Source organism: Trachurus trachurus (assembly GCF_905171665.1).
Source record: "Trachurus trachurus genome assembly, chromosome: 11".
Classification (NCBI taxonomy): Eukaryota; Metazoa; Chordata; class Actinopteri; order Carangiformes; family Carangidae; genus Trachurus; species Trachurus trachurus.
The window spans coordinates 27,661,831-27,793,259 of NC_139904.1; the positions used below are offsets into that span (position 1 = coordinate 27,661,831).

General features: G+C 41.3%; 2 protein-coding genes across 2 annotated transcripts; both read right to left on the minus strand.

Annotated features, from left to right (window-relative positions):
• Window positions 1-10,097: 10,097 nt before the first annotated feature.
• Window positions 10,098-114,298, minus strand: thsd7aa (thrombospondin, type I, domain containing 7Aa; the record flags this gene model as incomplete). The annotated part of the gene is made up of 28 exons (XM_083981569.1): window positions 10,098-10,185; window positions 14,818-14,905; window positions 15,686-15,899; window positions 23,105-23,187; window positions 28,052-28,147; window positions 28,246-28,419; window positions 29,255-29,426; window positions 30,277-30,422; window positions 34,700-34,817; window positions 34,911-35,026; window positions 35,187-35,328; window positions 35,548-35,701; window positions 36,425-36,558; window positions 37,108-37,286; window positions 40,429-40,695; window positions 41,687-41,881; window positions 45,165-45,268; window positions 45,522-45,654; window positions 46,667-46,782; window positions 49,433-49,673; window positions 51,730-51,768; window positions 51,940-52,134; window positions 60,918-61,121; window positions 64,436-64,591; window positions 68,368-68,549; window positions 70,887-71,135; window positions 79,587-80,751; window positions 114,163-114,298. The coding sequence occupies 28 exons, from the start codon at window positions 114,296-114,298 to the stop codon at window positions 10,098-10,100; spliced, it is 5,286 nt and encodes a 1,761-aa protein (XP_083837695.1).
• Window positions 114,299-117,832: 3,534 nt separating this feature from the next.
• On the minus strand, window positions 117,833-124,498 carry LOC310993256 (protein NLRC3-like; the record flags this gene model as incomplete). The annotated part of the gene is made up of 7 exons (XM_083981570.1): window positions 124,375-124,498; window positions 122,445-124,245; window positions 122,132-122,305; window positions 121,847-122,020; window positions 121,490-121,663; window positions 121,304-121,350; window positions 117,833-118,362 (listed from the first exon to the last, which is right to left on the minus strand). Exons 1-7 carry the CDS (start codon window positions 124,490-124,492, stop codon window positions 117,833-117,835), a joined length of 3,018 nt encoding a protein of 1,005 aa, XP_083837696.1. The 5' UTR covers window positions 124,493-124,498.
• Window positions 124,499-131,429: the final 6,931 nt, after the last annotated feature.

Sequence of the window (131,429 nt, forward strand, 5' to 3'; positions counted from 1 at the left end):
AGACATAATGTTAATCATATAGACATAATCTCATATAGACATAATAATGTATGCTAAAGCAAAAAAAAAGAAGAACCACCTTTATTTCCATTACCTTGTCAAATGATCTGCCCAAAGCTGGACTTGTGTTAATCTGTGTCATGTAAAGCACTGTGTAGTGATATCTCCAGTTACATACTGTACCTACTGGAAGCAACTGTCAACCACAAATATTTTATGAATTCTTCTCTTGAAAATGAACCTTTTATGTTCCTGTGTTTTCCACATTTCACGTGACATGGACATTTTGCTGACTATCATGTTCACCCACAGCCACCCACCCACTAAGACAAATCCAAGTGGCCGCATGAAAAAGTTGGCCTTCTTTGCATTGTACAATATCTTCACAACACAAAAGTAGAGTTTATTTAAATCTGATGCAGAGACACTCATCTCATCTCATTCATGACGTGCAATATTCCTCCCTCACCGTATATGCAGCCTTTTCTAAAAAAGCAACCACTTTGCTTGATTGAGAGCTTATTTTTGATGTTATATATTTTTACTCCTGGAACTAAAAATGAGAAAGAAAGAAAGAAAGAAAGAAAGAAAGAAAGAAAGAAAGAAAGCTGTCTAGAAGATCTTTAGTATTTACCAAATACTCTTAATTAAATTTGTGTCCAGATCTGGATGTCTCTGAGGTCGCAGCAAAGTCACTGGTTTGAAGTGGCTTCTATAACATGACGTAATTGATTAGGGCAGACTGTAGGACTTCCTTTTCTTGGCAGGGAGAGTTTAATTGGAAGACAGGGGCATAATTACATGAAGTGCTGATTAAATGAGAGGGCCAAAACCCTGTAGCCTGTCTCTGTTTTACTCCCCAACATCCGATCATAATCAGCGACTGATGATAAAGGCAATTACATTACTTCTACAAGCAGAGGACAACAGGCCTATCTAAATTGCTACATTAGAACAGTCTGTATCCAACAGAAGAACAACATGCTATACCACTAGACTTAATAATCAATAATTTCCTGAGACCCACATCCTCTACACTCCTCCTATGTTTTGGGGAAGATTTTTATTAAACCTATGCACTTTGGTATTAAGTAGCATTTCTTAACAGCAGTTTTGGAGAATGAAGCTGGGACCTGCTGTCTGTGTTCAGGTGGATGTGAGCAGCCTTGACGTTGAGCTGTATTTTGCTGACATCTGGTGGTAGAATTTATTATAACACCCTGAGATGTTAAATAAGGGGATACTGAGGGGATAATTATATCATCATTGGAATTATATGAAGCCTTGATTACATTGTTGTTGTTGTTGTATCAGCCTGTCTATCATCCATATCTACAGTAACCACTTGTTCTGTGGTCCTAATCTAGTCCATTACTCACTACCAGCCCACACACATGTTAATAATTATGCACTAGTTGCTACTGTGATGAAGAGCGGCCTCGTCACTAATCAGTGAGTGCTTGACATCAGTGACAGCAGGTGAGCTCACCTACTGAAGATGTAGCCTATGTTTAGTGAATTTGATGATGTAACCAATCATCAAATTCACGTCCACAAGCCTTTTTCACAAACATGGCTGTTCTCAGTTCTCACTATCAAGGCTTAATCAGCATGCACATTCTCCTTTGGGTGGTGCTGGGAGCCTATCCCCATCACTGCTACACAAGGGCACAAGGCCCCTACATTTCAAAGGGTAGACTAGACTTGTAACTAAAGATATCAGAAATCATTTGATCATCAGATAAAAATAAATAAATAAAATTGGACGCCAATTTCTTTTGGACAAAATTATCGCAACAAATCAAGATAAGGTAGAAATGCATAACAAAAAATGGGAAAAACTTACGTTTGAATAAATGTATATTAAAGCAGAAGTAAGCGATCCGGTCGTTTTGGCTAATGCTGCGTTCCAGGCAGGCTTTTGAAACCGTAAATTACAGCTTCAAGTCACAACTTACGACTTTGTAGCGTTCCAGGCAACCCACTCGTGTTTCTCCAAACTGTTTTACCTGTGAAAGTCACTATAACGGCCACTCGTAACTTCCAACCCGTGAACTCGTACCAGATCGAACTGGTACGACTTTACAGGTCGGAAAAACACGAGTTACGAGTTGCCTTGAACGCACCATAACAGTCCTCGTCCCTACGTCACCACATTCACGCGCATCCCTTGGCTGCACACACAGCCCTGCATGCCGTTCTCTCTCCTCATTGGATAAAAACTGTAGGATTCGATAAATGTTTTCTCCTCGGCTCAGAGCAGAGCAGAGTGACTGACAGACCCGTGTTTCGGTCCAAACACTCTATGTAAGTGATTGCTGTCGGAAGATATAACTATTTAAGACTTATATTAACACAAATATATCACTTACTTCTGCTTTAAGTTGTTACTGTTAATTTAATTTTAGTAGTTTCACATCCCTTTTTTATATTTGTTTTTCTTTTCTTTCTTTTTTTTACTTTTCTGTCCTGTTTTCTCCTGTTTTATTATGTCGTCAGGTTTGTTCTGTCCTTTGTTTTCTGTTTGTCTGTTTTTGGTCTGTGTATTGTCAGTTTATAAATTGTGTATGTTATTGCCTGTTTCCATTAAATAAATTAGAAAAAATAAAATAAAAAAGGATCATCAGATAATCCAGTGTGCTCTTCCATGCAGGTGATACTTCCCCAGACGCCCCAGAAATCATCATATCCCACCAATACATATTGATCGACTTTGAATAATATGATTTTGCTTTCCGTTATTATTATATTTATTTACTTCTTTTGCATGAAGAAGTCATTGGCATCATATCAGTCGATCACCTTTATGACCTGCTACTTGTGCTTTAAATTCTTTTGTGACACTGCGGGCCAATTTGTGTCTTTAAAATGAAGACATACAAACCTGGTCACCACCCACATGATATTACACTATGATGAGTGACTGGATTAATAGTTTTTCCAGTTGTAGCCAGTTTAGCTCGGAGTTACATTTAGTAAGTGTGGGAAAAAAATGGGGGAAGGGGAACTGCAGGTACAGTAGGCCTACTGAGTATAAAGATGGCGAGGTTGGAGACAAAAATATTGTTTACGTAAGTAATATTGTCCAGTCTTTGATCTGTCACTGTGTGTGCTTTAAATTGAAGGTAAACACAGATCTAATATCTTAGTAAGAAACATTCATTTTTTTCCTGAGCTGTAGGCTGCAATCAAGAAAATGCTTGAAATCCATCACATATATGAAACTTACATATCTGATTTTTTTTTAAAGAAATACAATTTTAAAAAGATTTTTTTGATATTCTAGAGATATGTCACAGTGACTGAAATTCTCTGTCTAAGCCATTTAGCTTCCATTTTGAAAATGTCAAGATACTCAAGAACTCAAAGTAGTTGCAGGTAATTTGCTTTTAAAGGCAAATTGCTCTCACATTTACAGTGGCTATTTCAAGGCTTCATATGAGCAGAAGACTACAATCTTTTCACACTGAGCTTCAAGTACACAAGTTTTACAAAGGCCAATAGTCAAATTGTAGTCAATATTATAAATAGCAGTGACATATTATTGATTTTTGTTGTTGTCTATGACATGATCTGTGTTAAATCCAGAAAATCTCAGACTCCATATGTTGCTGCTGTTTACTACGCCTCCCTTCCTCTATCACCACACTGCCATCATCACCTCTGATGATGTGATGACTGTTCCATCAGTGTGCGTGTGATTGTGTGAGTGAATGGGTGAGTGGTCAATAAGACTGGAAGAGCACAGTCCACTTACCATCAAGTTTTTTTTTAAAGAGAGAATATATAGAATATATTACTGTTTGATTTACATCCTTATAACACACACAACCTAAATGAGAAAAGTCACATTGCCAGTTATTTTGACCATGACTGTATATATCTTGATACATTATTCATATTTTTATTTGCACAATTCTACAATGTAGAAAATAATAGATTTCTACAGGTAACTGTCAAAACTGTGAATTAAGGCACATAAGCAAAATATGAATAATCTTATCAACTGATGAGGTCATTATGTTAATTTTATCCACTTCGGTCTGGTGTCACATGTAAACACAGCACATTGTTAAAACAACTACAAAACAGTAACAATCAATGAGCTCGTGATTAGACTCGTCATCTGATAACATGTTTCCTCTTTTTGCAAATTATTTCTTCAAATGTTGATAATGCAATGAACCTTCATCCATCCAGATGGTCTCTAGTAAAATCAATATGAACGTGTTAAAACAAACCATGAAATTAAACTGAATGGGGAAAAAAACTCATTCCAAACCTTCAGAACACTTTGAACACTTTCATCTACAAATTGGCAGAAATCACCCCAAAAAAAAAAACCTTTGCAAGAAGACGTCAAAGTTAAATGTAGCTGAGAGCACGGCAGTAAACTGAGTGCTATGTTCTTAGTCTACAATCTTCTCTTAGCCACCAGATAATAGAATAGAAGAAGAAGAAGAATAGAATAGTACTTTATTAATCCTTTGCAGGAAATTATTGAGTCATAGCAGCTCCAATAGAATAGAATAAAAAATACAGACGCTAGCAATAATATTAAGGATAACAAAGGATATTAAAATCTGTATAAAATTACAAGGACACATAAAAAAACACAATTACAGTAATTAGGTTAGTGCAGGATGAACAATTCTGCAATTTAATGTAATGATAATTATTATGGTAATTGTATAAAGAGCCTGATGGCTGCTGGCAGGAATAAAGACTTCCTGCTCCTTTCAGTCTGCAGGCTGACTACACTCATTCATAGATACCTGTCTGTATAGACCCTTTCAGAGAGTATAAACAAAGACAGGTGTTACCAAGGATACTAATTAAGGCTCCATTCCATTTAGTGTAGCAGAGCGTTTTCTAATGAGCCACACCTGTCTTTGTTTATACTCTCTGAAAGGGTCTATACAATCACTATTTACCGATATGGAAACACTCACTGCCCCAGCAACACTCAGGCTACAAACAACAAGCAACAGTAGTCAGTGGTGCTCTCTCCATTCAGAGTGAATAACTGCTATAATGAATGCTGAAATGTTAGACAAGTTAATCCATCCGATCAAATTTCATTTTGCGTTTTGCGGCCATGCAGCTCTCTGTCCACACTCCATGATGGAAACAATTACCACGCACAAAACCCTCATTCTAAATTTGTTGTCTTACTAGATCACCGTATTATTACTTCAGTAAAACGACTGTGTGTGAGGGCTGAGGTTAGTCTGACACTACCCTGTCTGGACTGAGACATGGCAGCATAAAGCTCTTTTCTTGACCCACATGCAGACAGGGTTATGGCCTGGTATCACTTTTCCTGTAGAGAAAGGTTTGTTTTATTTTTTCCACTTTGCCAGGTTTTCCATTTGTTGATCCTCTGGAGCTTCCCATTTGACCCATGGCCTGGTTGTACAGCTCTCTGGTGGACTAAAAACACCAGAAATATTCTGGATCAATACCTCTGCATGTCCTTACGACGACCTTATGTCTGCTACAGCTGACGGAACATCCCAAAGCCCGGTTGTTTCAGGGATGTTGCGACACACTCGCTTGGTTGCAACAATCCAGCACTCGTCACTCAGATTCTCTCTGGTCATTAATCCCACACCAACACTTTCAGGAGGAGGTAGCAGGAACCGAGGCACTCAGAGTGATGTAACCTCCTATAGGGAGGTTACATATGGGTGCTCATTTTTATATCAGCCCTGATGAAGGCCTGTGGCCGCAACGCGTTGGCTTGTTTTTAATTTGTATGGCCAAGCTGCAATAAAGGCTTGTTAAATCACTACTCACTCCCGCTACCACCCAGTATTTCCTTACACTGAAGAGCACCAGAGGTAAGAGACAGAGAGACTAATTAAACAGCCGATACCATTGCAGCACTCAGCCATGTTTTTGATTGAACTTTCAGGAGAACTGTTTGTTCCCTTTCACCCCAGATATATTTCAAATCTTGCACCATGTCTCTAAAATAATCCGTTTTTATTTGCTTTGTGAGTGGATGTAATTTTGTAGCTCATGGTTGTGTGTACAGTTAGATTGGCCTCAGAATGAATCAACTGTGAATGAATCTCAAGAGGCTCTATGATGTATCTTAGTAAATGTCACTGATGAAGTGTCACATTATCTTTTAGTTCATCTTCTGACACACTGACACACAGGACTTTACAGTGCAGCCAGCTTGACTCAAACTTTGAGCTGACAGTGGAAATCTCTCAAGACTCAGTTAAATGTTAGACTTGTATGTTTAAGAGCCGGATCCGCTTCATTACTTTAGTTTAATAACACAACACATTGATCCCTAAGTTTTTTATTCCCTAAAGTTTTTTTTTATTACATTTTTACTTCCATCCTAAAACTTTTAAAAAGCTAAAATCTCTGTGTGTGACAGTGATAATAGAAAAGTTAATTTACAAAAAAGCCTTGGTCATGGTCCAGCGTTGGCACAGATGAGGTCAAATCATACTGTACATCACAATGCTGTGGAATGAAAAACCCTGAGCAAAAGAGCAAACCTGTATTCCAGTAACCTTCAAAAGAAAAAGAGTAGTTTGAAATATTTCCCGTGTTTATTATCAGCAATTAGACAAATACATATAAACAAACAGTAGGAAAAAGACAGGTTCATCAGTAAATCCCTCCTTTTTTTTTTCCTTTTTCATTTTATGTATGCATAACATTTTGTGCAGTAAAAATTGAAGCGTTATGGTACATGAACAATAAATAAATAAATAATAATAATAAAAAAAGAAATATTTAGCACTTTATTTACAACTTATATACCAAGAAATATAAATTAAACATTCTGTTAATGTACTTGCAACAAACTACTCAACTTCTACATTAGGCAGCATTGTATGGTTTAAAGTTTCAATCAATTGTTCGATGATCGAAATATTCCCATAACGATTCAATTCATATCAGCAGGAAAGCTCCGGAACAGGATTTGACCCGATCATGGAACCATAATGTCAAATCAAAGTTCTTTAAGACACAGCCAGCGTCCGGGTAAATACATGTCTGTCAACTGATTAAATATAAAAAGATGAATAAAACCTGTTTCTCTGTAGCTGTGAAGAGGGAGGAGCCTGCATGTATTAGCAGAGGGAGGAGCCTGCATGTATTACCAAGGGGAGGGGCCTGCATGTATAAGTAGAGGGAGGAGCCTGCATGTATAAGTAGAGGGAGGAGCCTGCATGTATTAGCAGAGGGAGTGGGATGCATGTAGTATTGGGGAGGAGCCTGCATGTATTAGCCGGGGGAGGGGCCTACATGTATTAGCAGAGGGAGGGGCCTGCATGTATAAGTAGAGGGAGGAGCCTGCATGTATAAGTAGAGGGAGGAGCCTGCATGTATTAGCAGAGGGAGGGGCCTGCATGTATAAGTAGAGGGAGTAGCCTGCATGTATAAGTAGAGGGAGGGGCCTGCATGTATAAGTAGAGGGAGGAGCCTGCATGTATTAGCAGAGGGAGTGGGATGCATGTAGTATTGGGGAGGGGCCTGCATATATTACAAGGGGGAGGGGCCTGCATGTATTAGCCGGGGGAGGGGCCTACATGTATTAGTGGAGGGAGGAGCCTGGTGTATTAGCGGGGGGAGGGGCCTGCATGTATTAGCAAGGAGCTGTTTGCTGGTGTGCTACAACACTGGGTTAGCAAAGACAGGGCATCTCAAACACCTGAAGAAAAAAAAAACATTGTCTTTCTAATGTGTACAGTTTAGAGTTATGCAAGTTATTTAAAATCATTATGGGTAAATGAATCATTTACTAACCTTATACTTGTATATGGGAACATGCTTTGGGTGAACAGGTAGTGAATAACCCTGTAACAATGTAGGCTGGTAAAGATAACTAACCAACCACCAACTCTGGACCAACCAAAAGTTCCTCTGCTTGTAACTTATCATCAATAAATGATTGATTAACCATTAATTAAGCCATTAGTTGCAACTTGTAAATCATTTATAAATGGCCTCATTAGAAAGCAATGGGAGAAGTAAACTCTGGATCTTCTTAAGGCTGAAACTGCAACATCCAACACACCAAAACCAGATGGGTTATTTTGGGAATCATCAGAAATGAAAGTGTTTATCATCCTTTAGTAAACATGTCTCGGCTCTAGCAGGCAGACGCCGCCTTCAATTCACCAACACGACAAAGTGGTGATCACAACATCCTGAAATCAACAGCAGAACAATCTACCACCTCCACTTTATCAAGATATCTGCACTCTGATTAGTCTCCTGTTCATCCGTCACACAGTTAGCTGTGCCACATGGAGATCAAGTGAAGAGGCAGATGGATGTGACCAGTCAGACATAATACTGGCAGGCTTTCCTCCCCATTTAGATCATAGTGTTTGTAACACCTTTACATTAAGATAAGGACACATTATACCATAAATTAAAAAAGTAGTTTGGAGAATACTGACATCTTTATATCAAGTCTTTAAGAAATGTTTGTTTTTCATAGAATTTCACTATTACGTATCTGAACTAAAATACTCTTAATTTATTTACTCATTATTATTATCGTACCATTGGTCAAATGGGGATCTGATCTCACTATATCAAATGTATTCTTGAAGTCTTCCAGTGAAACCAGTAGACAATGCCATAGTAGACCCTGTGGTGAGTTTAAGGTTGCATCGTGATAAGACACTGTCAGCTCATGGACAAAAACAGGGAAAAATGTTGAGTTATTCAGAGAAATCCATGAATGTGTTGTCTTGGCAGGTGTGTGAGAGGGATAGACATGTTTTATGGGGCTCACTCACTTTGTAATTGTCTCTTACACTGCAGTGAAATGGTTGGGAGGCAGGACTACACCACAGCACACGATGCTTCTCTCAGGAGCTGTCACCAGTGATTGGTTTAGGAGCATCATGTAGGCCTAGTTTAATTTGTTTATGATCCTCAGCCAATCAGTTGGGACACCCTAAATAAATGAGTTAACTCTGACCTCCACAGGCTCAAATCATCTTAATCCATGCAACTATGTAGGCTAGATCAAGATGCAATATTAACGTGTATTGACTGGTTTCCATATTTAAGTATGGTCTCCTCTCTTCTTCTTCCCATGTCACAGCGACAGAGTTTTACAGTATATGGGTTTGTATCTCCTGTAATCCCTCGTCAACAAAAGTGATGATCAATAACTTACAAAAGTAAAAACCCTGACTTTAAATCACAGTCAAAAAAATTGTCAGAGAATAAATTAACCCAGTTCAGTTTGGGATATGTAGTTTGCACATAGGCTTATTAGAAAGGTAAAGTTGAGACCACAAAATAAATTCTATTTACATCGAGTCCCATCCAAGAGTCACATATAAGAGGTAATAGAACAAAATCATTAACAAACAGCGAGTCCTGTTTGCAAAAAAGTCTACTTTTTTACATTTCTAGCACAAGACTATACACCATCTTGTTGAGAGGCAGTTTCCTATGGTGAAAAGTTAGACATAAGAAGATATCATGCTGCACTAATATAGTGCAAAGTTTGCCTGAACAACTGAGAAGGAGGAGGCAGGCAGAAGTGATGGTGGCTCTGGGATTCATTCCACTCATCTTCTCGTCTTCTCTGGGAGGATCTTTTTTTGAGAACCCAGGCCGTAATAACACTGAGGGTTGGACATGTTCTTGATGCAACAAAGAATTGATAAATATCCTACAAAGTTTATCCACCCAGCTGGAACAAAATGATCAAAAAGAACATAGGAACGTTTGTGCTTTTAGAGCAATATCTTTTCAGGTGACCTTCTACAACAACCATGCTTTGGATGTTCCTGGCAGTAGTAGATGGAGAAGCAAAGGCAGACTTCTGGAAGAAGATTAAAAAAAAAAAAAAATCATGAAGGCTCTTTTGGAATCATCAAAACGGAAATAAAAAACGAAGACAGGAACATCAAGGCTGCTAATGAACACATATTCAGTGTATTGATCTTTGAGGTTTCTCTTTCCATCATAATCATCTTCCCAGGGGGTGAACAATGCCCAGCGGCAGCCCTGACATTAAGGGGTTTCCATAGCAACCCTGTGTTCACTGCAAAAAGACGGACGTCTTTGGGTCAGTGTGATCGGAAGGAAGACTTTTACATATCGGCGTCTCCGTCGTAGGCTAGAGTCAGTGGCTTCAGTCTGTTGTTCATCTGTCGTCGCTGGGGCTTCTTTGGCTTTTTGCTGCAGAACAAACAAAAAGAAAAAGAATTATCACAATTGATTCAGTGTGAAAACAAAGAATGAGAATTTAGATAAAACTGGAAGACACACTAGTCTCCAGAGAGGACGACCTCCTGCTGCCACACCAGGGCAGTGAATGACATGATGGCGGCAAGCATTAAAAAAAAAGACCTAAGCTCTTTGGATATGGTTCTAAACTAACTGAACTAAATGGTTTTGGTAGTCAGTATATTATAATTTGTATATCAGTATTAATATCTTCCCAGATGTTTGGATGTAACTTTGAAAAGAGCATTTTACTGTCACTGCAGTATCTGGACAAACTCCACATGACCACCAGACAAAAACTCTGGGAGGGTAGGATGTAGCCAGTCCCAGCTGACACAGGACATGGATATGTACTGTAGTGACAACAGATACACCTATGTATGTGCAGTTTATAGTCACCATTCAAACTAGTGTACATGTTTTGAGGCGGTAGACCTGGAGAAATCCCAGAACCTTCTCAACTCTGCACCACCATGCTGCCCTCTGAGAGAGAGAGCCTGCAATATGTCATATGTGAGCTTATTTTAACATGTAGAAAGAATGGTTAAACAGACACCATTACATATATTGCATTATTTTTGATAATCTTTTTTTTTTTCTTATTACGGTATAAATAATTAGGGCCAAATTAGTTCCTCATTAGTTCCTTCTTAGTTCCTCAATAGTTCCTCAGCAACTACTCATTCGTTCCTCAATAGTTCCTTACTAGTTCCTTATTAGTTCCTCAGTAGTTCATTACTAGTTCCTCAACAGTTCCTTATTAGTTCCTCATTAGTTTCTCAGCAACTACTCCTTAGTTCCTTCTTAGTTCCTCATTAGTTCTTCAGTAGTTCCTCATTGGTTCCTCAATAGTTCATTAGTTCCTCAATAGTTCCTTATCATGAACCACCAACTTGTCATAACTCCTTCATGCATTGTCCGATTTGCTTGAAACTTCATGTGTGATGAAGGTCTGCCCCTAAACTCATCTGCCCACATCAGGTTATTGCCCCCTGGTGGATGAACCATCAACTTGTCATAACACCTTCATACATTGTCCGATTTGCTTCTGTCTGTCTCACCTGTATTATTTCAAAGACCTAATTTACAATTATGTGAAATAGGAAATCACCTCTCATGACAGGTACAGTCATGAGAGGTACATGGTACAGTAAATCATGGTACAGTAAATCAGTGATGGGCATCTGTTGGAGCAGAACAAATATGGGGGGAATACATTCACTGACTTTATGTCTATGTTATTATCATTCTCTTGTTTATATTGTAAATACTTGGAAATGCAATAAAAAGTGCAGAAACAGTCATAGTAGTACAAGTGTGATGGATGAGGTGTGATGGACAGAGATGACAAGCTGCATCCATGAGATGTGAGTCAACGACCACAAGATGGCAGCAGAGGAAAACAAATCCTGAAGCCTGGCCTGCAGGTGCAGCTCTGGATTCAAAGGCTCAGGCAAAGTCAGAAATAACAGTTTGGGGGGTTGGTATGAGGTGGGTGGGAAATACTGAACCATCTGTTCAAATTCAAATCACTTCAAACTACCACCACATGGTGGTCTGGCTCTCATGGTGACATGGTTATATTCCTGTTCATCTACAGTCATATACGATATTGACAATTTGAGTGTAATTCTGTATAATATGTAAAATTTGGCGTGTTTGGTGAGCACACGAAAAACAGGTGACAGCACACGCAAACCGCAGAATTTAAATGAGGGTTTTGAGTGTGGTAATCATTACCACCATGGAGAGTGTGGACAGAGAGCTGGATGGCCACAAACGTAGAATGAAAATTTGATCCGATGGATTACCAGAGGAATCAAAGACGGGGTGAAGGCAGAGGTTCACTGCAGTTCACTGGAATGACCCAGAGATGAGGAAATGCAGAGATATAAGAGCTTTTGCCCTGGCATGTATTAAATCAATAACGCAGCAGCATTTGTGCGCAAAGCTGTGCCAGTTAAGACTTGCCTTTCAAACGTGCTACATAAAGACGCAAAAAGTAACTGCCACCACAATCTGTTTCAGGTTTCGTAAATCACATTGCGTGCGCTAAATAAATCTATTTGCATCTACTCCCAATATTTTGCGCGTTCTGGCAGAAATGCCCATATTTGCATATTCATCAAGGCAAACGCATGCAAACCTTTAGTAAATCAGGCCCATGTCTGATCATTGTGCCCAGTTTAAAGGGTTTCCTGTGAGGACTTCTCAACATGTTGTGCTCACAAGGCGAAGATCATGTTTTTTTAGGTCAGTGTGACCATGAAAGCAAATCCCTTATTTATTTATAAGGGATATGATATTTCCCAACAAGTCTTGTGTACTTGACTAGTAGTGATCATCACAATATTGCTACAAAAAAACCCTTGTGGATGATGTATATCTTCTGAATGCCCTTACACAACTAACAGTGATATTGATAAACCTGCTCATAGCATTTGCATTATCTGCTTTAAACACTGATTATCTGCCTCTTTCTTAATTGTTTTCCAGATTTAGTAAATATACTTCTGTGACTGAGACTGAAAGATTGAATCTTTAATTTAATGAGTAATACACTCTTACAGAAAGTTAATAGATTTTGGGTACCAGGCCTCCTATATCTTTATTCCATATTATAATTGAACAACAACAGTATAAAAAAAGACTAAGAATACAGTGTGTAGACTTTGTATCACAGCTGAAGCCCTTCAGTCAGCTGGTGTGTTTGAGCTCACCTCCAAGAAGTGATCCACTGAAATGAGTGGGCAGGCACGCTGTGTGTTTGGGTTGGAGCGGAGCGGAGGGGGGGAGGTGGAGCGAGCGACAGGGTGACGACTCAACTATGTGATGAGAGTTTCAAAATGAGGTGGAGGAGGCGGCAGTGGCTGCTGCTGCTGCTGTGGCTGTTGTTGCGGTGAAGATGGTTGTTGGAGCTGTGCGTCATATTGCTGCTGATGATGAGGATGATGAAGATGGTGAGGATGTTGCTGCAGTTGGCTGTGCCGCTGTAACTGGTCTTGCTCTAGTTTCTGGCAGGCAGGACAGGTGTAATGCACTGGGCTCATTGGGTAAGCCCCGTCTGAAGGGCACTTGGACTTTGACTTGCAGCAATGGCAACAACCACAATAACTGAACGGGGAGTGTGAAGGTGGAGGTGGAGAAAGAAAAACAAGAAATGAAGGGACAAACAATGAATGAATGAATGAATAAATAAATATGAACAGAGATGTGATGAAGATCAGCAGGAATGACCTCACTGTGCCACCGTGTCAGACTTCTTGTCTCTTTGACACCAGATACAGTGATAATTCAAATTAGAATGGTAAAACTAAGACTGGCATTTCTACCATGATATCAACCAGTAACCAGTTCATCACTAGCACTGTGACTACAACTGGTGCTGGTGGCTAACCCTGATGACATCTTGGTGATGTCATAAGCCAGCTCAGCTTGGGTAAGCATACCAATTTAAAACCAAAAGCCTATGTATTTATGAGGAGGAACAACTCCATTGCTGGTGTACTGTCACTAGCAAACACATTCACATGTGTCTTTACTTTATGCAAGCATGTGTATTTAAAGGATAATTACAGTTTTTTACATTCTGGACCTTATTTCTAGCATAGAATATGATCATTTACTCACCCAGATAACTTTGGTGTCATTACAAGTCGTTCCGACAAAATTAGCTCCAGCCGAGAGCCGCGTATATCCGTATAATGCAAGTCTACAGGGCAGTGGAATGCAGCCTCTAAATAACACATTATCTGCTGCCAAACTCGTTCATTTAACCAATATTTTGTTATAATACACTAGTGCTATTCCCCTCTGAGTCCAGGGTTAGCTGTTATCAACATCCGGGGTCTGTAGGTTGACCTACTGACCTCTGACCTGGATGATATCGTCTCGTCTCTCGGCTTGTTGCTACTGTTAATACTATGGTTCGTTTCTGTGTGTTTCTGACTTGTCAGAACAAAATGAGCAGCTGGATGAAGTTCAGCTTCCACAGGCTTCCTCTCCGCAGCCTGGACTCACTAAAGCTCTGGCTAGTTGAGCTAAAAATGGATCCGAATGCAGAAGCCGAATAATTATTATCAGAATGAGCCATGCAGCTCTCGGAGATGACATCATCCAGGTCAGAGGTTAGTAGGTCAACCGGATGTTGATAACAGGTCACCCCGGACTCAGAGGGGAATAGCACTAGCATATCATAACAAAATATTGGTGAAATGAACGAGTTTGGCGGCGGATAATGTGATATTTAGATGCTGCATGGCGCTGTCCTGTAGACTCACATTATACGGATATACGCGGCTCTCGGCTGGATCTAATTTCGTCGGAACGACTTGTAATGACACCAAAGTTACCTGGGTGAGTAAATGATCGTATTTTATGCTAGAAATAAGGTCCAGGTTGTAAAAAATAAAAGGTAATTATCAGAATGGTCAGAAAGATAGAAATGTGTAAATGTGGGTTTTTCATTAATGGTGATTTTCATTACATCACTGAATGGAGGTGAATGATGAGTAAAGTAATGATGGGGTCAAAACATAAGATGAGAACAAAAATGAACCCAGATGAAAAGTATCGGTACGTTACCATGCTAAGTACGTCATGGAGATGATGAAGACGAGCAGAACGAAGGCTCCGGCTGCGACTCCATACACCCAGGTCTTCAGCTTCCCATCTGCACAGAGAGACACTGTTAGTGCACTGAACGGACCTTCACCTGTTTGGCTGTTTATCCAGAGTCAGTCTGTCACAGCATCGTTTTTAATAAATCATTCATGAAAGCAGTAAAACACAGAAATGAGATTTAATTTAAAGAATAACAACACCTCTAGAAAAGGGACTTATCAGTGTTCAGAAGGTTGACTGGTATGTTCAGTGATTTCAATGTGCATGTGAGATGTAGCATTTATTATGTGTATGTGGGCAATTGTGAATAACATTTAATGTCTGTTATTGTAATATACATTGTTATTGTTATATATTTAGAAGATCATCTAATGTGATATCTTCTCTGTCTCTGATTTCTCAACATTTATTTGTTGACTTGTATTTTTTCTGTTCTTTTCAGTCTTAATTCTCTTTTTTTACTCTTCCTTTGCTTGCCTTTCTTTTATCTGTTCTCCTCGCTCTCTTTCACAGATCCAATGCCGCTCCTTCAATTCCTCCAACTATAATCACTCCCTCCCCCCACCCCTCTTTCATTGCCTTTGTGCTCTCAGCAGTCATTCATTTTCTCCACAGTCTGCACTTTTCAGATTGAATAAATTGTAATTTAACATACGTATTGAATGTCTTTTTCAGTCTGAGTGAGATGGCATTTTCGTATATTATCAGAATCATCCATTTACCTTTATCCTCTTTTTTTTTAAATAATGGAGGTCTGGTGGTTTTATGCTGCAATCATCAAAAGATTCAATATGAGACTAACAGCAGCTGTTGTGTTGAGATGTGTTACCTGGACCAAACGGTTGCAGGAACCAGGTGCGCCCCACCCTGCTGGGGATGTTGGCTGCGGGCTGGGTGGGGTTAAAGGCTCGGATGGTCTTGACGTCGGCTTTGTTGTCGCCTGCGGTGGGGATCTCCAGCACTGGGATGACTGTGCACTGGTCCAGCAGGCCGTCAGATGTCATCACCTCGGTGTAGCCGTCTTCACACCCACACACACCGGCCTGACACAGGGAGGAGGCAGCTTTAATACACTCACAAGTCAACTTTTCTTCTTTTTTTTTTCAAAACTACCTTAAACTCTGACTCTGTAGTCAAGCTGAGTTTCTTCCAACTACGCCTTTTAACTAAAGTTAAGCCCTTCCTCAGCAGGAACGGTCTTGAAATGGCTATCCATGCTTTTATCAGTTCTAGGTTAGATGATTACTGTAATTCCTTGTACTTTGGCATCAAGCAATCCTCTCTCTCCCGCCTCCAACTAGTACAAAATGCTGCAGCACGCCCTTCTAACCAATACCCCCCGTTACAGTCACATCACTCCAGTTCTTCTTTCACTACATTGGCTCCCAGTTAAATTCAGGATCATTTTTAAACTGCTAATGTTTGTTTTTAAAGCGATCCACGGTCTTGCTCCAGTGTATCTGTCTGATTGCATAAAGCTTAGATGACACTGTAGAGCCCTCCGGTCCTCAGAACAGCCGCTGTTGGAGGTTCCTTTCTCGAATTTTAAACAGTGGGGGGATCGTGCCTTTTCGATAGCGGCCCCGAAATTGTGGAACTCCCTACCCCCTGAATTAGATTTTATTAATAACTTGGCACTTTTTAAATCACATCTTAAAACTCATCTATTTAGACAGGCTTTTAATATTCAGTACTTTTTGCCATTTGATAAGCATTTTATCGATTGTGTTTTCTTGCTTTTGTATCTGTTCTGTTATCCAATGACATTTGTCACTTGTAAAGGTTGTGTTTTATCCCCCATTCTGTTTTCTGCCTACACTAACAACATCACTTGTAGCAGGGATGGAATGAGTCTTTTTAAATACGCCGATGATATGGCCCTGGTGGCCCACATGGACAGTTTGGAGGCTCCCACCCAGTACCAACTGGCAGTCAACGACCTGGTCACAACATTCAGGGAGAAATCACTGGAACTGAACACTTCCAAGACGAAGGAGTTGTGCTGTGTGAGCAGAGACAGAGAGGCAACCACATCACAGCTTTTTAAACCTCTGTCGGTTCAGGGAGAACAGGTGGAACAGGTGGAGAGTTTTAAATATCTGGGGACACAGATGGACACCCGCCTGTCCTTTCAAACACACTCCGACACCATCTACAACAAAGCACTCCAGCGTCTCCATCTTCTTAGGAAGCTGAGGCATTTTAATGTCAGCAGAAAGATTTTAACAATGGTTTACCGGTCACTCATAGAATCCATTCTCACCTTCAATATCATATCTTGGTACAACTTCCTCACCAGCAAACAGAAAACAAAACTATCACGCATCACAGCTCAAGCCAGTAAAATAATTGGTTCACCACAAACCCCACTGCCCCATCTGTATGAGCGCTCTGTGATCAGGAAAGCCATCTTGATCACAGAGGAACCTTCACATCCTGTCCATTCCTCATTCACCCTCCTCCCTTCAGGCAGGAGGTACAAAGTTCCCCTGGCCAGAAAATCAATCCACAAAAAATCATTCTATCATGAATTCATTCATCTATCTATCTATCTATCTATCTATCTATCTATCTATCTATCTATCTATCTATCTATCTATCTATCTATCTATCTATCTATCTATCTATCTATCTATCTATCTAATGTAATTTCTTTCTGTAAAGCACTTTGATCATCTTTCTGATGTTGTAAGGTGCTATATAAATAAACTTTATTATTATTATTATTATTATTAAAGAGGGGAGGCCACTTTCCCCACGTGTCCATCAACCATACCTAACCACATCTGTAAAACACTCACATACAGTACCTGTTCATCCAGATTTATAAAACAATCAATAACATGTGTCAAATGTAGTCATGAGGCTGTGTGAAGTTTAAGCTAAAAAGTATTTTGTTGAGTGTAACACTTTACAATAAGGTACACAAAAGTGAGTAAAAGTGAGTAGTTACTAAGGAACTAATGAGGAACAAAAATTGGAGTACCTTGGTTACTCATTTTTGATTTCCTTTAGGGTACACAAAAAGGATAACTAATGATGAAGTAATAGTTCATCAGTAATTTAATTAGGAGTTACTGATGAACTGACCATTAACTAATAGTTAGTTCCTCAGTAACTACTCTAATTTAGTGTACCTTATTGTAAAGTGTTACTTGTTGGGTCACACTAAGACTGCATTCATGAGGCCAAAACCACATTTTGTCTATCATGGCCTAATAATCAGTTCACCTTGAGAGCAAAGTGCACATGTGTACAAAATATAAAGGGGTTCCCTGGAGGAGTTGTGGAGATATTACATTCACAAGGCCCAAATCCTGTTTAGTGAGGTCACTAGAACCTCCAACTTTAGCCACCAGCATGTACAGTTAGCAGCTTGCCCCTGAATCCAAGTGGACGTTGTCACCGAATTGTAGGCAGTGTTGGATACTGACTCACACGAACATAACTGTGATGTGTGAGGTCACCTTGTTCTGACCAACTACCTGAAAACAATGGGCCCTAGTTTCGTAGTGCGGCGCAAGGTAGCGCAGTGCAAGTTTCGACCAGCACAGCCCAGCGCATGGTCAGTTTGCTAGACTAAGCTGCGCCGAGATGGGAGTGGCGGCGCAGCAAGGGGAGGTGTCACAGATTCAGCTTGGCGTAGTGGAAGTTTTGTGCCAAAAAGTGGCGCCGAGGGTGCGCTGAAAGCCCAACGTGGTCTACCCTTGGCGCAAGGCGAAGTGCAGCCGGCGCAGTGGTAGATTGGCTGACTGGCGCACAGTGCGCACACGTCAACAAGACCTCACAGGCAGGTTTCCACAGTTCCAGGCACATTTAGATGCAATAAAAAATCACAACAAATAATGCAACTAATGGAATCAACAAGTGAATTTATATCTATATACATTGTCCTGTCACATCTGACGTCAGATCAAAGGCTGTCGGCACGCGTAATGGAAACTCCACCTGAATTAACACAGCAGGGACGAACTGGGTCTAAAAAGCAGCTGTGGATGTCCCAAGAGCAGGACTGTGAGGGTGGATGATTGCATGTCACTGCCATGCCATGCTGTGCCGTTGTGATGATCCGCTTTATTTATTTATTTACTTATTAATTTATTAGCGACCGCGTCGTCAAGCAGCCGTATCATCTCTCTCAGCCAGCCACAACAGCCTCGGCATCAGATAGTGAGCATATATTCGCATCTCCCATCTTAAATTCAAAAGAAAAAGAGAGAATAGGGAAACTCAGCCTGACTGAATTAACACAGCTGACACTGTGATGCAAACTAATGAAAAACTAAAAAAACTGAATAACTATTATCTCTCTCAGCCACCCACAAACAGCCTCGGCATCAGTAAAAAGACTACTCAGCGTCTCATCTCAGAAAATTAGAAAAAATGCGTGTTTGATTGTGTGTGTGTGTGTGTGTGTGTGTGTGCCACTCCCTCTTCTCCATCTCTCTCTTTCTCTCTCATCTCACTCCTTTTTACGTAGATGTGGATTTGCTTTGGACTCCCTCCACTGTGACATGAAGTCAGAGTAAGCACTCACAGTGTTGTCACCTTCACTCTGCCCTTCTCTGTAGGACGGTAGTTCTCAAACTGCAGGACGTGTGTGCACATGCCTGCTGAGCTGGAGCATGTTATTATTTAGGGTGAAATAAATGATTTAATAGCTATCATGGATGTATAATTATTGACATTATTAATGTCTTTTGCATGAAGAAGAGATCCACTCCACCAGCAGCAGAACTACAAACATCCCTGCAACGCTTCAAAAGTCCCAATTCTGTTGTTACGCTTTAGGAGAGGCACACATATTTATGAACCTCTCATACAAAGGGACAACTGGAAATAGAGGATTTTTCTCCTTTCTTTTTCAATCACTTTGGTGCACTGGTCCTTGCAGCACAGATTTTGTATCATAGCCTATACAGTATGTGTGTTTTTTTTTTTTGGTCTATTGATGTCTTTATTTGACTTGTTTCTCTGATGATGGAGATAACAATGCACATGGGAGCAGAGCTATTCTAAGGTGACACTTGCTATGCTATTGGCTAGGAGATGAAGATAGAAACCTTTTTAATAATCCATCCTCATGGGAAATGTCAAGTGCCTGGCTAACAAGCATGAGGAACTGGAGGCACTTGTGAACCAGTAAACAGTGACTGTAGCCTCATGTCTCATGGAATTCTTTTTCATCTTCATCATTATTGTTTACATTCAACCACGAGTCATGTGTGATCTCATTGACAGAACTGCTGTGAGAGTTCAGACCCGGCACCCTGAGAATTCACTGCATTGTTGGAGGGGACATTCACTCCTCATGTGGTTTCACTCAGCATGTTCTCTGTCCCACAAGAGAAAACAAGACACTTGATTAGTTGTATGAAAACATCAGCAAGGTTTACACTGCCTCAGCTCCACGCCACGGGGTAGATTAGATCAAAAATCTGTATTTTCTTCAGCCATCCTACAAACCCTGTGACCACCCCCTCACTCAGGAACTGGACCCCTGAGGCCAGGTAGCCTTTTAAAGACTATTCTGATTGCAGATTGGAATGATAACAACAGGGACACTGACCTTGACAGAATGACTGAATGCACCACAGACGACATTAACTAACAGTATGGACACTGTGCTACCAACCAGGCCTGTGCGCTGCTTCCTAAACCAATCAACTAGAACGGAGGTGTTCAGGCAGAGACAGGGAGAAAAACAGGTACAACATGAGCTGAAGAGGAGATTAAAGGGATAGTTCAACATTTTGGCAAATTTGCCTACTGCCATAATCCCTATTAGCATTAAGTTCATTACCTTTAATTGTCGGTGCATGTTGTTTTGAGATCAGCGGGGCAGAGACGTGAGCTGCTCAGTGAACACAATGGAGGTGAACGGTACAGGTCTCCTGTCCCTCATCAAACTCATCAAATACACAATCCAACAACTCCACAACGCTCTGGTGGACAAGTTGTGACACTGCACATTCACCACAATATTAAATAATAACGTATAATTATGTAACATTACGAAAACGAAAAAAAAAACTCGAAAAAAACGAAAAAAAAAACTCTAAAACAACTCTGTCTGGTAATGTTACATTATTATCTCATAGCGTGGTGAATGAGCAGGTCACAACTTGTCCACCAGAGCGTTTTGGAGTTGTTGGATTGTGTATTTGATGAGTTTGATGAGGGACAGGGGACCTGTGCCATTCACCTCCATTGTGTTCACTGAACAGCTCACCCCGCTGATCTCAAAACAGCATGCACCGATGATTAACGGTAATTAATCTACTGCTATGACTATAAGGATTATGGCAATGGTGAATTGGCCAAAAGGTTGAACTATTCCTTTAAAGCAGGTGCGGGAGAACTACAAGGGAAGGAGGACCATCACTGGCTATAAAAAGAACAGCCAGGCAACATCAGGTGGAGTGGACGAGGCCACTTCACCTTCAAGCTTCAAGTCCCTCCAGCCTGAGGGTCAAGTGTCCTGTCCTTTACAGTGGAGGAGGAAATCTGCGATCTGTAGTTTAATGTGGTATTATGGGCTGTCCCAAGGAGACTCACAAACAGGTTGAACTAAGAAACTGAGGAAACATATCCTCCTTTTAAAACTATCCCTCCCTGTGTTACCTGCTTCTTTCTGAACTGCCACTGACATTCTTATCAAGTGTTTCACATTACAGGCTACAATGGCTCACTCACATACACACTCATACAGTGTGTGATGACTGATAATACATCGCAGGCAGTCTTGCCCAAGGACACTTTGACATTCAGACTGGAGGAGCCAGGAAACTAACCACCGACCTAAATAATGGACAACTGCTCCTCCTCCTGAGCCACGGACCCCCCCACCCTACCCCCACCCCTGATCTACAAGAAAAGCCTGATTGAGAGGCCCGGTCAAATCTGGAGCACTTAAGCCCAACGCTCCCCAGGCAGTCCTGTGTCACAGAGACATGTGACCAAAAGACATTTTCTGTAAACATGGATATGTTCATTTCTGTATTTGGCAGCTCAGGATGTGTGTTTTCCATGTTTGACTCGGATCCTGACTGATTATAAAACAGAGAAGTGAGATGTGATCACAAGCGGTTAATCCAGATGCAGGTGGAGACACACTGTGTGATTAGGGCTGATCACTTTTGATTGGATCATTGAAGGTGCATGTTACTGTAACACAGGTCTGTTCTTCTTCTCTCCTCTCTCTGTATCAACCTTCCATGATGATCCATCGGTTTGTAAACTGCATTTCTGCAGCCTCAATCATGGATTTTTGGACCCAGAAGAAACTATATCAGCAAAAATAAATAGAGCAGTGCAGTGGTAATGTCCATAATATCTCTGACTGTTTATTTTTGTAAAGAAATCATCACAACAAGGAAAAAGTGTTTGTTTCTGTGGCGAGGAGAGCAGACGCTGTGCGATCGCTTAGTAATGTCTTTCCAGGATGTTTCAGAGTTCGGCCATCTGAGGTGAGTGATTACATGCAAAAACACAAAGTTTATACTGTTTATACTGTACACTATATGAGTTCAGTGGTGTGTCATAAGGATTCCAGTCATGTACCAGAGATATTTGATTGTTTTTTGAGTGTTTGTTGTGGTGAAAGAATTGCCCCCATAGGTTAGCGTTGTCTCTATCCCTAGTGCCTGCATCAATTTCAATAGTCAGGAAAACGATTTAGGGGTCAAAAATGACCGGAATTCTCCTTTACAGTAACAGCTGCAACATATCCTACAATAACACATTAATGGAGGATTTTCCTGAATTTGTAATTAAAAGACTGTTTCTATGTTGATTTAATTACACTAAAAACAGTAATTCATCATGAGTAAGATCCATTATACAGTGGTAGATCTGGAAAAACATACCTAGTACAACTGAATCACAGTGTTGTTTACCAACAGCTATGATGATCGTTAAAATCTGAATAAAATGTTATGTGCTGCTACATGTCAAAGAGGGAACATCAACATCCTTCTTGTTCTAATTAAACTGGTTAATACTTTAACCTGTGGAGAGGATGACTGTGCCAAAGCTAACCCATCCTGTCTCATTCTGATTTCATATTTTTAAATTTCATTTTGTTTGTAAGATAGATAGATAGATAGATAGATAGATAGATAGATAGATAGATAGATAGATAGATAGATGGATAGATAGATAGATAGATAGATAGATAGATAGATAGATAGATAGACAGACAGACAGAGAGACCGATAGATAGACAGATAGATCTATAATGACTGACCTCTGTGCAGAGGGAGCGTGACTTGGTGCAGGGTGGGTCACAGGATCGGTCAGACATGGGCTTGGCAGTCATCAGGCATCCACCTGCAGAGCAAAGGCCAAAAGGTCAAATTCAGACATCAGAGCTTGACTGTTTGTGTCAGTGAAACCTGTGAGGAACAGTGTGACAACTCTGTTGGTAGCTGCTGGACAAAAATGAACAGTCACTTCGTTAATGCGGGAACAACTGTTACCCAGATGCCACACCTCCTGAGTTTGTTGAGCATCGCTGCAGCTGAAGCTCTGAAAACAACACTAAGTTAGAGATTGTTACAATATTTGTTACCCTGCCAGAATCATGTCATCATCAGCAGACTTCATCCCCACACTGATCCAAGCAGTTGTTTTTTAATCCTCGCTGTGGCAGAGCATGAATACAGAGTGTACAGTCATCCAGAGGAGATTTAACACTCTAAACACATTCTTTCTTTTCACCATGATGAAATGGCATCACAAGTGCAAGGGATTTACTACATAATAAAGTGTTCTAGTAATTGGTTGGTTTGATGAATGTAAAACTCTGAGTCACTTCCTTAATCTCTCCACTGGATAATATCCTGGGCCTGTTTTTATTTACGGTGGATGAGACAGTTGGACTGTTGCTGTTGCAACACACACCTTTTGTCTGATGTTTTATTGTTTTGAACTGATTTGGTGTGGGAGACATGAGGGAAAGGTGAAAATACCGTGCAGCTCATGTCTCTGCCCCGCCGATCTAAAAGCAATATGCACCGACAATTAAAGGTAATGAAACTACTTCTAAAACTATAGGGATTATGGCAACAGGCGAATTTGCCAAAATGTTGAACTATCCCTTTGAGACTGACATTTTAATCTGGTTGTACCTTGTATAAAGGCAATAAAAATTCAGATTTTGCTTCTGATTCTTACATTGTGTTGTGTTGCAGCACATGTGTTGTCAAACTGCTCAATACAATTTCATAGATGACATAGTGTTGAGCTCTCAGGGCCACCGTACATCCATCCCCCTCCTGACGCTGTAAGGCAAACCACTGTATATTCTGACTGAGAACAAAATAAGATGGATCACATAGACAGACAGTGCGACTGACACTAATCCTACCAAAGGACATCCAGTTAAAAAATGTGTCTGCAAAATCATGGTAATCTATCAGCCTGCCTTGAATATTTATGAGGCGGCATGCTGAACAAGAGTTCAGTATGAATATTCATGAGGGAAACACCGCTGCTTGTGAGGAAACATTTACAAGAAGAAAAAAGAGGCAGCGGGCCAATCAGAGCAGCTCCAGACAGGCACACCATCTGGAGTCCTGGAGACAAAGATGATTCCATATCCACTCAGACCTGGGACCATGTTATATAGTGGCCCGGCCCAGGGATATGCCGAGGCCCCAGGCTTGATCAAAGCAGAGAAAAGCAGACACCCTGATGAGAGGAATTCATTCTTCCAGACCGACCGTCCTCTGCTCCAGCTGATAGACGCTCTGTGGAAACTCGGGAAGAGTGCTGCTGCATTAGAGTCTACCCCCGACGTGTGATGGGGAAAAAATGAGCTCATTTGATTACACCTTTCTAGAGCTTGCTGTCAAGAAAACGTTTTAACGCTATCTGGTTTTCTGACAGGCTGGATGAGACATTTTAAGCAACCTGATCCACATTAGCGCCCTGGCACACACAGAACAGGAGATGTTAGAGCTGTGCACTGAGTCTTGTGAGCTCATTTAGGTCACATTATGTCTGTAATGTCTGACACTAGAGCAGCAGTGAAAGCAACTGAGCTATCTCTGTAACACTGGAAATATCCACATTCACTGATGATTCACACTAGTTCCCATCTAAAACAGACCTTCAGAGTATGTTCTGGATAAATTCTGACAATTCTCCTCTCACACAGACAAAATGTATAGTATTAGGTTCAAAAAATGCAATGGAAGATGCACCAAAACTGAATTTAAAAATAGGAGATAAAGATATGGATCAGATTACAGAGGTTAAATTATTAGGGATTACAATAGATGACTTGGAATAGTCAAATAAACCAGATGGTGGTAAAAATGGGTAGAGGAATGGCTGCTATTAGACACTGCAGAAACTTCATACCCAGGCATTTAAAGCAGAAGTAAGCGGAATGTTTGTGTTACAGTAATATAAGTCTTAAATAGTTATATCTTCCGACAGCAATCACTTACATACAGTGTTTGGTCTGAAACACGGGTCGGTCAGTCACTCTGCTCTGCTGTAAGCCGAGGAGAAAACTTTCCTTGTATCCTACAACCTTTATCCAATGAGGAGAGAGAACGGCATAAAGGGGCGGTCCTCTCTGTGTGTGCAGCCAAGGGATGCGCGTGAATGTGGTGACGTAGGGACGAGGGCGGGAACTGCTAACTCTATCGGCTGACAGGAAGTTAGCCAAAACGACCGGATCGCTTACTTCTGCTTTAACTTAACAACTAATACAAGCTCTTGTGGTCACAAATGGACTGTTGTCCACTGATTTGGTCCAACACGTCAGAAGGTAACATACTGTACAAAGGCTGCAGGTAGCTCAGAATAAAGCTGCTCAAATTGTTCTTCATTGCCCTTATAGAACAAGGGTCAATGAAATGAGCAATCCGTTGGTCTGGTTAAGTGTCAAAAGTAGATTGCATTGTTCTCTGGGCTGGCTTGTTTTATAAAAAATAGTAACAAAAATCTCAGCATTTTTAAATAATAAATTAGATTTTTTTTCTGACAGTCATAACTACTCTACTCGGCAGTCTTCGGAAGGTTGTTTCCTGTTGCCCCCATGTAGAACAAACGCATAACAAAAAACTGTTCATTACAGAGCGATGGTTGCATGGAATTCTCTGGAAGGTTCTTGATGCAAGAAGGTAGTGAAGCCTCTTTTTAACAGGGAGTAAATATGTATTTGTTTATACAGGGGGGAGTGGTTACATATGTCACAAACAACGCATGATTTCTGTTTCTTCATACCGTAAGTACAGTTTGTAAATGAGATGTGAGCTTTTTTATGTTTTGTGTTGCTTTTGTCCACTGTATGAATGATGATAATCTGTGTTGAATGTTCTGTGTTAAATTTTGAAAAAGAAATGTTTGTAAGATGTCTTGACCCCAGGAAGAATAGCTGCTGTCTCGTACAGCAGCTAATGGGGATCTAATAAACAAACAAACACACAGTGCAAATGTAATAGTAGATCTTTTAACAAGACACATTTTTAAAAATAAATCCTGACAACGTCATGTGAAGCAGCACTCTGTGGTTGGTTATGTTTATCCCTGTGGAATACACATTAAACTAAATATAGGTTAAAGTTTGTTTGATTTTCATGGAGGAAATAAATCATGTTTCTCTAATGTTATTCAAAAGACCTTTGTACAATGTACAGCTCTGTCTGCTGTGGAGTATTATGGTGATTTTGTTTATATTCATGGTGCTCCCATCTGACTCAGTGTCTCACAGTGCACTGCACACAGTGACAGCTTCCTCACTAATCATCCTTTATAAAAAGGTGGGAAGATCCTCCTCAACAAACAGAAGGTTCCACTAGAAAAATGACTTAAGTTATCTCTGGTTTCACTTACACACAGCACTGATATCAAGTCACAGAACTTCAACCTAAATTGATCTTCACACGTAACTTGAGGCAAATGCAGCTGGAACTAGATTCCAGACACGGTTGCTGGGCAGAGTGACTGAAAAAGCTCAGTTGGTTACGAGTATTTGGCTTTGTGTGTCGTAATGTTACAAAATACATGATTGTTTCATAGCGTGGAGAATGTGCAGGTCACATGTATCTGCCCCACGGATCTCAAAACAACATGCACTGACAATTAAAGGTAATGAACCTACCTCTATGGCTATAGGGATTGTGGAAATATGCAAATTCTCCAAAATGTTGAACTATCCCTTTAAACTGTAGACAGATGGAATGGGCTCCTAACATAGTAAGTTACCAAACACTCTCTTATTTCATTGTAACAATTTAAAAGATTGCACTTTGACCTCTTTGAGTGCTTCTGTCAATGTATACATTGTATAGGTTCATTTTTGTACACAAAACAAAAGATTAGACTTCTCATCAAACATACCTGTTGCTACGTTTTCATAAAGAATTTAATAATAAAACTTGATATTAGGAGAGGATATCTATTGTTTAGCTGCCTCCATGCCAAATGTCAGTAATATTGCCATTTGAGACTACTGTGTAGGGATATGTAGCACCAGAGACAGCTGGGATGCGTAACTCTCCTGTCTTTCTGGGTCAAACCCAATTTGTTCGCTTCCTCCACCCTTCCTTTCTCCATTCCTTCTTTACACAATCCTTTTTCCCTTCCTTCCTTCCCTCCCTTTGTCCTTACTTCTTCTTCTTTCCTCTTTTGATCCAATTGACCCTCCATCTTTCTTTGCCTCCTTTTCCCTTCCTTCTTTCCCTTATTCTGTCCTTCTTCCTTCCTTGAACAAATCTGTTCCCTCCCTCCATCTTTCTGTCCTTCCCTTTTCCCTTCCTTCTTTCCACAATCCCTTTTCCCTCCCTCCCTCCCTTCCTTTTTGACCTAACCTGTTCCCTCCCTCCATCTATCTTTCCTTCCTTTTCCCCTTCCTTCTTTCCTCCCACCTTTCCCTTTGTCCTTCCTTCCTTCCTTCCTTGGCCCAGGTGGACAACAGGAGGGTTACGTAATATAATCCCAGCAAACTGAAACTGAACACTGATATCACCAGTCATCAATATCCACACTCATACTAACTATTACTAACTAAGAGGAAAGGTTTTTGTAGAAGAGCTAAATCAAACAGTCAAAGCTTTTTACTTCTGCTCATTGTTCAGAATTCTGCAGCGATCCAAAAGACAGTGGAGAGTGTTTCAGTGGCTCCTGAACCCACCTCTCCCCTGTGGCCCTCCATGGTTACATGAGTCACACTGCTTACCTGTGACATTCAGTCCGTCTGAGCGCTCACACCAGACTTGTCGAGACGAACCTCTCCATGGCGCAGTCCTCCATTTGTATTCAAAACACTGGCCATCTGCAGAAAGAACATTAGTCAGATGAGGTGTTGATAACAATGTAAAGTGTAATGTTGATGATACTTGTGACTTGTAATACGGTCCAGTCAGGACTGACCTGTACATGGCCGCGCCTCCATTTCCTGTTCTGGGCACTGCAGCAGGTTCTCCGGATCCTGGGCCAGCACAGCTCTGGATCGGACCTGGACTGAGCCAAAACCCAGGTCGTCCCCGTTCACACAGCTGAGCTGGCACGGACTCCAAACCGTCCACTCCTTCAGGTAACACTCTCCTACAGAACACACAGAGAGTTCAGCATCAGTATAGTTAAAAGAGGAGCTCTTCTGATGAAACAAAACCAAACACAAACATGAAATACATGAAATGCACCATTCTTTTTGACCTGATAAGAGCTGTAAATGATATTATACATAGATACTGTAGTCTATGTATATATCATTTACAGCTCCAATCCTTTTTTCATTATGTTACATAGGCCTACATGTTACATAACGAAAAATTGAAATTAATTTCAATTAAGGTGGCATTGTCCTCTGTGCATTTGAATTTGAAGGTCTTTGGGCCAATCCTAGTAAAGGACTGTGAGGGCTGGTGGAACGATGAACAACAGAAGTGAAACAGAAAGAAGCTCTTAGATAGTTCACCACCATAACACAATCTCATTTCAATTCCCTGGTCAGAATCACAGAGGGAGAGAATATTCCGTTAAATAGGTCACACTGCTCTCTTTGGCTCATGTGAGTACATTTCTACACCTTTAATTAATCGTGAAGCTACCAACAAAGGACCAGCTAATAAGGAACAGCAGTTAGGGTTAGTATACAAATGTACTGTATATACACAGCTGAACACAGAGTGTACTCACACTGCTGAAGGCTGTCACTACGGCAAAACAGAATGTGATGTGGCAATTTTATATCATGGGAGAACACTGACTAGTCTATGTGCTGTTCCCAGCGTGCATGAGGTTTACACAGACCAGAGACCTGGCCACAGGTCTATCTGTCCATCTATCAACACAGTACTCTGAGACTCACTCTGAACTCTTCTCAATCAGTTCTTATAGTATTGTCCAGAGTGTGTGGTGTGGTGTGTGCACGGCCTACCTGGACAGGGCACGGTGCAGGTTTCCTGCAGAATTACGTGTGTATCTCCGTCCACTGAAGGCTCCAGATCTCCACAGAGGTCGTCATCCACCAGGCTGACCGACACACTTGAACCATCCATCACGAAGCACGACATGTTCCTGAAGCGCAGGCCTTCTCCACACCTCGCCCCCTGACGGACCACGAACCAAGGTTTAGGTTGGAATTAACACAAAGCAAGAAACACTGTAGCTGTGTAAACAACATTTTACTGTTAGGACTTCAAAAGATGTAGACATTTTTCCAAAGCACTATGTTAATATATTTTTGGTCAGAAAATAGAATTACTCATTTTTGCCAGTACCACTCAGACTACTTCCAGATTACTTCCCTGTTTGTGCAGAGTCACAGTGAAAAGGTTTTACACCCACAGTGAAACCGTCTGACACAGACAACTGAAAAATCATACTCTCACATGCACAACTGAAAACCTCTCGTAAAAACTAGTAAAACCTATGAAACCTATTCACTTAAACGTGCGATGTGTTCAGATCATATTTGAATGAGTGTGTGTGTATTCACAATCATTCTAAATGACGTCCCTGAGGGCCCCTCAAGTTTTTTTGTCTTGTCTCTGCTGAACTACCACCAGAGCAATTCCTTTAAAATGTTAAAAGGATAAGCTGAAGTCTGTCTTTTAAAATGTGTTGTCCATTACTTTTCATTAATTACAGGATGCCACCCAGAACATCAAAGGACCAGGAGGCTCAGAAAACATCATCGATTGTACCGAGGGACATGTCTGTTCTGATGGTCATAACAAGTTGTTGATAGATTTCTGGCTAACCTGGAGCCATGTTGTCAGCATGCAGTGTGTGTTCAGTAATGACACAGTTTGTCTGAGAATGGGTGGACATTGGACAACTAATAATAATAGTAATGTCATCAGTGTATATGAGTCGAAATTGACTGTGCAGCAATGAGAGAAAAACAGACATAACATATCAATCCAATCCAATAGACAGCCACCCATGGTGACTGACCTCAGACTTGCACTCAGACCAGATGCTGTATCTCCAGCTGTAGCAGGGTTTGACCAGGCACGGCTTCCACTGCTCCATCTGGGACGGGCAGGGTCTCCCGTCCCCCTGAGGAGCCTGGACCACCGTCCGTCTCCTCCACAGCTTCCCTGCAGGACACAAGAGAAGAAGAGCTCTACTTCAGAGAGTTCAAGTCTCTTTGTGTCTAAGCTTTACAGACAAGAATGAATCAGAGTTGATGACCTCTGTGGACTTATACCTGTAGCAGTTAAATGAAGACAGTGGACTACAGTGCTGGATGTAATTAAACACAGAAGGACTGATTTAGCAATATTCGTTCAAATGTAGTCTGATCTCCACTGTTGCCATATTTACTTTTTAGCACAAGCATACATGGAAGCTGATCCCAGGTAGGTACACACAAGCTGAAGAGGGAGAACTGAAGTCAATCTCTTGGTAAGATGGAAAAGTGTAGACCACTAATTAAGACTGAGCTACAATTACAAACATTGACAGATGTGGTATTTCTCTACTGCCTCATGAGATAATCACAATCTAATGCTCATGTCAACAGCATTAATTCCATCAGAGCGACTACAGTCATGTCAAACTCAGTGTTGTGTGAAAATGACAAAGCCCAGGAGTCAGGACTACTGCTGACACAGGACATACTGTAAAACCTGTGCTTCAGGCTTACAATGAATGAGGAGAGAGATACAATATGATGAATCTGAGGTCCTGGGCAGCTCATTACATTGCTCCTCCTACTTTGTGTCTCCAGACAAATTGATAGTAAATTATGTGTTGTGATTTCCTCAGCTGCTTTGTTTTTTCTGTATTTGGACAACATCGTCACTGTCTCCAAAACCCTCTCTCATCACATGTCTCATGTTTGCCAACTTTTACCAAACAGACAACCAAACTCAGTTTGCTAAATGTTTGCTCTGAACTTTTTGTAACCCTGTTGATTTTGTGCTTCAGATAAAAACTCCTGCTGTCCTGTCCTCCTGTCTGCACTTGGCAGCTTGGATGTTTGCCTGTGAATGCATCTCTGGCATTATCCTGCCAGGCAGTCTGCAGCCCCATGTCCTCAGCGTTGGATGACTTTAAGTCATAAATTAAAAGGTGTAATACAGACTTTTTGGATTATACCAAAATCATATGAATGTTTTTTTGACAGTCATACTAGTCCTGTAGAATTCAGATGCTTCGAGTCACCTTGAACCTTGAACCTTGAGGAAGAATGACTTACACTGAAGGGGAAACAGACTTTTTCACCTTCTTACTGAAAGCCAGTCAGCAGACTCACATGGATGGAAGTAAATCTGTGTCATTGGATTTTGAATTCGAATTTCTAGCACTGATTTTTTGTTTTTGTGCATCAAAATCAGACATTGAAATTTAAACGCAATGAAATCTATAGCAATCGGGGCGGTGCGTGGCGCAGTGGTTAAGGCGGCTGCCCCATGTAGAGGCTACAGTCCTCAACGCAGGCGTCCCCGGTTCAAATCCTGCGTCGGGCAGACCTTTCCTGCATGTCATTCCCCCTCTCTCTGTCTCCCCCTTTCCTGTCTATCTCTACTGTGTGCTATCAAATAAAGGCATAAACGCCAAAAAAATATACTTCAAAAAAAGAAAAAAAAATACCATTGAATTAAAAAAAACAAAAAAAACTGTCTTTTGACTACATGTCAAAAATTCATTGTAAAAAAAATCAATGTCTCAAAAAAATCCATGCAAAGCAATCTGATCCAGTCTAAAAGGATTAAGTTCCAGTTTCCTAACAAAAGGTTCACCATCTCTGACATCCAGCCTTCAGCTGCTTTGTTCACTTGTTGCTCTGCAGAGGATGCTAGCGCCTCATGCCCACAGGTTTTCATGCTTCAGTGGTCTCCCTGCAGGTGGACATGGCAGAGTTTGGTGCTGAGCGGTGGGTGGCAGCGAGGGGCCGCTGAGTGAAAGACGCCTCGTGCCAACCGCATCTATCAGTGTTTGGCTGGAGGAAACACAAAGCAGCAGCAGTTATCTGTGCACCCAGATTGAGTTACAACTGGTGTTTTAACACCAACTGATTCATTACGGCACCTTGCTGCTTCAAGGTATGTTTGTTTGTTTGATATAAATAAACCCAGCTCATTAGTATTCCTGGCTCAGGAACAGAAATGAGCTTCTCCGGGGAAGTGTGTCCTAACGGCAGCCTGGGGATAAAAAGACACACATGAAGGAAAGCAAGAAGGGGCTCTCTGCTCGTGGTCTAGCTGCTGTCCGATAAAAAGGAAAACCCCTTTTCTCCTGGGGACAGATTAAGGTTTACACAATAGCTAAGTCTGTATTGGTTTCATGCTTACTACCTGCTCTTGTTGCTTCAGACTGCTGCTGGTTTCAAGGATTTATGGAGAGCAGAGCGCTCCCTCAGCTCCACAGCTCAGACTCATAATGGAACACCAATCAATAGCCTGATCCTATAGAATTACATGAGAGGACATTATTATCTCTTCTCTCATTTGGTAAAGACTCTAATATCATCGTTTTTGGTCTCGACCAGTATTATTGTCAGAGGCAGACAATTTTTTAGGGAGTAACAGATATTATGTTCTCAAAGCTGTGTGAAGAGGCTGCTATGGGGACTGGAGCACTGGCTGAAAACTGCTTTAAAATTGAAATAATTACATATGGGTGTGGCAAAATGACTTGACAGCACCCTCTATAATTCCCACCACCAGGGTTTCACCAACATGAAAACCGGTGGTCACATGTAACCTGCCAAGACTTACACAAAGCTCACAGACTGAGCCCAGAAGGAAGGCAGCCATTTTTAATTTAATATGCAATTTAGGTGCTGTTACCCATGACGGTGTGTTAGGGCCAAAAAGAAAAAGAGGAAACAACCTGGAAGAGAGATGGAGGAGTGATTCAGTCACAAATGTATGAGGAAAAAACTGAGATATTCCCTGACACGATGAAGTCATCAATGTGAAGAAATCTTCAGTTGAAAAAGCAAGAAAAATATATTTTCAAATGAAACTGAGAGCAGTAATGAACAGGCCCTTCAGGCTCCTGGGCCCTGCAGGTGGAGCTCGCAGCACGTGAAGCTGCTGCTATATTATTTCATAACATCTGCAATCACTTCTTTATGCATGTTGTGACCCAGGTGGAGGTGGGTGTGAGAGCTGTGTGGGATTAGTCCATCAAAGTGTGAAACATGACATTTCCTGTTACCACAAGTGGGTGCTTTTATTTCGATTCAATCTTTCTAAATGGATGTATTCAGGGAAGTACTTTTCTCAGAAACAGAAGCTTAGAAGCCATTTGGACAATGTGTGTTATGTGTTTTATGGCCACTGCCATGCCAACGCCTTCTGATGACAACACATGCTTTTAATAACATTGAATCACAAAGGTCTTAAAGCTGAGGCTGACTTAATGTATGATTTGTACAGCATGCTGTAAGTATACCTATAGTTTACTTTCCTAAGTCTGGAGCAAACAAAGCAATGGTCAGTTGCTCCAGAACTGTTCCTTAGTCTACAGGTTTTACAGAGGGGGTCTTGGACTCCAGGAACCTCCAGCTGGACACTAGTATAGTTGTTCACAGCAAAGCATGATAAACTATATAAGACACTACGTATGTGATCTGACTGGCAACAATAGATATATACGCGTAGATGCCGCATTCGGGCTTGTCAGGCACGTCAACACAGCCGCCATCTTGGGTCGGGGTTTCTGACCACAGATATACATCTGACTAGCAGTCAGACCTGGTCAGACCCTTGTAGAACAAATTTTAGTGTATGTATGCATGTGGGTGTGTGTCTGAGTATTTAAATGTATGTTTAATATATTAAAAAAATTATCAATCTATGTTAGGGCTGACCCAAAAAATTCATTCATTCGTTGCCATGATAATCGATCATGAAGTCCATGATCGATTGTTTTTTTTTTCTTCCTTTTTTCCTTTTTGACAACGGTTCTCATCGGCAATTGTTACATTAAAATGAGTAGGCTACTTGGCATCCTGGAAACCTGCCTGATTTTGGAGATATGCAGTGTTTGTTTGCCATTAATTTCATTATTTCCGCTACGATCGCGCCGGCATCTATATCTACTGTATGACTGGCAACAAGGAGGGAGTTGTACTTGTAGTTGTGACAACTCTGCTGCCTGTGGCCATGTGGCAGATTTTGGCAGATTTCGATCTCTCACAGCAACTCGTTAGTTTGCATCACAGTTTCAGTGTTAATTCAGTCAGGTTGAGTTTGAGTTTGCACATGGGTTGGGTTGAAAAGGCTAACAGCACCACCGAGAACATTTCAAAGAGGTTCAAGTACCCAGGCAATTTTACCTACATGCACGGAAATTGGTAAGCAAATAGAATATGTGAAGATACACATATTCTATAAACTTTCATAGACTCAGAGAGACATACCTGCCAGCCCACAGCTGTGAGAGCACTCAGACCAGGGTGACCAGTCAGACAGCTGGCAGTTGACGGGACACTCCACCACACAGGAAGCGTTCATCTGCCACTTCCTCTCCAGGCCCAGCTGCAAGACAACACCCTGGGTTTATTAACTCTGCTTTTGAATTCAACTAGATCAAAATAGGGTTTTGAGAAAAGCAAGTGACACGGTTCTCACCTCTTTGCAGAACTTGAGGTCAACAGATTTACCATCGCTACGTACGCAGTCCAGCATGCGGGTTTTGATGCCGTTTCCACACACTGCTCTGTCACTCAGCTGACAGGTGCTCCAATCTGCAGAACAAAAAGGTCAATGTCACCTCAACCCTCTAAAGTCTGCATCGTAAGCAGTGATAGTAATAACGGTGTTACTAATGGAGCCTTCCATAACTAACAACTTTCAAAAATCAAGGTGCCCAACGCTGATCGTAAGCTGCTGCTGGTGGAGTCGTACCGGTGATGTTGTAGGAGTAGTGGAAGCAGTTGCTGTTGAGTTTGCAGGGTTCGGTCTCTGTAGTTGGAGGACACTCCTTCCCCTCTCCAGGCTGGCGGAGTGGGTACGCACTCCTCTCCCGACTGCTGTTCCCATTGCACGGCTGAGAGACACAACAGGAAATCATCATGTTTCATTTATTCCTCCTGTCACAGGACTGTTAAAGTGTTAAAGTCCTTATGTGCTGTAAAACACATCTCATCAGTCTGTTCATAGTCTTGCTGTTCACTCTCTGCCACACTGTCTTATCCTCTCATGTAAACAACATGGAGCACAGTGTGGAGGAATACAACAGCAGACAAAGTAAATACACCATTCTTACAAGTGCACAGGGGCTCCATGCTTCCCAGTCGGACAGCACGCAGTCCTCGGGGCAGGGCAGTCGGCTGTTGCGGGCCCCCAGGGGCATCTCCTCTGGGTCGCACAAGTAGTCCTCCACCTGCTCCGAGGGTCCATCTATAGTGTTGAGCATACACCTGGACAGAGACAGGTTCAGTCAGAGCGCTGTCTGTCTCTGCAGAAGCAGCAGTCTGTGACAGACATCACACCCACAGCAGGGGTGATCGATAGGAACACTATTCTACAGGACAAATGGTTGGCATGGGTGGAAGTCTCACTTCATTACAGGTGGACACTACTGACTCAGTTCCTTCTTGATTATTGCGATCCACTTAAACCATTATGTACTGGTATGAAATGTGTAAAAGGTTAAAGGTCCAATGTGTAAAATGGGGGTAAAACCATGATATCCTGCATTCAGATTCTAGATTGCAGCACTCACTCACTCGTTCGCTCGCACACATAACAGAAAAATTATAATGGCTAAGAAAACCAAATAAATTTTACTTTATAGCAATTATACACTTATACAAATATATTAATGGGTAGTATATTTAGATTTTGCCAATAAACCTTGACAATTATTACACACTGGACCTTTAAATACTCTCCCTGCCCTCAGCCTCTGTATGCACAGCTCTGCTCTCTGTCTCCTTTGTGTTAACAGTTTCTGAAATGCTTCATTCCTTTCTAATGAAGTTTAAATCAAATGGATTTAATATAAGAGGAGGATCACTGGAGTGTTGCTCCCACCAGGCAGGTAAGTATGTTCATGTCAAACTGGCCACTGAGGAACTTCAAATCGCTCATCAGATGAACTGGGTGTCAGACTGTGGAGACATGTTTGGGATTGTTCTCACCTGACTTTCCTGGTCTGAACACCTTCACCACAGTTGTCCTTCAGATCCACATTGCTGACTTTCCATACACTCCATGGTTCTGCCATCCAGATGTACTGTCCACAGTCACTGAGGCATGGCACCACTTCATATACCTGACACACACAAACACCAGTTACCCACCTGACGTCACAAGGGAATGTGAAGTTTGGCAACACGATCTGTGTCAGCTGAATTCTAAATGTGTTTTCAGATCTAGAACTTGATTATTTAAAGTGGTGATGAATAATAAATACCTAAATATAAATATTTAATATATAAAAATGTGTATTTGTATTGAATGACAAATTAAATTAACATCTGATTTGACAGGAAATCCCCAGTTCGGACAAAAGATAATCTAAATTTTAAAGTAGTAGCTATTATAAAAAAGTTGAAATAAACAAGACAAACCATGAAACAATCAAAAAGAAGTATGAGTGTAGCTACCTGAGCCTGTGGGTGGAATCCATTCACCAAGGAAGAGAAGAGAAAAACAGAATAAAGGTCATTCCAATTATTGTAGAAGTTTGAAATTGCAGGAATTAAACAAAACATACATTTATGGCAACATTATAAAAAATGAAATATCCCTCCCCACAGAGACGAGCACTGAAATACAGCTTCAACAGGAATCCCCCAGTTCAAAGTGAGCTTGTCCTTACCTGGTTGACGTGGTCCAGTTTAGGACACGGCCTGCCGCCATTATAGGGCTTTTCTCTGAGCCACTTGGAGCGCACTTTGACACCACTACCACAGGACTTGCTGCAGCGCGACCAGTTGGACCACTCACTCAGTTTGCAGTCAGATGGACAGGGGATGATACACGCCTCCTCAATATACCCTGTAACCATGACAAACAAGTGAACACTGTGATTAAACCCACACTGTAAGAGATGTTTGAGGATTTTTTTTATGGATGGACATTGTTTCAAATATTTGTATTATGAAGCATCAACTTGTATAAGACGGATGATTTGGTGCTCTCACTATATGAATCCAAACTTGTAAATTAGACAGACTAGAGCAGACTCAACTATTTGTATACCAAATCTCTAACTTCTGCCTCTTAGGGTCCCTCAGTCAAAACGATAACAAAAGAGGACATTGGGTGATGTCATGAATAACAGCATAGGTCCTCTGGAGTTTTCTTTACCACCATTAAGCTCGACCTGGTTTGGATTCTTTCAGTAGAAACTAGTGCTGTCAAATGATTTTAAGTCAGTGTTTCATCGACGCTGTGAGGCAGACAGAAGCATCAGGGAAGGTTGGGAGCTTAGACTGCTGCTAACCTATGTCTGGATTATTTCTCTCATAATTCAAGATCCAAATGCTCAGGAGGTTTTTACCATCAGATGAATGATTCACAGAGGTGTCCTCTTGTACATAACAAAGGGATTAAAAGAGATTCATTTTAAAAATCGGGGCTTTACAGACAGACACGTTTCAGCAGACACAGGAGGACAGGGTGTCTCCAGCTGCTGGAGCTGAGCTGTCTAACATTTACTCAGCTCTTTGCTCTGCATCCATGACTACAGTCCTTCGTCTGGGTAAAATTAGCTCTGAGCTGGGTCAAAACTGCATCTATTCTGAGTGAGGTTTTGAGTCAAGCTTGATTCATTATATTAAAATCAAATGCGCAATAACACCCAAGCTTTGTCTCAATGACTCCCCTGAAAAGTGTGCCAGTCCCCAGGGTATACACCGCACAACACTGTTGACAACACTCTGTCTGTACCTACCTAGCCACGCTGCTGGCTGCAGCTTCTGCCATCTTGCTTTGCCACATGCTATTTTTTTTATTTTTATAAGCCGAGTCAAAATCAAATCTACCAAAACAGCAAAACTGCCTCAGAGTATTTTTTGCAATTTTTAATTACGATTGTTGGACCTCGGCCCGTTTAAAACTGGTCTGCCAGCTGGGTTCATCAGGAGCCACAGAGCAGAGAGAGTGTCAACCAACTAACTCTGTGAAGAGCAAGGAAACTGAAGCCACACAGCCTAAGTGCCCCCCCCCCCCCCCCCCCCACCCAAATATTAAAGGTATAATATGTAGGAATTACCCCCATAGCGGTGCGGTTGCATATCAGAACGTATTCTTGATGTTGCATTCACGTGAAATCGGGCAGACGTCAGACAGACAACAGACGCTGCATGTAACAGGATAAACAAGCGTCTATGTAAACAAGTGGTCCGTCAGCACAAGGCAAAACAATACAGGCGTGACAATATGTTGTCATGGTGATGTCGTATTGTTTACCTGACCCACGTTTCACCGCCTTTCTCTCGTCCTGTAAAATGACATCTGGTTGGTTTGCCGACGGCCGTCTGCCTGACTGCACCTGAATGCAACATCAGTGCCTCCGTCCTTCCTCACACTACACAGTGGTGACAGTTTTAACAGGCGCTACCTGGAAAACTTTCTCCCCGAGCCGACAGCTCCGCTGAGTTTCTGTGGTTACCTACGGTCACGCTGCCACTGAACGTAAAAAATGGCAACATGGCCGCCTCGGTTCGGTGCGTCGCCCACTTATGTATTTGTAACGACTTGTAACAACTCATTCTAAGGTACGAGAAAGCTTTCGTTTGTATGCGGGTGTGATTCGACTTCAGTGAAATACGTATTTATGAAAGCAATATTTGATTTTTGCTAATAAAAAGCTAAATAAGTTACATACTGGGGCTTTAAAAAAAAATAAAAAAGGTGATGAACCTGGAACAAGTGCAGTGGGAGAGGACCTGCCAGACAGTAAGGTCAATAGAAGGTAATAAACAGCAACTGATTTTAACTTCCATTAGCTATATGAACCAGCCACAACACATTCCCTGGCAGAAACAGGTAGAGAGCTCCAGCTGCAGTCTGTACTGTAGGTGACAGCGGAGCAGGAGAGCCAGCTGACACAATGACAGGTTTAGATGAGAGTGATGCAGGAGGAGGGGGGGGGGGCTGCCTGACCCGGAGAGGAGGGGCAGATCCAGGCTGCAGGTCAGAGAGAAGAGAGCGAGTCGTGGGAGCATCAGATTATCTCATGCACAGGCATCTGTCTTGCCCTGTAGACTTGGTAATGTAACTAGGTCTAGTTTAGCGTACGTAGCACAGCTTAGTAAAGGGCCTTCCAGCTTCGTGGGTGTAGGCCTATGTATTGATTTAATTCACTCTATAACTTGAGCTCTGGTGTTGTGTCTGTTTGTAGTCAGATAACTCCTGATAAATGAACACTCCTCTGTTATCCTCCCTCACATCCCACAGCCTGCTCCTACAGCCCATCTTTGATTCAGCCTTTGTTTGAAGACAAAAGGACCGTCTACAACCCGCCAGCTTGGCTTTGTCTGATTTGCCACACACACACATGTTTGTAGATAAGGTTAGATTCATGTTTTCTCATTTCATTTTAGTAGTTGTTTCAATAAATATTTTTATTTGAACCAATGTGACCATTACAACGTGAAACCTGATGAACTTATTATAACTATGTTGTTATCTAAGAAACTGGTTGTAAAGCATGGTGATAGTGATCACAACCTACAGGACAGATGACAGTAGAGCTTTTAAATGTTTTTAAAGGGACATTGTGTAACTTCTCCTGTTATCTATTCACGAAAATCGATTATTTCATTCAAAAGTATGTTTTTCATTAATCAGTAATCACCCCCATCAACAAACTGAAGTGTTCTGGTAAGCTCTGAATTTACCGTTCATATCATATATATGGGAGTAATTCCTACACAATTAACCTTTAAATAATTGATACTGTAGGGTTAGTCAATCAATGAGCTCCTAAATTATTTGATACAGAGCAAAAGGGAAAATAAAATCTTTATTAGCTCTGCAGGAGCAGCCACTGAGACGCAACAACAAATCAACCAGAGCAGCTGAGGCTGGTTTATATTAGTGAAGATTCTCTTAATCCTGATGAAGTCCACGTTTGTGTTGCACAGTCTTGGTACATGTGTGTAAATGAGACAGTCAGGGATGTTAGACTCACCGTGGCTGTTGCAGCGAGACGTCTCCACTACGCGGTTGTCCTGGTCGTAGCACACCATGGCCTGGTAACGGTAGCCCTGACCACACTCCTTGATGTCCCCCTGGACCTTCATGCCCAGCTGACCCTCCATGCGGCTGCCTTCAGGAAGGATGCAGTCTGACCAGTTGCCCACAGGCTGGGCATTGTATTTGTTACATGGGCAGTACTGAGTCTCACTCAGTGGATACATCTGGTGGTTTTTACACTGCTCGCGCTTTTTGCTTTTGCCTGAAAAAAAAAGAAGTAACGGTAAGCATTAACATACATAGGACCTGACATCAAGATACAGTACTTCTTGAACAAGGTGTTAACACATTGACAGTCTTGTTTGACTTAAGCAGTTTGGGAATTTAAAGGACAATTCCGGGCAAATTCAACTCGGGGTGGTATTTTCCTAACATTTTAGGTCTAAAAGAAGGAATCTGAAGATTTTCAGTTTAATTGCTCCTGTTTTGCAGTTAGTCTGTCCCCACATCACCATGGCAGCGATGAATGGGAGCGGATGGAAGTTCCACTGCTTAGGCTGTTTACATCCCTCAGAGCTGCAGTTTTTTCCCACAGACAGCGTCAGATGGCGACTCAAACATGCACCGAGAAGTTTGTTTATTTAAAACTGTACCTTAAAATGACTTTTTTTCACATTCACTGAATCATGGTTATTATAGTTCACTAAAACTAAGACTAAAACTAAGATTAGCAGAGAAAAAATAATTTAGTAAACTGAAATACAGTAAATGAGAACTAAATCAAAACTACAATGAATAATGTAACTAAAACTAAAGTAGAGTCAGATAACATTAGCTTAGTTGTAGTTTCCGTCTAAAGCTGCAGGAAGAAAGCGCCGCAGCTCAATATGGGACGACTTGGAGTACGACCCACAGGTAGATAAGAGTGAATGGAACCTGATGAGGACTGATGGGAACATTATGGGATGCAACTAAAAGGGAAAAAGTTCATTTTCAGAGGTCTGACAGAGGCTTTCTCCTAAAACCTGAAAAACTAAGACTAAATAAAAACTAGTCAATTCCTCAAAATAAAAACTAAACTAAAGCTGCTTCAACACTTGTTGAACTAACTAAAACTAAACTGAAATAAAAAAGCGAACTGAAAAAATTAATAAAAATAAAAACTAATTAAAATGTTAAAACTATAATAACCTTGACACTGATCTCCCTGATATAATCCAGAGCGCATGTTGAAGTCACAGACTGCCACTCACCCAGTAGCACCCTCTTGCGGGTCCTGACGCCCACACAGTCGGCCGTGCAGGAGGAGAACTTGGACCAGCTGCTGAGTTGACAGTCTTCCTGGCAGGGCTGCTGGCAGTGCTGGATGAGCGGCGGCATGGAGCCAGCGGACTGGAAACAGGCTTCGATGTCTGACTGCCCGCCGTCCTGCTTGCGGCACGAGACGGCTAGAGGGAAGACAAGGATGCGTTTTGTGTGATTAGAACATGAAAATCATCTGTGTTCATAACAGGTTGTTGGATCTGATGCTGCAGCTTCTACGCTTCAGTTTTACCCCCAGGTGTTGTTGAGAACGGTTAGATGTTTTCACACCGGGAAGGTCCGTTAGTTCACCTGCTTTGGTCCGGACCAAATGCAATGTTTACTTCTGTTTGTCTGGTGCGGGTCACTTTCAAATTGCACTTTCTGCATAACCAGAATTTGTAAACAAAGCCACATGTATGTTGAATGTTGATGTTCAATCATTGGTCAGAAACGTCTGGGGCGGGGCAAAGCAGGGCGGGATAAGTGGAAGTAAACAATCATGGAGAGTCTACACACTGTAGGGGAGAGTGGGGTAAGTTGAGCCACCCCATGTTGCTAGGAAACCATAAGAAAAATTTAGCATTTTACCAAATATTTGGGAGGAAAGGCTTAATTTCATGGAGTCTGTGAAGGTTCAGAACCACATGAGTAAAGTGTTGTGACATTTATGTCCAAAAACACATTTTTCACTCTAGAAAGTGAATTCAGTCGATCATAAGTTTCATGAGAATTGTGTTTAGACCAAAAGAGATAATTATAAATTTGTTTTATACATCTATTGTGGTATCCATGACCATGAGCTACAAAACGAGGTAGTAAACCTAGCATGGAAGTTCACCATTTTAGCTGTGGGGACTAATAAAGTCAATATACTGTAGCTCGAGTCACGGGTAAGTTGAGCCACCTGCCCAAATACACTTAGTGTATTTGTCTGTATATGTCCTAATTATTAAATCAATTTTAATTTCAATTTTTAGTTTATGATTACAATAAGTATGTTCCAGAGAACAGGCAAAGCTGTTCATGATTAGCCAAGCTTTACTTTCAAAGAGAAAGATGAGGGATTCTTCCCAGGATGTGATATGATCGCAAAAAAATCCCAAACGTCAGTCTCAGCCTGGTCAGATGCTACATGAACTGATGAAGCCTCTTGGATGAGAGGTGAAACGTCTTCCCAGACAAATAACCAAGTCCCTTTCGATTTAACCTCCTTTGAGATACTATGACCTGGACAAATGAGAATATGCACAGGGTCAGTGAGTTGGTGTCTCAGCAGGAGGACCCAGCAGTTCACCTGTAACCTGGACAGTAAATGGGGATTTGGGAGATGGATGGAAGGGAAGGAGGAACTTACCCTGCTCCTATGCTCAACTTGAACTTACACCATACACAGGGTAAGTTGAGCCACAAGACAGTTATGTTTACACTCATTCTGTTTGTTTGTAGGGATGCATAACACCCTGGAATATGTTAGTTAGCAACAATACTATCATTGTCTTGATGTAGTGATCCTGAATATGAAAAGCGGCCCATCTTCCCACTCTCCCCTACTCATTCTGATACTGTTCTGGTTCATACACCTCAGACATTCACAAGACATCTTGACCCACCCTCCCTTCTTCCCTCGTCTAAGCACCTCCTGGCTACAGCCTCCTCCCGGATCATCCTCACTCTCATCCCTCCATCCTTCCCTCCCTTCCTCCATCCCTCTCTTCTTAACCAGCACATTCCCTTTCAGATCTCCTCCAAGGCATCGTCTGGGGGGCATGGATCCAGCTTGGATGGAACAACACCGAGACGGAACCCCCACTCTGAGTCTCCAGTTCATCCTTCCAGACCAGCAGCGCCGACATCAACCTTCCCTCACCTTTTCCACTCTGTACAATATCGTTCATTCATCCTCAACATTCCATCCCATTAAATCATCTAATGGCACATTGTTGCGTAGTCCTTGCTAGTGAATACAACGTGAGTTTTACTTTGTTTGCTCTGCTCCTGAGTTTGATTGATTGAGCCTGTTTAAAATTAACTGTACAAAGCAGGTGTGGGAACTTACAGTAAGAACAGCTCTCTAATAACTTCAGAGAAGTGAAGTGCGTTTCCATCACAAACAGTGGAACAGACTTGTAAATGTACTGTGTTACAATCCATTACTGCGCTCTACACACACACTTTTGACACACAAGATTAAGAGAGTTGCTTTTAAATGACCAAAGGGAGATGTGCAGTGTAATAGAGTGGTTTACATCCTCTGGGCGTCAGTCTTCTCACACACTGCGTAGACGGCTTAAAACTGACCTTACACCCACAGGAGCTGCACACACTCAAACACACACACACACACACTGATGGGAAGTACTAGAGCTGTAAATGACTATGGCCTTTCACGTGCTGTATTGAATGAATGGGTGAACGGTAAGAGGCCTCTATTGAATTGTCTGTGCTCAGCTCAGGGTGTACTGTTACAGGTAATGGTACATAATGACAAGAACCTTCCAAAATGGAGGAGCAGGATGCTGATTATAGGAATCAGATAATGGCCTCCAAGACCAGGAGTGTGTGCACTGGTAACTAATGAATTGGCTTAATTCCCACTAAGCAACACAGCTGAGAACAGACCATGTTCTTAAAGATATAAAAAACAGATCCTGTTGACCATGCTGTGAAGGACAGACACATAAATGAATGCTGATGTATCTATGTTACTGTAATTTATGGATATTAAAACCACTCAATTTGACATTTGGGTGATTCGCCAATTTGTTGTAAAAAGGAAAATATCTGCATGTCATTTTATCACTGCATCCTATACAGTTCTAGATTTTAGGTCCAATGTTACAGTGTATTGGTCAATGCCAGATTATTATTGCATGGGAAGGTAGTACCAGGCTAGTTGCATAAAACAATTATGTAAATTACATTTTCGGTATTTCCAGGTTCACTGTGATGAATTTTGCCCATCACAAGATTCTGCAAACTGATTATGAAATTATTACAACAAGTGTTTCCAAACCGTTATAGCTTTTTACCAAAGGGAGCAGATTTCTCTCAATATTATAAGTGTGAACAAACGAACAATTCACGGTAAGAAATGCTATGTAATCTGAAAAGATAGATAGATAGATAGATAGATAGATAGATAGATAGATAGATAGATAGATAGATAGATAGATAGATAGATAGATAGATAGATAGATAGATAGATAGATAGATAGACAGACACAAAATACTATTTTAAACTCATAGAAATATCCTTCAGTGTCAACATGACTGCAATTACATTTTGTGTGATTTATTAAAACAGGCATTTGTGAATCACTTTTGTTTTTATGAAGAAAAAAAACCAAAGACTGCTCTGTGTTGGGACTCCAGCAGATGTGAGATGTGGGACGTGTGATGGTCAAACTGTAACGTGTCTGTCCTCACCTCGGATCTGTAACCCTGGTCCACACGTCTCCTCCGCTCCCGGACTGTCCTGACGAACGGTCCACGGAACAAGCTGGCATCGCCGCCACTTGTGAGTTTTCCATCTAAAGAAGAAGTGCAACGAGAATCAGAGGTGTCCTGCATTTGAAGAGCAGGGGTGAAATTTGAATCCATGCACTAGATAAAAGGCATAACTAAAAGCCCAAAGGTAGCCTATTTTGTAGAAATTTTGTGTTGTTTATCTGTTTATCTGAATTGAACTGTCAGGCAAGGCCATTTTGGAATCTGTTTGTGGAAAACTTCAGTTGTTCTTAACCACAACATAACAATAGAGTACTGTCAACAGGGAGCAGTTACCTGTATCCCTGGCAGACGGACGGAGCATCACACTCTCTCTCCTGGCTCAGCACTTCGGGACAGTCCTGCCCCCCGTTGGCTGGTAACTGGATGGCAATACGTTTCCGATTCTGCTTCTTCTTAGTGTTACCACCTGAAGAAAGCCACAAGAACACACAACGCATTAGATTTTGTACCTAAGAGTTAACATTTATATCGAGACAGAGAAGCAGCAGTTATATTGACCATGCTGGGTCCTCTGCTCATGACTGCAGGTGCAGGAGTTCTACATGGGACTGGAGAGATTCCAGGATTTACTCAGCAGCTTTCGAGGAAACATGACACAGGATAGCAACAGCCACACACACATGTAACACTGAGACTGATGTGTGTGGGGCTCTTCTACTTCATTTAGCTTGTTTATGTGGAGACTAGGTTCCACATGGGCCGACACTCAGGGTCTCCTGCAGCTGTTTACTGCCACATACTGTATTATGGAAATATCACTCTTTGAAGGCTCTTTAACATATATTTAGGTGTTTGTCTTGCCTTCCAGCCCCCAAAATGTGAGAATTTACAAATAAATCTGTAATTTTCAGGCTCCCTAGATTGAAATCCATGTGGTTTTATGAGCTGTTCTCTCAGTTGTCTAATAATGATGTAATTAGTTTTTGAATTTGAATAAGGGGTGGGGCGGGGCAAACAGTGGTTCATTTGCATTTAAAGAGACAGGCACTGAAAGCAGCCGTTCTGTACAGGGCTGTTTTGAGAGGATGAAAAGAGCTGTGATGTTTGATCCTTGGGGGATTTTGACCAAAGCATGTCACAGACATGTCTGGGAACTATTTTAATTTGTGGAAAAGGGGCATAATATGTCTCCTTTAAATAGCCAAGAAATCTTCTTTCCTTTTAGAAAATAATGTCTTTGTGATCTTTAACAGTTTTTTTCACTGTGCTCCTGAATGCTGCTACTACCATGTAACATTTCCCTGGTGAACTCCTGAATAATACAACATTAAAAATCAATTTATCAACCCAACTCAGACTGGGTTTTTGGTATTCAGCCTCTCATAAAATCTTACACTAACATTTATCAACATCCAATCTTGACAGAACTGCAACTGGTCTGAGTGATACTGAAGCATCACTGTGTGGAATGAATCTACCTCGTTGACATGTTGACGGGCAGGGGCTCCACTCGCTGTACGGAGTAACAATACAGTCTCTCTTGCAGGGCAGTAAGCAGGGCCTGACGGTGTCTGGGCGCAGACTCTCTGGACACCTGGAAGTACATCACTGACATGCTCAGATACGCACACACAGCAGAGCAGGCTGCATTTGAAAGGGAGGCTGATGGAGGCAGCCACATGAAGCTGGATTCAGCGCAGGATTCAAGAAGAAAGGAACAGAGGTAGATTATAAAGAGGAGATGAAAGAATGGGATGATGGTTGAGAGATGGAGGAAAGACAGAGGGAAAGAAGCACTGAAAGACGGACAAACACGGAGGTGGAGTTGAACCAACGGATGATGATATTGGTAATCGACATCGTCTTTAGGTGATATTTGACTTGTTTATCCTGAAATTCTTCAAACGTCTTGATTTCTTTTCAGCAGCAGTGATATATCTAGATGCAAATAACATTGAACCTCCATGAAATCAGCTCACATCGCTGTTTTTTAGATCCAACCTAAGAATTTTGGCACATTTTTTTTTAAAACATAACAAATTAAATCCTTCTTTAAATAAAAATTCATGACACACATTGTTCAACAATATTTTAGAACAGTTCCTACAATATTTTACAGAAGAGTATTAGGGCCCCAAATGATTTTTGACTTTAATCTCAGAATTCTGATGTATTTTGAATTTTGCAGCCGTGCTCATGCATCAGACAACTATAATACCACATGTCTGGAGGGGGTCCTCACACCCCGGCCACAGTGCTGCTGTCCCAAGGCAGCGGACTCACTGCTCAGCACGTAGCTGGAAGCTTAGGGGTAAGCACAGGAATAAAAAAAAACAAGATTCATTTCCATACACAGCACGGGGGCTGCTGGGGTTTGCCTGCATAGTGCTGCTTGTGCTGCCAGAATAATACCCCCACTCTGTTGAATTAACAAATAGATAATATTTGTTCATAGAATTTTGCCTCCGAGGGGGGGGGGGGGGGGGGGCAGACTCAGATGCTTCAAACAGCTGGCCAGCAGCTCATCAGCTTACACCTCTGCCAGCAACAGTGCAGCATGTCATGTGCAAACACCGTCTACAACCAAAAACAACTGCCTCTCACTTGTAGGACTGAGACTCTGTTTATCGTGCTAACACCTGAGGAGTTATCAGCATGGCACAAAACCCAGTGGAAATCGGCGTGCCTAGGTGGCAGTGTGCCACACAACACACAGCACCGCCAAGTCTGCACGCCTGTGTACAACCCAGTATTTTTTCCTCTTCTTCTTCTTCTTGATTTCCGGCAGGCTGTACGCCAGCCATCGTAATGCTGATCTCCGTGCCCTCCACAGGTCATAGCAATCGGAGCAGACTTTTGCGTTTTCCCCCTTTACATGGGGGAGCGTTTTTAAGATTTCCACTCTGGAGGGTCGTTTCACTTTTTTGCATTTTCAAGCCATTATTTTGCCGTTTTCATCCGCGAGCGTTGTCGTGAAGCTCGTTTCAAAAAACCGGCTGCTAATGGAAAAGGGAACAATCAGCAATCCTACTGCAGGGGACACATCATCCAGATGAATGACCATTTTCCTGCTGTGAAGTCTTTCAGAGCACAGACACTGCAGACACCTGTGAAGCATGGTGCACAGCTGCACCTGCAAGTGAGCTGCAGCAAAATAACATGATCTGTGTCCTCAGTCGGAACGGAAACATTAACTGAAGTGAGAGTGGAAGGAAGCACCCTCGTTCAAAAAACATGTTAGTTCTGGTGGGGGGAGGGGACAAGTGTGATCAGGATCCACTGAAAACTCTTTCTTGGTGGTGTGTTGGCTAGAATCAGGTCAGATTCATTTTTACAAGGCAGAGAGCAAAATAGTGGACAATAATAACCAGGTAGCTTACACAGGGCTCCTTTACTGTGGAACCAGCTCTCTCCATGGGTCAAAGAGGCAGACACTCTAACTACATTTAAGTCTAGGCTTAAGACCATCCTCTACAACAGAGCTTTTAGTTAGGGCTGGTTCAGGTAGCTCTGAACCATTTCATAGCTACGCTGCTATAGGCTTAGACTGCTGGGGGACACATCCAGTTACATGGAGCCCTCTCCTCTCCTCTCCTCTCCTCTCCTCTCCTCTCCTCTCCTCTCCTCTCCTCTCCTCTCAGCACATTTTCATTATCTGTTGCACTTTGTAGTTTGGCCTTGGTGTCTCGCACTCTCTCTGTGTTTCCACAGATCCACCGGAGCTCCATCTCTCTGCACCAACCACCGCCTGCATCGCCCACCCTTTCCCCTGCTGTTAGACCGGCCTGTACCGGCCGGTCTGCCATCCAGTCCTCCCATTAAGCTGGCCTGCTCTCCCTGCCTTTCCTCCATCAGCTCTTGTTAACATTTCCATGTTTCCCACATTCTGTGTTACAAACTGTTTTCTTGTCTGTAACAACATCTATTGCACGTCTGCCCGTCCTGGGTGAGGGATCCCTCCTCTGTTGCTCACCCTGAGGTTTCTCCCATTTTTTCCTGTTAAAAGGGTTTTCTATGGAGTTTTTCCTCAGTGGATGTGAGGGTCTAAGGGCAGAGGATGTTGTTATGATGCCATGTAAAGCCTTTTGAGACAAACTGTTTGTAAAAATGGGCTATACAAATAAAATTGCCTTGCCTTGCCTTGTCTTACAGCATAAAGATCCTGCTTCACACTGCAGAGAGGAGGGAAGACCACTCCCATCTGCACCTAAAGCCTGTGTCTGAAGAATTATGGGGACTCTTACTTTTTGGGAGGAACCTGGCCCACGTTGACCCGTATACAGATGACCTTGCGGGTTTGCATCCCCACCGAGCAGGAGGCATCCTCGCCGTGCGTTCGGCTCAGTGATGTGTTAGTGGCTGGGATGGAGGAGTCCTCTATGCACTGTCCCCACGGACTGGTCTGCCAGTGGTACACGGTGCAGGGATGGTCGTTGCAGTTCCTCAGCTCCTGCAGAGCGCTGATGTTGGGACAGAGAACTCCACCTGAGACACAGGGGAAGGGAACAAACCAGTGTCAGTGTTTCATCTGTACCACAGGCAATAAGAACTCTAATTAGCATTAACAGAGCACATTGGGAAACTGCTGGAAATTAACATACACAATAGTTTGGGCACCTCCTACTTGTAAAACACTGAGAACCTCATTAGCCCTCAATTGACCCCTCAGAACTTGTAAGAAAGAAACGAGCTGATAAATTCTCTAATTATTCAAATCTTGTGGCAGAGCTTGACAACCATGGGCTCTTCAAAGCATCTGATCGATAGAATCTGAAGATTAAGTAAAATTAAAAAGAAGGGAAATACTTAAGTATTTCCATCTTATCTAAAACACCATAACCAAGGAGCAGTTAAGTGGAACTCTAATGTAGTGCGCTGTTCTACCATGCAGCATGATGCAAACTGGTCCACATGTCAGAAACATCAGTACTCATTACTCATCATGTCAGTCGTATTTGAAGGAAACTATTGTGGACAGAGGTAGTTCCAGTGATGTTCCCTTCCCTGGCAGAGTTTGATGAAAAGAGCAGTCTACCAACTACCAGGTATAAGGGACATGAAACATCATATTCATAGAAGGACCAATATGTGAGGATGCAAATGTCATGCAGTCAGTCAAGCTGAATCAAGAATAGAAACCATCTAAGCAGATACAGAAAGTGTGTGCAAGCTGTGATATGTCCAAAGCAGTTCCTCAGCATCATCTCAGCAGGTGCCATTGTTATTGCTATTCAGTCAGTGCTATTGTTTCATTGTATTCCAGTGTTTGTGTCCTAACATCTGGGGAAACTGTCATGTCCATGACTGTTTGCTGTTGGGGTTGTGTTAACTGCTTTTCATTTGCTGTGGAATTGGCTTGAGGGTGCCCAAACTTTTGCTTTAGTTCTATCAATCAATTCTATCACCAACAACTCAACAGATGTACAGGGAACACTCCGTCAGTCAAGTAATAGTGATAGAAAACTAGGTTAGCTGTAAGGTGTCGAGTATTGATTTACCCTAAGATTTGATTTTCCCAATAATTTGTTCAAAAACAACAAAGCTGAAGCGGCAAAAGAGATAAAGCCAGAGGGTCTCTGGGGGGTTTCCACATGCAAGGATTGACAGAAATTCAATGACCAGTGGGAGAAGAATGTCTAGACAGAGCTAGCAGCTTAGACCCAGGTGGGATGTGTGCACCATGTGACCCACTTTATCTGGAAACCTTGTCATTAGCAGCTGCTGTCGCCATGAGGGAAGATAACCCCCCAGGAAGAAGGTCGGCTATTAGCACCTCAGAAGACACTGACCAACATCCAGCCCAGGGTGTGGGTTGGACATGAAGACACTGCAACACCACTCAGCATCTAGTGTCTTCATTTGAACTGTCCAGAGATGGTTGGATGATGGCTGCAATGAATAATGTCACTTTTTCTTATTGAGAATAAAAGTGATTTAGCTAAAAATATAAAGAAATTAATATATTAATATGTAAATGCAAAACTTTAACATTTTTGTAATAAAAATGCTATTTCTGTATTTGAAAAATACAGAAATAGCATTATAAAAAATAGGTACATGTAAAAATATGTGTATGGGAATAATATGTATCTATTTTTTTTCATTCCCACATATATTTATTAATTTGTGCATTTATGTATTTCTGTGTCTGCGTGTTTATTAGTGTTTTTTTCTTCTATTCTAAAATGTCAGGGATTTTGCTGAGCCAGCAGACCGCCACAACAAATGACCGTACATCAAGGTAGCTACATCTCTATTGCTAAATTCTATGTATGTAAATCATACGGGGACTACATACTACAGTACATCAGCAAGAAACCACTTGCTACCCTCTAACAATAGCAAATATGAATATACCGAAGACTGGACGCACCAACGACAGCAATGAAGGACCTTCAACAGAAAAAAAATACAAAATCCTTATGAATTATTTTTTTTTTACGTTTTACAATATGGAGTAAAACTAAAGATTGAGAACATGAGCTGAACATTTTTTTCTGTCTTATGTTGATCCTGCAGTTTGCTCTCCTTCACGTCTTACCCTGCATCACAGTGACCCACGCCACAATCTTTGCAGTCGCTGTAGAGCAACACACAGAATCATTTCACTTTAACATTTCTCATGTAGGAAGACGAAGCAAATGAGATGTGGGGGGGACTTTAAGAACATTCTATGATATAATGAGTCATTCAAAGATGTATTAGACTCAACCAATGTCCATAATCTACTGTGTTCTCTTTGTGCTCTTACCCTCTCCTGCGTTATAGGCCAGGATCGAGCGGGTTCTGGTCTGCTTGCCCTCTGTGTTTTTTCCAGAGCAGGTGTGTGAGCAAAGAGACCAGGGAGTCCAGGGGCTTAGAGCGCAGTCTTTTGGGCAAGGCACCTCGCAGATGGCAGGCATGGGCAGGATGGCATCACGGCAGAGCTGCCTCTCCACATATTTACCTGGATGAGGCAGAAGAAAAGTGTTAGCAATGTAGGAAAACTACGACAAAAGCAAAAAATGAACTGTTCCTATTTAGATTATGGAGTATCCAGTCATGCATACTGCATAATAACTCTGATATAGTGATATTAGTGATCCCTACATGCACAGAGGAGATCTTAGATTTCCCATATTAATTTTCAGGTTCATTACCACATGCATTGATTAGAGTAGCAATGCCACACAGTGTAGATTCTCAATGCCTACAGAAAGAATCATGATAAAATAATACTGTTTTGTTCACAGGGAACAAAGGTGACGCTTGGACCTAATCCATCCAGTGACAAACATCTGTGTCCTGTTTGTTTGACTTTTTATATCATTGAGTGTCAGTGTCAGAAACAAACAGCTTCACAAAACAATCCCATTGTCCACACAGTTCATTCTGTGATAGACAGGTGCTTTTACAGGACTTGTACCTGCTCATATTGGCCATCAGAAAATGTTCCACCAGCTGTTTTGTATGCACTAGGCTTCTTTTCACAAAGCTTTTTCACAGTTGGAGCCAATGTTTAAAACCCATTGTTGAATATCTAGGAAACAAATCTTTTGTGTTCACACCACACCAAACAGAGTCATAACAATGTCAAGTCAGCACTGCAAATATGAGACAATACACTTTGTAACTTGTCCTACAGGGAAATGTGACTTTTTCAGGTGCTGAAATGTGTAACAGTATACATAGTAATGAAACAAATGAATAACAAGCAGAGCACATACTGTAACAAAGCATAACCACAAATTACATATTGAACATCACATAATATTATGCAAAACAGTGATAAAAATTATTAAGAACATTACAAAGTGACAACCTCTGTAACACTGAAGCAACAAAAAGAGGCAGAGAAACAGCAGTCCAGGCTCTGTAGTGTGTTCCTGGTTAATATGGATCTTAAAGGGATAGTTCAGCTTTTTTGAAGTGGGGTTTTATGAGCTACAAATGCCCATTAAAGCAGATATCAGCTTCACGGCCGTTTCGGCTAATGCTGCGTTCAAGGCAGGCTTTTGAAACCGTAAGTTACAGCTTCAAGTCACAACTACGACTTGGTAGCGTTCCAGGTAACCCGTAGCTCGTGTTTTTACCATCCTGTTGTCTGTGAAAGTTCCCTATAACGGCCACTCGTAACTTCCGACCCGTGAACTCGTACCAGATCGAACTGGTATGACTTCACAGGAAGGAAAAACACAAAGTACGAGTTTCTTTGAACGCACCATGAGTTAGCAGCCCCCGCCCTTGTCAGGCATCAATTGGTCCTCGTGCTACGTCACCACATTCACGCGCATCCCTTGGCTGCACACACAGCCCTTCATGCCGTTCTCTCTCCTCATTGGATAACACTTGTATCCCACAAGGAAAATTTTCTCCTCGGGTTACAGCAGAGCAGAGTGACGGAGAGACTCGTGTTTAGGCTGAAATACTTCATGTAAGTGATTGCTGACGGAAAATAGGACTATTTAGGACTTATATTAACAAAAACATTCCACTGATATCTGCTTTAAGTACACTAGAGGTGTGAAGAGGTGGAATGATACAGCACGTCGTGGAGCCTGCCTGTGTGGAGGAGTACCGAGGAGTACTGAGTGAGTTGGTTAGTTCCAGATAAATAAATAAAAAAAATAATAATAATTTCCTATTATTATTATTATTATCTCTTAGGCGGCTAATATATGCTGGTTAATGGTCCCTCATTGACAACAGTGTATTGCCTGTGTCTTGGTAGCGCAATTTGCCAGTGTTTCTCGGGGGGCTGAACTATCCCTTTAACTCAGGACTGGTTAGACTAGCTTAGCTTCAAGACTGAATAAACAATAAGTAATAACAGCTACTCTGCACTGTGTAACTCCTTAACCCCCTTGCTCTTTTCCATCCCATTTCACCCCAGCCTGTCCTTTCACTCAGGGATCAAATCTGTGAAAATCTCAATGTAAAGGGGAGGAGGAAGAATGACAACCGGCGAACTTAATGACACGCCAGGGACTCAAGGGAAGAGCAGAGCCATGTTCTTTAGAAGAACAGCATGAAATCAATAAAAGGCCAGTCAGGAGAAGCTCTGATGGCTGTGGGAGTGGAATGGTGTTGGTGACGGGGGTCTTTGACAGGAGTAATAGAAGAAATCATTCATCTGTCTGTGTGGGAGTGATGGCTTTCATGAAGCCTTTGGTGAGTGAAGCACTGTGGATTTGGTCTAAAGTGGTCAACACAGATCAGTAGGGGCTCCTCAAGGGCTCTGAAGAACTTCCAGTTTCTCTGTCTGTAATCTCAGTGTCTTACACACAGTGTCTTGCTACAGAGCTCAAAGATTTTACTGAGTGTCTAATATAGTCACAGGCTGTGTGTGCTTCTCGTGTGCTACTAGGTTTCATTGTCCTGTCTGCTCCTGCACCAATAGAGCCTGATCAATAATAATCATTTAACTGGAAAACTCACAAGAAAGGGTTGCATGTGCATCACAGGTTTAAGCCCTGAGTCAGTATTAGGGTTGCAAAATTCCGGAAATTTTCAAAGTTGGAAACTTTGCATGAGAATTAATGGGAATGTATGGGAATAAACGGGAATAAATGGGGAAAAAAACCCAAAATTTACAAAATTGAAGGTTGGCCCTTATCAGGGAACTTAAATATAGTTGTGGAAAATATATTGTAGCATAATCTTGGCTTAAACAACCAGATTTAATGCAAGTACACTTGAATATCTATGGGGGGGGGGGGGGGGTAATATTTTACTCAACATTCATGTTTTTGTTGTTTAGTAAAAGAACTGATTGTTCATACAAGAATTAAAACTTGAAGTTCTACTCACGAACAAATCTGTTGAAATGTCATGTTGTTAAATTTTATTATTTTGCATGGATGTCTGCTTATGACAAAACAAAATATTGACATGATACAGTTACCAATTACCCCCAATTTCCAGGTAATTCCCATAAATTCCCAATAATTCCCATAAATTCCCATAATTCCCATGGAAGGTTTCCAATTTGGAATATTTCCAAAATTCCCCAACTTAACTTTCCATGGCAAGTTTCTGGAAATTTACTGGAAATTTTCCACCCCTTTGCAACCCTAGTCAGTATGCACATATTCCTCTTTTCATTGATTCTTGCTTCAGTACTTAAACCAAGCATTTAACAGTGGGGCACATGGTCACATCACATGAGAAAGCAGGAAATGATGCAGAGAAATCCTCATGCTGCTGAACTCACAGACCTGAGAAGCCGAAGTGATATCATTTTACCCTCAACTCATCAAGCAATTGAGATGATGGAAGGAATTCCATTTTCTATTTAATATTGAACCTGCGTTGATGCAGGTGTAGTATAAAGAAACTGACAGCTCTCCTATTCAAGTCTGCCACAGAAAGAGCAAAAAATGGATGAGTGTTGTTTAATTAGTAAGTGATAGTGTGTTCACTCAACAACCTACACAGAATGTCATGCATGAATAGATTGTCAGCACAGGTCATTAAGCCCACAATGCTTGTAGCCAGGTGGCTGTTGAAGGCACTGCCAGCTGAAGAGTCAATCACACTCAAGAGGAGGGAGGCAATAATGTCTGGCAGTCTGCTTCGCTAACATTTAGCCATTTACATCGGTTACTTCAGCCCGTTTATGTGATGTCAATATTGCTGCTTTATTTGTCCTGTCAAGACTACCCCATAAATCAACAGGAGTAAACAGAGGAGCTGCAGCTTACTGGGATAAAAAGCACTGCAACCCTCATCTTTATCGACCGCTTTCAATGAGTCATCCTTCTGGTCAAGGGCTTATGATCTTCATGGAGTTATAAAAAGGGTTAGGGTTAGTTATTTTGTGTTCATGATGATATTACAACTTAGGTTTTATCCACATCTATGTGTCAGCTTAGCTAGCTGGAGAAAATATCCTGCCCTTGACCCTGTGACATACCATGATGACATCCTGATTGAGAGGATGACTTTTTATACGCTACCTCATCACGTTTTATTGTTGCTCTTAAATGTTTTAACTGATAGAGTTCAGCGGGTCTTTGTAAATGGTCTCTTGTCCCAAGCTATCATTTCAAACAATGGTTCCCCTCAAGGCTGTGTCCTCTCATCATCATTTCATCATGTACTGTACACAGACAGCTGCAGGTCGTCCCAACAGGCAAGTTTCCTAGTCCGATTTTCAGAAGACACTAATGCTACCATGCTGTCTCTGCTCCAAGGTCCACAATCTAATCACAGCAGTGCTCTCACATCATTTATTCAATGGTGTGATCATATCTACTTGCACCTTAATGGAACCAAAACAAATGAGCTAATAATAGACTTCCATAAAAACAGTGGAGAGCCCAAAGCTAGTTTCATCCATGAGGAGGAAGTCCAAATGGTGGGCCTCTATAAATACCTAGGTACAGTGTTTGACAATCAGATTAAATTTGTCTCAAACGCTGAGTCAATCACGAACAGAGGACAACAAATAATTCATTTGCTTCTTCTTTTCATTTCCTCAAAGTGATGTTATATGACTGTCTCCCATTTCTTGACACAGGTCTTTGCGTGCGTGTTGAACTCTGCAAGGTCTTTCTGGCTACAGGGGTTGGGTAGTAGAGGGCAGATGAAGCAATGTTGCTCCATGGTGTGATCTGCTTCTCCACATTCCCAGATGGTTGGTCCAGTTACTCAGGGCAACCCTAGATCGCCCTGTTCTCATTCTCAGGTTGTTCAAAGCTGGAGTCTGGTTTCTGTCTCATTTGCTGAGGATGCTAAACTCTTTTTGTGTTTTAAGATTTATTTTAAGTAACTTTTACCATTCTTTTATAGAAAGTCTTTTAACCTTTTTAAAGGGCTGTCAGTGAAAATTAAAAACAGTCTCTCAACAGCATTACAGTATAAAGGTCTGCTCCAAGGTTATTGGAGACCTGAGTTCAATATGGAAGAAGCAGATAGTTCAGAAAGCCAAATGATATTTGACCCAAAAGCAATAGGTGACCACAGGCCAGTGCTCATTCATGATGCAACTATTACTGTAATTAGGTAGCTATATAAATACCTAGGCGTCCATATGGACAATACTCTTACATGGCAGGTGCACATTGACAAGCTCTGTTCACGACTGCAGCAGAGAATGTATTTCCTGAGAAGACTCAGGCTGTACTGTGTGAACAACAAGATTATGTTTTTAATTTACCAGGCGATTAGATACAGCATACAGGTATGGTATGGCTATACCTCGGCACTGGCTGAGTCTAAACTCAAACCTCCATGATAATCATAGGGAGGGAGGAGCAGAACTATCTTAAGTTTCTATATGAGAAATCACTGCTCACAGAAGCACAAAATATTTTTTAACGACCCGACAGACATCCTCAACCCAGAATTTGATGTGCAGCCCTCAGGTCGAAGTTCCAATAAGGAGCCTGAATCGATATAGATAGATAGATAGATAGATAGATAGATAGATAGATAGATAGATAGATAGATAGATAGATAGATAGATAGATAGATAGATAGATAGATAGATAGATAGATAGATAGATAGATATAGGAACTCATTTATCCCTTCCGCCATTAAGGCATTAAACACTAGCGCTTTATTTCAGAACTGTAGGTTTTATTAATTTGACCTATTTTACCATTTTTGTATAGTTTTATTATGTGTATTGTGTTGTTTTATTATTTCTATACGCAAACACTAGTTTATTTATGAACCATTGGTTTTATTCTACTGGTTTAGTTTTTCATCGTATTGAACCACTGTGCACATAGCACTTTAACTTAAGAGCTGCTGGTTTGATCGGTTTTACAGATCTATGTGTGTGTGTGTAGCATCAACGCAATTGACCTGGAGTCAGCTGCAGCTAACCGACCACTGTACGGCAGGACATGTGGATCCAGGAGGACAGCTTAACATAGCAGAAGGAAGCTACGTAAATGTCTATTGGGATAAATAAAGTTTTTGAATACAATGGATGTCCTGATTACACGTATGGTACAGAAGAGTAATTCCTGCAACTGCAACAACGTGGGAATGTGGAGCTTGATCCTCAGTATCATATAGAAACTAATGAACAATCCTCAGCTCGGTCTCCCTTGGGCCCTAATTAGCAGCTTCAGGAATGTACCCATAGTAACCCCTGTAATGTTTTAACAGTGACTATTCAGGTCAGTCTGTACTGTTCTCTTGTTTTGTTAACTCACTGCTGAATTGGGTATTTCCCTCGAGAAGCTACATCATCTGATTTTACACCAGAACCCTGAAAACAATCAGATTAAAACCAAACAATTCTCCTTCTGCTCCCCATACTTTACTACAACAAACATTGGTTTTCCACAGTCTGCCTCAGAGAATATGCCTTTGATTTTGGTAAAATAGATTTAAATGATCAAAAATGGGCATGAATCAAGCGATAAAATATTTCCTCCTTCCCATGAGTCAACCCCCCTCTAAAAAAAAAACAAAAAAACATGTGCTCTCTTCTTCTTCAGTGACATATTGTTATTTCAGTGCTTCAATAGAGATTTGAAAATGTACACTCCACTCCAAGTGTTAGACTCTGACTTGTATCTGGACTAAGAAGCATGCAAGTCTAAAGCAGTGTAAGGCAGATTGATGCTGCTTTGGTTTATGGTAGATCTGTCCTACCTTCAGTGCAGTCCCTTGACAAAAGCCAGGAGATACAAGTGGGTGATGCTGCAATCCCTATTGTTTTTGTTTTTGTTGTCATTATGCTCTATTTTTCTCTGCTAAAAATGTTCCTGCAGCGAAAACCACCAGAGAAAAACACAAGAGAAAATCAGCAGCTTGGTTGCAAATTGCACTAACTTCTCAGACACAAAACATGATACCGATGAGCTGATAGGTGAGTCTATAAATTTGAGGTTTACTTTTATCATCTGCATCTTCACTCTAATGACTCTTACTGTTTTAAATGCATAGAAATCAGTGCATGTGATGCATGCCACACACTGAAATATGTGCACCGAGATGAAAATCTGCCACAGCCATGCTCACATCGTGCGTGCATCCAGTGTGTCACTGGCCTTAGGTCAGGTGTGAGTGAATGAATGTGTGAGTGTGACCCATCATTCAGTCCTTCCTGGGGGTAATTTCATTAACAGGAAGTGACAAAGTATACTCTTTAATTACTTCCCCAGGAGAAATCTAACAACAAGTGTGACTAAAACTCCTCATGGACAAAGAAAAGATATGACACAATCACGTTACCACCAGATAATGATAACTGACTGACTAGTTCCTCCATTGTTCAGCTTAGTCCCCCCCCCCCCCCCCTTGGCTGTTGCTCATTTAAAATGATTTGCCACAAATAGATTGTAACAGTTGGGCAACAGTTGCTGTGCTGCCAAGTCATTAATCTGTTGTTGGATTCTGAGAAGATTCTATCAAGAACGGGTATAAATCAGGAACATGACTGGACAGCTGCTTGGTTTGGGTACTGCAGAGAAGAGGAGGAGTACTTCCAATACACTGAGCCTTGCCCCCATTACAGCAAATGAGCTGCTTTCATCACATGTATTATTGTTAGAAAAATAGGTATAGGAATAACTAAACATAAGAGACACCAAGCAGATAACAGGAGAGAGAGAATAAGACAGCAGCAACTGAAATTTAACTAAAAACCCTGTTGTGACATGAAAATAGATTTTTTAAATAAAAACAATTACAGTGTTGAATTGCATTAATATGTAATGTGATAGCTTTGAAAAGGCAAGCAGGAGAGATTCAAAATGAGGCTGCATTCTACAATACTTCTACATATCACACAGTGAGGATCAGCTTTTTCTCAAGCAGTCTTTTACCTCCTACAGCTGAGGTAAATAAAGAACTGAATCATTCTCTGAGGAAACAGTACAATTGTTGTTGAAAACAGGCTGTGAGCTCTGTGAGAGACAAAATTGCACGAATTGTCCACTGTAGGACAGGCTGAGACTTGAATTAATGTCAAATGCCATTTTAATTTTCAGATTGTTAGAAAAATTGCCTTTTCATTTTCACCTCAAATGACATGCAATGAAATGGAAATAGATGTTTTGCATTTGCATTTAAATGCTGTCTGCCATAGAGCTGGTTAAGACTTCAAAAAATGGAAACGTCCAACAGCCATTATATTATTGTCACAATTTGCCCATTCAAGTATGTGAAAATGGAAATGCAAATTTGATTATTGCATTTCCAGTTCGACTCAAATAACACATAACTTAAGCTCAGATCATGGTTATCGACCACTGTGATAGTGATGAATAAAATCTCAATGATAATACTGTGTGGCATCTCATGGTGTGAAACTGAAACTGATCATTGTTTCATCTTTAGTCCAAGGGGATAAAAACAGCTTTTTCCCATTTAGCAGGTGGGATGATCTTGTTTCATGTTAGTTTGGCAGAATTCTGGATCAGGTGTTTACAATATACAGTATATTTATAATAAATAATGTATTATAAATAATATATTGTGTTTGCTCCCACATGGTGAAGGGAAGATTTGTTGAGCTGTGCAGATCAAACTGTAAAGACTATATAAGAAAAAAGACCATGATTCATTGTATAACATTTGGACAATGCAATAATTGTTATTTGTTGTTATGTATTCATGATCATGTATTCATTTTCACAAAATGTCTCCTCATTCAGACCCTGCCACTTCCACCTGTCCTGCATGAACAGCAGCCTCCTGCCTTCTTTTCATCTGATCCTAGAGGCTCACACAACATCACATCACATCACAGCATAAAGCATTTCAAGCTTCAGGTTTCTACTCACCTTCACTGTTGATGCACTGCACTTGAGGGATCTGGGTTCCTGGTCCACACTCCTTCTCATTATCAGGGATACACTCCTCCAGTTTCATCACCAGCCAGTCGTAGCAGCTGGGGTCTTCACACGGTATCGCCTCCACAAGGTGGGGGCAGTTCCCTGTCCAGCTCATTGGCTCATTGAGAATCTTCCTCTTCCTCAGTTTGAAGCCTGTGAGAGAACAAATGAAGAAACTCAACATACGTAATATCCACACTAATCAAAACAGCACTCCCTCTGTGATCTGCTGAGCAAACATTAACTTGACTTCAGGCTCACACTTGCCTTTGGTGATAATTGTGATACTGCATTGAACATGTAATTTTCATGTAATGACCTAAAGGTATAATACGTAGGAATTCCCCCCATCTAGCTGTGCGGTTGCATATCAGAACGTATTCTTGATGTTGCATTCACATAAAATCGGGCAGACGTCAGACAGACAACAGACGCTGCATGTAACAGGATAAACAAGCGTCTATGTAAACAAGTGGTCCACCAGCACGAGGCGTGACAATATGTTGTCATGGTGATGTCGTATTGTTTACCTGACCCACGTTTTACCGTCTTTCTCTCGTCGAGTAAAATGACATCCGGTTGGTTTGCCGACGGCCGTCTGCCTGACTGCACCTGAATGCAACATCAGTGCCTCCGTCCTTCCTCACACTACACAGTGGTGACAGTTTTAACAGGCGCTACCTGGAAAACTTTCTCCCCGAGCCGACAGCTCCGCTGAGTTTCCGTGGTTACCTACGGTCACGCTGCGACTGAACCTAAAAAATGGCGATGCAACATGGCCGCCTCGGTTCGGTGCGTCGCCCACTTATGTATTTGTAACAACTTGTAACAACTCATTCTAAGGTACGAGAAAGCTTTCATTTGTATGCGGGTGTGATTCGACTTCAGTGAAATATGTATTCATGAAAGCAATATTTGATCAATGCTAATAAAAAGCCAAATAAGTTACACACTGGGCTGCTTTAATTCTTCTGCCATTATGTTAGCTTCCATCCAGGCAAGTGACAATGCATATTAGGAATCCATTAATTCAGTCAGGATTTGTTGTCTCGAGTCATTTCTTCTGCTCAGAGGTAAGGGATTCAATGACCTGAGAAGCTATGTGTGTGTGTGTGTGTGGTGAGAGTAAAGTGGACTTAGCCTCTTTACAGGTCAATAAAGAGAAACCCAATATTTAAACAGAGAGCAAGCACATGTCAACAGAGGTGGGGAAACTCCTTTTTAAAAGGACTGGGGAAGGGGGGAGGGGGGAAGACATGGAGGACACAGAGAGAAAGAGAGAGAGAGATAGAGAGGAAGAGACTAAAACAGCTGATCATGTGTGACGATGCATGTGGAGCCATTGATAGAGGCTTTGACTTAAACCAGGGAGTGTTTGGATGAAAAGTTAAAGTTTTTGTGCAGAGATTTCAATTTTATCAGACATCTTTCACCATCTTTCACACCGCTGTACAAAGCAAAGCCCTGTCAATAATCAGAGATGAGACTCACCCCCACAGTGAATTTGAACTACTCCCCTCAGGGCGGCGTTATAGAGTAGTACCTCTGGCAAAGAAAAAGATCTACAAGGGCTCCTTTATCCCCAATGCCATTTCTATAATTAACACGACACAGTAAAGGGGATCTTGAAGTGCAGATGTTACCTATATGTATATTAATTATGTGATCATTGATGATTTGTTTTGTCTCATCATGTAAGTCTTGCTGGCCTGGCAAGCGTCTGTGTTTTTCTTATGTACTGTAAGTGAGACCAAAGCTGAATTTCCTGCCTTGGCGGGACAATAAAGTTTTTCTAATTCTAATTCTAATTTCTAATCTGCAGGGTGTACGATGAATGGTAGGAGTGCAGGGTTAAAGTGGGCCTTCGGATTACGCTACATACACAACAATGTCAATGTGACTGTTGCAGGAGAAATGATGCCAAACTTGTCCAGGAACATAGACACGAGCTCTAAACTGCTGTCACAGCTCTATGATCAGAGCCTAAGTATTCTTATTTGATTTCATTGGTTATTTCAGTAGATGTTTCAGCCCTAACTGTTGTTAACAGCTAACACTGTACACCAGAGTATTACAAAGAGCAGTATTATGTGCTTTCCTCGGATCATACAGCACAAACTAATTATCAGCTCTGTAATCACAGACAACTGATTCATGCTCAGTGTCAGATAGATAAGAAGATTTAAAGCCAGGATCTGTATAATCTCTCTAGGTGATGACTACCATGGGACACAAACTCCAGGACGTGTGTGTGTGCTCATGTCGGCTTTGTCAAAATGTACAGTAGAAGACGGCAAGAGGAGAAGCGGCTTAGTGGGCAAATGAGCATGAATCCATCATGAAGAAACATGAGAGAACTTTATGTCTTCATCCAAATGGAGAAGATAACAGAACACAGTAATAAATCAGAACAACTTGTTGAATATATGACTCTTCATAGGCCTGATGTTATGTTCCAAATGAATGATTTGATAGCTCACTCCCAAGGTGTACTTTTTTTTTTTCTTATCTTATTTTTGTGTATTTCTGAAAATGAATGTCAGAACCATACTGACATTCAAGATTGTCCATTTCAACATTCAAGGTTCAATATTTTTATTGTCAATTCAACCACATGTACCAGACATACAGATGAATTGAAAAAGCCAGAACATTACCTAACGCTAAAGTAAAAATAAACAAGAAAGTGCACAACAGATAAAACATTGTGTTTTCGATCTGTTTCAAGTAAGAACATAAAAATTAAAATACAATGTGTAAAAGGGTAGCAGGCAGGCAGCCTATGTTGGGTGGTGAATAAAGTGCAAATAGAGCATGGTATTTTTGTGCAAAACAATCAAACTAAAGGTCAGGGTTCAGAGTTCAGTTGTGGAATGGTGGGGTGGGGGGAGGCAATGTCTGCATATGCTGTGCACAAAAAACAATATCCTTTCCCAGGCCATGTCTTTCATGTGAGTCTCTTCACTAATGCTGAGTCAACAGTAGTCACGGCTGGTGGACAGTGAACACCACTGTTCTGGATATCACAATGTTTTTGCTCCCTCCAATCTTAACCCTTCACCTAGTGTTCTCACAAAGCCAGGATTTAGATTTGACCGCAACACTTGTCTGTTTCCCCCCTCAGGCTTCACTTGAGTCCAGTCTGTTGGAATTTTTTTTCACCTCCATGTACACCAGGTGGAAACTTTTGGGTTTCTCATGGTCTCTCCATAATTTTTAAAAGTCTTGACCCTGATTAAAACATTTTTGTTCATTAACATTGTTTATTTCTGTATCTAAGTGAAGTTGCTTACACAATAGGGGAAATTGTATAGCTGATTTCGTGTTGACGTAAATTCTCATTTTGGTATGGAATGATACATGTGTTCGTACTTAAACCAAGTTTCATAACGCTGAGATACATCTAGAACTCCATTCACTGCATCATGACACAGTGATGGGATTCTCAGAGATCTTATTATTTTTACCTTTCTTGGCTGCCTGGTCTTGACAGTTTTCGAAGGTGCAGGGTCCCCAGGCGCTCCATGAAGACACTTGACAGTCTACGGGACAGCTGATATGACAGAGCTGTGTGGTGTTGGGGGGGCTGCTCAGGCACAGGTCACTGTCCACTGGTCGTAATGCTACGGAAAGACAGACAAGTTCAATAAATGACATGTTTCACAGTTGTAATTTCAGATTTGCAGTGTCTGATGTTCTCACACTGTCATTCCCAACCCTCATATTTTCTGCTTTCCACCTCATGAATCATTTCTGACACACCACACTGTGCTGTGTCAGGGGTCTGGGGTTTATAATGTCACTGGCTCAGAGGACAGTGATTAATCACGACAGCACTCTTCCACTCCATCCTTATCTTATATGGACTCATACTGTCTATATGTATATATATGTGTTTGGGTATGATTCCACTGACCATGCATTGCATACACATGCATACCCAATATTTAGCAAATTCTGTTTAAACCAGAATTCTGTCCTTAAGGAAAATTAGTAAGTTCATAAGATGTGTTTCATATCATAAAAAAAGCTGAACAATTTAATGAATTTAGAAGATATTATGTTTATTATGGGAGTGTAATTTCCAATCTAGTTAAAGGGACAGTATGGGACTTTATTGGCTTTTTATTGACAAAAATCAAATATCGCTTTCATAAATACGTATTTCACTGAAGTGGAATCGCGCCCGCATACAAACGAGCGCTTTCTCGTACCTTAGAATGAGATGTTACAAGTCGTTACAAACATACAGGGGGGGGTTCACCGAACCTTCTCTGCCATGTTGAATCGCCATGTTTTACGTTCAGTGTCACCGTGGCTGTAAGTAACCTCAAACTCGGGCCGCCGGAGCTTCTCGGCTCGGGGAGAAAGTTTTCCAGACAGCGCCTGTTAAAACTGTCACCACCGTGTAGCTAGTGTGAGGAAGGACGGAGGCACTGGTGTTGCCTTCAGGTGCAGTCAGACACCTGAATGACGCCGTGAGTGACGCCGTCGGCAAACCAACTGGATGTTATTTTACTCGACGAGAGAAAGCCGGTAAAACGTGGGTCAGGTAAACAATACGACATCACCATGACAACATGTTGTCACGCCTGTATTGTTTTGCCTCGTGCTGGCGGACCGTTTGTTTACATAGAGGCTTGTTTATCCTGATACATGCAGCGTGTGTTGTTTTTCTGACTTCTGCCCGAGTTTACGTAAACGCAACAGCAAGAATACGTGCCGACATGCAACCGCACCGCTAGATGGGGGTAAATCTCACATACTGTCCCTTTAAGTACTTATAAATCAAGTCATGTGACTAGCTTTAGTTTCACAGTCAGTCGACATAAGTGAATTCCTTTGTCGTACTTGTCTTTCAGTTACTGAGCTGCTTGTGTAATGTATGATCTTATTAATTGCCTTGTTGTCTAAAACCAAACTTTGATTTGAATCACATTACCATCTCCCAGAAAATGTTAGCTAGGCTTTAATAAAATGTCACACAGCGGGGTTAGCTGTAACACAGTGTTACAACTAACCCTTACAACTAACTAACGCCTGTTACGTGCAACAATAATGAAACATCCTACAGGACTATTCAGACTCTGTTGACAGCTACATTGTTGTTTACTCTTTGACTCTTGTTCATTTTGAACAAAACAATAAATTCTGAAACAGTAGTAACCTATAGGATAATGATCACTCTGCCACTTCTCAGTCCAACTGTATGAGAACCCTAAGTGCTAGAAAAAGGCAATGGCTAGCAATAGTGGTAGCAGAGAGGTGTATTTTGGTTGTATAGGATTATGATTAATCTAACTCTTTCTTTTTTTTTTCAATTATTCAACCCAAACCAAAATGTGTGTGTGTCTGTGCCCCCCTCTCCCCTACTGGAACCGGAAAAAGCAGATTGAGTTTTTGGATATTGAGTTATGGGTGCATGGGAAATACTGACAAAGGTTCTAACGAGCTAAAACATAACAACAGATAATTATAAAAATGTGCCAATGTGTGAGTAGTTTCTGAATAAACAATTGCCAGGCTGGTGTCCATGTGTCAGCCTACCAACGGAGCACAGCCTCTGTTTTCCTTTCACTCTGGCTGCCCAGTTGCTACTCTCCTGAATTCTAACAAAGGCTAATTAATGGACATGTCCACACTGACTGACCTGGTTCAGGTAATCGTGGCAGATGGCCTGGTATTCCTTGTGCTGCAACATGGCAGCTACCGCCACTGACGATTCAAGGGATCCCAGTGGCACATCTGTTCTACAGTATGCATGTCACTCTTTGTTCTCAAAATGGTGATACAGCTTCACCACCTGCTAATAGCACCAGTTTTACAGAACTTTAAATCTTTGTGTCTTCAAAAGAAAAACTAAAGTTTCTCATGATGACCAAAAGCTACACCCCATTTGAAAATGTAGCATCTTCGACTAATAAACAGTGATGTTGTGCACAAGTCTGGCAGAATTTCCCATATCTGCCAAATATGGGATGGTACTGGTAGTAGCTGGCAGTAGTATGAGAATGAACCGTGTTGAGACTGAGAGAAAGTAGCCTATTTATATCCTTGAAAGCAACTCCAAAAAAATCCTTATTGTGTTAAAATGCAGAAGAGGCACTCTGTGTGTGAGACCCAACACTGTTAGCAAAATTGACATTGTGGAATCTTGACACTGAAACAGGAAATCATGTGGCTGGTTGTTGTGAGCATCTGATCTGAATAATTTCTAGCAGATGATGCCAGTTGACGCCACAGCCAGCTGGACTGAGAGCCTCGATGCTGGATAAATATGCAGCCATGCACCTCCAGCTTTTCATGTGCTCACAGCAATTTACATGAAAGCTCATATTTTATCTGCTATTACTTGCTATGTGTGGCTCACACACACACGCACACACACACACAGTCATATTTATCTTCATATAGTTTCAGTGGAGGAATACTGCTGTTTTCTCCTTTCTGTTTGGTTCACGGCTGATTCACCTGGGGGAGGATATGCAGAGGTGGAGTGTGTGTGAACAGAGCATGGGTTACTCAAGTGCCCTTCTACCACAACAACATTTGTGTTGAAAAACAGATGTTTTCCTGCCAAATCTGACAGGGAAACAGTATGAGCCTAACGTCAATAGTTCTTGCAGAATGTACCTTTCTGAAAAAAGAGACAGGTTTTGACTTTTAACTTTTGTTTGCCTGCTAAGTTCCTGAGATTTGAACACTTTGTTAAGGGTTTTATAAGATGTCATTTTAGTGGGGTGCAATATCTTTAGAAATCTGAATGTTATAGCCATACATATGCCCTACATGATAATAACATAAAAAAATAAATTTATATTTTATTCAATTTGTTGTAAACAATACAACACTGTCATAGCAACATATTGTCATGTGTGTATTGTTTTGCTTGTCTGTGTTCCCCGTTCCTTCTCTTGGCTGTAGTTCACCTGTCGTCTACCATCTGCCTGATTCCATGTGAATGCAGCATAATTCATTCACTGTTTCTTTTTAAATGCATGATAAGCCATCAGTAAGCATCATTTGTGGGTTGCTCAAACTTCTTGCCATTGTCACTTCTAATCATTTGAAAAATCTGAATAAGTTTATAAGTGATCTTTACAGTATTAACTGCTGTATAAATAAGACACAATTTGCTGATTACAACTCAGTAACCTAATTAAGTTAATGGTAAATGTAAATTATAGTGATCTCTCATCTCAAAGCCACAGCATTTGGGAAATATTTTATATATAAAATGAAGGCAGGATGGAAATCCCTATGTGTTGTGTTTAGTGTCATGCCTATAGGTGCCTCTTCAGCGGAGTGCTTACACATGTGGATGGTGATGAGTGGATGAAATACAGAAATACAAAACAACAGCTGAAACAAGACTAGAAAGACATTTTGGGGAAGATACCTTCTTTGCTCCTCAGACTGCCCATGTTGCTTGGTTTGTCAGTGCTGCTCTGGACACAGTAGACCTCCCGGCTCTGAATCCCACCTCCACACAGGCTTGTTTGGTTTCCACGCCGACGATCCTGTTGGCTCAGCAGCACGTCTGCCTTGCACTCTGTCCACTCTGTGGTCTTCCAGCTGTAACTGAGAAGCAACGAGAGTTTGCCTGATATGGTGTATGTCAGCCGCTTAGTGTTTTCTTAAAAGAAGGAATCACATTAAAAGAACAGAATAAAAGTTTTTTTTCAGGATTTAACATTGAGCCCGTAGGACAGCCACTTGTTCTTACTCAAATAACCAACATTTCCTATGTTTCCAAGTTCTGTATCATTTTTGGTTTGTTTCTGTCCACACTTTGGATATAAGATTAGCAGATTCTGTTCCTTAAAAACCTTTGACACATTGGGGTGTCATTTACCTCAGTTGGTAGGCACTCAATATACAGAGGCTATAGTCCTCATCACAGCTGGCCCAGTATCGAATCCCGATTCAGGCGGCCCTTTGCTGCATGTCATTTCCCCTCTCTCTGCTTTCCATTTCTTGTCTGTCTTAACTATACTATCCATAAAAGGCAAAAAGGCCCTAAATATAAATATTAAAAATAAAATTTGACATAAATGAAAACGATAACTATATTTTCCCAGGATATATTATAAGTATATTCTTATAAAAGATTACACATCTATCATCATCATTACAATATTTTTGAACACTGTTTTTGCCACAGGCCACAGCAAAGATGGCTTCTTGTAGCTACTGTTGTTTATTGCTTGTTTGAGTTTTTTTTATATTATTTGTCTCAGAATGATATTTACAGTATACTGTCCCATGAGTGCCCTCTAACACTCAGTTTTACCGTCTGAAAAGAGGTTATTTATTGTAATGAGTATGCATGGGTGTGGCTGCTGAATTGGCAGCAGTGTGCCTAAGCAATGATGCTTTGTGGTTTTTCACCTTGAGGATTGAAATGTAAACCCTGCCTCCATCTAAGCTGATAATGGAATTCATTTGAGGTCACCAATAAAAGGCTCTGCTGCGGGACAACGAGGCCCCAGGGAGAGCCTCCCTTCTCTCTGCTTTTTGTCTCAGTGCCATAAACAGATCTACTACCTCTCCTCTAGCTGTCTGTCAAGCAGAAGCAGAAATTAATGAAGTCATGGTCATTCATTTACTAAACCATATGGATTAAACATTAAATGAAAGTAGAACCTCCAGATCCTAAATCAGAAAACCATATTTGTTTTAGTTTTTACTGATATTCTTTCTATGAAGGTCTTTGCCATTTCCCATAAGCCCAAGACTGTGGCTGAATAACTGTCACCAGCCTGACAGGGCAGCCCCTCCCCCACACTGACACCTATTGTTTTCTGGATGAGCCCACATCCCAGTGGTGACATACATAATAGCTCCAGAAAAGCTGATGTTTTTGTGGTTTTCCCCAGCTTCAGAATTTTGACTGTTTTCTGTACGGTCTGTCCATTGGGTCATCCATTAAATGACCCAGATGACCCCGTATAACTGGGCAGTGTCAACCTGTCAATCCTCATAGAATGAGGAAAAATGCATGTTTAATCTGTTAAAACATGTTCCAATTCAAAGTGGTGCTCCAAGTGGAGGGCACTAGTGTTTGGTCTTTTTGTTTTATTGGAAGCAAAGATTTAACCGTTCATTTCTTGCTATAGCCACCTGCAGTAAGGTCAATGCCAGGCAATACTAAATCAATATTATCTACGCTTCTAATGTTCAGTCAGTTATACTGTGCAGCCTCCATCCACCTAACCTTATGGACTACATTGTTGTATCAAGCATATTATCCTTATGTTAATGTACTCTTTGATACTCATTTCAATAATTCTAATTATGCAAACTCAATCACAAGGATTAAATAAATAAGGTGTACATAAATGAAGGTATATATCATTCTACTTAATCAGTGTTAACCATATGTATGATTACCTCTCTTGGCTTGCTGTGGAGAAGAAGTTATCATTTAATACACTTACTCTGGTTAGGTCAGCCATTTCCAGTAACAGTCCTATTTTTCTTTGATGAAACAACTTGTGTACTGTAACACTGTGCATATCTATAATACAAGAGGGTCTAGCAATGGTTAACTGATACTACCTCGTCTGAGAACTATCGATGTTCTATTTATACTGTAGATCCTTATCTCTTTTGGAATGACCTACCTCCATATCTCTACAGGATTCATGGCAAATTGTTTTTTTGAAAAAGAAACTCAAATTTAGCTTGAAAGTATAATTTCTAAATGGAATTGTTTTAGCATTATTCTGTTCAGTAAATTGTTCTGTGTTTGGTGTATTAATTTCAGGCTATTAGATTTTATGTATCTACTTGAACAGCGATATGTGTGTGTGGCTTTGTATTTTTTTGTGTGGGCCCCAGGAGGACTACCTAACTGCTGTGGCTTCAGCTAATTGGGATCTTTAATAAATAACAGATCTTCTTGTTTGTACTTACAGGATGCAGGGTGGCACTTCGTCTCCCTGTGGACTGCACGGCTCCTTCTCCTCAAGTTCTGGGCAGTCTTTCCCACCATCGATGGGGAACTGGCTAACCTTCCTGGTGCGGGTGCGTTCGCCCTTGGAACCGTCGGGGCTGGCGCACTCCTTGGAGCAAGCTGACCATTCAGACCATTCAGTGACGTCACAGTCTTTGGTCATGACGCAGGCCTGGAAAGTCACTGGTAATGTCTCCTGGTAGCACATGCTGATGAAGACCAAAACAAACACACCGTAAAACAGGATGAAACTGAGGCTACACAATTATTAGCATCACAACTGTAATTTTGTTTGAATAAAACCTTGCAACTCAGACCCAACTGGGGTGTGGGACCAGGAGATATGATAAGAGGAAGGCATGAGTGGACAAGTCAATAACAGGAAAAGTCTCCTCCTTGTGATTTGGGAGAGTGCAGTAAAAACCTATGATGGCATATTTTTAAAGGGATAGTTCAACATTTTGGCAAATTGGCCCATTGCCATAATCGCTAATAGTCATAGCAGTAGGTTTGTTACCTTTAATTGTCAATGCAAGCTATTTTTAGAACAGCGGCGCACAGCCAGCGAGCTGCTCAGAGCTACGCTACGGAGGCTCATGGGATTTCTTGGTTTCCCTCATCAAATACACAATCCAAAAAAAAAGTTGTTGGATTGTGTATTTGATGAGTTTGATTTTCAATTCCAATTTGCCAAAATGTTGAACCATCCTTTAACTAATTACATGTATGAGGACTGAACCAAAATCTAATTAATTGCTTATAGTATGTGGAGAATTTGCATCATGAAAAAAAAACATGTTGTAACAATGACCTCAAAGAGAGAGTCATACAGCAGTTTATCCACCTTTTTCCAAACGTTTCCATGGTTTCAGTAGTCGTGGTACATGCATGGATTTTTTTTTTCAATGAAAATCTGTAAAACACATGGATTATCATACCAGCTTTTAACAATGGATATCACACAAATTGACATCCGTGTTAAAAGCCAGCGTTAATAGATCCATGCATTTACCGCAACTATGACAACGACTGAAAATCATGGAAACGTAAACGTACAATTCCACCGGAATAGCAAAACCGGCTTCCGGTTTTGACCATAGATGACGTTCGGAAACTTGTGGGATAGACAGGGGAAGGAGAAGACAGAGCAGGTCACTGAGGACCAACCCAGCAGCTGTGAGGGGATCGCACAGAGCCAGAGTCAGCCTGTGTAATAAACCTGGTTTCAAAGTTGCTCATTACAAATGCAAACTGTTTGTTATCCACATTGTCAGCAGCGGATCGGCCACACCACGGCTCTGTTTGATGGTGGAAAGGCTGTGGAGTTGAAACACACTTGTTCTTCTCTGTGTGTGACTGACCATTTGGGATAATGACACACTGGCTCTCTGTTCTGTTCCACTCCCCCATTTGTCTCAACAATGGCCTTTTCCCTCCGTTTACTCTTTCTGAAGCTCTGTGAACAAACAAACCCATGTCTGTGTCTTTCTCTTTTTTGTTTTAATGTTTATCAGAATAATACCAAAGCCATTCAGTCTCTCTCTCTCTCTCTCTCTCTCTCTCTCTCTCTCTCTCTCTCTCTCTCAGTGACTAGACATGATAAGAGCATTGTGGAGCTTTGCAGATACAAAATGAGCACACAAGGTTTGACACTGATGTGATTTCAGAACAATTTTCCCTCCAACCATTTACCTCCTATCTCCTCCTGTGGAAGACGACACCCCACTATGTGTGATCATGAACAAAACCAACATGATCCTGATCCTGATAAAGAAATTGTTTCATCTCAGAAACAGGAAAGCCATCCTACTTTTGTACTACTTCTGTTGTTTTATTCTATTCATCTATACTAAGAAAGTCTATTCCAAACATGATGTATTCCAAATCCTCCAGAACTACACTGCACTTGGTTTGGTAATTTTCTTGAAATCGCATTTCCCATGAAAAAAGGAACATGAATGCTGAGACATGAATTAGAGCTACAGATGCTAAAGCAGCTGCTGAAGATTAAAGGCAGGAATATCAACTGAAGGCTGAAAGTGGACTGACTTGTTGAAGCTAAATGTAGTAAAACACTACAAAAACGTGTATGTGCAAAACAGTAGAATGTGTAACTGGAAAGCTGAATGACCTAGCTGAAAAAGACAAACAGTGAGTCTGACGGGGTGTTCCCACCAAACGCGATGAACGCGATTGAATCGCGCGTCAAATGAAATCGCGTCGCGCTAGACGCTCCAGTTTTGACGCTGGTTCAATATGCAAAAAACGCCTCGTCGCGGCATCGCGTCGCGCGACGAGCCCGCCCAAACAACAACATTTCTCCCACTATTTCATTCTCTGGCCGTCGCTGCACTGTTCCTGTCCCTGTAGATGGGACAGGAACAGTGGTGTGGGTCTCTGGCTGCAGGAAGAGGAGGAGACAGCTCCGTGAACTACTGTGTGACTGACCGCCTGTTGAGTGCTTTGGGACGGGGCGGCCGGCTCGCAGCGCCCGCTGGTTGAAAACAGCAGTGATAACGGGCTTTCAGGTCCGAATATCCAAACCAAAAACGTTTGTAACACCACCGGAAAAGCAACACTGAAGAGCTGTGGCTTTGCTGCAGCTAATGGGGATCTGAATAATAAACTAAACTAAACCAGAAAACTTCTAATATTGTCAATAGACTCGCTCTGACTAAACTGCCAAGGGAACACCAGTACGTCCGTACGTCAGCACGTCGGTGACGATCTCAAAGCTGATAGGCTGTCGCGACGCGAATTCGCCGCAAAAGTTCAATTATTTGAACTCGAGCGATGAAGCGGCATCGCGCCGGGCGACGCGATGGAGGCGATTTTTCGCGGCCAACGCGTCCATCGCGCCGCGCTATCGCGTCCATCGCATCGCCCGGCGCGATGACGCGTCAAATCGCGTGTTTGCATTGACTTTACATGTAATCTCGACGCGCGATGAAGCGTCATCGCGTTTGGTGGGAACACCCCGTGAGGGATTGTGTGTGTATAAATAGTCCAATCTAACCTGAGAGCAGTCTGAAGGACACAATGTCTGACCGCCTTTGTCTGTGTCTGTAATTCTTTCTGTCAGTGTGCTGGTGTGTTTGAGAAAAGAGAGAGGGAGCTATTTGACTCGTAATAAAACCATAGCAGGATTAAACGAGGTTGTGGCAGTAGGCCGTCCTTCAGTGTGGCCAGGACACATCTGCAATCACACTGTGCACAAGGAATGTGGACCAGATCACCTCCAAATGTGGTCTGAGTGATCCGATCTCACCTGTGCCTTGCGTGCATTCACATCAATACTTAGTGCTGACCTCATGATTGGATCAGTTGAGAGGAATGTTAATACTAAGTGGGGACAGCAGGTAACTAAAGGGAACAGCATTACAGTAGCAACTGCTTTGGTGACTTCCTCATTCACTAAAGCAGGACGAGAGGGTCGAGGAGGATTTGATCAACATATGAAAGGTTCTGAATTATCTCCTGTCCATCACCACATCACACTGCAGCGCTTTACAGAAAGTAACAGAGAAGCAGAGACAGACTCTGAGCAGGGGAGGGAGGAGGGAGGAGGGGGGAGGCCAAGGTTGATGACACACAAGAGAAAACAAGATGATTGTCCTCTTTCAGTGACAAAATTGGTTATGAAAGCAGTCATCTATCTGGTTCAGTGTCGGCTCTAACTTTTGACCTGTTCTTCCCTGAGACCTACATAGCCTCTCCTGTTCTATTGGACTGTCATCCCCTCCTTATCCATCATTGTTACATTTTTTTTAAATAAATATTTTTTTTCATTAAATGTGTTTGAATGTTTGTTCAGTGTCAACATTTAACTGACCGTAATATAATATAAGGGATTCAATAATATGTGTGCCTGATCTGCAGAATACAACATTGGGTTATTGGTGAAACCCTTTTTTTAGAGCTCCCTCTCCTTATTGTGAGTTGTAGATGAAACCCTTGAAATATGAAAGGGTTCTATGTGGAACTCCCTGTGTGAGTTCTAAATGAAACCATTAAAATATGAAAGGGTTCTCCGCGGAACTCGGTGTGGGTTCTGGATGGAACCCCCAGTAAGGGTTCTGGGTGAAACCAATACACCATAGAAGGGTTTTTTGTAGAAAATCATTGGGGGTTCTGGGTGTAACCTTTCACAGATGGTTCTAGGTATAACTCTTTATGTTGGGTTAGGTTTAGGGATGCAAATTATCGAGTAATTCATTAATCGATAGTTGTTTCATCTTATCGATCGATGATCGATTAATTGATAAGCGGCAATTTTTCTAAGAACCTGAATTTCCCTCTGAATAGGTTCTATCTACTGTAGATGTAACGTAAAATGTTATCTTCCTTATGTTAAAAAAAAATGCAAATCATATTCCTTCATCAAAGATTTATTCTGGGCTTACTTGAGGGCAGGGAATAACATTTTGGTAGAATATCAAACATATTCTGAATAGAAAATATCAAAATATTACACTCATCTCTCATGTGCAACATTGGAAACATTAATAGCAGCAGCATAAAAAAAAATACATTCCTGAATAGAAGAATACAATACTATGTAGGCTACTTTAACATGAAAATAAATTAGTGCACTGTCTCTTAGCAGCATAATAAAATAAATTCAGAAAAGTAAATAAGGTGTCACATGTGGACTATTAGCAGCATTTATAATCCCCCTTAAAATGGGAAATGTGACAATATCACAATAACATGACTGGATTGTCGTAGCTCTAGTTTTAACTTAAAATATAGGCTGCCTGATGAGATATGTCTGTCTTCGTAAAACAAAACAAAAACATCCCTAGTGCTCCTCATTGCATAGATAGACCTATCTATTTTTGTTCAAGAATATTAGCATATCAACATGCTCAGGAGTAAGTCGTGTGCGCAGCCTGTTAACAGTTAGGCCAGCTGCTGAGAATACACGCTCAGAAGGGACTGACGTGCCTGGTATGGCCAGGTACTTTCGTGCCAGTTTTGCCAGCCTTGGAAACCTTCCTTCATTGACCTTCCACCATGCTGCGGGATTGGAATCAAGGAGTGGTGGCGGATCCTTCAGAAAGATATCCACTTCTTTTTCTACATCATCGGTGCCCCTGGTGCTGTAGTTTTCACCCATGAGTAAAGCATAAGCACTGCGTCTCTGAAGCACAGCTCCCTGGACTGGAGCTGGCACTGCACTGATCTGGTCTCTAGCAGCATCTGCTGATGTGGAGCTCCCATGTCTGGCTTCTGCTTCTGCCAGCACTTCAAGCAGTTTGGCTTGAGCTGCAATCCTCCTTGGTGGGGTCAGAAATCCCAGGTGCTTGTGCCTAGGATCCAGCATGGTGGCTAGCATTGGTGGTGTTGACGTCAGGTCATCAGAGGCAATCTGTGAAGAAAAAGACAATAAATTAGATTTAAATGTGATTTTGTTTTTAATCATCATTTGTTTTTAATAGGTTATGTGTTTTATCATTTAATGAATTAACCACTATTAATCATTAATAGATTGCTTGATATTAATTATTCATATTTATTAGATAAGATAGTAGAAAGAGTTAAAAACTACAATTGTCAAACAATGTGCTTTGTGTGCAATGCATATAGTCAAAAATATCTGCAATAATTAAATTAATGGATTTAGCTTACCTTCATCCTTTCACCCAGTGAAGTGCGCACTCTGGATTTGAATTCCCCCACTTTGCTGGTGTCTCCCTCGTCTGTCTTGAGATGCACGTTGATCAGGCTGAAGGTGATGGGATACGTGTCTGATATGGACACCTCAGTCTCAGTAGACATAACGGTCGTTGCACACTTGAGTGTTTCCAGCACTGGCGCCACATCCTCCATCAATTGCCAATGTTCATCTCGCAGCTCCAGCGTCCTTGCGTCTGTGAGTTTGGTCACTGTGCGGTCTGATAGTACAGCAGACACGGCCCACCGCTGCTCCGTTAGTCTGTTAAACATGTCACTGACTGAATTCCACCTGGTTTTACAGGATTGGATGAGTTTATGCGACGGCAGCTGCATTTGTTTCTGTTTTGCTGCGAGCGCTTTGTTTGCTGGATTGCTATGGTTGAAGTGTTGTACGAGTCTGCTTGCAGCTACAATGACTCGGTTTATGTAGGTAGCGAAACCGTCGTTAATGGCCAACTGCAAAGTGTGGGCGAAACATGGAACTGAGTGCCAGTTAACTCGCGTGGGACTGTTTGCCGAGACGATATTCCGTGCATTGTCGTGTACACAAGCAACCACACGCCCGGTGAGACCCCATGTTTCCACAGCCTGGTTTAACTTGTCAGCTAAATTGTCAGCCGTATGCCTCACTGACATGCTCTCTGTGAGTAGGACAGCTGACATTACCTGCCAGTCCGGTTCAATGTAGTGGCACGTAACTGTGATGTAGCTTTCTGTATTCAAAGAAGTCCAACAGTCTGTTGTGAGGGCCACATTCGCGGTTGCAAGTTGTGTTTTCAACTCGGCCTTCTTCCTCGCGTAGCTTGCTTCCACGCGGGTGGTTATGGTTGTTCTAGAGGGGATATTGTACCCTGGCTCGATGTACTGTATTACCTCACGAAATCCCTCTCCGTCAACGACATTTATCGGCAGCATGTCTGTGGTAACCATGTCACATATCCGCTGGGTAATGCCCTCTGCTTTCGTGGAGTCACATACCCTTCGTCCCAACGCTGTGGTGATGGTAGGCTGAGAACCATTCGCTGCTTGTAGCATGGCTGAATGTGACACATTTAGGTGGTAATTCAACGAGGTTGTCGAGTTGTTGTACCTTAAAATACTTCCACATAGTGTGCATTTGGCGTCTTTGTCGTCATTAACCAACTTAAAGTGGCTCCAAACTGCACTCCGTCTTGCCCTCTTCATCCTATCAGTGTTCCGCTGTTGTTGTCGTCAGAGCCCTGCTTCGCTTGTGTTCCCGCGTTTGCGTCAAGTACGTCTGGCGTCAAGCGCGCCCTCACGCGGACTGGCGGGGAATTACGGGTTCAAAACGCAATTAATTGCAAGTAATTTATTTTAATCGAGTAATTTCTTATCGACAATTAATCGATAATCGATTAATTGTTTGCATCCCTAGTTAGGTTCTAGATATAACCCTTTATGTTGGGTTCTAGGTAGAACCATCGAAAAGGGTTCCAGATGGAACCTTTATAAAAGCTTCTACCAGGAGCCAAAAAGGGTTCTCCTATGAGGAGAAGCCGAAGAACCTTATATGGTTCTACTTAGCATTTTTATTTCTAAGAGTGTAAAAAACCTGACACAGAAGCTATTTTCTACTCTGTACTGAAAGTTGTGATGAGGTGTAAAACAACAAATGTTGATACCCTTGAAATGTTTGAAATTTGAAATTCTTTTTGGACGTCATGGGAAGTGTGTCCATCCATCCGGCTTGTCTGGCTCCATTAGTGCATTAACACTGAACCATATATAAAGAGTTGGGAGCAACACATGCTACTAAGTAAACCCATTTTCTGCAGTAATTCCCATGTGCTACAGTGGATATATTGTGTTCTTCAACCTCCAAATCTAATTCATCTTCATCCATGAGTCCCAGTCAATGCTCCTGATAAACCAGGCTACGTTACAATTCTTTTTGGGATTTTTTGCTCAGATCTGATTTTTTGTTTGGCTGTTGACATCACCATCTAAAACGTGGCCTGTATCAGATTCCAGTGTGAACGGTTCTGAACTGACCCGCATGCGCAAAAGAACAAACACCAGGCACAGCAGCTGTTGTACAGGAAACATAGAGGGAACGAGTATTTTCACTTTCATTTTTTAAATGTCTGTGAAGTGGAAGCTGGAAAATGTCTGAGCAGCTGCTGAGGAGGAAAAGAGTGAAGAAAATGAGCCAAAATCTGTGTTTTACTTTCAGTTAGGCTACCATTACTTTAGTTTGTACCTATATAGGAATAAACCTCCTAAAGTGTCTCAAACTGCTGTGCAGCATTCGGTTTATTAAGAAACAACATCAACAAGTTATTAAAAACCAAAGTTTAACAGCACGTGTCCTTCTGTATTTATAATCTCCTCCTTCAGCCTCACGTTCTCACTACAGCTGCTCCTCAAATTATTCAACGTTTTATCAAGCCGTTTTTTTATTGCTCTGTATGTAGTGTGTGTGTGTGTGTGTGTGTGTGTGTGTGTGTGTGTGTGTGTGTGTGTGTGTGTGTGTGTGTGTGTGTGTGTGTGTGTGTGTGTGTGTGTGGTCCTGCCGCTGCTTCTTAAAACAAAACCTAGAGTAAACATTGTAAAGTGACACTGAACACTGTTCACACTGGGGTCGCATTGGAAAAAATCGGATCTGAATCTGATTCAGGGCCATGTCAGATTCAATGCAACTTGTGCTGTTCACACTGTGAAAAGCAAATCGGATATGGGTCACATTTGAGTGAAAAAAATGGGATTCAGGTCACTTGTAACTGCAGAGTGAACGTAGCCTATAGTGCTTGTGGGTTGTCCATGTTAGTTTGCCTCATTTTTGTGGACACAGCATCTCACCAGCAGCATGATGAAACATCTTCAGTTTCTCTAGCCCAAAGCCTTACAATTTTACATAAAGATATTGCAAATATTAATATTACAGTGAACCTTGTAGTAACATATCATCATAAATGAACCCTGGTTATGACACATGAGGATCTGGTTTCAGTCATTCTTACCTGAGAGCTTCAACATCCCCACTCTTGTGGACACAGGCAACTTCTCTGGTCTGGTATCCGACCTGCAGGTCCCAGAACTTCCCTCCTGGCCGGTTCTGACGGTTCCTGATCCTCTTCTTCTTCATGAGTTCTTTTGTCCGAGGATCCTTTGACTTGCCCCTTTCCCTTAACTTCTCTCTAACTTTCTCTCTGATTTTCTCTCTTTTCTCCTTGTTTTTAGCCTTTTTCTGTCGTTTGGGCCTGTCTGGTTTCCTGTTTACACCACCCAGTTTCCTGTTGTGTCTGGATGGTTTGTCACCATCTCTGGGTGGTTTACTACTGTCCTTGGAAAATCTATCTCCTTCTCTGTGCTGGTTGTCACCCTCTCTGATCTGTTTGTCCCCTCCTTTCGATTGTTTCTCGTCCTCCCCGGACTGTCTGACACCCTCCTTGGACTGCTTGTCAGTCCCTGTGGATGGTTTGGCCATCTCTCTGGCCGGTTTCTCACCCTCTTTGGAGAGTTTATCACTTTCCCGGGTTGGTCTGATAGCTTGTCTGGCTTCCCTCGATAGTGGGACTGAGCAGGGCCCCCATGGTCCCACTCTAAGGCTATAGAGGCTCTCCTCTCCCTCACACTGCCCTGGCTGGCATGTCTGAAACTCAGTCAGGTTTGGGCAGGCTGCTCCACCAAACAGTGGTGGAGCCAAAATGAAGCGGATCCGGTTCTGTAAACCCCACCCACAGCTTCTCGAACAGGAAGTCCATGGGGTGAATTCAGACACCACACAGTCCCGGGGGCAGGGAATAAGACAGGCCTGTTCTAGCCGCGGTTTGGGTTCGAAGTATTCGCAGATTGCGTCCTCCGCAGGCTCGCCGTTCACTTTCTGCACACATCCCACCTCGCGGGTCTGGATGCCCTCCTCTCCCCGGGTGCACACGGCGGGCCGCTGCACCCCGGCGCTGCGCATCGACACCGGCACGCACTGGTTCCAGGCACCCAGCTGCCAGTCGTACAGATCCTTGTGCCAGTCGCACACTCTGAAGCAGCTCTGCTGGTTGTCCGGTCGTTCCGCCTGGTCACAGTTGGTGTGCAGAGTGGTCCAGCCTTCGGAGTGGGCGCACCACACCGCCCTGCTCTGGCTTCCTCCAGGACCGCACTCGCTGCCCATACATCGACCCCACGGACCTGGAGAGAAGGAAAATGGCAGCGGTGAGAGAAAGGTCTAAATGAAGACTGACAAGAATGAGAATCACTGTTTCTACCATTGGTCCAAACAGGCTGAACAAAGGTTTGCAATTTGAGGTTGCCACTGAAGTCACAGTTTGTGTCACAGGGACAAGTTTAAGAGGTTCTTCCAGTTGGGCACATAATAGTCATGGCCACACCCTCAGATCAATGCTCACACCAAACCATCATCTAAATATGAAATAATAACCTTCCTCTTGTCAGCTTTCTGCTACCATCTCTTGTGTTATGGTCGGTTCTGACCCGAGTCTTAAATCAGCTGTAAAACACACTAAAACAATTATTTATCATCCCATTAGTTTCTCATCTCTTGGTTACGTTGTTAGGATTCCTTGTCCATGAAAAGGTTGGTTTGCACTTTTGATTTCTGTTTTAACTCTCATTATTGTTCTTATTGTTATAACCGGGTCAAAACCGACCATAACAACACAGATGTCATAATATTAACCAGAGCATTTTAGAATTTTGTGATTTTTTGTTTGTTTGTTTTATTTTGTCTAAATAGAGGTCCCTGACAAAGTCAGCAATACATAAACTGATGTGGTACTTTTATGCATTAAAAACCTACAAACAGGCGAGTGGCCACCCTAACACAAGAGGAAGGTTAAATCTGAATAAAAGATTATGTTCAATTTTACCATTGGGTGGTGGACCTTTATCACATAAAATGTTGGCCAGTTAGGACAATGCAGAATGGAGTTAAAGCAAGCAGTTTCATGGCAAAGGATCAATATTTTTCACCGTTCCACAGAAACTCACAGTTGTCACTGTGAAGATTCATCAACAAACACACCAACACATTTAAATAACAATAAATGAATGAAAATGAACACAGTCAGGCAGTGTATTTCATCCATTCAAATCCATTATTCAGTTTCCACAAAATAAAGCATACATAAAGCATTTTGAAGAAAAAGCTAAGAGAAAAGGTAATACAAATTAAGATCATAATCCACAGGGTATCTTGTTCCATGTTGTTGTGCCATGAAAAAGTGTTGCAAAAGGACAAAAAACACTGATAACAACTGCAAAAGAAACAAAAGAGCAATGAAATGTGAAGCAAAACTATGGGGTGTTTTCTGTAGAGAGAAGCTGGGCAATCAGTAGCATTATATGATGACACAAATCCTCCAATCAGTAACAATGGGGTTCTGCAGCTGGGAATACAACAGGCTCTGACTCCAGGGTTTACATCACCTCATCTGCAGCAATCACACTCAAGGACTAGATGGTGTTGACTGTCTTCACTGGTTCAGATCTAAATCAGTTGTGAGGGCCACATGTCATCAAATAGCTGTTGAGCCAAAAAGGTCAAAGGTCAAACAGTAGGTGGCACAGTAAGGTATAAATACTGAGATGTTGATATATTTTACTGGACCAGTGGAAGCTTTTCTCCAGGGACCTACTGTGTAACTTTCCTCCCAAAATTCCATGTTCATCTTCCACAGCTGTCAAGGTATTAGAGTCAAAACCAAAGTACCATCCATCACAGTACATGCATCTGTCATACATACTATTGAATGAATCCATTCAGAGTGGTGAATCAAGAACTGGCTGTTAGTTTTAACAAACAACTGCAATTCAATTGTTTGCAATACAACTGCAATACAAATCTGTGTCAGATGGTGTTAACTGGACAGAGTGCATAAAACTACAACTACCCATGGAGCAAGAGACTGAGTTCTGTCTACCACTTGGGAATAACATGTCAGCAGACAGCTGAATGAAGCAGCGCTTCATGCTTCCACTCAGTAAAGCTGTCAGCAGGAGACCTAAGAGGAAACATTAGCATGGATCAATACAAATTAGGAAGAAACTGCCTGAGACATGAGAGAGCTGCGGTCACAGAGCGAGTTTATATCACTGGCTGCCACGATCCACACTGTTCATTTGTCCATCCATCTATCTTTACTACTTCTCGGTGCAGGGTCAGGGAGGGGTGCACCCTGGATGGTCACCAGTCTATTGTAGGGTTGGCATTTAGAGACCAACAACACACACACTCACACGTACAGTACGCATGTGTTTGGACAGTGGAAGGAAGCCAAGATAAGATAACTGTTTTCAGGTTTATTTATTTAAAAAATCTGATAATAATATAAAAATATTATTAAAATATGAAATAATCCATTAACAAAATACTGTTGTATAAAATGTAATATTAGAAAATAAATAAGTAGTTTGACAAAATATTCTAGTCTGATTTTCTAAATTTAATCATATCACTCAGTAATGAAATAGGTTTACGGTAGGCTATATTCCAATAACTTGATGGAAAGACACTTTACCCCTGGAGAAAACCCACAACAGAGAAGGACAAACAGCTTATTTTGAAAGATTCATCAAAGGCAGAAAAAATGTGTGAGTTGTTTATGTGTTTAAATAGGCCATGTCAAATTCAAATAAACAAAATGATCACAAAAAATATCAAATAAGGTTTCCAACATGTGAGAAAATCTCCAGTGTTGCTCCCTCTGGAACACCGGCGTTGTTCCTCACTTCTGTTCCATCTCTGCATTACATAAAAGTAATCTGCTTCATCATTTCTAGGAAATTTGAATCTCTTTAATTGTGAAAGTCTTCAATGGAAATTGTGCTTTGTGGGTTGACTGTCATCTTGCTGTTATTGTTTACCCACAATGCTGTCATCTGTTAACAAAATGTGTTACAATGAACTTCACTTGTTTCATATGAAGAACTGACAGACTGATCCTGTTCTGCTTCGGTTGAGAACGTGTGCTGCAGAGCAGAACAAAGACAGCTAGAGCATCTCACTATTTGACAACTTTCTTTTGTCTCTGTGTATTTTAGCACATGTCTTAAGTTAGCATAAAAAATCTAATATAGTTGATCTAATAGCCATTTTTATCTGTTTCCCAGGGTTGCAACCTGCTACAAACTAGTTTTTAATTGCATATAGGAACAAGTGAAGATTTATTATAGCACAGAGATGACACTGGTAAAGGTTTTCAGTGCTCTTCATGGCCACCAACCAGGTGCACACAACGCACACTCATTGGTCCAACTTCAAATATTCTGGTGCCTATGGATCGAAAGAACATAAGCAGCCAGACGGACATAGGAATAAAAAAATATGTCAATGTCCAAGGAGGAAAAGCAACCATCAAGCTTTGGTGCATTAGCTTGTTAATTTCTTATGACTGATGGACTCCACTTCATCCATTTACCTTGGCTTCAGCACTTAAAGGAACATTGTGTAACTTCACCTGTTAGGCTATCTATTCATGAAAATCAATTATTTGGTTCAAAAGTCTGTTTTTCATTAATCAGTAATCCCCCTCATCAACAAACTGAAGTGTTCCTTTCAGCTCTGAATTTGCCGTTCATATCATTCATATCTACATGGAGCGGGTAAGCTCGGTGCCAGCTGCCATGTGGTGTCGCCATGTTTTTACGTTCAGTGGCAGCGTGACGGTAGGAAACCACGGAGACTCAGCGGAATAAAAAAAAAAAAATACGATTGAGTTGCTTGCGATATACAACCACAACGCTAGATGGGAGTAATTCTGTAGGCTACCTAGACACTGTTGTTGACATTCAACCACTAGTGGAGCCTGTAGTCATGTGACATCATTCACAAGACTGTTGTGCAGTAAGAGCACACACTCTGCACCCTGGTAACCTTTAACCAGCCCCCTCCCTCCCACCTGACTGGCTTCACTCAGGAGTCTGATTATACCACAAGGAGAAATAAAGCACAGTATGGAAGGTATGAAAACAGCACGGAGGTTTGTACTGCTTCACTTTATGATCTGCACTTGGCAGAGCAGATCATAATCTATTTTTTCTTCAGCTTCCCACAAATCCTGTGTACTGAGGCACTGTAACCACCCACTTACTCTGGAATCGCCCCTATGTTGTGAGTGCAGATCGAAATGTGTCGCAGAAAAATGACAACAGCAAGGACACTGACCTTGACTGAATGATCTAATGCACCACAGCAAGTACTGCATGCTGCTTTCCAAACAACAACAAACCCTTGATCTCACCATGCAGTAACATTAAGAGCTTTAAACCAGAAGAGGTAGGCCTTCAGGGATGGAGACAGGAAAAAGCTGCAGCGTGCAACCGCAGCTGAAGAGCAGATTCACGTAGGTGAAGGTGGACAACAAAAGAATGTAGGGAGGGAAGCCGTAGCACAACATCAGAGGGTAACACTTTACTTGACAGGTGGGTGCATAGCACATTCAGAAGACCTTGCATAAGGTGTTCTCAATGCATTCACAATGGCTTCATGAGGCATGACTCAGCATCCATACATCAGGTTACATTACTATGGAATAACAACGAACAAGCGTCCCCTATAATCGCACTTGGAGATACAAGAACAAAATGCCCCTATTCAGCTTTCTATTGCAATGGATCATAGCTTTATGAATGTTACTTTGTATGCCACTTTACTATACAGGTGGAGAAGAATTCATAACGGAATGGCAACTGATGCTACCACTGGGATGTTTTGGTGGGTAACTTTGAGCAAAGCAAACAATCAATTCTGCATGACTTTAACTCAGCCTTTAAGTAGGCCTACTTCCAGGTGTGATAAAGGGACTTTGATGAAACATCTGGGTAACACACTATGCATTTCTGTCACTGTTTTATGAGGCCTTCTGCAATAGAATGCTGAGTAGGGGCATTTTGTTCTTTTATTTCCAGGTTTTGAAGAAAAAAAAATCCTATTTGTTATTCCATTCCATGTAATCCAATGTATTGAATGTTTTATGAAGCTGTCACTTACAAACACCTTATCTTATGGATGCTATGCACCCACCCGTCAACTAAAGTGTTACCACAAGGGTAACAACAACCAATAGATCCATGGTAACAACACAGACAACCTGGGCTGTGTGTGTGCGCCTACATCCATGGTGTGCGCGTGCCAAAGAGAGAGAGGGAGTAACGTTAGCCTACGTTCAAACCTGCTAGCTGTTAGCTACCGTAGCTCAGGGCGTTGGTCTCCCGTCGGGTAAACGGCAACGCTGCCGTTTATTCCTCAAATGAAGCTCGTGAAGTTGTTGGGTCTGTCCGGTAGAGTTATCCATCACTGCAGTTGAATTAGCCGCTAAACTGCTGGACGCTAAAAGCGAGGGGCCCGTCTGTGTGTTGACAATTCACGAAAGCAACGTGAACGTAAGTGCCGCTCATGACGTTGAAGAGCCAGCGAAGCGCTCTGCCGTGGGAACAAACTGCGCATGCCCAGTATGGAAGTATTTCTGTGCCATCGGAGTTTGAATATGAATTTCTAAGATCTAATTATTTCAGCATCAAAATCAGACTTTGAATTTTAAAAACCATCACATTTCTAGCGCTGAATTTCTTTTTTGCCTCAGATTTTTTTTCAGTGTTGAAATAAATTCAGTTTTTAAAAAAAAATCAATGTCTCAAAATATTCAGTTTTTCAAAATTCGACATGTAAAAAAAATTCAACATTTCAAAAAAAAAAATCACTATAAAAAAATTCAGTTTCTAAAAAAAATTCAACATCTCAAAAAATTCAGTGTCAAAAAATTCCTGGCTGCCTGGCCAGAGGTTAGTTCTGTTGAGTCGCTTTTAACAGACTATGAAAATCACCAAATGATGACACATTCCTGTAAAGTTATCTGAAATAAAAAATAAAAAAAGATTAACCTAAGATAAACCTTAGATTAACTGAATAATTTAATTTTTCCTGACAGCCTAGGTGAGGGACTGCCTAACCTGCCTCTCTGACTGCATGTCACTGTGACAGCAACTATACTGACGTAGACTGGAGCAATGCTCAGTTGCAGAGGCCACACCACTCAGACCTAGAGAGGCAATGTCTGAAGGATGCCACTCCCCAGGAAGGCCCACTGCATCATCCCAAGCCCTGTGATGAGACAAACTCAAAGAGAGGTGCTTCACATGCTGGACTGTGAATGAACTGACAGGAGGACTGCAGTATGTCAGGCTGTGTCACTTCTGGTCTAGGCCCTCTCTTCTGCCAGTCAACATACAAGGGGAGGACATTATGGATATCTGGGTGTGCACCTGGACTGGTCCCTGAATGCAGATGCCATCCAGAGGGGACAGAGCTGGCTCTCTTTTCTTCAGGGGGCTCAGGTCCTTTGACATCTGCAGTGAAATGCTGCATGTTTTATCAGTGAGTGGTGGCCAGTCAGTGTACTGTTTCATGCTGCAGTGTGGTGGCAGCAAGCACGTCTGACCTGAACAAAAGGAGACTGGGCAAGCTGGTTTAAAAAAAGCTGCAACTGTGATTGGTTAAAAAAAAAAAAAAATCTGGATTCCCCCCAGACTCTTCAACAAACGTCATTGAGAGACACATCAATGCAAGATGCACAACATCTTAGACAATACCAGCCTCTCTCCCCTCAGTGCTCAAGGTCAGAGCAGAACAGCTCCATCAGCAGCCAATGGCTTGTCTCTGTGTGCCGCAGGACTGAGAGGTTCAGGAAATCCTTTGTCCCCACCGCCATCAGACTGTACAACATCTCATCCAAAGGAGGTGGCTTATGCACAGACTCACTGAATTATCAGTATTTATCACTTATTAACTGCTATCAATCTTATGTTACTCTAAAAAAGTTTTTTTTGTAACTTATGGCATTACACCTTGGCCTTTAGTTCTACAATACGGAACCACAGTCTCTCTCTGTCACTCCCTGTCCCCCAGTCTATGGCAGGCAGATAGACTGCTGCTAATTTATTATTCTTTGATTCTTCCCCCAGCAGGATGGGCAGTTGATTCAAATTTTTGGAATTATGTTTCTCTAATATTTATATATTTTTCACATTTGGTGAGGAAGTGTAATTCTGTTTCTGGTTGACTAAGGCTGCAGTGACAGCACAGCCTCTGCTCTGCAGGGAGCCAGGTTTTCCCTGTTTCAATAGCAAGGCTACATGTGTTCACTCAGTCTGTACTTTGTCAGGGTTTGTTTTAGTTGCTGATCAGTCACCATGCTCAAATAATCTGCTGTGCTGTACTGTCGGTTTAGGGCCAGATAGCACTGCATTCTGCTCTGTGTTTTTGTTTGTGTTTGCCAATAGGTGATGTAGTCTTGTTTCAGCTGTTTAGTCATTTGGTTGGGTCTGACTCTGGAGCTGCAGGACCATGCATCTGCCACTACTCAACACTCATGTTCACATATGGGTGTACATGTGTATACATCAATATATGATTGCTACCATTACCAGCCCCTCTTCCCTGAGGCCTTGACCTTTCTCTGTTAAGTATCATGCGATTGTGATTTGGCGCTGTATGAATAAATATTGAGTTTGGAATCATTATAGTCCATCGCAAAAAAGTAGTCAAGACTGCAAGACTGAGAACAAATGGTGTTAAGACAGTATTTAATTTGTAATCGAAGGACATAGTGAGAATCATAGCAGCTGCAGTTTTCCTGGAGGAAGCATAGAGAAGCAACAGAGGCTCAGACGAAGCAGCATTCATGCATTTTTCATAAGGCTTGTCAAAAATATCGAAGCCATCTCTCCCAGGATGGGACATTACATGGCTAATTTGGGGTGTTGTGCTGCTACATGGAAGACGGCTTCACTATGGAGAACTGCTTGTTTAATGCAGTGTTTGGCTCTATATATTGTGTTGAGGCAAAACATCAGCAGATGGTACTAAGTTGTCATTTCTGACCTGGTCAGCATTTTATGACCAGCAGCAATCCCAGTCCAGTCTGGAGCCCTGTCTGCACTGTGTCTATGGACAACAATGTACAACATACAACACAGCAAACAGCTGCTGACACCTGCTGACATGACATCTCCTTCAACAGCTCAACCTCCCTCATTAGTCAAGCTTCTGTTGCAGGCAGGACATGCTGCTCCTCAAAGATGAGCTCTTTTGTTTATTATTATACACACACACACACACACCTAACATCCTCAACTTGAACCCATCAGCACCCAGATGTTAAGAATATCTCCTTTGTTCTGTTCTGTTCCTTTGACTCGATGACTAAGAGGAAGGACTATTTTCACATTTTAATCACAACATTAACACAGCACTGAGACCAAGTGACACAAAGTGAATAAAAAGAAGACACTTTGACAGGCCTTAGTGTTCCTCCTGTGAATTTGAATTCACAATAAATAAATAAATGAGGTAAAGTAAAACTCAGATATTGTAAACTCTGAATAAGTTGTCTTTGCAGTAGAAATCTAAAAACAATCACTGCATTTCTTTATATACACACACGCACACACATTTCTAAATATATTTAGACAGTAGCAAGGACTTCTAAAGAAACACCATGCTTTGAGTAGACACCTAAGCCTGACTGTTATTGAATGAGCAGGAGAAAGAGGCAGAGTAGAGGACAAACAGCATCAGAGAGGAGATAGTATCATGTCTGTTTTACAAGATCTGCTCTTCTGATGAAAAGGCATCAGCCAGTCAGAACCAGCCGGTACCAGGTCTACTGGCCTCAAAAAAGAATAAACTCCCTGAAGATGATGGAGTAAGGATGTAACTAGGAGAGGTAGGGGGCTCTGGGTTTGCTGTGGTTGGAATCACCAACTTTACATTCAAGTTTGGTTCATTGGTTGCATCTGAAGGGATTCAATATAAAATCACCTCTTCTTCAGAGTCTAGTGAACCAGCAGAGGACTACACTGCTCCTCTACCAAACTTCCAGATGTCTTGAAACATGGTCTGAGCTGGTGCTTGCCTCTAAACCCACCACCATCAGCTATGCTCTCCATAGACCTCAGGCCAATCTGAGGACCTACTTCTGAATTTTATTAATCTATCATCCACTATTGAAATTGCTCTCAGTAGCTTAAAAACTACTGTGCTCAAACCTTTACCTAAATTATTCAAACTTTCCAAAGTAAGACAGGCAGTCTCTGACCTTGCTTTTATCTATATGTTTTTCATATCTTGGTCAAATTATACATAGCCATAGAATTTATTTCTACTGCGATATACTGTAGATTTAGAGATCTGTTTGTCTACCGAAAAACCATGTCTTGTAACATTGGAAGAAAACCAAAATGCTGGTCATTGGTCCAATCAGTCATAGACTCCAGTCTGGTCCAGAGACAGTAAATCTCAACAAAAAACATAAAGAGGTCTGAAAAGTCTCCAAATCTAGTGAGGAAGTATTGGTTCACTGCTCTATTCGTGAAGTAAATCATCATATTTCCACCTTTAAGGCAAAATACTGTATTATTTATGAAGTCCTACTTAGGTCTGACACTGTGTCTATATTGGAGGAACAGTGTAGCATGAGCAGCACGTTAGCAGAGAAGCAGCACCCAGTTACCAGTGTCTCCACAGACGGATCAGAGCAGAATGTAGGTCAACGCTCGGAAGAAAATAGTGTGAAGTCTAAACACAAGATTCAATTCACATTCATGTGCATGCAGCATTAATCAAATGAGAGTCACTATTCAGCCTTGTGATTCTTTTTCCTTCACAATGCGTCTGATACCTCTTTCAGTACCCATAGTACGTCTAAGCAATGCCACCAATGCCACCTGTTCCTGTTCGTTGCAGACATCTGAACTTGTTACTTAATGTGACTCCAGCTTAAAATCTCCCTGGGCCTGATAGACCGAGCTATAACAGAACCAGGAGTTAAAGGATCAGGCACCACCACCACAAAAAAAACCCTCACAGTTGTAAAAGCTGAAGTTAACTGATGAAGCCACATAATGATATGTGTCAGTTTGTACAACTGGAGCAGTAAGTCAGACCTGTTCCCAGTGCATGTTGGACCCTTTGTCACTGGTGCTGTTCATTATTTTGATGGACAGAATTCCTAGGTACAGGGAGTCCGGTTTGGGAGCCACTGGATTTCATCTCTGCTTTTTGCAGATGTTGTTGTCCTGTTGGCTCCTTGGAGCCAGGACCTTCAGCATGGCAGTCTGCAGCTGAGATGAGAATCAGCACCTCCAAGTCCGAGGCCATGGTTCTTGACCAGAAAAGGGTAGCTTGCCCACTCCAGGCCGGAGGAGAGCTCCTGCCTCAAGTGGAGGAGTTATAGTATCTTGGGGTCAAGTGAGGGAAGGATGGAGCGTGAGATTGACAAATGGATCGGTGCAGCGGCCGCAGTAATGTGGTCGGTGTCTGTTGTGGAGAAGAAGGAGCTGAGCCGAAAGGGGAGGCTCTTGATTTATTGGTTAATCTACATTCCTACTCTCACATATGGTCATGAAATTTGGGTCATAGCCAAAAGAACAAGATCTAAGTGTCCCACCAGAAGGACACACTGGGGAGAAGTCGCTGACCAGGGAACGCCTTGGGATCCTCCTAGTAGAGCTGGAGGAGGTGTCCAGGGAGCATCTCTGCTGAGACTGCTACCACGTGACCCAGCCCCGTATAAGCAGACGAAGATGGATGGATGGATGGATGGATATATGGATGGTTGGATGGATGGATATATAGATGGTTGGATGGATATATGTGTCAGTGGCCCAGTTATGCCTTGGTAAAGGAAATCATTGCCCCTAATCAGCCTGTATTCTATTCAGATGATTTTTTCCTTCATGTACAATTCCTTAATACACACAGAGCAAAATGGTCTTTTATGAATTGTACGCAACAACAGACTAATAAAAACATTCAGGCAACAGAGGTTTAATTTATTCACAGGATTAGAATTTAAAATCCCTGTTTAAAATAGCTTCACAATAACAGACCACATGCAGCTTTATTTTTTCCACTCATGGACTCTAGGAAAAAGTATTTCCTGTGATCCTCATTAAAGTCATGTACAGTATCTTCTGCAAAAGTGTAATTAGCACCCTTTTTTGTGAAATAATGGCTGAAACACAGGTTTTTCCACCAACATCCGGTCTTCTAGATTAGAACATAGGCGCATACAACTTCACTTTTTTCCACTAATACGATGCCGATAATGTGGTTACTGGCTGCATTATGTGAGGAACAACAGGATTATTTAAGTTTTTTCTTACTTTTTTAGGAGTCTAAGCATGTACAGTACTGGTGCATATATCCTATTGGAGCTTAGAAATATAGTAACAATAGAAGTAGCAGCAGTGGCAGTAGCAATATAGTAGTAGTAGTGTAGGGGCGGAATACCAACTGGTGTTGCTCTTCTAAGGCAGTGCTAGTTACCTGTGGTATTTAGCAACTGTTGGATTGTAGAGGTTTTGCAACTGAGGCCAAAAACTCAGTAGACGATCTGTTTAAAACTCATGAAAAATGTTTAAAACAATCGTTTTGTTTTGTATTTTGTCATGTTAAAGCTGTATTTTTTTGCAGATCAAATTGCCTAATATTATTCTCAACACTCAAACATATGAAGAAGTTTGTTGCCAAAAAAATCCTACAGCAATTTTGGAGGGATGTCCAGTTTTTGTCACTGTTGTGTCATAATTTCTCCACTTGGTACTCCACTGTGTAATGACCATGAGATGTATTGTTTTGCATTTTCTATCAATGTAAATAGATGCGACCAACTAAATAAGGAAATTCCTACTAGAGCAGCTGCATTTTACTTGGGGTTAACCAGAGTCACTTTAATCAATATCAGTTTTTTTCTAAAAGATCTCTCTGATTGTTTTTCAGTTGATCTGCACAGGTCATAGGTCACATAAAAGGTGGAAAAAAATCTGAAATTATATTGTATATCTTGGTTTTCATTTTTTATTTAACCCAATCAAAAAACAAAAAGAACAGACCAGGGAGTCATGTGAACTACTCAATATACATAAATGTCATGGGAAATACAGCAAATGAACCCATGCTTCTGCACCATCTCCTCCTGCTCAAGCAAATTGCAGAGAGGGGAGCAGATGGCACCTAGGGGAGGGATTTATGGAGGTGAGAATGGGGGTTGATAGATGGTTGGGGGGTGGTGTTGATTAGCCCACCATAGGATAGGCTCACTGAGATCTCAGCTGCAACATGTTGCCAATGATATATATAGCTCCATCACTTCCAGTCAGGAGTGTTTCTCACATATAAAAACAGGGTGGGTGAGTGTGTGTATGGGGTGTGGAATATTTATTGCATCAATTGGTTTACCCCCAGTCACCTGACATAGACTGTACCTGCTGCCATGCACCTTGGCAATTAACAGAGTTTAAGATTAACTCAGTTTCCACAATTCCTATTCTATGCATCAAAACACAGAATGCAATCTATTGTCCCATATTTTTAATTTGTCCATTCACCATGTACAAAAGCTGTCAGATCCCCTGTGTGCTGCTGAAACAGGGACTCCATGTTTTAAATCTTGAACTTGGCAAGCTCTGTGTGTTATTAGATGAATGCATCATTGAGATTTTTGAAAATGTTCTTGTTTACACCAAAGAAATATGTGATATCTCTCCACTAGTGGCAGATGTAGATGGACAGTTGATTTCTACACAGTTCAATGTGTGCTAGATCCATTTCCTAATTGATTTTACTCTCTAATGGCCATTCCACTCTTGTGCACAGCTTCTGAACATCTTCAAATGAGCCATGCTGACTATTGTATATTCATATATTCAAATTAGCATATTGTAATTGAAATATTAATGTTCACAGGATGGAAAACAAGCAGGGATGCAGCCATGCAGGTGCATGTGCTGTGCAATTGGTGAAAATAAAAAATCAGATATTGCAGGTTTAAATTTTTTATGGCACTTTCTTCCCCAGCACATTCTCATTTTTTATCATACACTACAAACCTACAATGCCCTCATATATTTTTCCATAAACTACTTGTTCTATTTTCATACACACAAGTTAGTATTTACTTAGTATTTATTTGCATGATTTTAGGCTTTTTAGTTTAATTTCTATATGGTTAATTAGGTTGCAGATACTAATTTATATATTTTGTTCAGAGTCCAATGTGTTATACATAGACATGTCAATCAAAAGTAATTTATGAGGACTTCCAGTAGGTACTGCTGGCTTTGCCTGATATGTAGTGTATTATATAAGAGACCAAATGTAGATCTCCAGAACGAGGATGCAGAATGTCAGCTGCAGTATCTGTATGTGTGAAAAAGATAACATTTGTGGCTGGCTTTGAAAGCTTCTCTTAGTCACTTCCATGGAAGCCAAATGGCACTGATATAGCTGGAGCTAGACTGCCATGATTAATGTATCGAATGACTGATGCTCTGGGTTGTTATTTACTCATTTCGTGGATTTTTTTTTTCTACCCACAAATACGAGTGAGGGACATCACTGAAAGACGAGCACATTTATTTAATTAGTGTAGATGAGTGGAGGAAGGGCAGTGAGAGGAGAGGGACGCCCCTGCTCTGATGAATCCAGCTCTTGTTCAACCTTCAGGGAAATATCTCAGTCTGAACTAAGACTGTCTTGGGCTGGGACTATCATGCCAAACCACATTTATGACAATGAATTGATTTGAAATGATTGAAATGATTGCATTTAAGCAGACGGTGCAGGCAGAAGCCACAGAAGTCAGATACTCTGGTCTGGTTGGTCCACAGCAGCTCCCAAAGATGAGACCAAAAAGAGTGTCACATTGTACCACAGCACGCCTCAGTACTGGTTCTGTCTATTGTGAAATTTCTTACTTTAACTATAGTGTGTTAACTATGGGTTTGTGCTATTGTATGTTTTTGTAATTAGAAACTTTGTACTTGTGGAAGGAACATGGTGATGTTTTTTTTTTAATCATTAGTTTATATACTTCTTTGGTTTGACTTTTTCCATTTTAGATTATAAATAACTCTCAATAGGTCAAGTCTTTAGGGCTTGTTTTGTTCTTTGAATTACACAGCACTCATTTAATATTAACCAATTAACATTTACTTGTTATTTCCCTTTTCCCTACAAACATGAGCCAGGTTGTGAATTGGCAACAAGATATGTTCTTTAAGGGAGGACACAGCTGGTAACATAAGGATAAAATCCTCCAGGCCAGACCTTCTCATTTTGAGCTCTGTGCACGCAGAGAGGCAAACAGCCAAAATCCTTATTGCAGAACCCTTATACAACTTTATACAATCTGTATTATTGCTTTCAGCAGAGTCTCAATGTGTTTACACATATAGTGGGATTGTTGTCACCAGTTACAAAGAATCCTTGAACCTGAGCACAACATAGTGATTATACAATAGCTTCCACATGAGAAGAGGGAACCACAAAGCAATCCTGCCACTCACTTTTCATCTGAGTCAGATGGTTCCTGATGTTGAAATCACATCTCACAAACCGTACCCTCGGCATGCTGCAGAGCATCGCTATCAGCTTGTGCAACACGATGGCAGAGCAGCCGAAAAACGTAAAACTGCTGATGCCGTCGTTGACAATGACTGTCTGCACAGTGAAAATGAGTAAGAAGATGACTGTTGTTGTTAGAGTTAGCTAACTTCACCCATGTGTTCCATGCTGAGAGAGATGTGAGATGGTTTCAGAGTCTCCAACTGTAGCTTTAAAATATGGGCAGACTGGGAACACTCAAAAAGACACAGTATTGGAGATGTCCCTTGTCAAGGAACCTCAGATCCTCATGTGGCTGGCTGCTTCCAACACATTAAATCAGAGGACTGAATGTTCACTTACTGCCAAATGTAGTAGTGTTGGGGAACTACTTTGCAAGCGTAGCTTGTAAAACTATGTAGTTGAGCCTGGCAGTAGTTTGAGCAAACTACCTGTCTACCCCTGGAGAAAGGTCGTTTGCAAAACTACAGCTAAAAAAAGTAGCTTTAGCAATACTTCTACTCATTATACTCATTTAACTCAGTGTTAAATCAACATGTGGTATAATATCATACCAAAAATTCACATGCCAGCAGAAATATGCCTCTCAACTGTCACCATAGACATGTTGGGTAATATAAAGAGAAAATTATGAAGAAAAAAAATTATATTAGGCTATGTAGGTTTTTTCTATATAAAAAATATTTCATGTTATTGGCCAAAATTCTAGTTTGTTAATTCAGTAGTTAAACTACAAAAATTACCCAAAAAGTAGTTGAAATGCTTGACACAGCACAAAATATGATGTAGTTTAATACCAGCAAGTTACAGCAAATTGTAGTTAAGCTATGTAGTTCAAGTATGTAATAGACCCCACCCACTGTGCCATTCAAACAAGATAATCAATGTTATTCACTGCAGCTAAGTGCTTGATCATAATTCATTAGGCTGATTTGCTGCTCCTTGAGTGCTGTGTCAGTAGTTTTTATCTTTCTTTAGTTGACCTATACCTGCACTCTCTCCACTTACAACATAGTCAAATGGAATATAGAAAACACTCAATTTAGTGATCCAGTTACTCTCTCCCTATATCTGCCTATTGGAGACTTCAACAGTATATCATCATATTACATTAGTATGGAGATAGTAATGGTACGGAGTAACACATAAACAGTCTCTTATAGCACGTAAAGCCTTTTGGTGTGTTTAAGACACTGGTGTACAGAGAAACAGGTTATTAAGACCACCGTGGCCAAATGAGAAATAGCCACAATTATTTTCATTTATTCCCACTCTGCTGCTCCTCTTCAGCCACGTACAGGCAATATTGTGATGCTATGGTTATCACAACATTTGGGGTGTCTGTCATTCTGAAAGTCTTCCATGCCAGAGACAGGTTTTTATGGTTTGTATGCCAGTACGAAAGTCAAAAATTTAATTTGTAATTTGCATGGAAACAGACTCTGAAAAGAACGTTCCACAAATCACATCACACAAAGCGGAGTGATCAGTTCATTATAAATTAAGAGACTTTATTTGTTTCTGAAACCCCTAGAGGGAGGTGTGCAAGAGTAGCTGATGATGTGCATGCCAATGTTGTCAAGTGAAAAAAGAAAACTGAGATAAATTCTCATAAAGAGGAGTTAACACAGACGGACCAAAACAATCAGGCACAATGTTCCAGCTCTTTTAACTCAGGTTATTTATTTACTTTATTTCACTTTCAGTTACACACACAATGCAGTCAAACAATTTAAATGATTAATGACACTTTAATTTAATTCATCATTAATCAACTTTTGTTTATGTTCTTTATTCTTATTAATGTGTGAAGTTTTATAAAGATCAGTTCAACATGAAAGAGCAAAAAGCAGAAACTCTTTGACTAATGGGGAGACTCACTGTACAATAACTGCCTGGCCACAATGTTTGTGTCAACTAATTGTCAAGGCAACAGTTAAAGAAAGGACTCAATATTTCAAATCAAATGAGGGGTGGTAAACACAAACTCTAAAAAATAAGAACTCTGTAGGACAAACTATAATAAATATGAATTAATAAAAAAAAAAGACTCTTATACTAGAACAGATCCTAACCTCTATGAAATCATTTTTAGGATTTTTAGGATTTTAGGATGAAATTTTCATTAGTATGGCTACTGAATACCGCTATCACTCTCTGGCCGGCACTCTGCTGCCGACATCCAGAATGTAAAATGACAAATGGGTTCTCTGTGTTCCCAGAGGGTCTCTTGGAGAGCTCCATTGTCAGACAATATTTAGCATAGCACAGCATTAATATTTAATGTTAAAGTATCATTTCATGCGGCGGGTGGAGAATGATTGCCTTGCCCTCCGGTGATATTCACCTGGTTGGTTCCATAATAGAAAACTGAGCGCAGGATCTGTGCACCGAGCTCAGAATGTGAGTGTTCTCTTATCTCTTATTCTAAACGTACACACATTACTCCAAATCTACATATGGCCATGGTTCACACATCCATTGATTTACACAAAGCACAAATAAACACATCCTCACACATAATTCAGGTAGCTGGTCAGCCACAGTCACACAGACACCCCACTGGGCCAATTGCTTTTTAGATCAAGAGATTGCTGTTTCTTGTCCTGCCTTTCATTCTGTTTGACTTGTGTAATGTCAGTGCAACCCCTTTTCACCAGGAAAGAGCAAAATGTCAGATTGACATTATTATTATATGACTTGTGTCAGTTATATCCACCCACCCATTGGCTATGCTGCTTATCAGGGTCATGGTGGGGCTGCAGCCAATCCCAACAAGACAGCTCACCATTCTACCACTGGGCCACATATAGAGACAAACAATAGACAATTTAACCCTCCTGTTGTCTTCTGGTCCAAACTGACCCAATGTTTCCTTCTTCCATTGTACCTTTTTTCCTTCCTTTCTCCCTTCCTTCTTTCCACAATCATTTTCCTCTTCCTTCCTTCCTTCCTTCCTTCCTTCCTTCCTTCCTTCCTTCCTTCCTTCCTTCCTTCCTCCTTTGATCCAATTGACCTGATCTGTTTCCTCCCTCCATCTTTCTTTCCTTCCTTTTCCCTTCCTTCTTTCGTCCCTTCTTTCCCTTCTTCCTTCCTTCTCCTTCCTTCCTTGAACGAATCTGTTCCCTCCCCCCATCTTTCTTTCCTTCCCTTTTCCCTCCCATCCTTCCTTATTTCCCTTCGTTCTTCCTTCTTCCTTCCTTTTTGACCCAATCTGTTCCCTCTCTCCTTCCTTTTCCCTTCCTTCTTTCCTCCCATCTTCCCCTTCCCCCTTACTTCTTCCTTCCTTTTTGACCCAAGCTGTTCCCTCTCTCCTTCTATCTTTCCTTCCTTTTCCCCTTCCTTCTTTCCTCCCATCTTTCCGTTTGTCCTTCCTGCCTTCCTTCCTTCCTTCTTTCCCTTCGTCCTTCCTTCCCTGACCCAGGAGGACAACAGGAGGTTAAAGTCACCATTGAACCCACTGTGCATGTCTTTGGACTGTTGGAGGGAGCTGAGGAACCTGGGGTACAAGGAGAACATACACACTCCACTCAGAAAGGCCCCAGGCCCCATCTGCTGTGAGGTGACAGTGGTACCCACCGTGCTTGCCCTGTTTCTGCTATATGACAGAACTAATTTGTCTGCACTGCATGAAGGCAGCCATTTAAAACATTCATAGCATAGCAAATCTGCAGGACACAATGTTTTGAATGAATACATCACAACAGCATTCAAATCTTTTACGCTATCTGGGCTTTTAATGAAACAACTCTGAGGAAAGACTGTGAAATAGAAAATACAGTCTCAATTTTTTTCCTCATATTATTTGGTTAAATTTTGGTCTAATATTCTCAAAAATGTATTAAAAGAATCCTTTTTTGGCTCATTCGTGTTACTGTAAAATATTTTTGATATCTTATCCTGCACTTAGAAGCTTTTACAGATGTTTATGAGATTTCATGCCACCAGCTCTGCCATGACTGTCTGTGAGTTTTAGCGTGAGTGAAATGACTGACAGCTTCTGACAGCTTCTTTTTCTCTGTCACTTGTAAATGCAGTTTCTCATGGAAGCTAATGATGTTGTTATCTCCCTGTAATTCTGACTGTTGGTGTGCTTTAGTTCCCTCAGCCAGTTACACATCAGACGCAGGCTGGGAGAAAGTGGTGCACTGTGAGCTGCTGATGATCCACTTTACAAAATATTGAAATATCCCTTTAGTAATAATAATAATAATTTTTTTTAAAGCAGTTACCAACAATAATGCTGAATACTATTACAGTTTTAATGAGGGATACACTTATCAGCAGATTCCATGCTACAGGTTGATAAGATCTCATCTGCTGCTGAACAAGTTTCTATGGGAGCCAGAGAGAGGGAGAAAGGAATAGAAAGTAGAAAAGTAGGAAAAAGAAATAGAGCAATGGTATGAAGAGATGCCGCGCAGCCACCAGCACTGGCACCTGTAGCCTATACCTGCTGCTGGTCAGGGAGTTCTACACAGAAAACAATGCGAGCAGCTGTTTTTATTCGCACCATTTGCTGCCGCTGAGCGCTGCACTTTGATTGAGGAAGTCATTATTTGTGCAGCCAATTGGGAATAGTCATAACATGTTCTCTCACACCATCACCAACTCATCACACAGCTCATTTGATTCTTTCTGATGATCATTATTGCCTTTACTCTCTGAGATAGTTCAGTTAATAAATCTCACTCAGTCATTGACTGGATTGAACTGAACTGAACCACTGAATGGAGAAGTGATGGTGTCTGATATGAAATCGTAATCAACAGTAATCAATAAAATAATAGAATAATGTTCTCTGTGAGGACTGGAGGCCCATCAATGTTGTATCTTAACTGATAAACTGTGGTGTTCATACTACACCAGCTTTGGTCTCAAACACATTAACCACTTTGAATTTTTGTTTTGTTTGGCTGTTCAGTGTGTTATATGTAAATGAGTTTGTCATCAGTTTTCACTGCATTCATCAACTTATCATTAATGTGACCTTGGATGTATTAAAATTCTTATTATTCCTATTTAATCAGTCGACTGCCTTTTTCTCATCTAGCTAGTGATGATCAATGGAGAGATTAAACAGCATATGGAATGATATGGAATGGCTCTGTTGTGATACTGTGCCAGATAACATTTAATATGATGGAACTTGATGTTAACCTCTCATTAACAAGGGAGTGTGCACTGCTTCCCTTTATTTTGGATGATCATTTATTTAAGGGCGAGCGTGTCTCTTTTGACCCTGAAGCAGACAGCCCACTTGCTGGGCTCTAGTTGTGTTTTGACTTCAGTGGCCTCCTCGGGGCCTCATTAGGCAGAGGATGACTGCTGTGACTGTAACTATATCTTCAAGGGAGTCTCTGCCTCCAAGATCTAATGAATAATACAGCGATGACTGCAGTTAAAGTGTGGATATTAATGGACTTTCTACAGATTTTCCTGGTGTAGCGAATAGATATTTCATTTTTTCCATCTGTCTGTTTACTTGTTTCCAAATGACTTTGAATTTTTGATTCAATTCAAAACAAGACTAGTTGACTAAACCTGCTGCAACACAGAATTCATGAAGCACCACAATACCATAATGTTGGTGCCCTGGTATCAAGTATCAAGTACTATTACAGTTACTGATACATCATGACAAAGAATATACAGGGGAAAAAAAGAAAATAAAGTTTGCACTGATTGTGGAAAGACTCTCAATGCATACATTTAATTTTGATATTTCTTCCTTCCTACAACCTGCATTGAGTTACCTGAGATCCGGACATGAGGATTTCTTAGGGGTTACGGGTCAGGGTTTAACTACAAGATCAAAGCAGGATAAGAAAGTGAGCTAAGTGCTCTATCTGTATGTCTGTTGTACATCTAAGCAGCTCTGTCCATGGTCCTGAAACAAGAGCTAATTGTAGTCACGTGTAACTTGACCAGTAATTCAGTTGGTAGTATTTACTATAGACACATCTATTGTAGACCATGCATGCAATGCATAAGCCACAGTTCTACAACACAAACACTCATTTGCTGAGCTGTGGTGCTGCCAGTAATCATATGTCATATTATGCAAACAAGTCAAATTGTAATGTTAATATAGTCAAATTTCAATGTCAAATAATTGATATTTGTTTAGCCAAGATTTTTGGTAGTAAATAGTTCTCTGGAGCCGTTGAAATCCTGTGAGGATTTCAGTGTACCTATATGTTTGTATCATTAATCCAGCACTCGGGTCTAAACAGAAGAACAGTATCATTTTGAGCAGCAGAGTTTTTACTTAGTATTACCTTTATTGCTGTTATATACATTTTTATTAATAGTTAGCTAATATGACTTTTTTCTTTTCATTTTCTGGTCCTTGGATACTTTCAAGTCAAGTCAAAAGTTAGGAACTTCGTTGCAGACGAGCAGACACAACACAATGATACCACACATCCCTACATACCACACATAAGCACAAGTACTTACAACAATGGTTAAAAGGGCACATACAAAGATAAAAGTGGTTAAAAACAGGTTAATTGAAGTTAGCTGTTGGGAAGTCAACTGGAGGTGGGGATGAAACTGGATTCCCGGAGTGGGAGTGGTCTGTATTAATGTGTTTATTAATTTAAATCTTTGCATTCATCAAAACAAAGTTAGGAGACACTCTTACTTAGATGAATAATTTACATCTTAATCTACAGTACTGCTGCCCATGCAAAATAAATGCAATTTCATTCAGAGCATTTGCTTTTAATGAATAAAGTTTTCTCTGAATTCTTAACCTGCTGATAAAACCTGTGCTGAGTGGTTGTTCTTTACCAAAGAGACTGACAAGCTAAGGACAAGTAGGTGGGATCTAAATGTTCAAAAGGACAGGTGTTTATCCTGCAGAGGGATCTGAGCAGGTGTGATGCATCCCAGAACTGCCTTATCATTCAGTACAAAGGTTGTGTAGTTTGTGATGCAATCTAAGACAGATAGAAGACTGGGTTGTAAAATAACATAAACAGGACATTTATTTACAGTTGTATTGACCTCTCAATATCAATAAACAGCCTGTTCTGTTCTCTTTTCCCATGAGTGCAGTGAGGAACTATGGATATATGTGGGAGAGATAGAGTGGAGAGAAACTCACACACTCTTCGATAAAATCTTGGTTTTATGTTGTTATAATAATCTGCCTGAAGAAGGTCCATGACCGAAACGTTGTAGTCTATAAATTGACTTTTATTGCAAGTGCAGACAGTGTGCGGGAATTCTTCTAAAACTTTATGTTGTCCACTCCAACCAAAGACTTCAATTATAACAATGACACAACGCCAACACTCGGTGCCACTACCAATGAGAGTTCATGATTCTCAATGCAAAATTCAATGCTAAACAAAAAACTGAAAATGTGCACCACATCGCTAAACGCTCACTGATAACAACAACAGTATATTGCAAAGATGGCTGCATGTGAACCATCCACAAAATGTGAAGAGGATGATTCAGGATCAAGAGGATTTTAGACGGAGACCCAAAATCTGCAAATTGGAAATTGCTTATCATAACAGTTCAACAATTTAACAGCAGGCAAAAAAACATCCTGAAGGACTTTGTTTAAGATCCAGCACGAGCTGCATTAACACAGGCCAAGCAATCTGCCATAACCCACAGCCACACTCTGAACAGGCACTGCACATGTCTACAATTGTTTTTTTTTAGTTTAGAAACAATGCAGCCGGTGGAAGATCAGGTGCATCCTCACGTGTGTGTTTACTATCTGGAGGTAAGATGTGTCAGGTGCCTGGAAGTCAGTGCTAATAGAGGCTGGCATTGAGAGGAATAAGCTGGTTGATAAAGAGCTCTTAATGCTGCTTATAGGCCAATCCTCTGGCACGTCTGCTGGGGGGTCAAGTTACACAGGAAGCAGCAGGAGGCCAGAGAGAAGCTAAGGTTTATCTGAGAGCAGGAGGATGGAGCTACGGTTAGTTGAAAGAGAATTTCTCTGGAGGCAGGAGGCAGCGCCGTAACATCCATCCCTCCACCTCCATCCATCTGTGCAGGGTGGGGGTGGTGGGGGTAGAGGGGCTGGAGCCAATCCCAGCTGACAACACCCAAACAGTTGCTTATTATACCACCGCCCTTCCTTTTGGCCATCCCCACTTGCTCCACACATCACACATCATATTGTCTTATTTTAATGAGGTCTGTTAGTTAGTGAACACACTGTGATATTGAGGTGTGATGGGCAGCATCTGACTGATTCAGATTCTAATGGCCCTGTAATACTAATTGCTGATTATAGAAGCTGAAAATCAGTTGACAGTCAATTCAATTCTAATCTCATATACTCAGTATAAGCATGGCCAGCCCAGCCACAGCATGGTGGATGCTCCTGGTCAGCAGGTCAGAGTTAAATGCTACTGGATGAACTATCACAACCTCTACAAGATGTAGACATATACAGTATATCTATGGATCTATTAGGAAAGTAACTTTTAGATAAAAGCATCACTGTGCCAGAGACCTCGTAGTTTTTGATACAGTCAAGTGGAAATAAAGACATACACTCAACTATACATCTACAGCAAAGGGGTGGTGTTTGAAATCATGTCTTGTGAAGAAATTGACTGAATTTAGTCACAGTTCTGATCCCACTGAGTTTAGATCCTTATGGTTTTGGGGTTCAGAGAAAAGGTAACAGTAGTGTGATTACGTTCATTATTATTTAACTTTTTAGAAGAAGTAGAAAACGTTAAATAACAGAAAAGGTAACATGGTAACAACCTTTGGTTTATTGTCCTTAAGAGGAAGATTCTAATAACACAACTCTCAGGTTGTTGATTTTTTTCCCTTTATTTGCAGGAGGATATAAGACTTGTATAGAACTGTGGTAAATTTAAATAAATAAATAAATAAATAACATATCTTTGAACTTGAATACAAACCAAAAATAAATTTGTCAGATGGTCCAGACAAAAATACTATGAAAAAGCTACTGAAGTTCAAAAGAAAAACAAAAAAAAACATTGAAGATTTCTCGTATTGCTGAGCTGCAGATTCATGCACCCTGATAAATCCTTCGCCTTTTTTTTTTCTCTCGTCACGACCAACATCAGTTACAAATCCACAAATAGAGAGGCTTGAAGAATAAATCCCCATAATATACTGTGGATGTAATAAAGACTTGCTGGGGTCACTGGCCACTCAATAATCGTCTTGTGTCAGTCTTGTACATTGTGGCTTTTTAAGGCCTGGCCTCTTGTCAGAAAACAGACAAAGTGAAAGCCGTGCACAGATGCACCTACATCGACCAAACTCCACTCCCATGTAATTACTCAGCCTCCCTCTGTCCACTGCCTTTTGGTGGCAAACTGACAGCATCACTCCTCCCCCACTGTCAGCACTCTCACTTCAACTAATGAGCTGTGCCACACACTCACTGCCCATTTCTGTGTGTGAGGAAATGAATAGGTGCTGCTGCAGTATGTGAGTGACATATGAAAGGAAAAGCACAAATAGCGAAGGAAAAGTTGCATTTTCATTCTGCTTTTGCCAGTGAATTGAGATTCAGACTATACCTAACCTTTTACATATATTCTTTTCTTTTCAACTAAGAAATAATAATAAATGATGTTAACGAGGACTGCAGGGTCAATTGGAGACCCCAGAGAGAGAGAGAGGAACAAAAACAAAGCAGTGTGTTCAGTGGAGTGGTGGTGTGTGAGTGTTTACACACAGAGATACAGCACCTGGGGCAGCCTGCCAGGCTGAATTTAACAGCTGGGTTAAACTTCTTCAAACCCACGCAGAATAATAGCTGCAATTCAGCACTTAATGAATCCCACTGAAAACAGAAATGATTTCACCTGCCGCCTGCCATTCTTTGACAGCGCTCCTCCAGCTCCATCTGCACCGGCCCATCTGACAGCCCGGTGTGCTCAAAACATCAAATGCCTTTTAATTCTGTGTGAACTAAACCAGTGATGCTAGCTGGTGTTTACAGCCAACAAAAGCACAAGGTTAAATGTGTATTTTCTTTTTATGCAAACTTGACATTGCAGGCGTTTCTGCCTGAATAAGATAATGGGAAATATAATTTGCAGCTCAGTTATTTGACATGAACACTATAATTGTTTACTTTGTACTTCTGTTAGAATTATATTGCATATTTGCAGCATTACTGTCTTGTCATGATTACATTTTTTTGAGAAACTTATTGTGTTTACTTGTGTGCAACCTTTAATGTGATTGGGAATAAGAATATATGATATTTTTACGAGCCTAACAATTAATAATGTGAGATATAAAATAAGAGTACCTACTACTGTACAAATACTGCACAATTAAAATGAATTAATTAATCTACTCACTGTTCTTTTATCACAGTTTAATTGACCTGACATTGATTATAGCCATAAAAAGATTTAAGTTCACGATCATCCTTTGAAATTAGATTTGGGAACCACCATGTAAGTATCACTCCACAGGCAAGTATTTAAAGGGATAGTTCACCCAAAATTCAAATTTGTTGCTCTTCCTGGTCCGTCCAAATCTCGCACGATCTGCACTGACGCCGGCGCAAATCGCGAGATTTGAACGGACCAGGAAGAGCAGTGCTGGGAGCTTCCACTACAAACAAGCTTATACTTATTTAATTTTTTTTCTGAACAATTTCTCATGACGGGGCTTCAATACAAGAGGGACATTACAGATGAGCTGTGTGGAGGTATTTGGATGTTTTTTGGTGTGTCTTTTTGGATGAAGAAAAGTGAGGCCCATTCGCAACCGTCATATGAACATGCAGTGCTGCACAGAGCCCCGTTTGGGAGTTTTGGGTGAACTATCCCTTTAAAACATTTTGGAGAAAGAGGAAGCTCCAGGTATAAATGATCTCTAACATACCCTACTTATAACCCCACTTCCTTTTTGACTTACTATCTGTTCTAAACATATGTGGCCTATTATGGCAACATGTAATTTGGTGGTTCTCCCAGAGAGCCAGGACTCTGATATGACAAAATGCATCACTTTAATTTAGCACACAGCCGAGTTTGGGCAGCGGACTCCTTACAGATAAATGCCAGAGTTTTAGGTCATCTCAGGCCTGAAACCATGTATACCATTTCTTTCCTGGTGGGTGATGTGGCAGACATGCAGAGTAAGAGCCGAGGACAGCAATGTTATTACAGTTAGAGCCAGAGGAATATGATGCAGTGTTCCTGTGGGGCACGGCAGGTGGAACACCACTCTTTTCAGATACCAGAGATGAGACTATCTGGAGGGGCTCAGTAATGACGGTGGCCTGTGGAGGGAGCTAGTGAGCGTGACAGTGCTGCAAGTGGGGAGCATTATGGGGGAAGGCTCTGTCTGGGGTGAGGGCGTAGCTTAATGTGAAAACAGCTCATCATGTGGAGCAGATTGTACAGAATGTTACACTGTTGCACTGATAAACTGGAAAGTAAGCAATTTACAATGTGCGAGCTGTTAAAGGTATAATATGTATAGTAGGAATTCCCCCCATCTAGCGGTGCGGTTGCATATAGGAACGTATTCTTGATGTTGCATTCACGTGAAATCGGGCAGACGTCAGACAGACAACAGACGCTGCATGTAACAGGATAAACACGCGTCTATGTAAACAAGTGGTCCACCAGCACGAGGCAAAACAATACAGGTGTTACAATATCATGGTGATGTCGTATTGTTTTACCTGACCCACGTTTTAGGGAAGTCCTCCAGGGACTTCCTCCAGCTGATCACCCTGGAGGAAGTCACTGACAATAGAGTCAGAACAAAATTCCTCAGGATCATTGACAACATCACCCATCCCCTCCATAAAACACTGGACAGTCTTAAAAGTACATTCAGCCACAGATACAGACTCCCCCGCTGCTCAAGAGAGCAATATAAACATTAATTTATACCCACTGCAATACAGCTGTACAACTCCTCCGTCTGATTCTGATTCATTCATATTCACCATAAGCATCCTGAACCCAGCACTTTTAACCTTTTACACGCATCTTTTATCCACATTTTTATTATTGTGTTTTGTGTTTTTACGTATGTTTTTATGTATTTTTACTTCAGTGTTTTGTGATCTGTGTTGTTGTCTCCGTTGTCTTGCTGCTGCTTGTGACATTTTAAATTTCCCCTCGGGGATCAAATAAAGTGTTCTATTCTATTCTATTCAGCAGCCACAGTGTACCACTCCAGTGCATTGTGGCTGGAGTGGTTTTGGTGCAGAGCTGGTTCTTGTGTTTACAATTTGATGGTGTTGTGACCATGTGGCGGTGGTGGTAGTCAGCATGGAGTCGGTGGAGAGCTCTGGGAATTGAACCACTAGATGGTCTGGTGGTCGCTGTACATGAGACTAGAGAGGATTCCAGCTGGGTCAGATGCTTCGGTTGAAACAAAGCTACATTAGAGTCAGCTCCTTGTTTAACCATCACAGTGTTGTTTACCAGTGATGCCTGTGATGTCATTCACAGAGTACAGACCCAGTACTGCACTGAATCCATTGCACCCATAGGATGTTAACCACTTTACTCTCACCTCAGAATGTTGACTGTCCCATCAGGGAATGGAAGCAAACGTCACGGAGGCTTACGCTGCTTTAGCTCACCACCACCATTTGGCGATGACAAGCTAAAGCAGATCAGATGATAATCTGGTTATTCTTCAGCCTTCCTTCAACCCCTGTGTACTGATGCAGGTTGTAACCACCTGCTCATTCTGGAATCGGACGTTTGAGGCCAGTTAGTAGTCAAAAGACTGTTTTGAGAACATAGATTAGAATCCATTGTTGGAGTCTCAGGAAAATAACAGCAAGAATACTGACCTTGACAGAATGCTTAAAAGCACCACAGACTAACTTATGGGCTCTGCAAACCCTGGATCACCTGTAACATCAAGACACTCCTCAACCAGAAAAGGAAGTGTTTAGGGATGTAGAGAGAAGAACAGCCAGGCAACATCAGGTGATGTGAGTCCAAGGCTGTGAACTGACCCTGCTGTAGTCCAGCTGGCCAAGCCTCTCCACCAGGCTGGGTAACTGGGTCTCATGCAGGACTGCACTTCTACACTCATTTCTAGCCTTACTGACCACTCAGACACACACAGAGACATAACACATCTTCATCATTCAGAAATATGGGAGAGCCACCAACCATGTGATTAGTATACAACCTCCTCTACTTTCTGATTCACAGCAGGTAGTGTTCTGGCTCCGTCCCTGCTCACTCTGAATGTTTGCAGTGTTTAAATACAAGTCAAACAAAAAATATTTGGATGACACAGCTATTCTGTGGGAAGCAGGAAGAGGAGTGACAAAAACATTTGTGACTGCTGCTGTTGGAAATCAATGCACATCAAAAAGCCTTTGTCGCTGATGAAGTGAGAGACAAGAATATGTGGGAAAAAATATAAATAACCGCCATAGTAATCACTGAAAAGATGAACACTTTGATTTGAATCATTAAAATCAATCAAAAATAGCAAGAGGAGTTGCAAGATTAGGCAAGCAAAATTAAGGTAGATAAGAAAAACGATTTTGCTGCACCAATCACACTAATACAGTTGCCATCAGAAAGCCGAAAAACAATTAAAGCTGCAAGCAGAGATGAACGAGCCCCCACCCCGTGCCCTGCAGGGGGGCTAACAGCACAACACCCGGAGCAGACACACATTTTGTAATTCCAGCTGCACTCTGTGAAACAGGCCACTTCCTTTTTGGTTTTGACTGCAGCTCTTTGTGTGTCTTGACATGTTCTATGAGGTTACAGATTTACAGTCTCCTAGGCCTGATACAGAGGGGTGTCCCGGGGGAGGGGGGGGGGGGGGGGGGTCCTGTCCACGTGTGAGACCCCTTTAAAATATGTACATTTTCACCAGGCCCAACATTATGTGCCAAGTTTCACTATAGTTTTCAAGCATGTTGAGACCATCAACACCATATTTTCCTGCAGCAGAAGAAGAAGACATAATGGACAGCGTCCTGTCATCCTCCTGTGCTCCTGCACTAACGATCAACAGCACAAAAACAACAGGGTCCTCGCACCTTACAGTGCACTAAGGCCATACCTATACACAAAGCTGAAAAGCACTTATAGAAAAAGTCTAGTCTCTATTGAAACCGTTTATATTACACATAGCTATCTGATACTATACAGTATGAACCACGGCTCCATGGTTCAGGACATATGAAGTAACATCTTTAGATCTAAAGATTGGAGTATTACCAGCCAAGCTCCTGTTCACCTGCACTGATTCAATTTACTGGTGTAAATAGTTGAATTAAGTACTTGACAGTTGATCTGCTGCTTTAGACCCTCCAGCCAGCCACCCTCCTCATAAGAGACCTCTCAGCTCTGAGGTTAAAGGTCACCTTGAGAGAGGGAGAGGGTGAGAGAGGGACTGAGTGATGGTGGCAGTGCATGCCCGGGGCTTGGGACGGGGAGGGGGGCTATTCCATGGGGACATTCGAGGAAGAACAAAGAGTGAGCCATGTGACTGGAGGCAAAGCCTCCTCTTTCTTTTGTGCACCACATGGACACGAGCATCTGCAGTGGGAAGCCTGAACAGAGCCATATGCTACACGAGGACAATGCAAAGACACTGTTGTTTTGTGTGCGTGGTTTCTGCAGCCCCAAACATCCACTGGCTCTTCTGAAGCTGACTGGGCCTGCTAATTACCACCGGCTCTTCAGATACACTGGCAGTGTTTGTTATTGCCATGTGTTATTATGTTTGTTATTGTATATATACAATATACTGTATGTATATAAAATTGACATGGTTTATTGTCAAAATCTGAATATACTACCCATGAATATATTTGTATAAGTGTATAATCGCTATGAAATAAAATGTGTTTGGTTTTTGTAGCCTTATAATAATTATTCTATACATATAGCAAGGGTCTTGCTTTAGAGAGTGTTGCGCTGCCATGTTTGTATGACAGCCTGAACGTAAAATCCAGCCAGTCAGAGAGCAGGTTTCAAGAGTTTCACATTCTTAAATAAACCAACGAAGAATGAAAGAAGAAGGAGGAGGAAACAGCAGACTTATTATAAAATGGTTTAGATCTTCACCTCATCGCTCCATGCCCCTGAAATACTCCCAGTCGTCCCAGTCATGGCAAACAAGTTTTTTTGTCCTTGGAGGCCACCGTCACTTTGCCGACGGGAGGGGTGAGCAACATTTTTTTGGGATGTTGTAAGCCAAACAAGGTCACTGCAATAGCATGACTATGCCATTTATGCAAAACCTTAGAACCTACACCACACACTGTGCAGTAAGGAGGTATTGGTTGGTGGCTTTTATGATATTAAAATAATATGACCCCTAATATTCATGTGTGCAGGACTCCAAGACACTATGGTTTAAATTCACTTTGTTGTGCTGCTGGGACCTGAGTATGAATGACAATAAATGAACCTTGAACATTGAATCACTGCACTGCATGCATCATGAAAAACAACAGTTTGTTTAAGACCTGATACGGATCAGTTCATAATTCTACAGTTTGTAGGGATGCCCTGATTGATACGTACAGGTAGGTGGTATGACTGTGCAGGCCCACAGTCCACCTTGTTCAACGTGTTAGCACACAACAGACCACACAAAACAAAACATGTCAGCTGTGTGGAAGCTTGGGAAAGTGTGTGGGACTGATATAACATACAACACAATACAGCCAAATTAGAATGATCTGTATCTGCTGAGTAATGTCAACATTATACTGCCCACTATGAGACTGAATGTAATTTTGGAAAATATCAGAAATTTACAAAAAAAATACTTATATTCACTTCGCAATTTTTGATTCATACACTCACAAGTTTAACCAACTTTTTGGACTGGAAGTTTCCACAAAAGTAGCCCTCACCCCCCTTCACCTGCAACAGGACCAGCATCATGAGGTAAGTCCACCAACACCTTTACTTCATGCAGAAGCTGAAATGTTCTGGCCTCAGCATCCTAGTCCTAGGGTGTGGTGGAGAGCGTCCTCACTTTCTGCATCACAGCTGCATCAAGTTCATCTATCAGCAGGTGCAGGAGCAGAGTTTCCTGCATATGAAAGACCCCACCCACCCAGCAAATGGAGTGTTTGTCCCCCTCCCCTCAGGCCCAAGGCTGAGCATCAAGTCCAGCTTCTTTAGAGGCTAAGTGAACCCTCTGTCCTCTGTCCTCTACTGCTGCTGCTGTGGACTGTGTGCTTTTTTCCCCCTTTCTTTTTTTGTCACTTTATTGCACTGCTGGGACCTGAGTACAAATTTAATTCTCTTCATTTTTTTTAAAATGACAATAAATGAACCTTGTAAGATCCATCTTAAAGGGGTTTCACCAAAGTCTCACTGTTTGGCCTAGATTTGGTGTCCATAGCGATTTCCAGCCTGCCTGACTCAAACAGTCACTTTCTTATCTGCAACAATGTCTTCATTGGCCTGGATTACTTCAGACAAGTAAGAAACAACAAAATAAAAAAAAAATGGGCATAAAAAAACGAATCAATTATCTACATAAACAATGAACTAACAAATAATTAATGGAATCTTCATTCTACTCTACTTTGTTGTATGGGAGATCAACATGCAGAAACAGAAATCTAATCCCCAGCCGTCTGTCTGTGGCTTCTGTGCATTAACACTGAGACAACATCAGCAAATCGTCTGCCAAAAAACACTCCACACAGTTCCAGATTACACAATGTCAGTGAATTCTATACATATGCAGATAGTGTAGAGGAGTAATGTGGTTTTATCTGCGTTTTTGCTTACACATCAGTTTTGGCAGAGGACAGAGAGGGACACAGGGGATGATTAAAATACCTTCAAATGATACGACCAAAGTGCATTTTGAGAAATTGTACTACCGCAGTCACCTGAGAACCCACCCTCTTATATTACTTCTGTGGCTAATTTCAGTGACCAATCCAACCCATAACAGAGGTGTGGGTGTAGCCTTAGTAATTTAATATGAAATCTATTTTATAGCTGCAATTATTTTCCACAGTTTCATGGTTTAACTCACAGATACACAGATCTGTCACAGCATTAAAACCAGTCGGCTGTTTTAATGTAATGCCTGATAAGTACACAAGACCCACACCCACCCCTTACCCCCCCCCAAAAAACCTCATTGCTCCTCTGGCTCACCCCAACATAAAAGGTGCTGAGGTGCAGAAAAAGCCTCTTGCATTGTTATGTTGAGCAGGAAAAGACTGGGGTTCTGGTAGTAAGGTAGGGTTTTGCCAGAAATAGCACATCAAAGACAAGAACAACAAGCAAAACATGCTTAATTATCATTCATCTCAAGATGGGCACCAGAGAGCTGAGGAAAGACTAGCATCGCAGAGCGAGGTGCCGACATACTTAAGCTGAGAGGAGACACGCACGTAAACATGTCGATAGCGTATCTAGGTTAACTTTGTCGGGCCAATCTGCTCTGGCTTCTCTATTGTTAATCTCCTCCCCTGCCGTAACACGGTGGGAGGTACGGCACATAATACCAGAGGATTTCCATTCCTTTTCACACAGTGTGAACAATGAAGCTGGTAAGGAAAAACAAATATAAAGAGAGTTCATATCCAGTGACAAAATGTTATATTTAGTACAAATTCAAGTTTTGGCATAATCCAGAATTATTACATTTTCCGCCTTTATTAAATGTAGTTTCCAGAGGACTGAAAATGAAGAAAAGGATTTAAATGTTTCTGAAATTATTAGTTTTTGAAATTATTATTATATAAATTGCCCACTGCTGGACAAGTATAGGCTGTGTAAAGAAAATACAATACCATACCAGGCATCAGAATTTAGTTTTATCAGTTTCACTAATCTGAGATTCCTTCAGATTAAATTGGCTAAAATCTGAAACATGATGAATCAATACTCAACTGATACCTGTGTACAGTGTACTGTTTGTTCAAGCTGAATATCACTTAGTAATTATTCTAAATGTACACTACTGAACAAAAATCTGGGAATTCATTCTTCTGCCAAACATTCTTGTAATGTTTCTAATCCAATATCACTGGTCATTTTAGATAAATAATCTTTAAAAAAAATAATAACAAGTAAAGATTACATCAGGATTTCAGCCTATAGAGTCAGCATGGTCCCTGAATTGCATTTCCAGGAATAAACCCTTTGATCAGCACCTACTGATGGACAGGAGCTCCACCGTCCCAGTGACACAGAGAGATTAGGCAGGAGTGGAGGAGCACATTGATCTGCAGCTGCATCCAAAGGGCACTCCTGCCCTGATGGGTTAAAGAAGATCCATCCCCCTACACCAGCTCTCATCACTCTATCTCCACCCCCTCCCTTCTTCCCCACTCCTTCACTCTGCTCGCTAGACCATGCATTGGTATTGTGTTTTCCTGACCATGTGCTGCGCTTTCATAGTAAATGAAGCTCTCCATCAGTGGGAGGCACCACCCAAAACAGTAACATGAGGAAGCTTTGTAATGATCAACAACACAGCTGCACACACTGTAAGGATAATGCTTTTAACTCAAACATTCACCTCTGGGTTTCTCTTTCCCCATCAAAAACCTGCATCATCACTATGGGGTGTTTTCATCATTGTAGTGCGCTAGTAGTTCCCCCACTCAAGAAAGAGCCTCGTGTGACTGCAGTGCACACACCATTTCTCATCAAATGTCAAACTGTGATAAATGAACCTAATTGCGATACAAGGCTGCATAGGAGTCCCAGACGCTTCGGCCCAGAATGAAGGGAGCTCAGCCCAGAGATATCCAGCACAAGGTGCTACCAGAGCCCCCAGATGGGGGTAAAGGGAGATTCACCTCAGGGACTGCAGTAAATATGTTATGCTATAATGTAGCTGGATGGCTCCAGTGCATCAACCTGCATGTGCTACATTCACATCTGAAGGAAAAATGGCTCAGGAAAGAAAGTTTGGATTTAAATCATCAGTTTCTTTCAATTTGCAAGATTATTTGATGGAATCCTAGAAAACAAAGGTAAGTGCAAATAAACCTTCAAAAAAAAAAAAGCACACATGAAAGTGCACCTGCTGTCCTGCATCTTCTTTTGTACACAAACATTTACATATGAATATTTCATCAAATGTCAGAGTAGTCATGAATGGGACATTCATTCACTAACTCAGCATCACCAAAACCCCTCCTTCCTTAAACCCTAGGGGGGAGGTGAGGGGAGAGTAGAGAAGGTGGACGGTACCTGTTTGCCAGATGTAGAAGGGTTTATTTTCCACTGCAGCTTGTGCATCAAGCTCCCAGGTGGAGAGAAAAAGCAGTGCTAACGTCCAGAGAGAGGAGATCCCCAACGTCTCCACAGCTCTGCTGGCCAGCCCCATGGCCGCCGTATGGCAAGTACTGTAGTTCCCAATGCAGTCAGGAGGAAAACAGCTAGCCTGGCCACGCGCTAGAGAAGTAAGTGTGCTCTCCGCTTCTGCTTTGTCCACACCAGTGCGTCCAAGGAGAGGTAATCCTGGGGGGAAAAAAGGGGGCAGAGGTCTTCTCTCGCTCTCCTTTTCCCCTGTTTCTGTTTCTCTCTTGGTCCTCAATGAGAGAGAACGGCGTGTGGCCGTAATAAAACAGGGAACAATAGAGCCCTAAGCCCAGCCTGCTGCTGCTGCTGCTGCTGCTGCTGTATGCCGGGTTGATGCAGCACCTCCCTCTGTCCCTCTCTCTCTCTCACAGCAGACACATGCACACATGCCCACCCTCTTCACCCTCCCTCCCTCTCATCTGCTATCACTTTTTCTAAGGAGTCTCTGAAGCTGTTTGCTCTGTTTGCACTGTTGGATCAAAATAAGAACCTACACTGAGGAGGTGGAGGCGTTGACTTGTTTGGGAAATAATGGCATTAAAAATTAAAGGGGGGGGGGGGGGGGGGGGGTTGTGCTGGTAATTACCTTGCATCTTTTTTACATGCTGAATCAGAGTAGTCTAGAAATTGAACTGAAACATCATACCATAGCTGTTGATTTTTTAAATTGTAAACAGTGAAAAAAAATATGGATAAACTAGGATATTACTGGATTTTCCACCTCATTATCAATCATTTACCAAAATCATGCCACTGATGGTTGTATGCAGATTTATGTAATGATGATGTATTTTTGTCTCCATGATACACAGGATGTTGGACATCTGGATGCATGTGCAACATCCTGTGTATTATGGAGACAAAAATACATGGTTTACATGTTTTGTATGTGCATGTGGAAAAATATCTCATCACAAACTGCGTTAAAACATGCCAAGACTGACAAAATAGCCTCTGGAAGGCATTAGCTACACCTTACAGGAAGACAGTGATTTTGATTTTTTTTCTTAAGTCACATCCTCATACTAGATATAATTTATACCCTGCATAAGATTTATATACAGATTTACTGACCACACCCACCTCAAACCTATTCTAGACACTATTTCAATGAGTTTGTTTATTAGTTTTTTCTCTCCCTTTAATCATTGGAAAGTTATGTCCCACAGACTTTGAAAAATATACAGTAAGACCATGCTAGGTGGCAGCATTTCACCTTTTGCACCATTTCAATTAATCATACTGTTGTTTTGACAACATCAAAAGGTACCGGTAGAATCAGAAAATAAGGTTTATTGCCAGGTAGGTTTTCATCATCAAGATATTTGGCATGGTGTTTGGTGCAATATACAATAAAGCCATTTATCTTATTTTCTGTGTGCATCTGCTCTGGTGCTGCCCAACCCCCCCCCCTTTTTCTTCTTGTTTGTGAGTATTGTCTATTGTCTATTACACTCCCTTGTGCGCTGTATTATTCACATTATGTTTTTCATAATTTTTGAGTAATTAAATAAAATATTGATCAAAAAAAAAAGAAGCCTTTTTTTCTTTATTATTAGTGTGAATGTGTTCTTCGTGACGGCCATCTTTCTTTATTATTATTCTCACATCTTCCGGCCATTTTTGCAGTCTAGCTATGGTAGCTACATACTTTGTAAGCACCGGGTCGATTGATAGACAGGACGATTGATACACAGTGATTTCCTCGAAAACCACACAAGCTTCAGCCGTCAAATTTCGTATACCTTCAGCACTCAACACAGGTCTACTAATCCTGGGAAAGCTCGTGAAATGACGTCACGCCATTCAAAAGTTATTAGCGCGAACCGGTTTTTGACTACGGAAAGTAAAATCTTACGTGCGGTAGTTTTTGTGATCAAAGGTTGTATTGTGTGTTTCATGCAATAATAATATGACCTAACAACAGATGAATTCGTACATAAACAGGTCCTAATGTATGCAATGTCATAGTTTTGAAGTTTAGAGGCAAAACAGGTTTAAGTGTCAGTAGTCGCTGCAGGGACGATTGATACAGCTGTTTCAAATGTCCCTCACGCCACCGTGCGTAGTAATTGTGGTCACATTGCGCGATCAATATCTGTATAAATCACAGAATTAATAGCCTAATTGTTTTGCAATGAGCAACAACCGATTTGAATGAACAACATGTATTTTTAATAAACACCACATATTTTTAATGAACAAAACATGTTTATGACATGAATCAACAGATATTCAGCAAAGTGAGGGTAAAATGACAATATGTTCAACTGTGTATCCATAAACATGACTTAGGACAAGGAAATAAGTAAATGAAATGAAAATGCAGTCATCCAACAACTCGTACAAAAGAAGAAAGGTGAGTTTCAAATATTAAACTTTTTCTGATTTTTTTGTCCCATAGGATGCATTGGGATGGTCCTCAAAATCTTAAAGTAGGCTACTGCTTCCACATACTTTCACTTATACAGGCTTAATTAAACTCTTGGATTGTTCACAAACCTTTACAGTGTTGAACTTCTATATTCCTTTTTCATATCTTCAAAAAAAAGCGACTGGAACTGTTCTCTTTAAACTGTCACTGATACCACAAATGACACTCTACACTCATGATTTTGGTAACAGTTTGTAGCCACACTTGTCCTTGTAAAATGTTCACAGGACTTTCAGCTAGCATTCAAACAGCTTTGATTTATCACAATATAGAACCTTTGTGATTTTAGGCATTCTGTGGCCCAGTGGCAGAGTAAAGGTGTACTGATTTCGAGGTCATGGGTTCAATTCCTGCCTTTGCATTTCACATAATTTCTTGACTTTCAATATATTTAGCTATCATCGGACAGTCTTTGGTTCATGATAGTATAAAGCTCACTGCATGTCAGGTGCTCTGTGGCCAAAAGGTTATTGCTTTAGGATATCAATCATGAAGTCACAGGTTTGATTCCTGCCTCAGACATTTTTATTGCATGTCATTCCTGTACTTGCTCTCTTTGTCAATTTCTTCAGCTAATTTAGCATGGCTTCAACAATGGCTTTCAGCATTCACACGCAGTTTCCTTATGGAATTGCTTTTTATAGTGTTATTAGGGGCTGGGCCAGCCAGGCTGCCAGGCTAGCTCCAGCTCTCGGCTCATCAGAACGACTTGTAATGACAAAAAAGTTATCTGGGTGAGTAAATGATCGTATTTTATGCTATAAATAAGGTCCAGATTGTAAAAAGCAGCAATTCCCCTTTAAATCAGCCGTAAAACACAGTAAAAACTATTATTTATCATCCCATTTGTTTCTCATCTCTTGGTTATGTTGTTAGTCTTCCTTATCCATGAAAGTTCAGAGTGAACAGGTGAAATAGAAGCTGGGCCTAAATGTGTGGTATTGGTCTTTTACAATGTTGTTAATCGTAGTAGTGCTGTATTGTACAGAAAATTGGGTAACACACCTCAGAAAGTTCGGTATAGCTCCCCCTGGAAAAAAAACTACACCAGCCGCCCGTACTGATATTACAGTACAGTAAGTGTGTGAGTCTGACAGTTTCTGTCCTCAGTAGAGACAGTGAGACCTACAGAGGACACAGAGACACCGAAGAACCAAGACTGATCCAGAACCCAGGATACAGAGGTTCAGTGAATGTGGTGTTGAAGGTGAGAAGGTGGATCAGTGTGTCGGAGGAGACTCTGTAGAAGGACAGAGTGCCAGCAGGACAGTCCACATACACTGCTACTCTGTGAGAGACCCGGGAGGAGGAGATGGATGTTTGTCTGTTGTTGTAACAGACAGAGAAACCAGCAACATCAGAGCAGCTCAATCTCCAGGACTGATCATTTCCTCCAAACCAACTGTCATCACATTTTCCTTTCCTTCTGATTCCTCTGTAACTCACTGAAAGATTAACGACTCCTCTCCACTCAACCTCCCAGTAACAGCGACCACTCAGACCAGTTGAACACAGCAGCTGAGGCCAGTAGTCAAATCTGTCTGGATGATCAGAATATGACTGATCTTCTCTTACACATGTCACCTTCCTGTTGTCTTCAGACAGTTTGAGGTGTTGGTTCACTGTGTTCATGTCCAGTTGCAGTTCACAGGCGTCTGATGGAGAGAACAAGACATAACACAGCTGCAGTTTAGTGAAACATTCAAATTTACATTTTATCTGATTTTATACTGTGTATGGTTGGTGTATAATGTTACACTACATTTAAAGGGATATGCCAACATTTTTCTTTTTTTACGTTTCTTGCCTCACTCCCGAGTCCATGACAAGCAGATAGACACCATCCTTTCGACTGTGCGTGCAGTAACGAGGGAGAGCCCGTATCACCCGTAATTAGCTTAGCTCAAACGGGTAATGGTAGCCTGCCTCCACCTAAAGTAATCAAAGACACTCTTCAGCAACTCTAAACGGACCGATCTTCGTCTCAGAGCTGACAAAACTCTCCAGTAAGGCATCTTGAGCGGTCAAATGCCGGTAACAGGACAAGACCGGTCAAAACGGAGGGAGGAGAAGCTAGCTACATCGAGGGTAGGTCAGCTTCCTATTTCAAAGTAAAAGCACAAATTCTATCATCATGGTTTTCTGTAGGATATATAAAGGGCAACAGGTGTTTTATTTTGTGAAAGTAACCGGAAGTGCGTTGGTCACAACGGCTAGCTTGAGTAGTGCCAAATTCGTCCAAACAAAATTGTAAACAGCTGGTATTTAGACAAATTAACGACACACTGCTGATCTAAACGGTTACTTTCTCGCCTAAAAATGTTTGAAATGTTGATAAAGTGATATATTTAGAGTTTAGAGCTAAAATGAAATCAGCTTCTGACTGCTGATTTCGGCTCAGGTAGCAGGCAGGCTATCCCTTCCTATACACTTCCAGCGTTTGAGCTAAGCTAATGACAGGCGATACAGCTCTATCTCCCTTGTTACTGCATGCACAGTCGAAAGGATGGTGTCTATCTGCTTGTTATCGACTCGGGAGTGGGGCAAGACACGGAAAAAAAATGTTGGCGTATCACTTTAAGTTACTAAACGTGAGAGTTAAGACGAGTTAAGACTGGAGATGAGGCTGATAGAGATCCACACTAATAAACACATGTAGTGAATTAAGTCTCACTAATTCCACTGCAGAACAAAGAAGCTCTGAACCACCTGCTTTCTGAAACTGTCATCGCCACCATCAAAGAGCTCACACTCACGCTCATCTCTGATATTAAATCTCAAAGTGTCATCTGCTACTAACAAGTTTTACAACAGTCTGGTTGGGTCCAAAAGCTGCAAAAAGCTGAACTCAGTGTTAATGAACATTCTGGTTTACATACTTCTGTTTTATGATCTCCAGTCACTGTGGAAGTGGACACACACACTGGAGCCTCTTTGCTACATTTACTAATGATTGTTATAATCAACAACAATAATAATAACAGTAACAAGACTGAATTCAGAAATGTATGCCCTAGTGTATGATACATTGATGTATAAAAGAGGAAGTGCAGTTAGGCAAAAGGGGGTGTGGAAAAGATGACCATATACAGTAGAGGTTATGTATTTGTTAAAAATTAGGTGAAGAAATAAACATGTAACTGGGACAAAGGGGAGCCCACGATCTGGGGTATAGACCTGTTAGGAGTTTTAACTGGGGAGCGTAATCGGGACCTGGAGCAAAGCTGCAAGAGAACATCGCTGGACTGGCCACTAGGCCTACCCCATTACCCCAAATGATCGGCAGCAGACAGAGAGAAAGAAGAAATGAGCCCAAGAAAGGAGAACCCCTGCCGGCAGACTTGGCTATCTGGGAACCTCTACTTTCCCTACTGTTGGAGAAGAGCCTGATCGAGGGACTTGATTTACTGCTGCCAAGGCCATGAAATCCACATGTGGTGTTATTGTGACTCACCATTCCACCACCTGGATCAATCAGACCTCGTTCAATATCCACTGAGCCCCTCGGAAACTGAACATTGCCTTCAATACTGCCTTACGGATTGTCTCTGGATGCCTTCGAGCTACCCCAACAAACCAACTGCCTGTCCTTACTGGTATTGCTCCACCAGAGGTCAGACGAGAAGCAGCCACGCTGGCCCTTGCTTATAAGGCACAGAAATGTGATTCCCACTGCCCCCACAAGATCGTCACAGAGAGACCACAGCACATGCCCTCAAGTCCTGATGCCCCTTTGCCACACGCCCAGGAACCACTCTGCTCAGCACCACCTGACACCACCAAGACTTCCTGGGTCAAGGCAAGATGGAGAAACCAGTGGCAAGCAGCAGAACCATCAAGGCTCCATCACTACCCCACGGATGTCTCCGGCAAGTGCTTGCCCGAAAGAAGTGGACAACCTTCAACCCCCTGAGGACAGGTATGGGTCGCATTGGTGCAGCAATGCAGAGGTCTCACCAACAGCACCCTCTGTGCATGTGGAGATCCACTGCAGACTGTGGAACATGTGGTTTCCAGCTACCCCGTATACCAGCCACCAAATGGTCATCGCGACCTGATCGACCTGGACAATGATACACTGGACTGGCTAGCTGTGTGTGGACTGGTTATCTGTGACGGAACTGAAGGTCTAAGGACATACGCCAGAGAGAGAGAGACAGAGACAGTTCGACAGTGTTCGGTTCAGTATGGTTCTGTCACATTATGCCTGTCTTAAAAAAGGTACAGAATTTTTGTGAGTTCAGAGTTTGTTAAATTAACCTAAAAACATTTGTCCGGGAGGATCTGGAAGGTAAATCCACCTCAGATCACTTTAATCATCTTTTCAACATCTTTGTGACATTAATTATATCCTGTTGTGTTGGGGTTTCTGTGGGTTCCACTGTTAATGATATAGATATTTGTTTCATTGCATCAATGTTTTCAGGTTGTTGTTTGTGGATTTTAAAGTGAATAAATTCTAACATCTTTCCAGCCTCTCTGACAAAAACAAAAACTGAATGAAACTCTGGAAAACTTTGTATGTCTGGAAGATGTAAGAATCTAGTGTAACATGTGAAGCTGTGTTCTCATGAATTAAACATAAAACACACTCACACTTCCTCACTCCGGGTCTGAGTCTCTGAGGTCCACAGTGGTCTATCCTGGAGGTGGAAACAGAGTCAGGATCAACTTCATCCACCTTCACTCATCCACCATTAAACATCAAGTTCCTCAGTTACTGTAGTCAGAAAGACAGAGACACAGTGTGAGAGCTGCTATCCTCTGTCCATTTATCCATACCTGAGAGTGTCCAGTCTCCAGTGTGGATCCTCCAATCCAGCAGACAGCAGCTTCACTCCTGACTCTCCTGGATGATTGTAGCTCAGGTCCAGCTCTCTCAGATGGGAGGGGTTGGAGCTCAGAGCTGAGGCCAGAGAAGAACAGCCTTCCTCTGTGACCAGACAACCTGACAGACTGAGCACACACACCAGAATATTTTACTTAAGTATAAGTGCTGTCACAGTTAATCAGAAAAGAGGACATAACTCAGATTAAGTTATGATGATCAACAATATGTAAAGATGTATCAAGATTTCAGCAGGTACAACAAGTAGTAATGAGCTATGTGAATCAAAGCTTTGACAAAAATCTACCTACCTGAGACTTTCCAGTTTACAGTGTGGACTCTCAAGTCCAACAGACAAAAGCTTCACTCCTGAATCCTGCAGGTCATTGTTACTCAGGTCCAGCTCTCTCAGAATAGAGGACTGGGAGCTGAGGACTGAGGACAGAGCTCCACAACTTCTCTTAGAGAGGTTACAGCCACTCAGTCTGGATATGAGTTACAGGTAAAAAACAAAACAAAAAACACACACACAAATAGTTAATACTTTATAATAAATAGAGGTCAGTATCATAAATACACATCAACTACACACTCACCTGAGATTTCCCAGTTTAGAGTGTAGACTCTTCAGTCCAGCAGACAACAGCTTCACTCCCGAATCCTGCAGGTTGTTGTTACTCAGGTCCAGTTCTCTCAGACTAGAGGACTCGGAGCTGAGGACTGAGGACAGAGCTTTACAGCTTATCTCTGAGAGGTTACAGCCGCTCAGTCTGAAAAGTAAACAACAAAACAAAGGGACCTGTTACAAACAGTTTTTGTAAGAAGGTTGTTTTGTGACAAGGAATCAACAAAACAAATGAAACCAGTTACAAAAAAAGAAAAACATCACAGTTAATTATGCACACATACAGAGCTTTGTTGGAGGCTTTGACCACTGGCAGCAGCCTCAGAAGAGCCTCCTCTGAAGCAGAGTATTTCTTCAGGTCAAACACATCCAGATCTTTTTCTGATGACAGTAAGAAGAAGACCAGAGCTGACCACTGAGCAGCAGACAGTTTATCTGTGGAGAGACGTCCTGATCTCAGGGACTGTTGGATCTCCTCCACTAGAGAACTATCATTTAGTTCATTCAGACAATGGAACAGACTGATGCTTTTTCCTGGAGACAGATTCTTACTGATCTTCTTGATATACTGAACTGTTTTCTGATTGGTCTGTGAGCTACTTCCTGTCTGTGACATCAGACCTCGTAGAAGAGACTGATTGATCTCCAGTGAAAGACCCAGAAGGAAGCGGAGGAACAAATCCAGGTGCCCATTTGGACTCTGTAAGGTCTTGTCCACAGCACTCTGGTAGAAGACTGTTGGGTTGGATAAGTCTTGTAATCGGTCAGACTTTTGGGAGGTTGATTGTTCTTCAAACATCAGATTGACTCCAGAGCTGGTGAAGGTCAGATGGACATGAAGAGCAGCCAGAAACTCCTGAACACTCAGATGGACGAAGCAGAACACCTTGTCCTGGTACAGGCCTCTCTCCTCTTTAAAGATCTGTGTCAACACTCCTGAGTACACTGAGGCTGCTCTGATATCGATGCCACACTCTGTCAGGTCTGATTCATAGAAGATCAGGTTTCCTTTCTGTAGCTGCTCAAAAGCCAGTTTTCCCAGAGACTCAATCATCTTCCTGCTCTCTGGACTCCAGTGTGGATCTGTCTCAGCTCCTCCATCATACTTGATCCTCTTCACTTTGGACTGAACCACCAGCAAGTGGATGTACATCTCAGTCAGGGTCTTGGGCAGCTTTCCTCTCCTTCTGGTCTTCAACACCTCCTCCAGAACTGTAGCAGTGATCCAGCAGAAGACTGGGATGTGGCACATGATGTGGAGGCTTCGTGAGGTCTTGATGTGGGAGATTATCTCTCTGGCCTGCTCCTCATCTCTGAACCTCTTCCTGAAATACCCCTCCTTTTGTGGGTCAGTGAACCCTCTGACCTCTGTCACCATGTCAACACACTCAGGAGGGATCTGATTGGCTGCTGCAGGTCTTGTGGTTATCCAGAGGCGAGCAGAGGGAAGCAGGTTCCCCCTGATGAGGTTGGTCAGCAGCACGTTGACTGAGGTGGACTCTGTCACATCAGTCAGGATCTCAGTGTTGTGGAAGTCCAGAGGAGGTCGACACTCGTCCAGACCGTCAAAGATGAAGACCACCTGGAACTGATCAAAGCTGCAGATTCCTGCCTCTTTGGTTTCAGAGAAGAAGTGATGAACAAGTTCCACCAAGCTCAACTTTTTCTCTTTCAGCACATTCAGCTCTCTGAAGGTGAAGGGAAATGTGAATTGTATGTCCTGGTTGGTTTTGTCCTCAGCCCAGTCCAGAGTGAACTTCTGTGTTAAGACTGTTTTCCCAATGCCAGCCACTCCCTTCGTCATCACTGTTCTGATTGGTTCTTTTCTTCCAGGTGGGGCTTCAAAGATGTCTACATGTCTGATGGTTGTTTCTGGTCTGTCTGGTTTCCTGGCTGCTGTTTCAATCTGTCTGACCTCATGTTCATCATTGACCTCTCCAGCCCCTCCCTCTGTGATGTAGAGCTCTGTGTAGATCTGGTTCAGAAGAGTTGGGTTTCCTGCTTTGGAGATCCCCTCAAACACACACTGGAACTTCTTCTTCAAGTTAGATTTGAGTTCATTTTGACAAACTGCTGCATGATTTTCTGAAAGACCAAGCAACAAATAAAAAAGTTCTCATTCAAAAATTCAAAAGTATATATAAACATATATTCTCCATGTCAGTAAACGTCTCATTTCTCCATCATGTTCAATCTTTAGAGAAATCATCTTACGGCTTTGCAGACAGTCAGCCAGCTCCTCCTGCTTCATTCTCCTCAGGAAGTTCAGTGTGATCTTCAGAAATGCCTCTCTGCTGCTCCTCCTCTGCTCCTCATCCTCACTGCCCACCATCTCCTCATCCTTCCTCGGATTCTCTAAATATCCTGTGTAATCTGGAGTCAGGAGCATCTGGACTCTTTTCAGCTCTTTTTTCACAAAAGTGGCAATGTTCTTCTCCAGCAGCTGGAAGAGATAAACTGAATATTTCATTTAACCTGAAGACAACATGTGATTCATGTGTCAATCTGAAAGTGTGCTGGTCTGAACAGAGCAACATGGAGACTGTTTGGACCTGGAGTTAAACATTTATGTTGTAGTTGATCTGGTGAAATAATAACTGTGTTATGTACAGACCATTAATATGTAGTCCAGGTCTGGTTGATTCTGCTGTTCAGACTTATGACTGGCGATCTCTGGGATCTTCTGCTGAACTCTGTTGAGAAAACATCAACTTTGATGAATGAATGACTCTGAACTAACACAACTTTGAGCGTGACTTATGAGTTAAAATTACACAAATGATAAAATGAAGACAGCAAATTCAGACATGAGTCATTGGGAAGAAGGAACCATCAGGACCAGATTTCCTGAAGAACATCCGGATGGTGATGGTCAAGGAGACATTAATGAAAGTCAAGTTTCAGTTCACTTGGAAAACCTTGGTGTAAGTTATCTAAGTTGTCTACTTAAAGGGATAGTTCAACATTTTGGCCTTGCCATAAGGCAGGAGATGGTTCGTTATTAAATTGTCAGTGCAAGCTATTTTTAGAACGGCGGAGCCGAGCTGCAAGCTGCTCAGAGCTACGCTATGGAGGCTCATGAGATTTCTTGGTTTCCCTCATCAAACTAATCAAATACACAATCCAACAACTAAACAGAGTTGTTTTCAAGGTTCAAGGTTCAAGGTTTCTTTATTTGTACCAGACGGTAAATTTGTTGTGCAGATGGGAACTCAACAATTCCAATATAAAAAGACATCAGACATCATGACAGACATATCACACAATAGGAGAACAATACAATCATCCCAAAAAATAAATATAGTCATAGAAAAGTGCTTTAACATCTCCCTGGATCTAAAATTCAATATGAACAAGATCACCTTGTGGCCTTACTATTAAGAATTCACTACAAAAATCAGTATAGGTGTCCGTGTGCATTAGCAGCAGTGCTGGTTACAGAGAAAAAAGTTTTTTTGACAGTTATGTAACTGTCATGTAACTGTCATGTAACATACCTTTAAGGAAAAGTACGGAACATCCAAGGTGACTATTTTCATGTTTGGTTTGTCTGAGATAAGCCCAGAAGTTTGTGGATGAAAATACACCATGGATGCACAGCAAAGTTGAAAATAAACATTTAAGACTATGACTCTTCTTTAATTTTGTCGAACTACAAGGTAAACGAGTCAAGAACCACTTTGAGTGGCTTTGAAATTAAGTTTGCCACTACAATCATTCGATCTTAAAATCTACCAGGTTAACCTAATTTCAAAATCTTACCTTCCATCAGCAGACTGTCCAACTTTAAAGTCTATAGGTCGATCCATAGACCAGTAACTCTTCCAGGATACAAAGCTGGGTTCTGGAGAGTCTGGTCTCTGCTGCTGCATCCTGATACAAACAATTGAGAAATTATGTGATTTTCTAAAATCACACAGAAACAGATTGGATATATTTTACTGGTTTATAGATTCTACACATTCCACTCACTGATGCTATAGTTGAATTGATGCCAGTTGTATCCACAGCAGTTAAAGACATAACCAAGTTCAATTTTTGATTCTTACCTTCCATCAGCAGGTTGTCCAGCTTTGAAGTCAATAGGCCGATCCATAGATATGTCACTCTTCATGGACGCACAGTCTGGTCTCAGCTGCTGCATCCTGATGCAAAGAATTGGCAAATAAAAAGTAGTATAAAATTGAAAAAAAGGTGTCTTTGAGCAGAGAAGCTGTAAAACCAGTAAGAAACACTGGATGAATAACATTCATCATCATGTGATAGCTGTCTCATCTGAAGGTCTCTTCACGCAGTGTAAAAAGGCAATGTAAAAGGTAAACAAACTCATCAGAATACTATATGAAATGATGCAGAGTAAACCAGTTGGTGTATTCTTTCAATACACTTTATGCACAAAAACCAGAACAATCAATCAAGGCAAAAGTTTAAAAAGACAGCAAAAAAAATATCTAAAACCAAAAGGGCTAAGATGGTTAAAACGATCTGATTTAGATGATGTGATGCTCTGACATGGAGAAGAAGCATGGACAGTCCTCATCTCACCTCTGAGCTTTGGTCTGGCTCTCATGTTCCCCCCACAGAGTGGTTTTAGAGGGAGGGGCTCCCTCCGCTCTGTCCTCACACTGATTCATAGCAGAGCCCCCACCTTCAAACAAACACAACAGACTCCATTACAATAGGACAAACATTAGTTCTGGTTCTGTGTCACTAATATGTCACCAAATTGAGCTGGACATGTTGATCTTAATATTAGACAAAGATAATCCAAGTAAATATAAAATGCAGTTTTTAAATGATGATTTCAATTATTAATGGAAAACAGCTCCAAACCTACCTGGCCCTGTGTAAAATTAAATTAAAGAGTAGACACAGTAAAATACAACAGCAACATCTGGAGTAACAGCAGCAAGTCTGTCTGTCTGTGTATTTTTTTTTAAATCTTTAGAATGATGCATCAAAGCCATTTCATACATAAACCATTTGAAGTAACAGAAATAAATGTTGAACATCACCAGTTTAGTCAGATTTTTCTCAGGTCAGTCTCCTGGATGGTGCTGGTTCTTCCTATTTCCTGGAGTTCAGGGCTGTCCCACTGTCAAAAACAGATAATGTCAAAGCATACATTTATACTAATGCACATTTCTGCAATAAAGCTGAGACATAATGTGGAGGGGAAAGTTCTCTGTGCATTTTCACATTACATCAAATAGTTTCTCAGTAAGAATCAACTTCACAGCCACATTTACTTGAGCGCTAAAGTGAGCTCTACAGTCTCCTCTATTGTTTACAGTAATTACAGTTCAACTTAGGTATTTATATGCATGTCATGACAGGACAGAATTGAGCAACATCTCATTTTTTTCACTGCACAGCACAGGAAGTGAGTGTGTGTGTCCAGTCCTCTCCTTCAGCAAAGCTTCGGATAGTTGTAGTTAATGTAGCGAAGACAGTAAGGATGGTCTTAGTTACACGACTGTGAATTTGAGAATTTGTCTTAAACAAAATCACTGCTATTGTTTTCCTTTCAGAATCACCCGACAACAATCAAACAGCTGATATCAAAATACTTTGAGAGTAGGTACTTTTTTTCTTTGAACCTCCACATATCCACAACAAGCTTTAACCCAACAGAAAGTTACAGTTGTTACCAGTAAGTTTCTCTGCTGCTTCTCTCGCCTCCGTTTCTGTCACTGTGCTTCATGGAAGTGTCTGGTGAGTCCTTCCTCTGGGCGTGGCACTGTTCAGAAATATGAAACCTGATACATGAATATGAAGGTCGTTTGTGGAGGAAAGTGGACGGTTGAGGAAACGATGTAAGGATCGATGTAACAATGAAAGAACAAGATAGATTTTCACACAGTCACTTCCATAGAAGGTCATTGACAAAATTTTGATCTTGCAGACTACTGTAGATCAGAGGGAACCTAGACATTTGAATCACTCACAAATTCAGAAATGTTGTTACAGGAAGAAAACACACACTCACCTGAATTAAGATGATCTTCACTGACACTTAGTGGGTGGGGGAAAAAGCAATTTTGTATTTTGTATTCATTCAAATGTGGGTTTAACTTGTTAGTGGTTCATAGTAATCTGCATTGAGAATGTGCAGCTAAATATTAAACATAAATACTTTGTAATGGTTAAAATACACATTTTCTGTTTAAATAAATATGTTTTAGTTTTAAAATATACTTTTACAAATATTTTTGTGGTTTATATGATTCATAAAAGTATTATTATCTATTATTATAAATCTCTCTCACTTCCTGTTTGATCCATCAGGCTCTGACACGTCTCACTTCAGCTCTGTGCAGAAAAGCTGCACAAAAACCCATTCAGCACCCACTCTCCATTCCACCGTCTGATAATTTGAAGCTGATTACATATTTTCTCTCTTTTGTATTCTGAATTTGTATATTTTTGTGTTCTCTCTTTTAAAATTAAAATCATGTTTAAATTTCACTACTGCACCCAACTGAGCTTTAAGACAGGAAATCACTTTTACTTAAGTTCTGTATGTCAGTAATTTCAGAGATTCTGCTCTTTTCTGCTGCCGCTGCACCAATCAGGACTGGCCTCCCTGAGACTCTGGACCTCCACAGCACAGCCTATAGTTAATTTACAGCAATTACCACACGAGGGACAGGAGCACAGGCATCGTTAACAGGATGTAAATGTTTTCTTTGAAGAAACTAAACAACACTTGTCTTAAGTGTTTCACTGATCTTCAGAAACTGCTGTGACTGTGGAGAAAAGTCAGTGTGCAGCATTATTACAACATGTTGACAAATAGTTGTGAGTGGTTTTATCTTGATGCAACTTCTATCCTCTATGTTGTCATGACCTCAATTGAATAGAATATTTTAAATATTTTATCATGTTGTATTTAATAAGATGGTCAGTATTTACCTGTCATTATATTTATCTGTCAATGTTAATAATTAAAGTAATAATTGAATTTGAGAACATGAGAGTTAAAGAGGGGAGTTTTCATATCAGATCTTTATTTGTCTTTTATAAACTGTACAAAGACTTACTTTTACATTAAGTGCAGATTTACATCAATGTTGGTCCAAAAGGGAGAGGTTAGGTCCTTTCAGTTCAGTCCAGTTTTCACTGTCTCACGTTTCTTACTCTCACCAAGTAGGATTAAGAAATGTACAAGTAGCTAGTTATATAATAAATAATAATACAGGGTAAGAATAAAATACCAATGAGCAGAGATTTTGAATTTTTTCTTTTCTGATTTAGCATCACACTTAAATAGTGGATTTGGTGACATCTAGTGGCTGTGGTAATTATGACAGCATGGACAAGTCAGTAAAATACAGGAGCATGACATACAGGAGCAGTGCTTGATTCATGTGTGAAGTTTTTTTGGTTTGGTCAATATAAAAACAAACTAAACATGTTAATATTATTGACTTTTCCTAAACCTGACCAAGACATGATTGTGACTACAGTGGTGATGGTGATGATTCACTGCTCTCACTACAGTTGTGTGTTTTTATAGTAAATATGACAACTCAACCTGCCATGGAATATTAAAACATTTGATTCCAACAATCAAACAATAGCTCATAGCTGCCAGTGGAAATGTTTCCTTTATGAAAAATAATAAGTATTCAAATATTGATGATCACAGTAATGTTTTGAGGTGAATTAATGTTCAGTATGTGAGTCTGAGACAGATCTGCTTCACAGTACACTTCAGAGTGTTTGTGTGATGCTGAACAGAGTCAACTTTGACTTCAGCAGCTGATCTGGAGTCAGCAAAGTTGCAGTAGAGACAGTGAGACCTACAGAGGACACAGAGACACCGAAGAACCAAGACTGATCCAGAACCCAGGATACAGAGGTTCAGTGAATGTGGTGTTGAAGGTGAGAAGGTGGATCAGTGTGTCGGAGGAGACTCTGTAGAAGGACAGAGTGCCAGCAGGACAGTCCACATACACTGCTACTCTGTGAGAGACCCGGGAGGAGGAGATGGATGTTTGTCTGTTGTTGTAACAGACAGAGAAACCAGCAACATCAGAGCAGATCAGACTCCAGGACTGATCATTTCCTCCAAACCAACTGTCATCACATTTTCCTTTCCTTCTGATTCCTCTGTAACTCACTGATATATAAACCTCTCCTCTCCACTCGACCTCCCAGTAACAGCGACCACTCAGACCAGTTGAACACAGCAGCTGAGGAAAGACATCAAATCTGTCTGGATGATCAGGATATGACTGATCTTCTCTCACACATGTCACCTTCCTGTTGTCTTCAGACAGTTTGAGGTGTTGGTTCACTGTGTTCATATCCAGTTGCAGTTCACAGGCGTCTGATGGAGAGAACAAGACATAACACAGCTGCAGTTTAGTGAAACATTCAAACTTACATTTTATTTGATTTTATTCTGTGAATAATGTTACACTACATTTAAATGAAAATCCAACAATCCAGTTCAATAACATCAACAGTGACTGAACATTAAGTTAACGTTAAGACGTCAACAATGTTGTGCTTTTCTTCTGGTGTGGACCTGAGGATGAGGCTGACAGAGATCCACACCAATCACACTCAGCACAAAGTTCACACCACTGACATCACATCTCAAAGTGCCATCCGCTACAAACAAGGTTCACAACAGTCTGGATGTTTTTTTCTAAAGCTCCAAAAAGCTGAACTCACTGTTGATGAACATCCAGTCAGAGGACTGGAGCTGTCCACTGACCAGTTTAAGTTGGGTTTCACTGACCAGGGGTCAGATGCACAAACCTCACAGTCAGACAGAAATGATGTGGACACACCCTGAATCTATTGTTTACATGCCAGTTATTGTGTGTGCTTCAGCATCTGTTGACCAATCAGTGAAAAAAGCAGCAAATGATCAGATCAGCTGCATCACAACCCCTTAGCATGTAGCTGTTTATGAATCCATCAGCTGAAAAGCATCATGTCATCATTATTCAAGGTCTGTAAGGTGATGAGTCATTTACTTTATGTTGTCGTTGAAATAGACTTTAGAAAGTGCTTCAATAAAGAATCTAATGAAAAGAAAACCGTGAGATAAAATTACAATAAAATTATCTATACCAAGGTCATTGAGCTCATCAATATGCCTTTGATTGGTTATTTAAATATTAATATTGAGACTGGAAAAAGCAACTCAGCCTTTTTTTGGTTTATTTCCACCTTATCATCTGCAGCTAGATCTAGAAAACATCCACACTCTGTTTATACAAACATCAGTTGATAGGTCAAAGACTGAGTGT